Source organism: Synchiropus splendidus, chromosome 7 (genome assembly GCF_027744825.2).
Source record: "Synchiropus splendidus isolate RoL2022-P1 chromosome 7, RoL_Sspl_1.0, whole genome shotgun sequence".
Taxonomy (NCBI): domain Eukaryota; kingdom Metazoa; phylum Chordata; class Actinopteri; order Syngnathiformes; family Callionymidae; genus Synchiropus; species Synchiropus splendidus.
Window position 1 is genome coordinate 26314222 of NC_071340.1, and position 144179 is coordinate 26458400.

The following is a 144179-nucleotide window of genomic DNA, read 5'->3' on the forward strand; positions in this document are numbered from 1 at the left end:
AGACATGGGAGAGATGGTGTGCTCCCAGAGACAGCAGGAGCTCAGGTCCAACTCAGATCAGGGTCATAAAAGTCTCACGGAGAAGACAGTTGTGAAAGAGAGTGTGTGGGAACGTGAGGATCCAGGTGAGGATCCACCAGCCCTGCCACAAGCAGGAGTTTGAAGTGTCTGCCAATCTTTCGTCCGATGATCCACTCATGCTTATTGTTGTCTTTATACCGTTCCTGAATATTTCTGTGAATGATTGTTCTACTTGATTTTCTTGAGGTTTTTGTCACTGTTTCCCTCTGATCATGCCAGACCTGTTTGCTGAGGAACTGATCATCCATTTATGCTCAATGTTACACACACAGCAGGAGCTTTCTGCCATCATTTCCTCCATATTTGTTTCCACAAAGCTCACAGATACGGACCAAACGGAGCAGTACCAGAGGAAACCATGGGGGGCAGTGTTGCGATACGTAGCTCTAGTGAGACAGGAAGAAGACATAACAATGGTGGAAACTCTGTCCTCCAGTGGCCATATATTTCACCTCCTCACTGACCACCGCCTCCTACAACGCTGCCTCTTTCCTCTTTTGTGCAAGAACTACATGATGCTTCTTGCGCAGTCGCCATGTTGGTTTTGAAGGTTGTTATTGTCATAAACTTTTGAGTCTGGGCTGCTCCCCCTGGTGGATATATTGGTGAACAGCAACGTAAAGAAGCTTGGAAGCATGTGACCAGTGACGGGGACACGGTTTGAAACGGACCGATCTCACATAGTGTATGGCAAAAGTGCTATGTGTACAGTAGTGATGGGTAGAAGAGGTTTCATGAAACAGTGTTCTGATTTTCAGAGGCCAGCAGATGGCGCTGTCCTCACTGTTTCATCAAGCCTGCAATACTGTTTCATGTTACTGATCTACCAAAAAGTTGATAAAAAGTTTCAAGTCGTTTTCTTTTTCTCTTTTTCTCTTTTATTTATTCTTCATGTGGTGATCATGATCCTCTCGTCCATTTGATCTACCAAATAAAATGAAAGCAGATTTGGAATCTGAACGCTCAACAGTCACATTTTATTCTGGAAGTCTAGTTGTTCGACCACGTTTCAGAGACACAAAGTGACAATAGAAGAAGATGTGAAAATGTTTTTGTTTTTTTTTAGTCAGAATGAGGTCGTTCATCTCAGCACACATATCCAATTCACTTAGCTGAAACCATAAAATAGATAACAGACTTGGCTCAAAACTCTAAGGGACTCATAAAGCAGGTGCTGGGAGGCTGGCGGAAGGGAGCGGAACCACCATAAAACACAGGGAGCCTCGTGTGGGTCGAGACAGGAAGTAGACATGTAATGAAGTATCCTCAGTCCAACACTGAACACAAGACACGCACTGAGAGACCGTGTCTTTAGAAAGTCACTCAAGACAAGTGCGATGAGTCTGACACTGCAACAACATTGGAATGCAAGAGTCTCGTCCACATGATAGAATGTGTTTCTGTCTGCTGTGACCAGAGCAGGTCCAGAGATTGGGGGACAGTTCTGGGCATTTATGAATCCAAATAGACATATAAAAACCACAAAACTCAAATCACTTCCAACTTGGCCGATTTCCATGTAGAAGAAGAAGTGACCCAGTAGCCACTGCCATGAACATCAACGCTCCACTTCAGTTTATGCACAGTTGCATTTTAAGTTCAGTGTCATTGAATCCTGGCAGCCGTGTATCAGGTCGGAGCGTTTCTGAGCTCAGGTCACCTCCGACTGCAGCGGACGCCGGTTCCCATTCAAAGCTCAGACCACAACCTTTTCAGGCTCCGATTTCTCATTAAACTGCATTCAAATGAGCGGCCCTATTAAAGGCGCTGCGGGGTATCAGCGGCGCCACAAGGACGACCACACACAAACTGCATGCAGCTCAGACTCATTTAAATGTGATCATAAAATCGCATTTGTTGAGGGTCGCACCACCGCACTGCAGTTTACAGTCATTTATCATGAGTGGGGGACGCAACCTCAGCTTGAGGAGGGGCCCAATTTTGAAAGAAAGAAGCAGCATTCGACTTCTGTGGCGAAGAGTCATGGAGGTCGATAAGTGGTGTGTGTGACATGATCAAACACGCAGCGTGAACCATGAGTTTCGCTTCGGATTGCGATGTTCCACAATGTGTTTTTTAGATGCAAAAGTGCCCTGCACTTACATACTTCCCGAGTTTTGCCATCCGTTGACCCATGCAGGTAGCTCTTCTTCTTCTATGTATTTTCCTTCCCTCCCTCAGCTCATCCTTCTGTCTTCTTGTGCTGGTTCACCAAGTGTGGTTGCTCCTGGTTACCAGCAGAGTTCCATCCACTCACAGTCTCTGACTCCACAAGTGGACTGGTTGACCCAAACACAGACCTGGGAAACGATCCACCCTCTTTCATGAACATGTGTTTGGGGACAATGAGTTCAAATTACTAAAAATCAAAAGCCTTTTTCCATTTCATTTTCTGCAGTAACAAGACAAACAGGCTGTATAGGAACATGCCGTACTTACAAACATGCACGGACATGACAGGAAGACAAACACAAGCCGCTCAGCTCCCTGGGCTCGGCCATTTTGCCACCCACCCTGTCCCTTCCAACCTCATTAGCTTGATCCACAGCTAACACATGGCACTCGCACACACACACACGGCTCCTGCTCATGCCTCTCTAAATCCAAGTTGGATGTCACGCTTTGACACCAGGCTCCGAGTCCCCAGGTTTCCTCCCTCATATTCATCTATTATAAGATCAATAAAGGTGTCTGTTACGCAAGCTAAGCTTTGCATGTAGGTTTCTGTGTCGGCCCTCGGCGCACACGCGCGCACACGCACACACGCACACACGCACACACACACACGCACACGCACGCACGTGGGTCCATTACATGGGCGAAGTAGACCAAAGGGACTGCTCTACTTTACTGCCGTCTTCCTCAGAGACGCCTGACATGTTTTCTCACAGCAGAGGCGGTAATTAATCATCTCCCCTCCTTTGTAGTGATGCGCTCACCTCAGATGAAGAATCAGACCTTTGTTCGTGCCAATATTCAGGCCCAGACAGAGCATGGGACGGAGTCAGCACACACATGTCGATATACGTCAGTGGCGTGAGGAAGATGGATGCAGCTGTCAATGGCAGCTGAACAGATGAACGTGTGAAGCCTCAACAGCCAAACGTGTGTTGGGTCACTCCGCTCTGTTTTCATCAAAGTTAAGTATGCAAACGGGCCAGCAGCTACTCAGCCGTGGAAAAAACAAAGTGCCAGATCTGACTGGCTGCAACGCAGACCTGTCATGGAAGTGATGGTTTGAGATCACAAACATGACTGAAGAGTAGGAGACTGAGCCTTTCCTGGTTCCCAGCAGGGCATGAAGCCCCCCAGCTTCAAAGGCCAGAACAATAGTGAGTTGTAAAAATGGCGGCCATTTGTTTTTTGTTTTTGCTTTGTCTGTGTCGGACACAGTAGTTAGTAATACCGGGGCACCACAGGGAACTGTTCTCTCTCCACTCCTCCTCACCATTTACACTATGGACTTCAACTATCGGTCAGAGACCTGCCATCTTCAGAAGTTCTCTGAGGACTCTACCATCGTTGGATGTATCAGCAAGGGTGAGGAGACTGAGTACAGGGCTGTGGCCTTGGTGTGAGCTGAACCATCTGCAGCTCAATGTGGCGAAGTCCAAAGAACTGGTGGTGGACCTACTGAGGACCAAGTCTCCTGTGACCCCCGTTTCCATTCGGGGGGGTCAATGTGGATATGGTTGAGGACTGAAATATCTTGGGGTCCTCATAGACAATGAACTGGACTGGACTCGGAACACTGACCTTTACAAAAAAGGACAGAGTCGTCTCTATTTCTTAAGGAGGCTCAGGTCCTTCAAGGTCTGCAGGACAATGCTGAGAATGTTTTATGAGTCGGTGATGTCCAGTGCAGTTCTGTTTGCTGTCGTTTGCTGGGGCTGCAGATGAACGGTGGTGGACACTGACAGACTCAACAGACTCATCCGCAAAGCTGGTGATGTGGTGGGGGTGACACTGGACTCCTTGGAGACGGTGATGGAGAGAAGGATGCTCCTGAAACTGAGGGGCATCCTGGACAACATCACCCACCCCCTCCATCAGCTCCTGGTCCAATACAGAACCACATGGACCAACAGACTGAGACGACCCATCTTAAAGACTGAGCACCACAGGAGCTCCTTTCTCCCTGTGGCAATAAAAACGTACAATTCAACTCTGAAAAAAATCACAACGAAGGATTCTTCTTAAACTGCATTTTCTTGCACATTGTTCACATGGTTTCTAAGCTCTTTAGTATAGCTTTGTTTTTGCACATTATAATATTATTTATTTTTAATTTATTGTGATATGTTGAGTACAGAGCATGTTACGAACATAATTTCCCTTGGGATTAATGAAGTTTTTTTCTGATTCTGATTTTCTGTCCTTCAGGAGTGGAATCTCACGCAAGTAGCTTTAAACATTGAATATTTTTGTTTACCAGGTTAAAATGTTTCCGTAGGAACGGCAACGAGGACTGGCAAAATGGCCAACGCATCACTGCTGCCACCTGGTATTGACATCACATCCTGCAGTAACAAAAAATCCATTGAAGGAGTTGATGGTATTTGACCAACATTCCTTGGTGTGCTGGTCAAATGTCGCCGTGAAGTGGTATCCGTGGCCATTTTATGACTGTGAGTACTCAAGCTCTAGTTTTGGACCGATATCTGATACTGGTGTATCCCGAAACGTTTACAGTTTGAGAAACCTCTATAAAAATGTGTTCTTGAGTATTGATGCAATATTTTAGTGAAAAAATAGTAAAATCAGGCTGAAGCTCATTCATGCTCCCCTGCCGTACAAAATTGTATTATTGCTGTTCACTGATATATCCAGCAGGGGGAGCAGCCCGGAGTCAAAGGTTCATGACAACAACACACTCCAAACCAACATGGCGACTGTGGAGTCAGCCTTGATCCTGTAGCTCTGGCACAAATGAGGAAACGGCGGCGACGTTGTAGGAGGCGCTGGTCGGTGAGGAGGTGAAATATATGGCCACTGGAGGACGGAGAGTGTCCACCATCGTCTTCTTCATGACTGAACACAAGAAGCAAGGCTCTGTCCATATCCGGACCCCCATATGTCATCACAAGTCTATATTTCCTGCAGTCAATGCATCCTGTTTTAAATACACCTCAAGGCTCTTTGTCCAGTTTTTATCTTCACCCAAGCAGACCCTCTAAAATCCATATCATCTGCCGTTAGAGCTGTAATGCCTCCATCAAGTGCTCGTAAAGTTTGTAGACAAACTGCTCGGTCACGGAGCCCCTGTCGCCTCCCTGGCAGTGGTGATCTATCTTCAATTGTCCTTGCCAGTAAATCCTTTGTCACGGGCTGCACTCCAATTACAGAAAACTGCTGGGATGTACAGCTCAGTTTACATCTTGTGAAAGCAGAGCGCAGGCTTTGCCAGAAAACTGTTCTCAGTGTGGGACCACCAGGACATCCAGGACCGGCCGGACTCCCCATCTCTCGCTCGTCCTCCCTTGGAGCCTCGCGGTTATGTTACGGTCGTGTTCCTCGGGACGTCCACTAATGGGCCGTCCGGCGTGACTCGGGCTCTCTCAGCACAAAGTCATTTTCTGGAAGGTAAAATGAATTGAGCAGCTGCTCACCAGGCTCCTGAGCTGTTAATTGAATCGCTGCTCCGCTGAACAGCAGTGGCTCCTGGATGTTTGTCACTTCCAGGAAAAATCACTCCTCAAAGACTCGACACTAATGAGATCCTGTTTATAGATCCTTTACCCAGTTAATGAGTGGAACACAAACTCTCAGTGAAAAAAAAAAAAAACACTTGACTTTTATGTCTGACCAACGCTGTGGACTCAAATGGATTATTGATCTCTCGGACCTTTCATGCCACAGAACCCACGCAGTGGTGCTGAACAATGTTACGGTCTGGGAACAAAACAGAGTGTCTTTCCATAAACATGAAGGTCGTGGATTCCAGGTATGGAATGCCAGGCGTGCCAGAATTTCATGAGAAAGAAGGGACTGGAAATAAAGGCATGAACTGGAAACCAGAGTCCTTTAGGGCACATGAGCAAAAAAAAAAAAAAAAAAAAAAAAAAAAAAAGTTTTGCGACACTTCACAAAAGTATTGCGAAATCTCGCTATACTAGTTTGAAGTGACGTCGTAACTACTTCCGGATCAAACCACCATACCGATGGCGAGTCAGCATCCATGGGAAAGTTTCATTGAATTTTATTTTTCGAAACTGGACTAAAATATGAGGACATACAGTCCGTGTTTCGTCACACGCATGGTTTTGAAATTAGTGTCAGGTCTTCCTCCATGACTCCTCTACTTCTCACAGCAGAATCAATTCATTTGAAAAGCGTGAGATGTTGCAAAAGTCGTCTGCTGGTAGTAGACAAAAACAACCGAACTCCCAAAAAACAGAGCATCTCTCTCCACCCTCACTCACTTGTCACCATTGAAGTCTTGAAGGAACAGTAGCAAACCCAGAACGTCACAGTATTGCAAAAATTCCTGTCATTCTTCCGTGGCTTTAGGGGCTCCGTAGGAAACAAAGTGGACATGTATTTCGAAATACTTAAAAATTGCCATAAATATAGCCGTCTATTAGCTTATAAGGACATAAATGTACATATAATTCTGGAACTCCTGACATTCCATAATTGACAGGAGGAAAAAAAGGCTTGTTGGAAATATGTGAGGAGGAAAAAGTGGAGTCGGTAAAAAGAGTTGTTGGGAATTGACTTGTTGGAAATGCGGGGGAAAAAAAAACGGATATGCATTTCCTTATCTATATTCTTATTTGTGTGTGCATTTATGTTCTTATAGGCCAATAGATGACTATATTTTTATGTATTTCAATATATATATTTCTACTTTGTTTCCAATCCCTTCTTTATCATCTCATTCTGGCACTCCTGGCATTCCATATTCCAGTGGTCGTGTTACAAGGGGAAGATTTGTGTAACGAATCAAGAGAAGGGACGTGGAGCGGAACCCAAACGCAAGTGGTGAAAGCCACAACGAGGCAGGAGCAAATTAGAAAGAATATTTAATAATTAAACAAACAAGAAAACACACAACGGAAAACGTCACCGAACTGGGAGAAACAGAGCAAACACAGAATGAAAAAACAGTAACCAAACTAACAAAGTCCAAACCGAAAGCGTCACCGAACCGGGAGTTAAATGAGCTAGCTAGCATGAGAGACCAAAACAATGAGAACCGGGAGTTAAATGAGCTGGCTAGCACACAAAACAACAAGCCGAACAGAGAGGGAGAGACACGCGACTCGGGAGTTACCACAGGGGAACGAGAAGTCCAAAATCCCAAGAAAGGGAAACAACGGGTGAGTCCAAGGAACTGGAAGTGACGATCCTGGGGAACAGAGAGAAGGTGACGATCTGGCACCTGTTGCTAGAGTCCAGGTGCTTAAGTACTCAGTTGATTAGGGGTTAATCGGCTCCAGCCGTGTGCCAGAGGAACAGAGGGAAAAAAGCAAAACATGGCTCAGGGACACTGAGCCAGGAAGCGGAGTCATGACAATTTGGATTGAAATAATAGTCATATGTACATCTGGATCAAAATATGGGGACTGGAAATCGCAGAAATGCCAATATGGATTAGATTATAACATGTTTAAGAGCATAATATATGAATTTTTCTTCAGTTGATTGCTGTTGTTTTGTGCTGTATACTGTAAGTGCAATATATTTCTACAGTTGAATGTAAAAGTACAAGTAACAGAAGGGTTTCCGTTCTCAAAACTTTGACCCACTTACCTGTCTTTCATTGGTTTGTCTCAGGAACTGGATTGACAGATGAGTAAAATAGTGATGGGCTCATGAGGCTTCATGAAACAGTGTCCTCACTTTCAGAGCCCACTAGATGGCGCTCTCTGCCCTACATTGTTTGGCTTTGAATAGCCATGTCATGACATCATTTTAAACCAAGAGCGCCACCTGCTGAGCACTGAAAAAGAGGACGCTGCTTCATGAAGCTTCATCAGCCCATCGCTACTGTAAGAATGAAGTGGGCGGGGCTTCAAGTCAGTGGAATGGCCGTGGTACTTGCCTCTGAAGGGCAGTTTTGTTGTTTGTCCACCTCCGGTCCGTAGCACAGCAGAATCAGATATTACCTGTCAAAAATCTGGGCTGTTTTGAATTCAGTCTCCTTCCTTCTGTGGAGAAGTGGGTCAAGCCTGAAGACAGATGTGGAACCTCCCACTTGTCCACCTACATATCCACCGGTCCATCAGCTTGAAGATCAGGTCATCATGGCAGTGTCTCCAAGGACCAGTGTCCTTCCATCCTGCCCTACTTTGCGACAGCTACACACACAATCCCAACACATGCCCTTCGGTACTGCCTGGGTAACTGCATGTACTACAAGTGCTGAGTGGAAATACTCACACAGAGACTGCCAGCCACTCGTAAGTGACGAATGTAACTGGCCTTTACCTTACGATCGATTGACTCGCCGCTCTCCTTCATGCACTAATTCACAGCCCAACAATATTGTGAGTCTAGAGGGAGCTGTGATGTCATGACATCTGCTTTTTCCACGCCTGGGGCCTGACATTTCCAGGCTGTTCATCGATCACAGAGCGTTGGTTGGCAGAGTGAGAGCCAGGAACCGGGCTGCTGGTGAGGGACAGGTGGGTGCTTCCTTCCATGGCGAGGAAGTGCTCATACAAATAAGAGTTTAATGGCAAGACAAGATGACTCTGGAGAGGTGGTGCTGGTCTGGGTCGAGGGCTGCAGACAGGTGGCCATCCTGGGAGAGAAGTTCAGCAACGTGACTGGCAGAACATCCAGTCTAAGCTTCATGTCGGGCGTGGAGATGCTCAGCTCCCGTCCCCTCCAGGGGTCGCAGCCAGATGTGCAGGTGGGACATGTCTCAGGGGAAGCAGTCCACCACATCCAAGTGGTACCTGGCACCTCCAGAGCTCCAGGGTGAACTCCAGCTCAGGGATATTTTCCAGGTGAGCCCATACGGAGTGGAGGAAGGAAGTGGTGGGATTTATCTCTGGTGTGTATTCAGTTGGAAAGCTGTTGTTGCCAGGTTTTTCAAATGTCGAAATGACATGCTGTGACCTGCAAAGTGGGACACGGAATCAGAAATAACTGGGTCACGATTGAAATGAAAGAGAAACGTATCTCTGAAGAGCACAAATAGCTGCTATGACCTCATTCATCAGAGAGAATAATATCACCGTAAATCTGGAAGCTGAACTCCAAACACTCACTCCCAAGACTTTCATCTCAGAATTGTTGTCCACGGTGAGGAAAACACCGCTCCAGTTCCACCACAATTCTTGAATCTCTTCTGGTGAATCAGCACTAACTAGTTTCTTGTGATGGGTTTAGTCCTCCAGATGTTCAGTCCTGAGCTGTGGCGACCGGTGGCGGAGGTGGTTTGATGTGCCGGCGTCCTTTGTGTCCTGTTGAGATGAAACCTGAAGCAAAACCTGAGCTCTCATGGCTGCCAGGCTCAAAAGGCGCCTCTCACTTTGGTGGCTTCATTGAAAACAGCGCCATTGTGTTCTGCTGTGATTATGCTCAACAGGCTTCAGGCCTTCAAAGGAGCGAAGCCGTCGCCCAGGTCTGTCGGAGCAAGATGAAAGGAATTATTTCCATGAAACCTTACGCTGAAAAGTGCTGACTCGACTGATATATATTCAATTCAGCCATACATTCGTGACCATTTATGTTCCTCCTGAGCTGGTAGATTCAATAGTTGTTTCATGACAATCTAAACCACGTGGAAGTGGATCATCTCAGAGCCACTGCCTGTGTTGGAGCCTTTTAGCTGGGTGTATAGCGCCACCTGGTGGATCATCCCCGCTCTTCTTCACACCCTTCGACTAGTTCTTTTTGATAAATAATCGGAGAATTGAGCTTTTTCCAGGTCCTTGAGCTCTCTTTCATTTTCAGTTGACATTTTCAATAAAATAAAGAAAAGTAGATGCATAGATATCAACACTGAAATAAATACAAAATCACAATTTATATAGTTTTTTATCATAGTCTAATTATATATATATATATATATATATATATATATATATATATATATATATATATATATATATATATATATATATATATATATATATATAATTTTGCCCCACTTCCAGTTCCGGTCAGTTCAACTCAAGGCTTCCCAATATTTTTCAATAGCCGACATGCTGCCAGAAAGCTGAGGTCATTCCAAATGGAGCCTTATTTTGTCTGTTTGGAGGGATTTGAAAAGTGCAGAGCATGCGTTTTTTGCGGCACTTGGACATGAACCCCTGAGTCTGTGAACAAACACCACGTCCATATAGAGGGGCATTCCCAAAATCTATTTCCTTAATTTGCTGGTCATAATTCAAATGTGGCTGGAGTAAGTCAATACATCTAGTTTTGGACAATATTATTTTTTTGTTTTTTTGTCTTTTGTAGTTTTTTTTAAAGTTGAACAGTAAAAAAACTTATATTCACATTGTTGTTGTTTTTTTTATTATTGAAAATACCATTGTGGTCGCTGACAGCAGAAAATAGCATTTAAACTCAGTAAAACCAGGTGTACAAAACATCTCAGCGGATTAAAAGCCTGTTCAGACACAGAAGCAAAGTGGAGAGTCCAGGTGGAACATCTGATCTGGAGACTCCTTCGAGCGCTTGCCAGAGTCTGTCGTGGAGCATCTCCTCAGGAGGATGATAAACTTGTGTCTTCACTCCTACGAGTCAGAAAAAAACCTAAATACCTATTTACACGTGGATCAGAGCAAAAAGTCCTCGTCCGAACAATTCCGTCATGCGGTGTCACTGTTGTTCCCCCGTGTGTCGGGCTGGGGCTGGAGGAACGTGATGAACATTTCCAAGACATGCCAGCGCCTGGTCGCTCAGCTGGTGGGCAGGTCCGATTTTGGGAGCAGCTCAAGAGTCTCAGCCACCTCACCCAGTTCATCAAGCAGTTCCGTGAAGGCAGGCCGCCTGAAAGACTCCACCTATGGGTCGACAGACGTGAAGACAGAGGACATCAAGGCTCCAGTCTGACACAAGAAAAGGCTGTTGAAACGAGCCATGGCCGTCCCAACGGACAGTCTGTGGCCACGAGGTCGAGTCAAAATAAAGATAAGAGACGGCCTTGATGGAGAGAGACCAGCCTTCGGCACAGGTGTGCGGAATTCAATTCAGGACCACAGTATGTATTGTGGCTGAGACTCGGGGCCAACAAATACTAATCTTAAATGTTGATGTTTTGATATAAATATTTAACAAAAATGAATAATATGAAACAGAGAAACATGGAATGACAGTATGGCAATATGTGCTTACTCTAAAACATTTCATTTTCTCAATGTAAATCATGAATTTTTGAATATCTTGGGTTAAGTGTGTAAATATGATATAAATATGATATAAAGACAGTTAATAATTTAATTTAATAATATATATTTTGAGGGATAAGAAATAAGGTTTAAATGAACAATTAAAAAAATATTAATAATGTATAATAATAATAATAATAATAATAATGTTTTTGTTTCTTTCACACACTTGCTGCAAGTATTAGTAGACACTTTGGATCACAGTCACATCTGATCCAGCCAAAGATTCTGTGGTTTTGAGCAGCCAGAGTGTTCTGGAGACAGGTGACACGCGTGGGAGTGTTGCACCGTCACCCTACATGTCGCCACTTTATCTTACTCACCATGCAGCAGCGGGACGCCAGGTCCACCAGGCGCTCGGGACACCCTCTCACCAGGCCTCGGAAGGCCTCCACGTTGAGGCCGTAATTCTGCGCACACAAACCCATTCTTAGCCATGAATGCCAGTAATATTTTGAAGTAGAGCTCAGCAGGTGGCGCTGTTGGTCTAGCTATGTTGCTCCCATCCAAAGATTGTAGAGCAGACAGGGCCGTCTGGTGGGATGAGACAGTGATGCCTGGACAGTGGAGAGCAGAGGCTCACCTGAGTCCTGGGCAGAATCTCAGGGTCGGCAGGAATCCTGGCCAGGATTTCACACAGAACGATACCGAAGGAGAAAACATCCACCTGGAGACAGAAAGGAAAGATCAGCGTGAAAACGGCGAGGATTAAGTGAATCTGTGCAGCAGTTTTAAATGACCTTCCGGTCGTACGGCTCGCCTCGCAGCATCTCAGGTGCCATCCAAAAAGCCGAGCCCACCAGCGACAGCTTCCTGCCCGGGTCCTTGACTGGCGGCTCCACCACTTCGCGGGCCAGTCCAAAGTCTGTCACCAAAGCCTCCCGTCCACGAGACGTGACCCGGATCAGGCAGTTCTGCGGACACCGCAGATCATCATGGATGGGATAGCGGGACAATCTTTCACTGAGAGTGGAGGCAGCTTTCCCACCCTCTTGTCCTGGGAGAAATCCGGCCACAGCAGACGGAGGCTCTGAATTTACTCTAAATCTCAAACCAAAGTGCTCAGCCAAAGTGCAGCGTGTTGATGGAGTTGAACAGAAAGGACTTTAGAATTAAAAGCTTGTGCGGTTGTGACGAGCAAGTGCTAACTGTCCCAGCTGCGATTCAGTCGACAGAAGAAGGGCACAACATTGTGACCACTAGTTTGTGTTGTTCATCATCATGAAGGTGCTGTAGGTACGGTGGCTCAGAAGTGCATTACACATTTACAAACAAATTTACAAACTGTTGGAATACATTTACAGACAGCAAAAGACATTTGCAAAATTTTGAAACAAACTTACAAACTCTAGGAACAAATTTACAAAGAGCAAAACACACTGACAACGATTTCTTGAAATGAATTTACAAACTTTAAGCAACAAATTTACAAAGAGCAAAAGACATTGACAAAGATTTCTAACAAATTTACAAACTTCTTCAACAAACATTTCTTTTGGTAAATGTGGCACTGGCCTTTTTACAAACTGTGAAAACAAGTCTACAGTCTCTGAAAACACCTTTACAAATTTGGAAATTCACTTCTAAATTGCTAAAGAAGTTTGTAAATCTGTTTGTGAATGTGTTTCACAAGTGCTTTGCACTTCTCAGCCAGCGTATACAGGAGCTCTGCGCAGGTGCTGCTGTCGATGATGCAAATCAGTTGCAGGGACGGCCGTTGCTCGGACAGAGGTGAGTGACCTCTGCCGGCCTCCAAATTCCAGGGTGTGTGTGTTTGAACGAGAGCTTTGTGTGTGGCAACATCACTTTAGCGACAGTGAAATTAGCATCACAACAGAGCGACCGTCGTGTTAACTTCTTGTGTTTGAACTGCCAACTCATTCTTCTGAGTCACCCGGCAACCGTCTGCACACACATGCGCTCATGCTCCATCAGTACAATCGGGATGTTGTGAGCTCCACATGCAGAGGCATCCCTCAGCTGCAGGCGCCGTTATTTTCAGTTAGTTAAGTGGTTTCAAACAGGTGAAGGTGCACTGCATTGAAGACGTATGTGTCCTGCTTTGCTTTGCTCAGAGGCTTCACATCAAACATATGAGTGTCCGCATCTGTTACCTTGGAGTTGAGGTCTCTGTGGTAGATGTTCTTGTAGTGCAAGTAGATCATGCCTCTGCTGACGTCACTGGCCAGATCCACTTTCTCCCTCCAGCTCAGGAGGATTTCCTTCTTGGCCAGCAGCTCTTCCAAACAGCCGCCGTTCACGTACTAGGAGACATAGATCACTCACGTTTGCCCGGGGTTCAGAGCCTCTTTGGTGAATGGATCTTCATTTATGTCAGGCAAACAGGGACCGCGATACACAGGAAAAGTCCCGTCTGCCCATCAGATATCATCTTGTGAGAGACAGTGTTACATTAGAATGAAGTTGCTTCAGACTTCACAGCTATAATCACATCAAAATGGAAGTGTCTACAGAGAGGTTCTGGATCAGACATGGGAAAAGTGCGGCCTATAAACTATAAAACCAATCATGTCAAAATGTTTCTGACATTTTTTTTTGTCCTGTGCCTTGTTTTTTTCATCATTCTGATTCAAACGGCAACATAACTTCCTCGGTTTTCTTATTATTATTTATTTTAATTGTTCGTTCGGAGTATTTCTCGTCCCTTACAATGCATCAGAATTGAAGGTAGATTTTAAAATGTGTGAGACCCATTAAACATCTATAAGCTGAATGTGGTTTCTATTAAATAAAACACAACAAACCAACATTTTCTGTGTATTTTTTAAAGTGGCACTTTTTTATTTTTAATGTTCTCTTTCTCTTCCTCTGGTGAATTCAAACTCAGGTCGCAGAGGCAGCTCTCGAAGCAAAGAGAGCCGGGACTGAGCGCTTCATTTCAGGTTAACAGCAAGGCAGAATCCCAAACAGCAGCTTCCGAACGTCCCCACCATCTGCCACTCAGTCAGGACCCGAGACGCTTCAACCCCAAGTAGGAAAGGATCCCCCTTTGACAGGACGCCTTTCGGGAGTGAGACCTGTAGAGCTAATTCCTCGTGTGGCAGCTCATCTGGGTCTTGTAATAGAAAAATCTTCCCAAGCCGTGAGCTCAGGCGAGTCCAGAAAACTCCCACTAAACTCCACAAACATGACTCACCTCTGAAAAAAATGTGAATTTCAACTCACCTCTAGAATTGGATAGAGTTTATCTTCCTTGACACAGATCCCCAAATATCTGAAACAAAGGCATTAAAAATTCTAATCACACATCATAAATGACTCTAGAAATACAAGCTAAAACTGCAGCTACTGGTTTAAACAATAATAATAATACATTAATAATAAATGATAAACTCAAACTACATACTCGCATATTGAAGTTTTATGATGAGACAGAATTTTAAAAAATGAAGACACGAACCATGAGGATGTGGGCTGAGATGAAAACAAATATCAATGATGCACAGTACAACAATACGTCTTTTTATGTTGCTGTGTCAGCCTTCTTCATTTATTTATTTTATTCCCTGAAGCATATCACAAGCATTAAGCTGTGTATATAAAATAATTTATCTTAATTTTGATTCTCTTTTTAAAATCTAGTCACACGGTTCTTAAAAAAAATGCAGTTTTGGTATGGACAAATCACATGGTTCATTTAGAGCTTCGCTGTGACATTACAGTTGCACATTTTTCTTTATTTACAAATCAGATTTGAGGCTTCATGAACCACTGTCCTCCTAGTCAGAGCCCACTAGATGGCACTCTCTGCACTATTTATTTATTGTGGCTTCAAACAGCCATTTCAGTGAAGCCTAACTTCATGTGCGCCACCTAGTGAGCTCTGAAAATGAGGACACTGTCTCATGAACCTTCACCTGCCTGTCACTCCTGACTGCGGGTCAGTGGTTCTTTCACCGATCCATTCTGGAAAGATACAGCTCCACACATTTATGCTCACTGGAGCGTTGCACAACTGAGTCAACCACACAGAGCATCTCTGAGAACAAATAAATCCTGCGGACCAATTAATCCAGCGTGGGCGAGCAGGTTCACCATGGTGATCAGATAATGATATGCTCGCAGCAGAGTCCGGGGTCAGGTGACCAGCTTCTACCAAGACTCAACAGAGGCGGGCTGTGCTTTTACTCGACACAGTGCACACGATAGTGGACACAAACCCAGGGAAGGGTGTGATAATAAGGCTGAAACGTGGGCAGTGAAGAGCCTGTGATGCGGCCAGACGGCTGGTGAAGCTGAAGACTTGGCGACAGGAGTGAGAGCGTGATGTGAGTGGGAGAGACGAGCGAACGTGTTACCTGACGATGTTGGGGTGGGAGAGTTTCTGCAGGAGGCTGATCTCACGCACGATGCTGTCCTGGTCCACGTCGTTCTTGTAGATCTTCACCACCATCACCTTGCGGGTGGTGCTATGTGTCGCCTGTGAGAGTGACCTCGGATCAGTTCAGACAACGGACCTCGGAGAAACATCGGTGCTTACAGAAGAGTGAGATGCATGTACACACTAGAGGTGGCTGGACGAGGCTTCGTGACACACTAGAGGTGGGTGGACGAGGCTTCGTGACACACTAGAGGTGGGTGGACGAGGCTTCGTGACACACTAGAGGTGGGTAGATGAGGCTTCATGACACAGTAGTGATGCGTAGACGAGGCTTCGTGACACAGTAGTGATGGGTAGATGAGGCTTCATGACACACTAGTGATGGGTAGACGAGGCTTCGTGACACACTAGAGGTGGGTATACGAGGCTTCGTGACACACTAGTGATAGTCATTTTTAAACCAAGAGCGCCATCTAGTGGCCTCTGAAAACCAGGACAGTGTTTCATCAACCCTGCAATACTGTTTCATGATGCCTCATCACTTGTACACACAGATCACTATCCGCAAGGATGTGAGTAGTACTTTATGCGAAAATTATTTTCAATATTTTAAATAAAAAAATGGTTCATGGTAAGAGAACGATGAATTTTAGTGTTTTACAAACGGTCTCACAGTTAAGTCTGAGCCGAGGACGACACAAAGGCCCCTGGCTCCAGCTATTCGGCCCTCATGAGTCACTGTGATTGTACTGTGTGCAGGGCCAGACTCCGGCATAAACAAACTAAGTAAGCGCTTGGTTCCCATAAGAAATGAGTCAGTAGACAGATAGATAGATCCTTCCACACAATCACCTCAAAACATTCGGCCGATGGTTGTTGCTTGCACAGTTATTACATTGTTGTTTGGCAAGGGGTATTTTTTACTACATCTGATATTTAAAATGTATGTATTTCCACTTGAAATTGTTTGAGCCTTTGACGCTTCAATTTTTATCTCCACACTTTTTGAAGTCTGATTTTCTAAATCTCTTGTCAGTGTAATTCCATTATTCAGCCTTTGTTTTGCATTTGAATTCTATTTCTGTCTATGTCTATTCTTTTCTTTTTCTTTCTTTTTTTCAGCCCCACGTGCATTTGTTCATGTTTCAGCATGACACATTTAAAAATAGAAAATTGGAATTCCATATAAACATACGAGACAAAAATGAAAAATGTTTTTTGTTTTACTTGTTTGAATCAGATTCGTGAGTTTATTAAAGTCACTTTGTGTGTTTCCACGTCAAGGTGAATTTGGCTGAGAGCTCCCTCCTCCATGGGGCCTCCACCCTGCCATTCAGCACCATCACAAGTTTAAGACAGGCTTCGAACAAGTGACCGTCCATGAAAGCCCGTGTCAGAACGGAGCTGCGCCCCCGTGTTATTCAGAGCGGGTTGGCCAATCACAGCATGGGAAGAATGTCCCAATTAGCGAGCGAGACAAAGCGAGCTTTGAAGAGTGGCACGCAGGCCGCAGCGTGGGAGGACACCAGGACACCCTACCTTGTAGACCATGGAGAAGAAGCCGCTCCCGATCAGCTCGGCCGAGAAGTTCTCCCAGAACTCCAGCTTACGGACGGCCGTGCGCAGCTTCTGCCAGCGATCCACATGGTAGTACTTGTCTGAGGACTCGCCCAACAGGGTGGGACTGGTGGGTTCGGGGGACACGTCCACGTCACACATGCTGGAGATGTCGGCTGGACAGGGACAGACAAGCAGCATGAGGTTCAGTGGAGTGTTTACACTGTTCAAATCCAAAAGCCTGTTGTCTTCCATGTCTGTGCCGGGGACTGACTGTTGAATCCGTCCCACACGAGATGACGAGAGGTCACCATCAGAGATGCTTTGGGCAGCGTCCGGGTCTATTTTGGACGACAGATCGTTCACCTCTTTTGTTTCAGGCTCCACCCCCTCATTCGAGCAGCTAATGAGAGGCAGAGCCTTCCTTTCACACGGCTTTGAACATGACATGAATCCGTGATTGGGCCATTGTGTTGCGTCCTACAGAGGTTTGACAAATGTTGGAACAGTGAGTGAGGGAACTGAACTATCACACATGACAAGGCTTTCACAGATTTAAAGATCCATGAGAGTGAAACGATGTGCCACAGGAACAATGTCCCACCTTCTGAAACTGGCCTCTGCTTTAGTCACAGACAAATACAGTCAAAAACAAACCTGTACCAGTCCATGAATGCAACAATGCACAAGCCTCTCATGTTGCCAGGGTGTCTGGCATCACCAGGATTTCCGAGTCCGAGCCCACGACTTGCATCCGAACTAATAGCTAAATGTTGAGGAAGAGCAGGTAGAGCAGGGTACATACAACGCAATAGTCGGAACTTGACCGGACCCAATCGAGAGGAGTGATGCCATGAAGATGCCTCTTAAATCAGAATTCATGACATGATCAAATAAATACCATCAACTAGGAATGTGTTCTCGCCTTGTAAACTGTCACAAGTGACATTAAAGTAACACTAAAATAACAATAATATGCTCAACCTTGTCCATTAGGGATTATCGGTATCGGCCTGGATCTGTATCAGGTTTGACCCTTTTGTCATCTTGCACTTTTATTTATACCTTTTACAGCTTTAGGTCCTAATGCAGCCAAAGCAGTTGTGCTCAACGTCAGTGGACTGGTGTGTTTAGGCGTCAGTGTTCAACACTTCATAGCCATAAACTTACTTAGCAACTCTTTGAGTGACAAGTAGAAGGTATCAAATCGGATCGGTATCGGCCGATTCTCAAGTCTGAAACATCGGTATTGAATGTGACGCCACATATTGAGTTTAGAAATGATTTTACAGCAGAGTGCCATCTGGTGGTCTCTGAAAATGAGGCCACTGTTTCATGAAGCCCAATTCTCCCCTGATGATTTAGAGAGTGGAGTTTACTTTGGTTCCTTCCAGAGGGTCTCAGATTCCAGACGACTAGTGTGACAAGATGGAGGTCAGATTTCCACCAGGGCAGCATTTCTCAGTGGCACAGTGATGACAGAGGACGGCACACGGTAACACGCTGACACATCTGGGTCTGGACAGTCAGACCGACGAGACTCATGGGCAGCAGCCATCTTATAATAACAGAGTTATTGACCTTTAAGTCATATAATATAGTCACATATAAGTTGCCACCAGATGGCATTGACTTATGCAAAATGTTTGGACTTGAACAACCAATTCAACGAAACCTCACATCATTTCTAAACCAACAGCGGCCTCTGAAATTGAGGTCACCGTTTCTTTAACCCTGCAATACTGCTTCATGATGCCGCATCGAACCATGACTAAGGTCAATGCAAGACCCTCAGAAGGACACTCTGTTGCAGTGAAGAAGGTTCTACTCTCCCATCCAGAAGAGCAGGAGGAGGTGTCCGGGCAGTGGGAAGGAAGACCACGCCTCTTAGCCTCGGCTGCTGGCTCCAGTTTTGCGAAGCTGAATCTAGAACCTGATGCTCTGGTGATAATGTGGCAGCAGTGGTCGGTGTCCGACTGGCAAACAGCGAAATGAATGTACCTCTCTGAACCCCTCTGAAAATGTTCAGCCAAAGAATTTCATCGGATGCCACTAAATGCCATCCTTGAGTTTCCAGATTCTCACTCGCACATTTTCCACCAGACTCTTGGTTTTCCACAGATTCCCGCTGTGTGTGTCTGTTTTCCTCCCAAACAGAGTGAGCGCTCAAACAGCCATGTGGGCAGTGCCTGACATCATGGGAAATATTTGCAAGGCTGAGGCTTTGGTCTACCACAGGCCCTGATCCTCCGAGAGGCCGGAAAAATCACATTAAAATATCCTATTAAAAATAATGGGATGGATTATGCATTGCATTTTGATGCCTCAGTCTGCTGCGTCAGCACACAAGTGACGGGTTTCAGCCCGTCAACTTCGTGCTTGCTCACATTTGGAATGCGAAGGTTGCGAAAACTGTGGTGAAGGACGGTGTTCGCAGCTCGGTGAGAAGTGACCATGACAGTGCTGACCGCCATCCCGCTGACGCCCACCCGGCTGAGTGAGGGCACTTTACAGGAAAATGCAGCTCGCACTCAGGTGTGGTTTTTCCTCAAACCTTCAACTGGCGCCCCGCAAAACTCCTCAGTCTGAGCAGAGACTTGTGGAGATATTTGAACTGCAGCTGTCAGCCTCAAACTCCAGAAGGGAGTGTGTTGACTTACTGTGGTTGACCGAGCCTGAGCCCTCGAGGAGTGGAAATAAAATGATGTAACGTGACGGAGCATCAGTACAAAGAATCAACAACAGCACAACACAAATAAAAAAGTGGATTCGCCTCTCAAAGTGGAACACACTGATAGCAAGAAGAACCGCAACCTGAACTCATGGAAGTTGTTGTTCAAATGAGCAAAAATCCTCTCTACTTGGGGGAGTTCACACTAGTGATAGGCAGATGAGGTATCATGAAACAGTACTGCAGGGTTGATGAAACATTGTCCTCATGTTCAGAGGTCACTAGATGGCGCTTTTGGTTCAGAAATGATGTGAGGTTTCACTGAATGAGTTGTTCAAGTCCAAACATTTCACAGCAGACAGCGTCACCTGGTGGCCTCTGAAAATTAGGACAGTGTTTCATGAAGCTTCATCAACTCATGACTAGCTCTCGCCATCTAAATCCACCAAGTGAGCGTAAAAATGATGGTTCATGCATTTGTGTGTTGTGAATATATTCTATTTCACGTTTCCCATTGGATTAGTGACATATATTGAAGTGAAAAAATCAGAACATTGGAGTCAGAAGAGACTGTAGAATAGGAGACAAGCGATTAGAATCTAGTTACCAACACAGTCTCACTCCCATGGCGTGATATAATATGGTGACTTTTGCGTGAGCCATGGGGTGACGCACTATTCGATCCACATATCGTAACGTGTCCCCTCAAACAGCCGTGCGTTTCAGTCATGGCGTCTGCACCGTCAGTAAGGAGGAGCGTTCCAGGCTACATGTGAAGGAAAATGTTTGCACTCCAGTGACTACATTTATGAGCTAACACCCTGCAGCCTCAGCGTCAACATATATAGGTCCACTTGCGTCTAACGTCTATGTAACACACCGTTAGAGTCAGGCTGAGGGTGACATTTTTCAACCCATTTTCAGTTTGCAATGAGCTTGGTGGGACAGCGGGTGGCGGTCGTGTCGCTCAACGCAGGAGCTCATCATGTGCAAATCTTTAGTCCAAACAGAACAGGAGCAAAATCAAATCACTTTTCAGGGCCAGTGTCCAGGGCTCATCTACGGCTGGCACCACGTGACTGTAGTTGTGACATCCATGCATGAGAACATAACACCACGGAGGCTTCCTGAAGCATCCCCCGTCACACAGCTCCTGGCACCACAGGTCTGCTGACAGATGACGGGATGTGATCCATCAGATCATCTGACACTTGGATCGATAGTGGGCCGCCACACCACTTAAAGGATGTTGCTCTCACCTGCACTTTGTAGTCACCTGAGCAAAGACGTGGCAGCATCGCTGTTGTTCTGAATACAAGCGGAGTGGCGTGAGATTATCTGTTCACCAGGGACAATTTTCCATCATCGTCATGTTTGGGTCTGATAAAACTATATCTGAAGAGCACAACAAAGGTTCCAGTTTGGACCAGAGCAGAGTTGAAGCTCAGAGAATCTTTGCAGACAATGTTAGCGTGGTCTGCTTTTCTCTTCGCTGTAAAAATCTTTGACATTTTTAATTGATAGATGTTTTGACTCCCGTCATTTTTGTCTATGAACCAGAATGTTGTCGCTCATGACTGGCCCCACTGTGCCTTCAGCTGCTTCCACCAGTGTTAATGGCATGATTTTCAGGAAGCCATTAGGCTCCAAACCCCTCATGTTGTCGCCACAGTGGAGGGGTAAAAATAGAGCGACCTGGTGACGGTGCCGGGAGCAGATGGATCTGCGTGATGTTCTGCTGGAGCGACAAAAGATCAATCGCTTTGTGTTATTGAGCGTGAAGCTTGCCTCGCTCATTCAACAAGCCATGTTGAAATCCCCATCAGCACCATGCATGTCACTGAGGAAGCGCCTTACAGCCGTGTGTAAATAAATGTGGTCATGTGATCAGATGTCAGACAAAGCCATGAAGTGAGCGTGTGTAAAGGGCCTTTGTCAGAGCGGGTGTCTCTCTAAACCATTCATCACAGCAGGTCTCACTACCCTCCTACAGGCCTTCCCTTTCACTCCAGCTCTGGCCAAAGCTGCCCTTTACCTGCATGTGTGCTGCGGTGAAACCAAAAAGGTCCATTTATGCTCAACGTTAGGTGCTCTGCCTTTATTTCCTCTGTATTTCTGCACGTTTCCACCAAGCTTATGGATGCAAACCAAACGGAGCAGTACCACCTGAAACCATGGGGGGCAGTGTTGCTGTTACTTCACGATCTGTAGCTCTAGTGAGACAGGAAGAAGATGGTGGAAACTCTCCGTCCTCCAGTGGCCATATATTTCACCTCCTCACCGACCACTGCGTCCTACAACGCTGCCTCCGTTTCCTCTTCTGTGCCAGAGCTACAGGATCAACACTGACTCCACAGTCGCCATGTTGGTTTGGAGTGTGTTGTTGTCATAAAGGTTTAACTCTGGGCTGCTCCCCCTGCTGGATATATTGGTGAACAGCAATACCAACATAAAGAAGCATGTGATCAGTGAAAAGGCAGCATAAATGGGTGTAAAAATGATCTTTTGGTTTGACCCACAGCAGCCCCAGTATATGATGTGAGACCCCAGGACACACTGGTCTGGCTGGTACACTGCTGTCACAGATCAGCCATCAGCTGTCTCCATCTCTTCCTCCCTGCCCGCACTCTATTCTTCACCCCTCTTAATTCCTGTCTGCTACACTGGTAACTGACCCCATGTTTTGACTCTACTCCTTCATCTTCCCAAGTCCACCTGCCTCCCTCCCATTTGCACACATGAATTCTATGCTTAAAAAGGTTAAAAATGAATGTCATCAATATTATTTATTATTCTTTTAAACACAAGCCTGTGAGACACGATAAGGCTCCTGATCCTGCATGGCCAAATACTAAACTGCTTTGTCATCAGGCTGCAGTATTAAAAATGACACATTTTCAACTCTATGTTTAACACCTTTGCAAGTGTTTGCATGTCAACAACTGCTAAAACGAAGGATTGAAATGCTGAATGTGGTCGTTTATGATTCAGATGAATAGACTGGGGAAGTGAAAAGACGGTGAAGTGAATGGAAGTGCTGTCGGCGGTCGTCCAGTTAATGATAATATTCACTTGCTTTACTGCTTTAGCAGAGCCTGAGTGGACTTTACCACAACAGCAGGTCCATTTCTTCGACACATCTTCAAGTTGTAGCGAGGACATAAGCATAATACAGCGCTACATTGGAACTACGACAGATGGCTGCTGCAGGACATGTAGCCAAGAGGAAGGTACAGAGGTCTCAACGTGAGATCTGGACTGGACTTCCCTCTGGGCAGAAGAGGTACCTGACCTTGTGCAGCATCGACTCGACTATCCTGCGGGGAAGCTGACACTGAACACGTTTTTATGAGGCTCCTCTGTTAGTGAGTGTCACCGGCCAAATGAGAGACTCCTCCACTCCTCCCTGCTTTCTTTCTTTCATTAGCACTGCATTATACATGCTCCTGCTTCCAGCTTCTCTTACAGACTTCAGCTCAGCTTCCCAAGCTTTACATGTTTGACTGACCAACTGAGGGACAAGATGAATCTCCACTTCCTGTGGTCCTGAAGTCCGGGTGCAAACAAAACTCCATACTCTTTTTTTAACTACTACTGTCCTGAACCGAGTACAGTCAAAGCTACTATCACATCTCAGTGCTATATTGAAAGCTCAGGAATTGTTCACTCAGTCATAAAAACACACAAAAGCCAGCACACAAAAGGTCGGAGGATTGAGGTTGAGTGTGTGTTCTTCGCTGCTGAAGAACAACACGGTCCTTGTGGGAGCGGGTGAGTGGGCTACAGTGTCAGGGGTCGTGGACAAATGTGCAACAGTACAATGCGTCCGTCTGTTTTCCTCGCCTCCCACCAGCTCACAACTGAACTCATCTTCTGTTCGAGCCAAAGCTCCATGTTTGCCATGTCCATGAAGCGCTAGGAAAACGTGATGCTGACCACTTCTGGGGTCATCGACGGTGAATGTGAAGCCTCTCACTCGTGTTCTTTCTCTGAGTGTGCGTCCCACAACTCCGGTTCATGGAGCCGTCCAAGTGTGTGTGTTTTCACTGCCAACCTTGGGACTGTGTCAAGGGGGCGGAGCCTTGACTCTGGTTGTGTTATGAGGCACAATGAAGAAACTGATAAAACTTTAATTTCCCACCAATTGAAAAGTCAGTTTAACTTAAGTTTAATGCAGTCGTTCTGTGCTCACATCACTTGAAGGGTCACTGAGGTGAGAGTTGTAACGGAGTAGACCTGCGTAATGAAGACCCTTTCGCATCAAGGTTTAACTTATCATTTAAGTTAAGTTATCATTTAACTTATTATTATATTTTTACTCTGCATCGAGCTGCCGCTGGAAATTTGGAGAACAGCAGAGCGCTTCGTACATCCTTAACGCTCCTCCTTAACAGTCCACCTTAAGAGGCGCCCTTGAAAGAGCTGACATTACCAGTCACACTTCACTGCATGCTGATATAAACAGCAGAAAAATGCACCTACACTGGGGAGATCACAGCTTTGGAGGCCACTGCTAAAGAGAACTGGGGAGAAGTCAACATGGCAGATTGGGGAGTCAGAACTTTAGCCCTTTTTCTGCTGTGAGAGTCAATGAAAAGCGACAACACACTGCCGTCTCTGGCTCCATCAGATCCTGCAGAGGAGCTGCCAGCAAGCTGAGTCCAGAGTTCCAGCTGCGACTAGTTTCCGAAGCTCAGACTTTTCTCCTCAAACGTGTGGCATCCTGTCGCTGCGCTCTAAACCTCTCATCACCAGAAGAATATATTTCTCTTCTTCTGTGCAGTAACCACAGTTGTTACCAGCCTCAGCCTGAAACTCAGAGTTGAACATCAACAACAACAAAAAACCTCGCTGAAACAACAAGGAGATCAAATCCCACCCCAGAATCCAGGACAGTGAATGTTGTGAACAGCGGCCCAGACATGACAGAGGCTGATAAAGAGACGGGAGCGTGTCACTGGAAACAGGTCCGTATTCCGGCGGTACTTACTCCATTGGTTTATTACGCTATTCATGTGCATCCTGCAGCCACTGGAGCCGACGTCTCTGAGCGGAAGCTGTGGAGGAACAACACACAACATGGACTCAAATGAGCGACAAACATGTAGATACAACACACGCTGAGCAAGCCACAGACAGCAAAGAGGCTTTTGCTGTGACCCGAGCCACAGGTGGAAACATGTGAATGAACCTTCTGCAGACCTTAGAAGAATCACTGTGAAGGTCACACATCTGGCTTCAAAGATTGGAGACTAAGAGGCCGCTCTGACCTTCACACGGCGGAGGTTGTGTTTGACTCCCATGCTGTGATATGGAACACACTCCCCATGCAACCCATAAGGACAAATAAGCTGTGTTCAGGAGACGGAAATCTGGCCAAATGTTGCCATAAAACCGAACTGAAGCAGGAGGAGGGGTCATCAGTCAGTCACCACCAGCCGCCATAAACACCTTAAATGTGAATTAGTTATTTGTACATGTGCTTATTACCAGCTTGATACTTTCCCCAAAATGTTCTGTGCATTTTGGAAGATGAGTTTTGTTCTATTTACAAAATATAATAAAGCAACAATGGAGAACAGTCTTTAAATAAATAAATACATATATTTCTATATATATTTCATATTTATATATTTTTTTTATTAAAACACCTAAGCTAGCGCTAACACTTAGCTTAGGTTAAGTGTCAAATTGTAAAGTTGAAAAAATATTGAAGAATAGATATATAGAAGATAAGAGAAAAGATAAATAGAATAATAATATATACAAAAATATAAAAGCGACAAGATTAAATAAAGGGAAATTAGGGTGGAGGAGCTACAGGCAAATGAGACAAAACATTTTTAAATGAATTTAAAATTGAGAAATGAAATCATTTGGTTTGTGATGTAAGAAACAGTTCTCCTCACTAGACTGGCCTCTGGAGGACGTCAGGCAAATCCCAAAACACCTCGTGAGAGTCAGTAAGATGGGTTCAACCAAAGAGGAGCCAGATGAAACGCCAGACAGACTGTGTCATGCACAGGTTGGAACAAAACCGGTTTGGACTCCGCTGATGTGCAGACACGACCTGCCTGTACATGTTGTTTATTTATTTTGTTGATCGTGTACAGTACACTCCAAAGGAGATCAAGTAGTTGGCACTGCTCCATTTTCTGGCTTCTCCAACAGCAGAAGTGCAGTTAATATTCAAATGTTTTTGGACGGAGGGAGGAAACCAGAGTGCCTTTACTTGAAAACCACACTGCGAACTCTTCAGGTCGCTAACAGCCGTCCTGCAACTGTTCCTGCTGCCTGCTGTCACTTATGAAATCCCCATAAAATACGACCGTCCTGAGGAAAGCTGTGCAGGTCAGTGGTGACATGGATGAGCATCTGGAGCTGCATGTGCCTCCACAAAAGAACAAGAAGCTCTCGGAAATAGTTCCAGATTTTTGTGTTGAAAATACATCTCATTTCCCTAAAGAATTTATTATGGTAAACTGACAGTGAAATAATTCCCTGCTTCAACTGTGACCGACCAGGAAGCAGATCCTAAAGAGAGACGACATTATCATCACGACTCATGTCCATTCTCTGCTGAAACTTAAGTCGAGGAAGAAGGTTGACTCACATTTCTTCAGTCGTTCAGAGCCGTGGAGGAATCTGCGGCGTCATAGATCCACAATATTTGCTCGACGGTGCGGAGCAAACCGGGCTGCTGCAGCTGCTGCACTTCCAACGCAGGGAACGTGGAACTGCCTGCTGATGCCAATGTTTCATGTGTTGTCCTAGGAACCGGCCGCGAGGCTCCACCCACCACACACACACACACACACACGCTCAGGCCTGGTGCTGCCTGCTTCACCAGCTCTGGACTGAATGATATCTGCCTCTCTGAGTCACCGCCTGCACACAAACACTTGAGCACGTGAAGTTGTGCTGGGAGCTGAGTGGCAGGGTCCAGATGACATTAGCAGTGGGAACAATACACAGCATCAGTCCCTGCTCCTGACTGGGACAACACACTCAAAGTGGAGTGAGGGTTGTTTAAATCCTGTTCTGCCTGGGTTTTAAAAGTTACATTTTTTTTCCTCACTGTGAAATCAGGAGCTACAACATACACATTTTTATGAGCTAAAATTGAGAATTTTTGGAAAGTAACTTGACCCAGAAAACCAACTCAACGAAACACAAGAAGCAATGCTGTGTACTCCAGAATATATATGAAAGTTCTTTGTGCACCTCTACCTTTTTATTTGTCTTAAGAAAACTACAAACACAAAGTGGAAGATTAAAAGCAGAGAAGGATTGTGGTACAGACCAGAGGCGCAGGCCAGGGGCCACATCCTGTCCTTGGCCTGGATCTCTGGGGCCTCGTGACATCGGAATAAAACTACATCAGAAATATTTCTGTTCGAAATACAGCATGAGGTCATTTATTCATCAAGTTATTTTCATTTTCCCATCTTATTTCTTCTAAAATCATATCATTTAAACGAGTAACACACGTTTGTTGTCCCTCAAAACAAATGATTTTAAAATATTTACAATATACAATGAAAATCTTTAAATATAATGTACTTAAAAAGAAACTAAATATATATCAAATAACATGTTAGGCAAAGGTGTAGTGTAATATGTTCCCTATTTTTAAATATATTTAAATTGTGATCATCATGTTAAATATTTGCGTTTCACAATTTGAAAGTATTTTCCTGTACTACTGTGATTTGGCTCCGTACCCCTTAAGAAGTCCAATTCACCGGCCCTGGAACAGAAGATCAAACTCACTGTTCAGCAGCAATGTCTGAGGAAACGTTCGACAGGAGGGTGAAGGGAACACAAATGTATGTTCGCTGCTTCAGCTGTGCGTGTCCGTGTCCTCCTGTCGTGCATGTTCCCCGTCTGCTTTCATTGACCCTAATTGAAAAATTGCTAACAAAGGCGATGTGAAATTGAGTTCATATGACCAGCAGAAATTCAGCTTCCCACGTGGTGAGCAGCGAATCGTGTATCCAGCCTTCACAGTCAAGTCGTCGTGACTCGAAAATAAAAAATAAAAATAAAAACAGAAGAGTAATAATTAATAATAACAAGTAAACAGTCTTTGTTGTTTACTTTATTTTATATTTATTGTCAGCACTTTATTCCAAAACACTGTCCTAGTTGGTGGCCTCCCCTCTGACCATGGCAATAAATTAAATTCTGATTCTGATTCTGACTCAAAAGCCTTTCGTTCCCCGCTGAGCGCTGCCATGGTCACTGACCCTCCGCCAGAGTCAGCTGTTCCACCCAGTGCTTCAACCTAAATGAAGTAGAAGGGGGCAAAGAAACAACCCTCTGTTTGTCAGCAGCTACAGTTTTATTTGCTGTAAGACAAACAGACTTGGAACGAGGTTGAAACCTTTCCAACAAACCCTCAAATAAATATAAAAACCATTGATTGTCGTTTTCCAGCTGTGGTAAGCGGGTGCACAGCGCCACCTACCGGTTAATACCAACAACTACAACGCGCAGGCACTTGCGAGGTAAACAGGAAGTGGAGTCTAGTGACGTACACAATACAGGAGGAGGCCGAGGAGTCATGACGCAGCAGGCACGGACACGGAACACAGCGCTCGGTCTTGTTTGTGTTTGGGTCCCAGCATTTTGGATCGGAGAGCAGCAATGTCAGACAGTCAAAGGTCAAAGGTCAGAGAGGCAGATCCCAGCGCTGCAAGACGCGTTCGGTTCATGAATCCCACACCAGTCCATTCATTCGTTTACCTGCGAGGGAAAGCGACCTTTGTTTCCGCTGAGATCGCTGCAACAGCAAAATGGATTAAATCCAAGTCATAATCCTAAATGACTTATGGAATAATAAAGAAAGTGGACACTTACAGTTGCACGGTACAGAGTGCATGCTGAATTGACTGTGCTGTCCAAGCCAACATCACCATGGCAACAGCCTTATAAACACCTTCATCTGAGGGTTATTTTGTTCTGTGCTTTTCTGTCCACTTGAGAGATCATTAGCGGGATCTACATCGTTTTTTCACTGCAAAATAAATTAATATTCAATTTTTTTTTTTTCAAATTTAAATTTATTTATTTTATTTATTAAAAATATATATATATATATATTATATGTATTCATTTTCAAGAAATATTGTAGTTTGACTTCAAGCTTTTTAAATATATTTTTTAAATACTTTTTTTCATTTTTTTAAATGAATTAATCTTCCATCCGCATAAATTTTTAATAGTTTAAATATTCCTTTTGGAAAATATACATTAAATGCTTGAAGATAAACAATATTACATATTTCTTCAAAATAAAAATGTATTATAACTCATTAGCTCAATGAATGAAGTTCATATTTTGCACTATTAGTTTGTCATGTCAAGATTATCTTAAAAGGTACTTTTTAACAGTAGTTTAACAGTAATTCCTTACATGTTCAGCAGTATTTAATCTGTAAATAAATAACTAATTTCTGTATATAAATAGTCATATTTCAAAACTGATGGGACAAATGAAGCATTTTCTAAAGAGACAAAACATTTACGCGGTCAACTGAACGTTTTGAAACATGCATCTCAGATACACATTTTTGAAAACGTAAATATTCCTGTGAAACCTCTCGTCTTTGACGTTTTGGATGGCTTTGTTTCTTTGGTTTTGTTTCTGGCTTCAGTCTTGGAGAGGTCAGCAGCAGGTCAAGTGGACGGCAGGAGTGGTCGGCTGGGTCAGGAAGACATGGTGGCTTGATCACTCTTTCCTGTCCAGGTCTGGGGTCAGTCGCTCCAGAACCTTCCTCTGAGCTCGAGGGTTTGCTCCCTGAGGTCCTCTCACCCTAAATCCAAGAACAGTCGGCGTGACCCTGAGAAAAGTCCGGCCACACTCGCAGCAGCTCCGCCGGGCCGAACCCGTTCACGATGATCCGCCTGGCGAATGTGCACCGGTCGTAGTGCAGCTTCCGGATCTCAAACAGGTTCCTCGGCGGCAGGAAGGTCCGGGAGTAGACGGGCTGAACCCCCAGGACCCGCAGGCACAGGCCCACATACACATCCTCCATAGGGATCATGCGGACGAATCTGGAGGCCGAGGATATGTGGCGAGCCAGGTCCAGAGAAAAGACATATCCGGCGCCGGAGACATACGGAGGAAAGCTGTCCTCCGGGTACTCGTCCTCTGACAGATGCCACTTGCTGCCGGGGTCCCGCCGCGGCGTGCCGTCGCTGATGACGGAGCCGGTGATGAAGGCCAGGGTGGGCGACCTCTGCAGCCGCCGCAGGAGGTAGGGCACGTTGACAAAGATGTCCGAGTCCACCTTCATGGCGAAGGAGGCGTCGGGACAGTGGACGCTCAGCCAGTTCATCATCATCAGAGTCTTGATGGTCAGGTTCCTGTAGCTGTCCACAAAGGTCATCTGGATGACGTCACCGTGCTGCCGACTCTCGCGCTCCAGCTCGAGCTGCGCGCTCCCGTCCAGGCCCCCCTCAGGCGCGCCCATGTAGAAGCGCGTCAAGGTGCGCTCACCTGCGGCGCCCCAGGTCCTCCTGATGGCGTCCCGGAACCGCCTCTGCTCCGGGGCCACCGGGACCATGAGCACCAGGAAGGGGCTCCGGGGTCGGCAGGAGTCGGGCTGGTTGAGCACGTAGTCGTAGGTTTGGGGCGACAAGAGGCGGAAGTCCTCAGGTGGAAGCGGACGGGGCTTCGGCTCATCTTTGCCGAGCAGCACGTGCGCGGAGAAGACGAGAAGCGCGGAAAGTGCCACAAACGTCAGCGTCCTCCCTGAGAAGCGAATCCGCATGGCACTCCGCGATCAGGCTGTGCCGCAGGCTCGGTTCGAGTGGGGCATAAACACGGAAACGGCAGCTGACTTACGTCACGTGTCCCACAGAGTCCGGCGCGGAGGGCGGGGTTCACAGTTCACCTCGAAGGCGTTCTGTCAGCAGCACACGACACGGAGTCGATGTCTATTTCCGTTCGCCTGTTTTATATGGACGTTCATTATTGTATTCTGTCTGTTCGTGTAACTTTCCACACAGTTTACTTCAACAATCACATATCTCTCCAGTCTATTAGAACTTATCAACCTTTTGAGCATTGTTTTTGTTCCACATCTTCGGTTATATTCACGACACTTGGGCAGTCTTTGACCATTAGTATTGGCCCATATTGTGATTGTGTTCCTCCTGCTTCTGATGCCAGGACTCTGGTTATTTGTGTGTGAGACAGAAGACCTGTCCCCAACTTCTTATATAAAACAATTATGGAGCAGAAAAGTGATGAATAGTTGTATTTTCCACCTGATTTTTATTCACTCCATCTGATCTGCTCATATGAAAATACAAAAGTAGGAGCTAAGGTCGACCTGGTGAGGTGGTGAAAGTGCAAGGTCAGGTGACCTGTTTGAGGCAAAACAACACCACTTTCTTTGGACGCGATTCACCAGATCAAACCTCCCGTCCACCAGGGGGAGCTGGCAAAAGCAAGCAACGTTAAATGTAAGATGTTTATCAAAAGATATCATAGCTAATACAGCGACTCATTTCTCTGTAAGCCTCTGTGTCACACAAACCACGCGCTCCTCCTCTACCTCCCCCTGAAGTCCGGGTGAGTCGATGGGATCCTCACAGGAGCCGATAGAAACGTAATCGTGGTCATCCTCCTCTACTTCTGGGTCACCGCCTTGGCGAGTCGACATTCGCTGGAGAAAAAAAATCATGAGGATCAAGTCACCACTCTGAGAATAGATGGACGACTCGAAAGAGAGAAAAGAGGAAGCCAAAGTGAATGAAGAACAGAGCATCTAGCTGTGTGGTCAGGATTTTTCTCTGGTGCAAGTCTTCATATCTGGGCCAAGACTTGTCACATCTTTGAGGGCCAAGACAGAACTTTGATTTTCAGTGTTTGAGTTGTTTGAGACCAGAAGTTTTGGAGCTCCATGGACTTGATCTGAGACTGGATCATATGAGGTCCACTACCTCCTTGAGACCTCTGTTTGAGAGACTTGAGTCTGATGATTGACTTGCGCACCACATATGACACTTTCAATGAACCAATGAGTCCCTCTTACAAACAAAGGACAGGACTTGCAGCTGCATCTTCTCCTCTTTAAGGTCAACGTTGGAGACAAGCACAATGAACTCTGACATCTGTCTGACACAGGTGGGTTTTGTGAGGTCCCTATGAGACCTGTGCTAGAGCCCTGACATGTCTGACAAGACTTGCGGTCTGTTTGTCACCTTTGTGGGAGATCAGGTCTTCATCTGATCTACCACATGAATCGGCAGCTTCAGAAGGTTTTTAGTGCTTCACCTTAACATGGTACTCTGCCCTCCTTGCAGGTTCTGGATGTTCCCTGAAGGGCTTGAATCTTCGAAAGGAATCAAAGTCACATTCTGAACCTTGGGTACCAGGACAGGACAAAGTCAGAAGGTGTTACCTGAGCAGGAGGAAGACAGCGAGACTTAGCAGCAGGAGGAGAAGACCAGTGATGGAAACATAGGGTATTTTCAGTGGACCTTCAAACCACCCAGTGTTGGACTCTATAAAAGATGGTGCAGAAAGTTGGTGTGAATTCCTCCATGACTGAACCAAGATCTCATTTCACACTTGGTTGTTGAGCTGTGGCAGCACTGATGGACCAACGTCACCTGACACGACGGAGAGCCGCACAGCCGCCTCGCTGTGTCCTCTGAGGTTCTGGGCTCTACACAGGTAACTCCCCGCCTGCTCACGTCTGACTCCAGCGATGGTGAAGCTCTTTCCCGATGCTACAGTGTCTCCTTCCTTGTACCAGGTGTAATTGGCCTCTGGATTAGCATCACTGCTGCAGTTTAGCTCGACTGAAGCGCCCTCCCTCACTTCATCCGAGGTCACCCACACGGACGGAGGTCTGGGGGCATCTGGCCAGGAGGAGGTTTGGCATCTGGTCATTCTGGTTAAAGGCCACCACCAAACAAAGCTGCTAAACTCACATTCAACATCAATGAAGACTGTCGCTGACGTCCTCCTTCCAAACTCACTATCGACTGAGCAGGAGTACCATCCTGAGTCTGAAGACCGGGCAGGACTGAAGACAAGGTCTTTGGCCACCAACTCCCACTGTGAGGGCCTCTTTTCCCAGGTGTAATTAAAACCTCTGTTGGAATCAAAACTGCAAGTCAGATTTGCTGGACGGCCCTCGATGACCACGCCAGGAGGACTCACAACCACAGAGGGACCTGATGGATTGTCTGCAGAAGAAGGGTGAACATGTCAGTGAGGAAACTTCCCCCGTCAGAGTGACAACAGGACTCACACAGGGGAGCAGATAAGTGACCATTATGTCCCTCCAGACCACAGCTGACAAAATCTTATAAGTGGCGATTGAAAGCCAAGAATATGAAGCTGAAAATGTTGGGAGGGAACAATAGAAGCCAGAGAACTGAACAGGACAGAGGAGCACATCATGGGGTTTCACCTTTAGATAGAGGAAACTTGGGGACTCAATCGGAGCTAAAAGGTCTGTAGAATGTAAGCATGGATGTTGAAGAGAGCTCTGCTCTGTATCCGAAGATGTTTTTCTGCCGTTCATCAGTACCTGTCACAGTCAGAGATACTCCATGTAGAGTACTCCTCCAATCCAACTCTGACGTGGTGAACTTGTACTGAAACTGAAAGTGAATCGTTTTCTCTCAGGTCAGTGATGGTCAGAGTGGAGACAGGTTCGGTCGTAATCCTCGAGGCTGGTGAACCGGGCGTCTTCACAGATGTCTTCAGGCACAGATGGATCTCTCCACAGGTGACTCAAATGAGCACTGAACCAGAAGTGTGATTTCAGAGCTCCGGTGTAAGTATAGGTGCAGGAGAGCTTCACTGAGGAACCTACTGGAGCACATACTCTTCTGCTCCCTCTGTAGGTCACCTGGTTGCAGTGCGTGTCGTCAACACCTGCAAGACAAAGAGACTGATGGTGAGCGTTGCCAAGAGGGAGAGCCTTTCGACATCCTCTCAGATGCAGAGGTCTGAGCATTGCATGTCTGAAGCTTCTAGGAAAAGGTGACGCTCTGGGCCATGACAATGTGGTGATCAACATCCATAGCTCTCATTGGTGAGACTGAGCTCCCCATGTTGTGACATAAGCGGAGATGGAGGTGGCCAAGAAGCAAGGGTTCACAGCAAGGGTGTCGAATGTTATGTCCAGTGGACCTTGTTGTTACAGCTCCAGCCAATACCACTCATTCTCACATTCAAGACAAGTGAGCCTTGCGTCCTATACTGAGGCCGAAGGCATCGCGTCACACAAAAAAAGGAGAAAGGTTGGGGTTAGCCATGGGATGGCGCTCCTTTCAAGCTGCAGATTACAATGTGTCACTTGGTGGATAACAATCGTCTGTTTCAGTCCCAGTGACTTGACAACGGTGCCACCAGGAAGGAGAAGAGTCTTGTGAAGTGCTAGTTATAGCAAGTGACAATGAATGTACTATACTGAAGAGAGCGTCTGAGCATCTGGACGGGACACCTTTTTACTCCATTGGAACGGCTGTGCACCAGCATGTGAAGCAGAAGCCTGACTCTGCCGTCACGCACAAGTCACTTGACGAGAGTCAGTTGGTTAAAATGTGTCCCCAAAACATTTTACCATGGGTATATTCCCCATATAACTTCTTATTCTAATGGCTCCAGGAGCTTGGTAACCTCCACCAGTTATTCCAGCTGCATCAGCTGTCAATGAAGAAGTTGACAAGAACATCTGGCGCAGGTCAGATAGGCGACACAGCCTCACGTACACACGGCTGGAGACGGATGTTTCTCGTTTCCCTTCACTGCACAGGAGTAGCTGAAGCTGCTCTTGAAGTTTCCAGAATAGCGGATGTCTGTTTCGGAGCCAACTTTCACTCCATTCTCGTACCAAACATAGGCTCCAGCTGGAGATGAGCAAAGGCTTTCACATACTGCTAAAGTCTGAGATGTTGGCTTTTTCACCCGCAGTTCTGTTGAGGAATAAGGAGAGGACATATATATATATATATGACAACATGACGAGTCACAGCGTTTCTCTCTGCTAGAATCGAAGACTGACCAACCTGTCACAGTCAGAGTGACTCCAGGCGGCACAGTGTATTTTCCTATCGCTACGTCGGTGATGAACCTGAACTTGAACCTTCTGGCGTCCTCCTCCGTCACATCCGATATCGACAGTGTGCATCGCTGGCCGCTGCACCGATGCCGTGCTCGGCCCACGTACTCTCGGAAGGACTCCAGACTTTCCAGGGCGTTATCCAGACCGTAACGGAACCACAAGGTCTTCAGCACTTTGGTGGCCGGAGGCGGGTACTTGTAGATGCACTCCATCTCCACCGTCGACCCTCTGACAGCGCAGATGGACGGACTGTAGATCCCTTCCCAGCCATTCTGACTGTGAACCTCTACAAGAACATAAATTGCAAACTTGTTTCAAAATACAGTAGTAAATATTGATCATTTCACGACACCTAGACGCGTGAAAAGGCAGGGCATCAGGTTTACAGTCTACACTTGCTGGTGGACTCTGTGTTTATCACCAATCTTGGATGTAGGTCAGGATATTGGCATTTTCCTTCAGCATTGAAAAGAGTGTGAGCAGAATGACATTCACTGGTTTTCAAAGCTAAACTGCACGACGGTGGGGTAAGGCTTTGATTCCTGGCAGTGCACTTGCATCTCTGTGGTCTGACAGCAGAATGGAAACAGAACAAGCACAACGGTGCGGTCAGCTCTGCGGTGTGTCCACGTGTCGCTTCACACGTCAAGGTCAGTACTGCCAGTGGAGGTGAACGTCTGAGACGTTTGAGGTAACCAGTGTGGACCCTTGGGCAGCATTCAGTTTGGCTGACCTGTGAGGACACGGAGCGTCGTCGAAACATGGACGAACGTCTGAATTCAAACCCGTCTCCAACAGCTGCGGCATGATTTGTCTGTTGCTTCTTCTCTCCTTCATGTGCTGCGCCATGACAAGAGAACCTCGGAGGAGGGCAGGGGAAGCAATCTCAAGTCATTTTTTTAGATCTGATTCAATCGAATCACTTTCATAACTGAAGGGAAACTTTAATTCAGAACAAGAGTCAGATGATGATCAGTTTCATCAAGTTTCATCAGACAATGATGGCGATTGTTTTTATATGTGACGCACAACCGACAGAGAATCTCAACCACGAGTGGCCTGAACAAACTGAAATGAGCCTGTCTCTCTGCGCACGAACGAAGCTCAGAGTCTAACAAGAGGAAGAGTCAAATGAGGAGAATGAACCAGAGCGGCCATTAATGAGAACCAAGCTGCAGCATGGACCAAACAACCACACCGGCGAGCGTTACCTCGGACGCTGAGAAGGATGAGCAGAAATGCTGCCTTGGCTCTGGAACTCATGTCGCTCCTGTGCAACAGCAGCCAAAATGGAAACGTACAGCAAACCGAAGCTCGGCCTTCTTAAAGTCTGTGGTGACAGAAGCAGGCAGTAGGAAGCCACAGACACTTCCCTTCACTCAGAACTGGCTGCAGAAACAACAGGCCTTACATCTTTGCAGGACCCTACATTGCATTGACTTCAGACAGTGACTCTGCCACCTCTGCAAACAAATTTTTCACTCACTAAAAACAGGCGATCCATCCCAACAAATAAAAATGCTGTCAAGCTGTGTCCATGTATTCCATTGAAAAGGTACACAGCGCAGGAAAGGGACCGTCACTACAGCCGCCAGAGAGCAGAGCGTGTTTTTGAAGAGGGAGAGAGATGGTCTGCCACTTTCAGTCGAGTGTTTGGTTCTTTCTGGGAACTGTGTGAGACCCTCTTAAAACACCATCCTTCCACTCGTTCCAGCTTTTCATTCCAGCTAGTTTCCAAGCTTGGGGGGCTCGATGGCTGGGCTACAGGTGACTTGTTAATAGAGTGGAACTGTTATCTTGGGCGCCTCCTGCTGCACCCGGTTCATGTATTTATTCCACCAAATCAGGTTTGTCAACAATCCAGAAAGGAACAGCTACAATCCAGACTGTGATTCAGATGCACAGCTGCGTCTATTGGCTGACCAAATCCAGTCCTTGTGAGCAGGCCAAAAAAAATAAAACATGAAACAAACAATCGAAACAGAGAAGAAGGTTCTGACTTCACTGAATTGGTGACAATAAAAACCATAGTTTATGAAGTTTCTTTCAGGATTTTTCTGTGAAAAACACGCTATCATGTCCAGCTCCATGATGCGTCATGCATTTGCTGCCATGTTTCCACTTTGTTTGAACACGTCTGAGCAGGTGAGATTTTATCTCTAAGAGGAAACCGTTTTTCTGATTCTGATCTGCAACCTTGAAGCCTGGTTCGGATGCCCCCAGGTGGGTGAGGTGACCTGTACCACGAGGAGCATATGCTGTAGACACTGTGTCAAGAAAACTCCCTCTGCTGTTTGTCATTTTAAACAAATTGTTTTATTGTAATACCATCAACAGAGAAACTCTGTTATGAACAAACCAAACAGCAGAACAAACTTAACTTACACAGGCATTCTTTAGAAGGTCAGTGGTTTAGTGTCCTGCTCAGCAGCAGGGACGGGGGGGGGGGGTCTCAGAGAGGAGGGGGAGGGGGCGGGGTTTCTCTAGTTTCGGCCTGTCCAAACACTATTTCATGAACATAAAGACTTTACTATGTCGATTCAATTGGACTGTTTCTTTTTTTTTTTCATCACGACACAACATTCTCTTGTTCCACATATATTTACTGTATTCACATTTGGCAAAGAAGAAAACCACCGCATTTTATAATATAGTAAATAATAGGTCCCGCCTTGGAGTCATCGAACAAACAAGTGAACACATCAAACATTTTCTTTCAGCTTTTTTTGAAAAAACTAAAAAAGAAAACAATACTGTGATTGGAGCGTGATGCCTTCAGGGCCTCAGCGGAGGAGTGGGAAATGTCGCCGTCTGCAGAGTGTGCAGGCCGACGGAAATACGCTTCTGTGAAACTTTCTCGAGCACCCGCTGGGTCGGGTTGGGCAGAAGGAGACCTGGGAGTGTGTGAGTCTGTGTGTGTGGGGGGGGGGAAGGGAGGTGGGATGGGAGTCGAACAAAGACAAACAAAAGTTACCTTTCTAGAACTGTTACAGAGATGAGTTACAGAGAGCCAGTCCTTGTGAGAGCAGACACTAATGGGCCAGAGGGGGGTTGTTGTGATGTCGTTGCTCTCTTTGGTGCGTGAGGTGAGTGTGTGGGTTTGACTTGAGTCCAGTTCGTAACATGCACATCAACATCCACACTGGCAGCATTTCCACAAGCAACCACAAGGAGACGGAGGGGGCAGAAGGGGGCCGGGGCGGCAGCACACATCCTGGCAGTGGCTTTGGTTGCTGCGGGAGGGGGGTCGGGGGTGTACACAGGATGGGGGTCCAGACAGAGTCGTAGCTGTGTTGCGGATGGCGCAGCATCTATGATCGTTTCCTCCTCCCCTCCAAGTTTCTGAAGTTGGACGGTCGAATCTTCATCTCGGCAAATTCGATCGAGTGTTCGTGGCCTTTCCAGTGGAACCAGTTGACTCCCTGTAGGAGGGAAAGAGACTCAGAATCATGGACCGCACTTCGTTCTCTGTAAGATCAGTGGGCTGGAGGAGTCCACTCGAGTCATGGTGTGGGCACCAGGTGGCCGTACCTTGCTGTGACTGTTGTCTCCATATCGGCCCATCAGGTTGACCCGGTGGCAGTTCTTGTACCAGAAGGCTCCTTTGTAGGACAGAGCACAGTTGGTGACGGCGATGTCGTTGTCGTGGTCGTAGGTGGAGAAGGTGCGGCCATTGTGGTAGGTCATGGAGTCGCCTGTTGAGGAGGAAACGCCAGTTCACTCACCCGCATCTCAAGCTTGTTCCTCAGAAATCTACAGAACTGGTTGTCACCTGCTGTTCCACTGTAGCCTCCCACGTGGACCTTGTAGCGACTGCGCGGTTCCGACACGGAGAACTTATCGTACTGGGCATACGCCGTCTCTCCTTTGTCTCTCAGGTCCACTCGGAGCTCGTACTGGGCCCCGGCTGTGATCTTGTGCAGATTAGACAGACCTGAGGAGCAGGTGTGAGGATCAGTTCCAAACCTAACTGAACCGTGACCTCTGGGAGTAAGAGATCAGACTCACCGAGCCAGAACTCGTCGTTCATGTCTCCAAAGCCGGCCGTGTAGTTCTTCCAGTTGCGGAAAAACTCGACTTTGCCGCTTTGACGTCTGAGGAAAACCTGCGACGAAAGTAGGACATATGACTTTCAGACATCCGTGTGATAAGCCTATCCAAGTATCATGAAACGAGTTTCATAAACTCAATTCTACGAATCTGAAAAGCGTTTTTCTTCATGTCTGTGACGTAAGCATCCACCAGAGGACTCCATGGTGCAGAAAAACCCACAGCTGCCGCCATACTCTGGGATCTGTTCCGGATCTGGACCACGTCCATTCCAAGGATCCAGCTGAGATCCGGCCCAGATCTGTTCGGATCTGGTACTAAAGAATGAGCACGTCTGATTCCTAGGCAGAATAATATAATATAATACGGTCATAACATGGGTCGGTCAGCTACCTGGGTTATGCTGCGACGACCTGCTGTCCTAACAATGAACTATGAAAAGAATCATGGGGGATCATTGTGATGGGGGATCAGGTTTGATGAAGCAGTGTCCTGATGTTCTGAGGCCACCAGATGGCGCTGTCTGCTGTAAAATGTTTGGACTTGAACAACTCATTCAGTGACATCAGTTCTAAACCAAGAGCGCCATCTAGTGGCCTCTGAAAATGATGACACTGTTTCATCAGTTCTGCAACACTGTTTCATGATGCCTCATCTACCCATCACTGGTTCTGGGCCTGTGGCCACTGAGTCTGATCATTTGGGTTGAGGTTTGTCCAGTTGACCGTGTCTTATTGTCCCTCCAGCTTTCATCCCACTAACAAATGGACGTGAATGCTGACTCAACAGGGACGAGACCATGGCTCCTCATGAGAGAGATTAGAGACAGACACTGAGACCCGCTGCGGAGGCATTGACAAGACGGCTGGTTACAGTTCAGGTGTCAGTTCACGTACGATCCATCCTCCGCCGTCAGTGGTCATGTCGCAGTAGACCTGGATGGGCTGGCTCTCGTCTCCACCCAGATAGATGGTGTACAAGTCAGAGGTCGTCTCGCCGTTGAGCAAGGCCTGAGAGCAGTCTCTGGGGAACCTGTACAGCACACCGGCTACACACAACACAGGAGTGTGAGGACCTCACTTGAGTGGCTCAGTCCTCACAGAGGGGCCAAGCACTCACTGGTGGTGAAGACAGTGCTGATGACTCTGCTCCTCTTGGGCCCGGCGATGGCCTGCAGTCTGACCAAGTATTCTGTGGAGGCGCTGAGCTGGACCATGTTGTAGGAGACGGCCGTGGGGCTGAGGACCACCTCCTGTCACAAGAAGGGCACTTCAGAAAAATTGCAAGACACTTTCCTCTGATCCCAAAACCTAAACAGAATGAGGGGTGAGTTTAGTCTCCTCCCACTGGTGGTGTTGACTCACCCGGATGACACCGTCAGCCGACTGGAAGCTGAGGATGTAGCCAGTGATGTCAGCGCGAGGAGGCCTCCAGGTCAGCATCCCCGTCTCCGTCTGGATGTTGCTGGCGGTCAGATCCTGAGGAGCGTCCACATCTGGACAGAGGGCAGAGGTCAGGCGTCCTCTCTAATCCTCTTCACGTAGTGTGGTCGATGTAAGAACTCACCGGTGGTGAATTCAGTGGTGGTGGCGGCGCTCTTGGCCAGGTCTCTCACCGCGTAAACCTTCACCGTGTAGTGGGTGGCAGGAGCCAGAGAGCTCATCTCAAACTCAACCACGTTCCCTGAAACTCGCTCCATCACCGGGGCCACTGGACAACACGATGATGGCCTCAGTTTAAACACTTACGTCAAGTATTTAACTCTGGTAAAATACAGTACTTGTGGCTCGGCGCCACTGTTCTTATTTTTACAAATGGATTTTGCATCTTCATCATAATGGCTGTGGTGTCGGTCCATACCTGAGTCGGCGCTGTAGGTGATGACGTAGCCGTCCACCGTGGCGATGGCCGGCTGCCACAGCAGCAGAGCGGCAGAGTCGGTGATGTTGACGGCGTTGAGTCCGCGGGGTTTATCTAAAGCTGCAGCAGGGAAACGGATCTGCTTCAACCCACGTGGGCGGCAACACCACGCAGTCTCGCTCTGGCCTCAGCCTTACCTGTGGTCACGCTGTCTGACCCCGGCTCGCTCTCACGCTGACCTTTCAGGGCGACGACGGTGACCTCATAAGTGACCCCGGGCGTCAGGTTCGGCATCACGGTCTGAGACTCGGAGCCGTCCACGGTGAGGGTCTTAGCGTGTCCTGTGAGAGACACGGACTGAATCAGGAGGATTTCTCCACCAATGTATTCTGCCCTCCAACACTGCTCCTGCTGGACCATCTTGTGTTGAACCACCACACAAAAGTGGACCATGTGTGGGACACTGAGGTGTTTCACACTGCAGCTCCTGGACCAACTAAAGTAGACCGAACAAAAGGTGCCTACTCTTTACCACCAGAGGGCAGAAGTGTTCTTCTGCTGTTTGGCGGACGTTCTTACCAGCAGGTCCAGCATTCTAAAACTATCTGTCAAATCGGTCACGCATTATATTAGGGACATTAAATGGTTATTACCATAATTTCATTACAAGACTCACACATGTATTAACAGCATTTTAGCTTGTAATTCATCATTATATTGCCGTAGAGTCTTGTTGAGCCGGACTACATTTTACCCAGGATGAGGTTCACGTTAAACAGCCTCATAACTACAGATTATTGACTGTAAATAACCAAGCAATTTGTGTATTTTTAATAAATATCTGTTGCCCAGTCTCATCCTCAACCTGTAGGTGCATTTTGCTCACATTTTTACACGTGATTCATTCTGTAGAAAGAGCAGCTGAAGCAGACACGAACCTCCGTGAGCGGGCACGTAGGTGACCCGGTAGCTGTCCACCCGGGCTCTGGGGACCACCCAGTGAACGGTGGCCGACGTGTCGGTGACGTCGGAGAAGCGGATGCCCTTGGGTGAGCCGAGGTCTGAGGACGTGAGGTTAGAAAGGTCAACTTGAAGTCAGAGTTAGGCGGTAGGACAAGCAGCGGAGAGAGAGAGTCCGTGCAGTCCCTGCTTTGAAAGGACGTTTTAGTGGACACACAGAGTAAGCAGACAATTAGACAGACACGAGGGCCCGGGGGAGAGTGGTGCCCAGGAGAGAGCTGCCCGGCCGCACTATCTTGCCTGACAGACCTCAGGAGATTAGCTTGCCCCTATTTCACGGAGATACAAAAGTGCAACATGCGCCACCCAACCCATGAGTAAAGCCTCAGCCCCGGGGACGGGGGAGTCAGCCACGGACACCAATGACACAGACAACTTCCAACCCCCTCCTCCGCTTTTTTCCTCACAAAAAAAGACACACGAGACCAGGCAGCCAAAAGACACGATCCTGAAAAGAGCGGAGTAATCTCTGAAGCCACAGAGTTGTAAAGGCCTTTTCAGATGCTCGAATGTGAGCGCTGTTACGCTCATGGTGATATTCCTGCCACACATTATTTGGAGGTTTTCAACCTCAAAATAGCATCAGTGCAGCGATGTCTAAATCCCACCTCTCCTAAATATGTTTGTTTCTCTGAGGGACACATTCAACTACTCTATGTGTAAAGTATTATTCAGTCCTTGTAGGATTTTTGTTTCATTGTTGTGGCCAATTTTTTTTGATTCTGCAGCAGATTTTTTTTTATTACTGTTGAGTTGCGATCATTGATGATTCTGGAACAACGTGATGGGAAATAAGGACCTTGTAAGAAACTAGTGTCAGTTTTTAGCCTAAAAAAGCCACAGGCTGCAATGATTTGAATATTTCATGTGTAAAAATACACACACAGAAAACAAATAAATAAACAAGTCCATATAAAAAGATGATAAAATAATCATCTTTTCTATGATGATGTTCCGTGACTAGTTTCTGGGCTGACAGCGTTGTTCCGGAGCTCCTCACAAGGGCGGAGCCTGACGGAGGTTTTCATGGGTGGCGTCTGAGAGGTAAAGGTGCGGATTGTTTGTGTTGTTCCGGAGCTGATAAATTGAAGAATGAAGAATTGTATTTTGATGTTCTTCATTTGGTATTTCAATAAAGCTTTTAGGTCTTAAGGCTTGGATTTACATCCCCCCATTGATTTCTATTCTGCTGGGCACCCGGTCACATGACCATCTCTGGTCATCGCTTGATGCAGCTGCTGTCAGGGTTCGTCGGGATGTTGTCATGCAGACAATAAATCTAAGGAAATAATATCATGTGACATAATTGTAAATAACATCTTGGTTTTTTTTTTACGTCCAAAAACTTAAAGGGCACCAGTGTCTGGTTGTTTTCCCAGGGTCTATCATTTCAACACGTGGTTTGGACTTGAGAACATTATTAGCAAGTTTTGCCTGTCAAGCAGCATCAAAGGGCCACAGGGACGCCACAGACCGACTCAGCCGATCGAACAGATGCATCAGCCAGAATCAGTGTGTGGAGGCTGTTTGGCATTTTAGAAATAAACACCAGAAATAACTGCAGCTTAAACACCAGGAAACTAAAGTGTCGCTCAACACCACCTACTTCCATAACCATGCTGTTACTGGACAGGTAACACCAACACTGACTCCGTCCATGTCACAAGGCTCTCAACATTCCTAGTCTAGTCTCGACATTACAAGTGTCCTGAGTGCCTCGGACAAGTTGGACACGGCTTTATTAGGAGGTTAGTACCAGAGTCGAGCATTAGAAGCCGTATTAATCTCCAACGAAGACAACACTGACCACAGACGGGTTCCCAAAACTCCACCCTGTATCCGTGTACCTGTTCGCTCATTCTGAGTCAGAGATTTCGAGCGCCTTTCCAAGAGGATTCCAAAGATTTCAATTTGGTACTCGGTGTCCTCAGAGAGGCCTGTCAGGTCTACGCTGCGCTCCTCTCCGCCCAGCACCAGCTCCCGGGGGCCTTCCACGCCTTCAACGTGGCTGACCATGATGACGAAGGTGTCAAAGGCGTGGTCGTCCGCTGCCCAGGTCATTCTAAAGCTCTCCGGGCTCAGGACGGTGACCCTGAGATCCTGCACCTCGGGTTCGGTGTCTGAGCAACAGGGTAAAGTCAGAAACATGGAGCATACAGTCTGTGCTCACGGCAGGACGGTACATGAGAGCAGAAAGGTTCCGAGTAGACAAAGAGAGTCAAACGTGTGGCTGAGTATCGAGTCCTTATTCGACTGGAATTGTTTGTCTGACCTCAAACAACTGAGCGAAAAGTAACAGCCAAACAGTCCCTGTGGTCAGTAAATGATTTACAGCGGAAGTTGGGCTGTTTTTATCCCAATCTTGCCCCTTCCTGACCAAGGGTTCCACTCAACGTATTATCTTTTCCCATAATGATATATATATATATATATATATATATATATATATATATATATATATATATATATATATATATATATATATATATATATATATATATATATATATGTCGTCTGAGTATAAGTTGCAAGACCAGTGAAACGTTTGAAAAAAGTTCAATTTATAGTCCAGAAACCTAAAATCTAACATATATACAATTCAATAATATATGTTTTACCAGTTGGGAACCACAGTATCCTGGCTTCCAAATATAAATATGAATAAGTCAACCAAGAGTTTCCGGCTCACTTCAATGTGTTGGTGTGTGCAGCAGATAAGAAAGTTCAGTTGCGCACGAGAAGCTTGTCATAATGTGGTCATTAGAAGATGCTAATAACACAGTAATAGCATGGAGACTATAGGAATCTACAGCAGCAGGACAGAAAAGTTTTCAGCAGCAAATTAGGTAGAAAAATTCCGGCAGCACAGATGGGTACGTCGACTGTGTTTCAAAAGCAAGCGAGTCAGTAAAGTGTGAGTGGAGAGAGAGGATCCTACAGTAAAGTTGCTCATTAAAACACCACAGAATTTGAGGGTCTCACTGGTCCTTCAAATAGCCTCAAACCCTTTCTTTTCCTGCGCAGACGAACGCAGAAGCCCTCTGTCGCGAAGCGTTGGAAATGAGAGGCTCACCAGACGAGTCCCCGTGAGCCGTCACTTTTCATTAGCCACCGACGGCTGGGACTGGTCGGGGGGCAGGGAGGGAGGAGCGCATCCGCTCCGCTAACACGAGCTGGCCTTCTGCTACCTTCCCTTGCCTTACCCTGTCCAGCCCCTTACCAACACGGGGGCACCGCTCACAATAGCTAGCCTGTTTTTGGAGCCGGGGTCGGGGTGGGGGGGGGTCACTGTGGTGCCCACTCTGGAGGTGTCTGAGCGCAGAACCCTGATTCTGGCCTGATAACTTCACTTTGGGAGATTCAGATTCTTGCTTGGATTTGTTTCGGGCCCTGTGCTCATTGCTTTGTGGTTCTGTCAATCACATATTGTGCAGTGGCAGTTTGGTTGATGGAAGTCGTTTGCTTCACAACACCTCCTCCACTGGTGTCCACCCTGCACTGCTTTATCGAACCACTGCATTCACAACCTTGTTTTATGGATTAGGTGATGCAAGTGTTAGGATGGCTGCAGCAGCTATTAGCATGCAGACAAAGGGCCTGTTGAGGGCATGCCATACTCTGCGTGGCCCCACAAGCCCTTGGCACCCCAGCGCCGGAGCCCAGGGGCAGTGGCAGCATGAGAATGAGGAGCAGCCCAGACTTGGGGGGGACCGGGGACGAATACAGACGAGAGGCCTCACACAAAGTGACAAAAGCACCTCGGGGTGTGTGTTTTTTTCTGTGTCGATCTTCCCATCTTTCTTCTGCTTGACTGAAGCCCATCAGTGAAATGAGCTGAGTTGCCAGGATCAATCTTGTCATGAATTCATTGAGTGGTCTTCAACCCACTGGTCCTCCCAGGGTTGTCTGCCCCGGTGTTTCACAGGTGTCTATACGTCCACTCTGACTGGCACTATCATAGTAATGGTGTAAGTTCACACTCGTGTCCTTCATGAGCTGTTTATGACTAATAATTACTGGGATTACAGGAGCAATGGGTGGGGGGGAGACAGATTTTACTGTGTTTCACGCCAGCTGTTTGGGGTTTCAAGATGCAGTGTGAGTGCACAGGTTCATATCAGACCTCGGTGCAATATATTCTCACTCCTAAGGTGTCAAATATAGACCACCGTCAAGAGGACTTTTGCATCCAGGAGTGACGTCCAAGTCACAATTGAAACGCATTTCACCTCGAGCAGTGGCAGTTCTAGGGCCAGGTAAGCGCCCAGGTCAGCATTTTTTGGGAAGGGGCATGAGTTACATAAAAAGAAAATAAAGCTGCCTGCACATAGGTACCATATAGCATTGTGTCACCTCCAGAAGGAGGAGGATGGGGGAAGCCAAGGGACGGATTAAAGCTAGACCTTAACTGCCACTCAAATAACACACAACTGCGACGGCTAGTAATGTTTTTTTTTCCCTGTCTGTGGAGGGAGATTATTCTGTATAGAAATTCAGTTCATTAGTAATTCACTGTTAATATTCTCTTGTTACGACAAGCTCATGTTTATCAATTTAATTTGCATTTCTTCCACTTCTGTTTTCATTTCATCTGTTTAAGGTGGTGTATGTTTTGAAGTTCTGTATGATTTATTATTTAGACGAACAATTTCTGGCTCCGCCTCTGACATCCATCAACTCCATCTGCGTCTCATAAACAAGAGAAAGTGGTTGCATCCTCAACCTACCCCCGGCCTCTGTGGGAAAACACTGACTCCCACCTAGGCGTCAACGTTGGCCGAAAACGTCCACTTGGTGATGGTCGGTAAGTGATGCCTTTTGAATTGAGAACATGTTGCTCAGATCGAGCAAACAATAGAAGGGAACACTCCAACTTGTGTAGAAACCCGGGAATTCCTGTATGTAGTTAGTGAGCAACTTGTCATCCAGATAAACCGGTGAAAAAAAGTTGTTTCTTTCTGTCTCATCTTCGTGAGTTGAGAGTCAAAAAACAAGTATGAGTAACTGGTGCTCGAGCAAAAGGAGAGGCGGTTAGCAGAGAGAAGACTGGTCGACGACGATACCTGTTATGGTGTCTGCAAAGACGGGGTCTAAGAGGAGACCCTTGTACACTCCGTACAGATTGGCCCTGTACCAGGTGGAAGGAGTGAGGCCAGAGACGGCCAGGCTGCGAGCGTCGGCAGGCAGCGTGTGGTTCTGCCACTCCGCCCCACTCTCTGCGTCAGTAACCTCTATGAGAAAAGCCTGAAATGCCCCTTTGTCTGCAGACCAGGACAAGAGGAAGCTGTCCCACGACACATCACTGACCGTGACGTTGGTCACCAGTGGCTTCTCCTCCTCTGAGTGATGACAAACACATGGAGATGAGAGGGACACAAAACAAACAGAACTCATGGCAGTGGACACAGTGATGAGTAAAACATTCAGTTCGCACACGATGACATCAAACACGTATGAAGATGCAGCTGACAACGGAGGCTGATGGTCCCTCATTTGGTGTTCACTCAAATGTGCTGTCAAGATCCAACAGAGAAGAGATGTGGCCTTCACGCCGTCTGAGGTGGAAACATTCCCCTATTTCCACAACAAAAGACCCCGGTGAACATCATTATCAGCGTCTGCCTATAGGCCTCTCCGCTCTATTACCATATAAGTGGAAAGAGTTGAAGGTAGAAGCCAGCCGGCCGACATGCTGATGCAGCGTATATGCATTAATGGATGTGAATGATCCATTAACATTTGAAGGTGCAGCGGAGCCCAGCCGTGATGGCAGAAGTACGCCGTCCACTTCAAACCTATGGGGAGGCTGTGCATGCGCAGCCGCCTGTAATTGGAGTCCTTTGTGTTTGCAAGCATTCCCCGGGTCGATAGAAGAGAAGTCAGACATAGATGGCGCTCAGGTGAATGTTATTCTTATTTCACGGTGTGGCAGAGCCGGGCGCAATATGGAGATGATCTGTCCCTGAAAGTTCACCCCTCACATGCTTCTCCTTGGGGTTAATATCTTCCAACTCTTCTCCTGACGCTGCTGTAAAGTTTCAGAAAGACTTGTCAGCGAAACCTGACTGCTATTAAAAAAGTCTTGAGACTACGTGTCAACGCTAAAAGTAGCTGACAGTTCATGTTTCTCTTCAGTCAAGCTGCTGATTTGAGGGTGCAGAAGACTAGATGGTGGACAATGTCACCACTCAGGACTGGCTGGATCTGTCCTGTTAGTGTGTGTCCAACATCCATCCGTTCACTTGGCATCGCTTCCTGCTCCCTCACTGCGCTCCAGCTGGAGCCCATCCCAGCTTTATCAGGTGCAGCACATAACCCACACCAGCAGAGTGACCTTGGGCCGAATATCAGAAGGGCAGAAAGAGAACCGACATTTCTGGCTACGTTACTTGTTGGACTGTCCATGGTCATTAATATCATGGTTACGTTTAACTGACTATGTCCAACTAACATAATGCATAAAATGCAGACCATGAGAAGATATGTCCACACTAAATGTGTGTAGATCACACCCGTCTCACACCCCAGTGGTCACTGGTTAACTCTGACCACAGCAACTTCCCACTTCCCCTCAAGTCTAGAGGCAAAATTGTAACATCAGACTAGTGATGAGCTGATGAAGCTTCATGAAACAGTGTCCTCATCTTCAGAACTCAGTAGGTGGAGCCCCCTTGGTTTAAAAATGATGAGGCTTCATTGAAATGGCTGCTCATTGGCAAACATTTCAAAGCAGCTCAGAAAATGAGGACAGTGTTTCATGAAGCCTCAACAGCATATGACTATGTCAGACTCTTCTGAGACACTAGAGTTGTGAATGGCAGGCACCAGGTGATCAACAACTATTAGCTTTTCCTTCGCTTCACGTCTTGTTTCCCTCTCTGCGCATGCCACCACAAAATCCAGGCTCTGCTTGGGTAATGCGCTGCGACTCGTTTCTCATAGCGATGGACTGATGAGGCTTCATGAAACCTCAATGTTAGAGCTCAGTAGGTGGCGCCCTTTAAAAATGATGCTAGGCTTCATTGAAACGCCTGTTCGAAGCCAAACATTTCAAAGCAGAGAGTGCCATCCAGTGGGCTCAGAAAATGAGGACGTGTTTCGTGAAGCCTCACCAGCTCATCACTAGTTGTAGGAGTTCAGATTTGTTGCAAGAAACGTTGAACTGTGTTGCAGGAACTGCGATGAAGCAACACCCCAAACGTGTCACATTACCGTTCCCATATTGCAGCTTATCTCACATAATCCATCTCAAACTCTCGAATGCTGTCAGAATGCTGTCGGCCGTTTTTGTAGTGGGGCCAGTGGGCTTCTACTGTGCCTCACAGGTGGTGCCAGGGACTGTGAGCCCTCCATTCTATGGGCCACAGTGTGAAACACTCAATGGCCCATAGAACGCCTCTGATGAATTTCATGCATATTTAAATGCTTTAACTGGATAAAAACGTTTTCCATGTCTGGCTCTATCATGCACAGGCGGATCCGTGAGTCAAATGGGACTCCTCAGATATCACCACTGCCTCTGTGATACCTGCCATTTGACAATCACTCGCTCATGCTTCAACATAACCAGGCATTCGTCTTCAACAGAGGTTGTCCAACCTCAGTTGGAGCAGTGCACAGATCATGTCCGTGCATGCAGGACAGTGATCTTGCTTCTCCTCATGCATCATGCTCTCCACTGGAAACTAAGGTCAGCTGGACGTGAGGAACCCTGTCACCAGATAGTTTTGATTTCTTGGAGGAAATCAGAGTATCTGTGAACCTCAGCTGACCGTAATATCTCAAAAAATACATGCACAAACACGCACTGGACACTAAAAGGTCTTCAGCTTTCAAGTCTCAGAAAGACATCGTATCTGCGGCCTGAAACCATTTGGAAGCTTACACCCTGCCCCGTGGACCATCTCCGAGAGTTCAACACCACCATGTTTTTGTTTTGCTGTTGGAGCAGCGGAACCCCGGGACTCTACTCAACTCTACTCTACTGTTTGGGATTCTCATCTCCCTATTCATATGTTTCTACAGGACTCTGAAAGGACTGCCCTTATGCGCTGGTTCTGCTTCCAGACTGTAGGAAGTGCTCAGTGTTTGCTGGCCTCAGGGTTGAGCTCTGATTTTTCCAGATGTCCTGTAGATAGGATCAGACGTTAATAAATCCAGTACCACCGCGGATGCAGCCGCTGCTTCGACTCGAAAAAAAGTTGGGCGTCTTGTCAGGCAACTCCTAACTGAGGTGATGAGAAGGCTATGGAATTCACCTCACAACCTCGTGGAAGATTATCTAAGAACGCACGCACTCAAAAATGGTGGGCTTCATTTTTGTATTTTGAATTTTGCTGAACAGAATACTTCCCCTCAGGATGTTGTTGTGCATGTTGTCTGGAGTCATCGTATAATCTTGGTTTCCAGAACCAGATTTTGGCCTCCGATCGTAACCTCTCAACACCATCTCTCACCCTCCGTCGCCGTTGGTGTTGAGAGATGATAAAGGTCCGAGCTCAGCCTCGGGTCAGAGCACTGAAGACTTGGAGTCGCAGCATGTGGTCTTTTTATCAAACTGTGCCACAGATCATTACGGTCAAATCAGACATAACCAGAGGGGAGCAGGGCTCACGCCAACAATTACCACATGAATGAACACTAAGCGAGACCCACTGGCCCATTAACAAGCCCCTCCCCCCACCACCACCACAAAAACCCATGCTCTTACCAAGTGTTTCTACTTAAACTCACACAGGAAAGTCAAGTTACAGTAACCTTTCCTTGCATGTAATGGGCTGCCTGACTCTGTAAGGAGAAGCTTGTCTTGGAGGCACAGTGACCACAGCTTGAAAAACACACAGCAATCGAATTGTTGCTCTCTTCTGCGTCTGAAATTAAATACGCAGTTGAGAGACCAAAACCATCCCACATGCTTCAAATCCATAGAGACACTGACAATGATACAATTCATTGCTTGGTCTTGGCTGAGTTGACGGTTTCAAAAAAAGGTGGATGACGCCTTTAAATCCGAACACAGGAAACAGCTCTCTGAGATTTAGGTGTGGGATTCCGATTTTCAAGCCGCAAATCTGACCTGTAGGCGCTGAGATGGTGCTGGGGGCGCTGGTCCGCCGCCCTCTCTCTGCAGTGATGCTGAGTGTGTACAACATTCCGGGGCTCAGGCCTCTTAAGGTGTGAGTGTCCGAGCTGCTTGGAAGGACCTCCTCAGCCCTCTGCCCGTCTGCTGAGACGTGCACCAGCCTGTAGGAGTCGAACTTGGCCAGGGGCCGCTTCCACTCCACAATCATGGTGGTTTCAGTCACGACGGCGACGGTGAAGTCCTTGGGAGCATCCAGAGCTGACGTAAGAAAGAGGAGGAGAGGTGTGGGGTCAGCATTGCAAGGGTGGTATTTCCATACCGTCCATAGTAACATGGCCTTTCAGTCGCAGAAAGTGACGACGTTGGCTCCACACGTGCTCTTTTGACCCTTTGGTGCGACTACTGCCCTGTTGTTTTGGTTGGTTGGTTTGTTTTTGTGCATCACGCCAAACACAAGAGATGAATGAGGTTTATCATTCAATAAAATTACACTTCTCACTTACTGATTCAGATCTTCAATAGACAGATGAGGTTTCATGAAACAGTGTCCTGATTTTCACAGGCCACCAGATGACACTGTTGTAAATATTTGGACTTCAACAACTTATTCAGTGAAACCTCACATCATTTCCAAACTGAGCAACATCTGGTGGCCTCTGAAGATCAGGACACTGTTTCATCCACCCTGCAATACTGTTTCATGATGCCTCATCGACCATCACCAGTGTAGAACAACCAGCCCATTTGCTCGGCTCCAGCTGCTGCAGCTCCAATAGTGAAAACCTCTCACCGGTCACAGCGTTGGTGGTCGTCGGGAGGCTCTCGCGTTCGTCCTTCACCGCTGTCACTCCCATGCCGTACTCCGTGCCGGGTCTCAGACCTGCACCAGCCGACATGAACACGTCACTGTCATGCTGAAAGGCAACGTCACGTTTGGAGAGAAAATCCGACGGAGGTGTCGACCAATGAACTCTGGGAAGGCCGACCAGCTGTTTCTACCGCCCCCTCCTGCCTGCCACGAGATCATCTCACTTGCATAATAGCTTCCAACCTGAATTCACTTCACGGCGAGTGTAGAACACGCCTGTTGTGTTTGCATTGATAGAGCCACACGGCTCTTGTCGCGCAGCAGAGGAACGACTTGCTATGATACAGCAGGCGTCAGGGAGCCTTTGTTCCCAACAATTAAGCTTCCAATTCATTTATAAACTCCCACAGAGGTCAGCGCACACAGACTCCTGCAGCATGAAATTACACCTAATGCTCAGGAAACTCATTATCAATAAAATCAGGAGCGTGAAGGCAATTACAGATAATAACTGTGTGAAAGAAGAAGTGCTGAGGTGTGTGAAGAGGAGGGGGCCCCGGCTGCACGGACACTCCGCTTTATTTCCACGGGATGGGCCTCCCAAGGACAAAGGCTGGGGTCCAGACAAAGACACTCTCAGAATGTTTCTAGAAGTTTTTCTTCTCTCTCCTGGCGACTAATCTACAGGCAAACAGAAACAAAAACATCCGCCTCAAAGCGTTGAGCCTCACAGCTCCTGCTGCTCCGACAGATGAGAGCGAAACCTTGCTGGAGAAATAAGCTGAGTTGTTTCCCCATTTAAATTCTGAATGTCAACCCTCCCCTTGGGTGCTTTTCTCATAAAGCCAGCCCTTTATAGGTGGGCAAGCGTTTCATGGAACAAAACAAACAGTGCTGCAGCGCAACGGAGTCTATTAAAAACAAAGTGTCACAAGAATCAACATTTACTTTTCTAGTTAGTTGGGACTGTGTCAAGTGGCAACCCAGTGTCAACACTAGGAAAAAAACACTTGCTGTTTCAAACACCCCTGCCCTCCCCATCATTCGACACATTGGGGCGGGCTCCTGTCGCTCCGACAAATCACTTGTTTCACTTGGTATATATAGCACCTCCAGTGACCAAGCGTTTCGCTCACAGTGCCTACATGGGGAGGGGTCGGGCAGTCCCCCGCCTCTCACCCCAGAGCCTGTTTCGGGCTTCATTGCCCCACGTCTCCAGTCGGGAACACGTGGAAGAGATTGAGATGAGATTTTAGATTTAAAGATTATGGACCATGGGTAGGTGAGGTTTCATGACACAGCGTCCTGATTTTCAGAGGCCACCAGACGGCACTGTCTGCTGTAAAATGTTTGGACTTGACCCACTAATTCCATGAGGCTTCACGTCAATTCCAAACCAAGAGCGCCATCTAGTGGCCTCTGAAAATGAGGACACTGTTTCATCATCGTTGCATGATACCTCATCGACCCATCACTGGCCTGCAGGACTCCTAAGGCAGCTAGGAAATATCAGCAAGCCAAGTGGGCTACGGCTTTGACTGTCAGTAAGGTTTGGGGCGAGGTTGGGGAGATTTGTTACCTGGTTTAAACAAAAAATTCACAAGGGCCATGTTGACTGCAATAAGAGGCAATTTTGGGAGGTGGGCGGGAAACTTTCAGCACCTCCTTGATCCCTGTGACACCACTCCATTGAAGAGGCGGAGTCTAGGTCCTGGGGTCAGCAGAACTGGAGGAGGGTTCTGAAGCCACTGCCTTTTCACTTGGGCTGCTTCCTTGTCAACAACAGGGAGTTGAAATACTCATCTTTTTCCTGCATAGCTTCCAATCATTTAAACTGGCTGCCACCAGCTGTATTTCCAATAAACGCATCTAAAAATGCCAGTTTGTTGTCCTATTCATCAATTTCCACCCATCTGCAGAAAGTCTATTTGCTCTGAGGATTCTGTGTTTTTGACTCGAATCACAGTCTGTTGCCTTGGCAGCTTGTTTTTAAGGATTACAGCAGGACGTCGTGGCAGGGGAAGCGGTTGCACATGTTCAGAGAGCCAGAGTGTGCTCCATCCGCTGGGCTGACTTGTGTTTGAGGAGCTGGGTTGCAGTACCGGTAATGACGGCGTGCGTGGTCTCCTTGGCTCCTCGCGGGAAAAGCAGCTCTCCGTGGTCGCCTCCAGACAGAGGTCCATACTTGATGCGGAAGTTGTCCACCTGAGCTCGGCTGTTTTTCCACTCAAGGGTGATGCTCTCGTCCGTCAGGTCCACAACCTGCAGGTCTCTGGGGGCGTCCAAGTCTGCATCACAAACAAGCCCGGATTTCAGACATGACATCCATCACAGACCACTATGCGTCATTGTGTAGCGATAAAATTGAAGAATGCTGGGTAAAATATAGCCAGGCTTCTGTCCCTCACGGACGGTGGTGTTATGTCCACACAAACCTTAACTTTCAACTGTGAAACGTGTGCCGAGTCTACTGTAAAAATGCAGAGTCCCACCTGTGAGGAACGACTCGTAGACTGGGATGCTGCTGCGATCCCCTTTGCGAGCTGTCAGAGACACCTCGTACTGGGTGTCGGGGTTAAGACCTCCCATGTGGTACTGGCTGTCCGACGAAGAGAGCTCGACCACGTTGCGATCAAAAGGACTGGTGCTGGGTCCGTAGGAGATGCTGACTCCCTCCACGTCTGCAACGGGCTGGAACCAGGTGACCAGGGCTGTGGTGTCAGTCACGTCTCGCACATCCACCTGGCTCGGAGCATCGATTCCTTGTGATAGAAAGAAGGAGAGACATTACCCCCGATAAAAATGAGCAAATTTGAAGTTGGTGGCATGGTTTCAACTGGCAGAGTCAGATAAATGACACATTTATACTGAATTGAATTTGTATTTTGTCACAATAAACTCACCAAAATGCTTGAATATTTAACTTAAGGTTTATATATCGGAAAATGGACAGTTAATACATTCTGTTACAGGACTGGTTCAGAATCCAAAGGGAGCGCAAGAGGAGGACAATAACAAAACTGAGTCCAACTTTAACGCGACAAAAAGTCCTTCACTGGGAAGGACAACGAAGCTCAACTTGACTGAGCTTTTCTTGACTTGACGCTCAGACTTGGCAACAAGATTGTGCACTTGGACAAGGAACACAGGGGCAGTGGGGCAGAAAAAGAAGCCACACACATTTTCCAAATCTCAAGCATCGGTTAGAGACACATTAAGATCAAAAGTCCATGATCGCCACTAAAAGATTCTGCCTCACGTTTTACCGGAAGAATTCTGACAGAGAAATCATCATGACCGAATGACAGCATCGTGTTTGCTCCTTGCAGAACTAAATTGCGTCGCCCGGACATATGAAAGTGACGTACCGGGTGAGTAGGGCGTCTGATCGGAGCGAGATTTATAGCCATCAATTCAGTAAATCTAAAAATGTCCTACTTTGATTTTGGGAATAAAGTTCCAGCTTTATTAAAGCCATTTCAAAGTTGTGGAAGCAAAAGTTGTAGTGTTTGGTCTGCAGCCACTGTGGAAGAACGACTCTCCAAAGGCTGCGGCGATGCATTCTTGATCTGTTTTATTCTTTTTTTTTATTGTAGATATTACTACAGCATAAGAATGACCTATGTCCAACATAAATGTTTTCGTTTTAAAAATTCATTCAGACCCAGCGAGGATGCAGACGCTAAATAAAAGCAAGTATCTACTTGTGAATTCAGTTTTGCCTCCTCTTCAGGGTGTTTTACTGGTGTAACATTCACAAGTATCTCAACACAGGTGCTGGGGTATGTGACAGCATTTATTTATGAGGAGATTCAAACTATTTAGCGATTTCCACAGCATGAAGGACGCCTGTTCAGCAGTGCCCAAATTGATTTGTCACACTCAAGCAACTTCAGCAAAGTCAGGCTTCTGCGGCGGAGTGATAAAACAGAGCATCTGCATCTGAGCCCGACACAGATCTGGCTGGAGGAGGTTTCTAGCGTGTCACTTGTGTCATGATGCAATTCTCCAGGGAGGTCTGGCTGCTTGACTGACTCACTGGGGTGGGTGGGGTGGTGTTGGGGGGGCGAGGTGGCCCAGCCGCTGGGGCTGAATAAACATTATTAACCCTTGCTGGATACTAATCCCACAGGTTTGCACAGCAAGGCAGAGAAATAAGTGGCAATATCAGAGTGAGCAGCAGGAATTATGCGGTCCATATTGCAAGGCGTGTTGACACAAGCGCACCTGGTCTCCTCGCACAGATAATACCATGGAGAAGAGGTTCACAACCTCATATAGGGCGACGGAACGGATGTATATTTCAGAGGCATCACTAGTCAACCACCAAAGGTGGAGCAAAGCAAGCCGAAATATGGATAGAATGCTGAGTGAGTCTTGCATTTTGAGTTGAACTGTGAGTGGGACTCATCAACTGAAACAATCAGGTGACTCCAAAATGTCATATTGTTATTACCGTAGATTACAGACGATAAAGTGCACCAGAAAATTAGCCTCAACAACTAAATGTAAGAAGGAAAACAGATCTTGTTCATCCATGAGCTACATCAGACTATAAGCCGCGGGTGCAGTGGTGCTGTCTGCAATGTAGAAAGGCTTTAAAATTCATGAGGATGACTTGTAAACTAGTTTGGAAAACTGCCTCCACTGACTCATGAATCACACTGGAATCACCAACTCCTGTCTTTTATTGACATTAAACCTCCAAATGTGTCCCAAGTTCCAACACCACAGCTGCTCTCAGCTGCTGCTTCTCGCCTCCGCTCCGTCAGGAGATCGACTCTGTGGGCAGAGCCGCAGACACGCATGCGAAACAGTGCATTTTCAATGCTTTAAGGTCAATAGAACAACGGTGATGTCATCGGTTTCATTCATCCTTGTATAAGGGTTCAGGCCGCGAGAAACTGTAGCAGCTTATAGTCTGGAAATTAATAGCTCTTGTAGCAGTGGTGTCAAAGAGAGGTAGACAAACGCTCTCAAGTCAGTGGTGAAGGTAGCAAAAGCCTTCATTCATCATGACGTCATATATTGCTCCAACATGACCGGATCACCGTGCAAAGCAACGCAGTACATGACTGGGATACTGGGATTTAAAAAGCGCCAGACTTCAAAACGCCTTTCCTCTGTGCACTGAAGCTTAAGGTTTGATCCTTGACGTTAAGAGACACACCTGCTGAAACATCATGCAGTTCATGGATTGACTGCATTAGCATTCACCACATCTCTTCAGACAGATGTCCTCAAGCTGCAGATCCTTCTGAAGCTTGCACATATATGTCTATACATATATTCAGCACCAGTGTTTAGCTGCCTGCTTCCACTGATACGCCATGCAAATCCCTCAGACTTGATATGATCTTGAATGAAAATGCTTTTAGCATTGCGCCACTTTGATGTGAGGCTACCGTCGTTTCCATTGAAAGTAGGTCAACTTTGGGAGTCTTTAGGGTCACTTCTCTGACTGGAAGATTGAAAATGGGATACAACTCAGGGTCCATTTGATACAAAAACATATTAATGCGCAATAATAAACAAGCTAAGTCCCATCCAGGAAGTGAGAGCATGGAACAGGAAATAAAAATAATGCATCACAGCAGGTCACTCGTGGATAGGGGAGGTTATTGTTTTAGTCAACAATTATTAGGGACCAAACTGAAACAAACTGAAACAACACTGCCAGGGTTAGGTTCCTTGCTTGCAGTGCAGTGCTGGGGTCCAACCACATATAGTTTAACTTACCGGGTGTCAGCTGAAACAAGAAGCATCAGACCGACAATCTTCTGACTACAGTCTTGAGACACCGGTTCAGCTGCGGATCTGAACTGCTTGCATCAGAAACCGGCACCAGCCTGGCACTTTGAGGACCAGTTTGAAGACGCCTTGAGCCAAGCACTGAAGACCACAACCACCAGTTGCTTTCCTCACGCACAATCTGTACTCTGCACCTCCAGCGAGCACGGTCAAGGCTTGGTGATGCTACTGCCACCTGTGTCCGACCAAACTCATTGCAAATTACATTGATAGAATACATGTAGGGCAATAATAATCCAGAAAAAACCCCAAAACATAAATACAAAAATAATGATTAACTGGTTTTACATATTTAATAAGCGGGGGGAAAAGATCAGTTATGTTTAATGAATCCTAAAACACATAGCAAACATTCCTCCATATTAAAGACATTTTGACTCCATCAACACGTGGCGGATTAAGCTTCAGCCGATGGCGGTTATTAAATTAGAGTTGAATGAGGAGCTCAATACGCCTGTTGAATCTAGGTTACTGAAACGAAAGCGTCCCAGGGGTCGAGTGTCGAGACAGCCCTTTAAGAAAATAGACGTTTAGCAATTTCAACAAGAGGAAAAAGAAATGCGTTAACACAAAGAGAGCTGGCTGCTAATCTCCCCTGCAGCTAGACTCCGACATTTGATGATGATGGATTCAGAGGACCGCAACCCACCGCCGAGTGAGTCTTTTTCAGCACCAGCTACAGCAGCAGCCCATAAAATGTCAACAGCGCCAAAAATCCATAGCTCTTTTCACTGCGCCTGCTAAATCACAACAACGTGAGGAGGAGAGCTAATAGGCTAATCCCTCAGTGGCGCTGAGTTTCAGTCCTGTGGGCCGCAGGGTGAGTCCATTTATCCACTGGGAGAAACTTCTTATCATATGCTTTAATGAGGAGGCCGCTTCCTTATCTATGGAGTTTAATGAGTCGGTAAAAAATTGCGGGAGAAGTTCATCAGGAGTTCGCCGTGGATCGCCACTCATACGTGATGACAATTAGAAATAGGAGTTTATGTTGAAGAGCGGCTCGCAGCGTTCCTGCACAACAGGAGATAATATTTCTGTCACGTTCTGAAACCTCAACCAAGTCAACCTCACTTGGCTTCTGACAATCCTTATGATGAGCATCCATGCCAATCCGAGATGAAGCGAGCAGATAAGCAAGTATTTTGTGCCAGTTTTCAGTCAGGTTTTCGACCATATTACCTTTGTGTCCCCACCAAACTCACCAGCATCCCCCTCATATAACACAGTCTTTACCATTCTTCCGATCATGTTGACTGGTTTCATACAACTTTGGTTAATATGGTCAGTTATGTTTGATGGATAACACAAGTGATTTTACAACACAATATCCAGATTTATGTGTTAATTGTTTATACGTGGGACACGGCATGACACGGTTTGGTGTTGACGTCCTCACAATGGGAGTGAGGATGTGTTGTTTGTGCGTGACTTAGGGTCACGGTCGTCCTCAGCCTTGAGTCATAGGCACAAAGTGGTTCCAATAAGCCTGATTCCTAAACACTGCTAAAAGGTCGAAACACTTTTTCAGGTCAGGAGCAGAGAAAGCGGTGAGCATAGCTCAAACTGGCCAGAATACTCACTGGTGAAGATGTTCTTCGAAGCTGGCGGCCCACGCGTCTTGTTCTTCACCACTTCCAGCTTGACCTCATACTCCTGGCCCGGTCCCAGGCCCGACTGCTCAAAGGTGGTCTCCGGACGGCCAAGGGAATTAAGAATCTCACCATCCTCCTCTTTCTGCCAACAGAGGGAAACACAGCCATCACCACAAAGACGTACCCTGACGTCATGTGTGGAACCAATGGTGGAGAAAATGGCTGCCTGGGTGGTGTCCGAACTCAAGCTCTGACAAGGATCTGCTTCACAGATTTAAGGTGATCTAAAGAGCAACGTTAGCAGAGGCCCAAGGAAATACTCAATTAGAGAAATAGGTTGTTGAACAAAGCAGCAGTCGAGCTTCTGCGGTGTTGCTGGGTGAAAGTATTTTCCGCACTTGCTCTTCTTTTTTATTAAATGTCTTTAGGGCTACAACTGAAACTATGGCTTCAATGGGCTGAGTCAAAATAAAGACTGTTCATGAGGGTCTGCAGTTAGACCTTCTTCTCATGCACATCGACATGAGGGGCCACAGGACTCACTGTGTTCCTGAAGATGAGGTTCCAGCCATCGAAGGGAATGTCCAGTGGATCCCACTCCACCTCTACAGAAGTCTCTCTCACCGCCTTGAACTTAAGTCCCTCAGGCTCAGGGAGATCTGGAATCCAAATCAATTGACAGAATGAGTACGTTGTTCAAGGCGTCATTGATTCAAGGTCACGTCTGTGTCGCCTACGTGTTGCGATCCGAGCGCTGACTGGGATGCTTCTCTTGTTATTGAGAACCGCATAGACACTGATCAGGTACTCCACTCCGGGCTCAAGCTCTCGGATCGTCGCCATCTTCTGGTCTCCAGGAACACGTACGTCCAGCTCAAGGCCGCCGACGGCAGTCGGAACGTAGGTGATCAGGTACTCTGTCACACGCATCTCATTGTCCCAGGTGAGGTCCACTGTCTCGGGTGAGACTTCCACCACAGTCAGGTCTTTGGGTGGTGACACTACAAAGAAGGTACAAATGAATCTTTTGTTTGAAAAGCCTTGGGGTCATAAAGCCACCTCATGATAAAGAGTGGGAGGAACGAATGATCTTTTCACTATTCAAATGAAAAAATGCCATCAACTTCTGGGACAGAAAAATGACTCGTTCAATTCACAAAAACATGGGGAGAATTACACACTGTTACAGCCTTTGCAGAACACCACGACCTCACATAGCTGATAAGGATGCAAACCCCTGACAAATGTGACGCACTGTGGCGTCTTCTTCTCACGACAGGTGTCTCAGCTGCCTCCAAACTTCTCTTTAGTTCATTCATCCCATTGGTCCCTCACTCTACTAATGACTGTCTTTATGTGTCAGGCCTCATATTCCCCAAACCGACCACATTATCAAGTCAAATTCCATTGTAATATTAGGCTTTACCTTTCCCTACCTTTGCAGTCTGTTCATGATTAATTAAAGTTTTATATGGCCTTACTGACTTTGATTTTAAGTCCCATTTATGCTCAACATTACGCACGGATATGAACTCCTTCTATGAACGAGCCTTCTGTTTGTGCTCTGCGTCCACTTTCTCTGTATTTCTCTGTAAGCTTACGGATAGGGATCAAACGGAGCAGTACCACCGGGAACCATGGGGGGCAGTGTTTCCCGATACATAGCCATAAATGAGACAGGAAGAAGCCAATAACAATGATGGAAACTCTCCGTCCTCCAGTGGCCATATATTTCACCTCCTCACCGACCACCTCCTCCTACAACGCTGCATCTGTTTCCTCTTTTGTGCCAGAGCTACAGGATCACTGCTGACTCCACAGTCGCCATGTTGGTTTTGGAATTTTTTGTTGTCATAAACTTTCTACTCTGGGCTGCTCCCCCTGGTGGAAATGTGGAAGAACGACAATACTAATGTAACGAACGCACTGAAACATGTGATCACTGGCGGTAACATCACTTGAGAAGGACAGGTACATTTTAGTACATAAAGGTGATCGTCTTTGGGACATAATATTTGTCCATAAGTTGAGTTGTTGGGAGTCAAGTGTTTCATACATAAATGTATATTTAGATATGTTCTTGTGCTACCAACTTTAGTTAAAAATGAACTTCAGGACCAAATATATGGCTGTCCCTTTCGGGATCCAGATAACCCATGAAAGTGTCTAGAGGACGCTGAAAACAGATGGGCACTCGAGGGGAAGCTTTGCGAAGGGCACTACAGTAGTGTGCAGTAATTGGGTACAGTGACTGCTCTGACATTGACAAATGAAAATTGAATAAAGACACAGACAGTCAAGAGGAAGGTGAGCGAGCCACGAGTGACGAAGACACAGGAATGTATCTTCTTTGTGTTTCACCAATTCCCATCAGGGAATGCCAAGTCAGCCTCCACCTCCTGAATCCATCTTGATCTTTCTTTACCTGTCCTCTTCTTGTCCTCCTTTATCACATGCACTTGCATTTCTCATTCCTCGTCCAACATGTTGCCTGTCTCTCCTCTACACCTGTCCAAACCATCTTTCCTCCCTGTGTTTGTTTCCAAGGAGAACTTAAAGAGAAACCCACCAAAGTGGTCTTTGGTCTTATGGAACAATCCTTATTGATTGATCAAGGATTAACCATAACCTTATCAAACGCACCAGAATCGAGGTTTGGTTTTCAAAGCTCTTGTCTTATCGAATAGCTGGAAAGACACCTGTCTTACCTTCAGAGCAGTCCTCCCCGGTGAAGCCTTCGTCACAGACACACACTCCATTCTCACAGCGTCCCTGGTTTAGACAGTCAGCCGGGCACGTCAGTATGGAACAGTCGGGTCCCGTGAACCCTTCGTAGCACACACATTCCCCATCGTTGCAAAAGCCTCTGTCAAGGCAATTCTTGGGGCACGTCTTTTCACTGCAGTCCTCTCCAGTGAAGCCCTTGTGGCAAACACATAGTCCATTGACACAATGGCCACGATCCTGGCAGTTGTTCGGGCAGGTCAGCTCTCCGCAATCTTTGCCGGTGAAGCCCACAAAACAGGCGCACTTGCCGTTGATGCAGTGCCCTCGTCCCAGACAGTCTTTAGGGCAGGTCTTGATGCTACAGTCCTCACCAGCGAAGCCTTTGTCGCACAAGCACTGTCCGTCGACACACTGACCGCGGTCATGGCAGTTGTTGGGGCAGGAGAGCGCACCACAGTCCTCACCTTGGTATCCTTCATTGCATACACACTCTCCATTGATGCACTGTCCCCTGTTGCTGCAGTTTTCCGGGCACGACAGCACAGAGCAGTCTTCACCCTCGAATCCCGGATCACAGATACACTTTCCATTGAAGCAGTGGCCTCTTTCATTGCAGTTGCCTGGGCATGTGAGCTTTGAGCAGTCCTCCCCGCTGTAGCCCGTTTGACACACACATTGGCCGTTGACACACATGCCTCGGTTGTTGCAGTTTCCAGGACACGTCAGCTCACCGCAGTCTTCGCCTGTGAAGCCGTCGTCGCAGTAGCAGGTACCATTGATACACCGGCCTCGGTCGTAGCAGTCATTCGGACAGATGAGCTCGGAACAGTCGAAGCCAGTCCAAGGCTCGGCGCAAACACACTCGTCATCGATGCAGCGCCCGCGGCCCAGGCAGTTGTTGAGGCAGTTTGTCTGCGAGCAGTCTTCACCAATGAAACCCTCCTCACACATGCAAGACCCCTCCACGCAGTGGCCATAGTCGCCGCAGTCGAGCAGGCACAGCTCCACCCCGCAGTCGTCGCCACCAAAGCCCTCGAAGCATTCACATTTCCCGTCGATGCAGCGGCCTTGGTCTTGGCAATCGTTGGGACATTCTGGCTCCGTACAGTTGGGACCCTTCCAGCCAGGCTCACATACACAAGCGCATGTCTCTGCACTCCAGTTACCACGGCCATTGCAGTAGGGTTTTGTGGACACTTCACCTGAAAGACAAACAGGGGGAAGTTAGCGGTCTGTTTCAAATGCGGTTCCGCCGACTGCAAGTGCACAGGCCAGTCGAGGGTAAGTTCCATGCACCCACTATCCCCCTCCAGAAAGAGAAGGAGGGGTCAGCCACAAGGACCAGTCCCAAGATTTGTGGGGTGAAATGAAGCGGGGTCAAGTTCAGCCTCGTGGTCAGGGTTAGGGTTGAATTAGGGTTGAAAAAATAGAACATTTCATTTATGTTACAGCGTCATGTGTTTTCCAGGTTGCTGCAACCACTCCAATATTGGGGTGGCATCCTGTGTTAAAACTGTGAGGGCTGTTGCAGTAGAACAGCTCAGCTCAGCCCATATTTCCAGTTGCACACCAAATGATGTTTTGTCATCTCGGATGGCGTCTTAGATCCATTTGCAAGAACTGAATGACTTGCAAGAACTAAATTGAATTTTGGGCAAGTCCTCTGTTGTGGGAGGCACCCACCTGTAACCTGAGCTCCGCAGCACCCGGCCCCGCTCGCACACTGCTCTCTCAGACTGGACAGCTCAGACTCCAGCATCTCCAGCCTGTTCAGGATGTCCTTGATGTCCGGCAAATGGTTGTCACAGCCGCATGCCTGCTTAGGGATGTTGATGCGGTGGGTGAACACGATCTGATTGTCTCCATCCACAGTATGTTCCATATGCTCCGTGTTCTGCATGTCCACTGGGCCGTCGTGATGCTTGAGCTCGGTGGCGCCGGGCGAGTCAAGGTCAACGGAGCACAGGGAAGTGGTGGGGACGTTGATGTTGTAGACGTGGTTGAACACAACGGGTTGGTCCGGATTGGGCAGGGTCAAGTTCTCCTGTGTCTTTTTGGGCATCAGCGCCTCTCTGCGGTGACGGATCACCTTCTTCACCAGGCCGGCGCTGCAGAGCTGGAGGACCAAGGCGGCGGTGAAGCAGCCTCGGAGGATGCTTTTCATCCCCATGTCGACACGCTGGGACACTGATCACGGTTCAAGTCCAGTCGCCGAGCTGTTGCTGAAACCTGAGAAGCACATTGAAAAGTTCAGTTTCTTTCAATTTTGCCCAAAATGTCTGCAGAATATGACCACATTTTGCTATAAATGCAATGGAAGTTGGAAGTTATATCCCAGTGGAAAAAAGAAAACACTACTACTTTTCATTGTTGTGTAACTGGACATATCTTCCAAGTGCATTATTGACTTGGATGAAAGGTTCAGAAATATGATGATGGTCCGTGGTTAGGGTCACCAGACATAATTCTCTTGTTGAAAGGAAGTGTTTATTTACAAAGTTGCCCCCTGAAAAGCATAATATTTACCAAAATATAAGTAAATAAATCTCAGACAAACATAACCTGGCACACCACTCTGCCAGCTGTCACATGACATCCTGCCTACCTGGACTCTATCTCTCAACCAAGACTTTTCCATCACTCTCTCACTTCACTTCAGCATGAAAATGAATCTCACCGGGTCCTAGTGACATCCAGTTCTATGAAGAAAGAAATACATCTCCGGCTACCATGATCACGGCCCAACCAACCCCAAGTTTCCAGATCCCTGAAGGCATCACTGAGATGATAAAACCGGTGGTGTTTTGCTTTGGTTTTTCTAGTGTTGGGTAGATGAGGTGAGACAGTGTTGCAGGGTTGATGAAACAGTGTTCTCATTTTCAGAGGCCACTAGGTGGAGCTCTTGGTTTAGAAATGATGTGAGGTTTCATTGAATGAGTTGTTCAAGTCCAAGCATTTTGCAGCAGACAGCGCCATCTGGTGGCCTCTGAACATCAGGACACTGTTTCATGAAGCCTCATATGGACATCACCAGGTTTTGCCTTTGATCTGGGGGCCACATGGTGAGTGACACGCACTTAAACACAACTTAAAGCAGCTAATCTAGAATACCTAAGTAACAGTACTTGCCAGTGTGTTTAATGTGTTGTTGTAAAGGGCCTGTAAAGAATGTAATGCAAACAAAACGCACATTAACTTAACAACTCCAAATAAAGGTGCATAATTGGACAAATGGAGTGATGCTCACACACACACACATTTACTATGATGGGAATGAAGGTAGAAACATCAACACCTGGGCGACACATATCTTGTACTAAGGAGCTGAGACAGTTTGAATCGAAGCCAAACAAGAACTGAGCACATTCTGAATGTAAATCCAGTCCAGTTTATTGATAGTTAAATCAATGCGGTTCATATTCACAGCTCAATCGATGCCTCTTCCCGAGTCGCTCCATGTCCAATGATTTATGAGCATCGTGGAGAAGAAGGGAAAATGGATTCACCTTGTTTCAGACGCGTGTGCTGTGTCTTTTCAGCTGCTACTTGTTTTACTTTACAGATCTTCCTGGAGCTCCAGGTAAAACATGATCTTCATCTTCGACGGCTCACTTTGTTACGTTCCTTATCAAGAGAAGAAAAAACCTGGCGCGGTCATTTCCATCTCCACGCTCCAACCACCTGACCCCGGCATCTCACCTCACAGTCGCACTTCTCCGCCTGGTGACTACAACTGTGTTTGTCAAACCCTGCACACCTCCACGTCTGGTGCAGAATTCATCACCTCTTCCGGCGCTGCTCTCTCCCACACATCATCGTACATCCAGAAAACAGCTGCTGGCTGACAAGGCCGCCACATTCATAACCCTCTCTCTTTGGACCTCTTATATCATGACAGAATTCTAACACAAAATAGAGTTGTGTAACCCTCTCACAACGGAGTTATGACAGGCAACTTTTGGTTTTGTTTTGGACCTCAGTCAGCTAAAATATTCTGCACACACCTGTTACCTTCACTCTGAATTAGGTCGTGTCCTTGTCTCAGATGCCACTGCACACACACACACACACACACCTACACACACACTCACCAGGGAGTGCAGACGGTTTGACACTTTTGGAAGTTGCCTTTTCCATTTAAAAAAAAAACATGACTTTGAGCGGCGCTGACCTGAATAGCAGCATGACATAAGCACGGCTGGTCCTTTTGGGACGACCCTTATAATGGAGCTGCTTTCACTGTCCGTGTTGGGAAGGTTACGGCACACAACCCCGTAACACCTGCAGGGCAGCAGTTCCCCTCCTCTTTCTGTGAAGATCACAACCCGAGCTGACAGATTAATACGGGTGTATGGCTCAACCATCTGTGAGCCGCCCGTAAAAGCCCGACCGTCTGAGACTCCCCTGTTACCTGCAAAGTGGCCGCTCAGCATTCCTGCGCAGATTTTCCGACACCCACAGAGTTCTCTGGCGTCCCTTAACTTGATTTTTCTTTCACTACACACCCAGGGATTGGATTACATTAAAAGGTCTACTGGAAAGCAGCGCTGAGTTTGCAACTCCAAGCAAACACCCTGCCGTTACCAGCAATCGTGTTTAAAATGTTGACAAGGACTGGAGTCTTTTCTGTCAGATCCATTGCTGTGCATCAAGTGCCTCTGTGCATTTGCTTCAGCTGGCATGGGGCAGGACGAACGCCACAAATATATTCAGGTCTTATGTTGCATGGTCTACAGGAAAGTACACCCGGCAACATATGTATTAGACATAACTCAGACCAAACAATAGGGGCAGTGTTTGTGAGCATGCTACGCCATATTTGTGAGGACCAAGTATTGACAAACCACCTTCTTGTGAGGACATTTTGGCCTGTCCTCACAAGGTTTAGAGCAGTGATTCTTAACCATAGGACCGGGGCCTTCTAGAGGGCCGCCAAGTTTCTTTTTGTTTTACACCTTTGGGCCATGAGGCTCACAAGATGCTCACTTTTAATCCATGAGCCATGTATGGTGGCAGTAGGGAGTCACTGAACTGACTTGACAGCTGCACATCTGTGATAGTGACCAACTATGGAGAAGTTCTTGAGAAGAAACAATGATGAAGAAAGTGATGGCGCCCCCACCAGGAAACACTGTTCATGAAAGCACCTGTTGAAGTAGTATTGAAAATTAATAACATTTTATCACGATACTTTCATTTAGACTTCTTTGGACTTAAAATCTATTATTTTTATGTTATGATATTCAGACACAGTTTGATCATATTTATTTTATTCTGAATTTTATTCTGTTTTTCCAATTTTCCCAACAGTTTGTATCAAGTGTATTTTTTTTTCTTTTGTTTTGTTTTTTTTTTTTTTTAGTAAATTTGATGAATATGACCTGCACCTGGTTCTGCAGCTGGTTGGACTTTTCCATGACAAATAAATATCTTTGCGGTGATCACATGGTTTCATGTCGTTTCAGTAGATTAAATATGGTTATTGATCACAAATGAAATCAAGAGTCATGAATCAGTTCTATTACTTGACCTGGGAGCATTTGCTCTGGGAAAGTTGGGCCCCAAGATCAGAAAGGTTAAGAAGCCCTGGTTTGAGGGTTAAAACCTCATTAAAATGAATTCATTTTAAATGGGTTTCAGTTTGGTTCAGAGTCCTGGTTTGTCTGTTTTGGATGGTTGGGTTTCAGCGGAGAGGCTGGGGAAAGGGTTATGTGTCCAACAGTTGAAGATGTAGAAAATGCCTTTTATTTTGTGCAAAGTTTGACACACTTGACAATGAATGAGGATCATTTGCAGAAGACAATGTCTTTGTTAGGATGCACCAAAGTGAAAATGCTTGGCTGAAAAAACAAAAATGACTATTGCCACCAAAAATAGATGCAACTGCCACCGTGTTCTTTGTTGGGGCGGAGGAGACCAGCGTTGGTCATGTGACCTATAGTGTGCCAGCGTTAGGCTATTCAGAAATGAGACCTCGCCATTCCACAATTTCAGAGGCTACATTTCCTGCTGTGGATAAACGCAGGTATTACACAGCTCTGAGTGAGACTGGGCCACAACAGAGGCTGCAAACTCAAAGAGCTACTACGCTACTTTTATGATCGCCACTGCAATTATGGCTGGGACTGAGTGCAAAACTCACAAAAACCAATGCGTCGCAGTCACATATATAGTAGAGTATAGTCACCAACAACAAGATTCCAAAAACACTGACATTCAAACAACGTAAAAGGAAATGAAATTCAAAACATTTTGTTTCCAAACTTCAACTTGGGCCTTTTTCCAACTCAAACTCTTCCACCAATGAATATTTGTTGAATCGCTATTAATTTGTTTCAAAAACTTTGGATATAAAACTACCTACAGACCAAACATTGTCCTCCCTTCAGTTCCCTAGTTTCTTTTAGTTTTTTCTGTTCACCTGTTTTCTTCCTTCATTCTCATTCTCTACACCCACCGTTGCCACGATCACACGCTCACGTGCATCACACTGGTGGATAACATTTGATGAAGTGCCGCTCCCCAAACAAGAGTGAAGCACCAGCAGCGTGGTCGGCCCTGCTCCACAGCTGTGCTGCCATCTGCAGAGCATGAGTCAGTGATGGTGTTCTCAGGGCCAGAGGTTTTCTCCATGCGGATGTGAATGAAAGGTTGGATTGTGCCGAGCAGAGACACAGTGGAAAACCAACCCACAGATCATTAACAATGACATGGTGAACACTGGAGTTCTGAGAGTTCATTATCAAGCTTCCGTCAGGCGCCGCAGCTTTGAGAGAAGACAAGTGAACGAGCAAGTCTACGTTTCCACCTGTCACAACTGTCACCAGCTGCGGTCTTCTCACGGCGCGTAGAGATCCGACCCAGGTTTCCCGTCTTGCTGCAGCCCTGACTTTATGTAATTGCTCTGCTGGATTTGTCAGAAACGCTGACAGAAAGGTTTTCCTCCCAGTGACTTCCTTGGCTTCTGTAAAGGGTACGAGAAAGGTAACTGTCTGGGTGTTTGGGATTGAAACTTCTGTGGTGGAGCACCGGAGCACGATCAATGTTCCTATGGTCTGGTGCCAGTAAAACATAGCTGGATAGCTGGCACCAGATTTGGGTGCCATATCTGTAGAGTAGGAGACGTGTCCTGAGTGGCGGGTACAGGTCAGTGGGAGTAAAGGTCATGACTCTAACAGGGTCCATCACGCTCACAGCACTCACCCAGTGTACTGTGAGTACTTCTGCGAGCTCATGCTGACATGTACTGTACGCTCTCACACGAAGGCCATACAGAACACATTACCATCGCCATAAATCCCTTCTCCATTACATTTGCACGGACGGACTGGCGCCACAGGAGCTGAAGCTAACTGTCATCACGTCTCACTGCCAGACGCATCTCTGTTGGTGGAAAAGCTGCCCTCAAATATCATCTTGAGATACAAAACTTGCCATCAAAAACTTCAATTTCATAAATTCACAAGTTCACCCAACACGTCCTCACTCCCATGGCGTGCTATAGCGGCATTAGGAAAGTGGTCTTGGGCGTCCTATACTGACGCCAGCGGCAGCCTTCAGCGACATAAAGGTGTTTCAAAGGAGTAAAGGCTGACTTCAACGTCAGTATAGGACACGAAAGTCCACGTTGCTAACGTCAATATATTAGGCCACGGCAGTGAGAACGTGATGCAACCGTCCCTCCAGCTAACTCCAAGCTGTCCACCTCACCTTCATGCGATATGATATGAATTTTGTGATGACTCGACAAGCACATGGACCCTGGGGAAAAATAACACAACGATACTAATAATGGTTTCCAAAGAATGGTTAGGATCATTGGGAAGACATTAGACTGCTGGCTCCAAATCACACAGGCAGACGATGAGATGGTTGTGTATTTCACATGTGAATGACAGCAACATCCGACTGTGCAGGCAGCGCTTCCATGATGGCTCCTCCACATGCTGCTTGTGTGCGTAACTGATGATCCTCACAGGTGAAGCATCTTTCGCTCCATCCGTCCAAATTGCCTCCACACATTTTCATCCCACAGACACTGATACCCTCTGACTGCTGTGTCCAAACAGCACAAACTAGCGATTTAAATCGACAAAATAGCCAGAAAATTGCCTTGAGTTGCTGCAAAGGTTTTAGTTCTGGGCGGATGGTTGGCTTTCTCACTTTGAAGGCTGGCTGCTCTCCACATGGACCTCTGAACAAGACAAACCCCCAGGGACCAAAGCAGGCTTTGTGCTGGCGCTGGCCAAACTCCCCCAGAATCCAAAATAGATGAAGAGAAGTAAGTTGCAACAAGTCAGAGAAATATATTTATAGGCCTCTCTCCACTTGGTTTGCATCTAATCCGTTCCGATGCTCTGGGAATGACGACGAGTTGGACCCTGAGAAAACAGAGCGCCATCCCCTCTGGTTGGACTTCCTCCGGCGGCGCCCCATGGCCCTGGCACTGGGATGTTGGCACTGTCGACATGGACTCGATACAGTCTGACTGCAGCTTCTTTGTTACTCCTACACTCGGTCTTGCTCAATGGTTAGCTTCTAAGAGCGCAACAAAGCTGCTTGTCTGCGTGCTGAGCCCAACTTTACCAGGCGGAACCTGTTGGCACGCACACATTCGGTGCGAGTGATCTAAATGACCCCGTTGTGAAGGAGCGCTCGCAAAACACTTGAAGTTTTCAACCTCACTTGGAGGCGAGCTGGAGCGCCTTAAAAGATCCATTCGGGGTCCATTTCAAATGTGATTAGGTGCGTTGCCGTCTGGGGTGCTGGGCTGTATGATGTCGTTGTTCGGGGATTAGATGAATGCATGAGCCAATGGGGGATCGTTTGACAATTTGATCATTGATGCCGCGCGACAAAAGTCACCCGAGCACTTTCATGACCTCAGCCTGGAATTATTCTGAGCTGTATTATAAGACAGCCTGAACAGTTGAATTGAGTTTGTCAGCTTCAGTTGTAAAGTTGTGATTTACTACACACACAGCTCGATGTATGCTTGATATCTGCCGTGCCACATCGGGCTCATCTCAGATGGAGAGGAGTCGGCTTACAGGAGGAAGGTGGAGCGGCTGGTGTCCTGGTGCAGCCACAACAACCTCAGAACACAGTGGAGATGATCATGGACTTCAGGAGAGTCACAGCTCCTCTGTCTCCTCTCATGTTGGCCGTTTCACCCATGCCTATTGTGGACTCCTTCTGCTTCCTAGGAACCACCATCACTGAGGACCTCAAATGGGAGCCAACCATCAGGAAGGCCCAGCAGAGAATGTTCTTCTTGAGGCAGCTACGAAAACTACGACTGCCGACGAAGTTGCTGGTGGACTTCTACACGGCCATCATCCAGTCCATCCTCACCTCCTCGATCACTGTCTGGTACAACAGCGCCACCTCCAGGGACAAGGGCAGAGGGCACTAGATGGCGGTTTAGAAATGATGTGAGGTTTCATTGAATTAGTTGTTCAAGTCCAGACAGAAAACACTGCCATCTAGTGGCCTCTGCAAATCATTGCACTGTTTTGTGACACTTCTACTTGTCACTCAAAAAGGTTCTTCATAATGTTAATTGAATTGTTCAATGTAAAATTTTGAACACAAAGCTTTTAATGTAATAAAATTGCAACAGAGACATCAAAATAATTAAGCAAGCAGACAAAAATACAAGGCTTTGCACTCAGTTTGACGCATTCTAAAACCAAAAAGACATTACAGCATGTAAGGCAAAGTGAAATAGAAGATGAGCTTGAGCTTCAGGATCAGATCGGTTCTGTTCTGGGAAAAAAAAATCTGATACCTGATCGGGTCGTTTCAGCCTGGATCAGACCTGATACTGATCCCAGCTGATACTGATCACCATCCCTCATTGAAATGCCAGACCCGACTAGTCGATATGTGACACCTTAGGAGTGAGAATCTCAAATACTATGTTGAGATGGGTCCAACAAGAGCTGACAGTGGCCATCAATGTGTCCAAAATGAAGTCACGCTGAACAACCACCAATGTCTCTGTGACATTATATCGGTCGACCTTGAGGGAGAGGTGAGGGAGACCCTCCTCCGGGTGACGGTTGCCATCACTGTGCTGTCTACAAATGAGTACAACTTCATCCCCAATCCTTTGTGCGTTTCTGTCCATCCCTCTGACAACATGAGTCTGCTGCTCATAATAGGCAACAGATCTTGGACAAGAGATAACACGGATGTCCAGGAGCGAAAGATTGATGCTTTGAACCTCCTGGAAAATGAAACACAGATCTCCACTGATTAGAAAAAACCCTGCCAAGAATTAGCAAAGCGACGGAAACATCAGAGCTACAGGGCAGTCGTTTTGTCCCAGAAGTCATTCAATGTGGTTTATGATTTAAGCTGAAGAGACAGTAAGCGCTGCCTGCTGTGGCCCATGATCCTTGGTGCCACAAGGGCAAAGGCATGCAAGGCGTCGGCCTCTCGGGACAGAGGAAGCTGTGGGGATCTAATCCCAAAATATGGACTTTAGAAAATGAATCTGATCTCATTTCTATTTTTTTCATTTCAATTTTCTCTCCCTTCTGTGCGTGGCTGACATTCATGTTCTTCTTCAAGCACAACTCTGGTGCGTCTGCTCGCTGAAGTCACATTACCGCATCATTTGCGCAGATACGAAGAGATGAATCACTGTGTGAATAATGAAATGCAGAGGAGGCCATTATTACCTCCCGCGTCTGAACAATGGCCCCCGTGGAGCTGCTCGGGTGGATTCGGGCGTCTTGCTTGATGGCTCCCAAACAGCTCACAAATATAAATCTGCTCAATGGTAATAGGACGATCTCATTACAGCACGTATCTCATAAACGGATGCCAGCGCTGTGCACGCCGCTATCCGGAGATTTAACACTCCTCCTTAATGCAGAGTTGAGCATGTTCCTCTCTGGCGTTCAGACTTCAACAACTCTGTCCTTGACAGAGGGTGCGTTTTCCCTGCGTGTCCTTAAATGCTGCCGCTCGCGCTTTAATCCCTGAATACATCAACAGAACGTATTTGATTCACACAAAGGGGGGAAGAGAGGATCAAGATAAGAGTAGAAGCAGGATGGTCCAGTCAGCACGAACCCATAGATGCCTCGCACCGGCACGGCGTGCCAGGAATCTGAAGACACCACTGACTTGCATTAGCATGAAATGCAACTGATTCATGTGTATTTTTAGCTGGTTTAAAGAGGAGATGGTGCCATCGTGAGCGGCTCTGCCAGGACCCCGTGCTGACAAACGTAATCGTCGGCGGAGTTCACCTTTGCTGAGAGTCCGCCATATGGCAGGTTGGAGATAAATGGGAAAACTGCAGCTCAGGCAGCACTTATCTGCGAAGGCGCGACGTGGAGAGCTTGTTTTGACAGAGTCTGCAGCCGTGAGTTATTCAACAGCAGACCAACATGTCGGCCTTTTCTCCCGTGCAAGGAGAGATTTGCTCGACATCAGCGGGTGTTTCAGGCTGTGAATAGATAACACAAGCATCCGTCTGATAACCTGACAACAAACAAACTGAATAATGAAGCGACAGCCACCGTCTGCTGTGTCAAAGCTGTAAATATTCAATGAGTACAACTACAACCGGAGTCCCAGGACGGTATGTTAAACAGGTCTGATAGGGCGCTTTCTTTTCATTTCTGAAGAATTCATCAGGCTCGCCTCGTTTTGTAGGTCACCCATGACAAAAACTCCGCTTGTCTTCTTTTGGCGAAGAATCTGAATCTGGGTCGCAGGCGTACGGACTGGATGCACAGCTATTGTCGCGGCCTTTTGTCACCTTGAAGATACAGCGTTTCTGGGACCACTGACCAGAGAACGGGACTCGGACGTGGGCACACACAATCATACCGAAAATTTTAAAAACCTGTTTCACTTTAAGCGCCACGTTTCAAGCTGCTTGGCTTATTAGGGACCTCAGTTCTGCGAGATACAGAGGGGCCATTTGTGCGGAACAACTTTCAAGTGAGTGTTAAAAGTTTAAGTGTTAAATTCAGATTTTGAATCAAAATGTAACTTTTATCACCAAGGCAGGAGGTCAAAAACTGTACATTTGAAAGAAAACAATTGTCAAGTTCTAATAGCATTTGGGGTACCGTAAAAATGTTTTGAAAAAATCAGTAATGTGAAAGGTTGTTGACTTCACTAGCTTGCCACTGGTTACTACTGAGGCTTCATGAAACAGCAGCCTCATTTTCAGAGGCCACAAGGTGGTGCTGTCTGCTCTGCAATAAATTCATTTACTTCACCATCAATGAAACTCTTCATCATATTTAAACCGAGTGCGGCACCTACTGAGTTCTGAAGACCAGGACACTGTTTCATGACGCCTCATCAGTCCCTCACTACTGGTTACAGCGGAACTGGAGGAAACTTGAAAAGGCTCCATTGTAATTTATTCAGCCATCGCAGGCTTTTACCACTCACCTTTCGCCAGTCTCAATGTAATTGAAGGCAGAACAAAATTCTGGAGACGAAGTTTCTATATAAGGCATATTTGAAGACCCACTGAGGGCTCTGGGGCACCAACCCAGTTAAAACCACGGCTGCCTCTACAAAACTGTGTAACATTATTTGGATGTCAGAAAAATAAAAGCAAGTAAATCAGCAATTTCTGAGTGCAGAGCAACTTTTTCATACGGCTGCTTCCGGACAAGTGAAGCCTCTAAGTTTTCTAAACCCAAAGACCTTCGGACTCCTCTGTCGAAGGAGCTCAGTGCCATCGCTCTGAGCTGCTCCTGGCACATCGTTGACCTCAAAAAGTTGTTTTTTTTTTTTTTTCCATGAGCTTTAAAGTTATAAATCCCACCAGAGGCATCAGAAAAGGGAGGAGTCGGATGGATACTGAATAAAATTGTGAAATTACTGTGCAGATCATCTGCGTTTTTTTCTATTTTCTGGATCCTGAGGGATAGTTGCCCTCCATTGTTGCGGTGTTCGAGTCAACCTCTGCGAGGGATGGGGCTCTCAGGGGGTCCTGTCATGAGGGGGATTAACGACAGCAGCGTGCCGTTGCAGTGTCTTCAGCAGTTTCAAATGGTGTCCTTGGAAGGGAGCAATATCACTATGAGACATCTCTCCGGGCCCCTCGCTATGAGCTGGAAGTGCCTCGTCCATGTGGGGCATCAAAGCTGTTGCTGATAAGGACTCAGCAGTTATGTTCGCTCTGACAATTGCTGCTCTGAAAGTGGAGTCGGGAGAAACACTAGCCTAGATACTGGGAGTGGTTAGGGTTCGAGAGTGATGGGTGGATGATGTTTCATGACACAGTATTGAAGGGTGGATGAGGTTTCATGAAACAGTGCCCTGGTTTTCAGTGGGAAATCACATCATTTCTAAACCAGGTTTCATGATGCCTCATCTACTAGGGTTGGGGGAGGAGAGTCATTCTAGCCAGTCAGAAGCGAGGAAGGTGGGAACTTCCCCTGCCATCCTACGATTTGCAGGTTGGAACATTCGCAGTCGCAGGATCTTCAGAAACAAATCTCATAATCACTGGCCTGTCAGGACACAGAGGGATGCTCTGCTGTGGGCTTGGTGGGAAAACGCTCGGTTGATGCACTGCAGGATGAATCACTCCATTCACTCGAGACAGCAAATCAAGCATCGAGGCCAAAACCGTTGAGGGCGATGACCTCAGTCCATGAGGATCCATTTTTCATCCAGAGAAAGTGCTCGCACCCACGATAAAACAAGGTAAAAAGATTTAGTTTTCGCTGAGCTTGCAAAGAAACATCACCATAGAGCCCAGACAAAAACACCAAAAAGTGGGAAGACATCTGAAGAGAGAGGAATGTGGTCGCCACAAGGAACAGACGGAAGTGCTGGAGTTGCATACTCAACTAGCACAGACAAGCCATCCACCTGGGTCGGCAGCGGATTTGCCAGCCTCATGAATGTGGCAAGCTGGGATGAGGATCAGCACCTCGAAGTCCGAGACCATGTTTCTCAACCGGAAACGGATGGATTGCTCTCTCCAGGTTGGGACTGAGATCTTGCCTCAAGTGGAGAAGTTTAAGTATCTCGGGGTGTTGTTCTCATGTGAGGGGATTAGGGATTTGGAGATTGGTCGGCAAATTGGGGCAACAGGGGTGGTATTGCAATCCCTTTGAGCTGAGCCAGAAGGCGAAGCTCTCTATATACCGATCAATCTTCGTCCCGACCCTCACCTATGGTCATGAGCTTTGGGTCATGACCGAGAGAACAAGGTCCCGGATACAAGCAGCTGAAATGGGTTTTCTCCGAAGGGTGGCAGGCATCTCCCTTAGAGATAGGGTGAGAAGTTCTGTCACTCGGGAGAGGCTCGGCGTAGAGCCGCTGCTTCTCCACATTGAGAGGAGTCACCTGAGGTGGTTCGGGTATCTCATCAGGATGCACTCTGGACGCCTCCCTTTGGAGGTGTTCCAGACACGTCCAGTTGTGAGGAGACCGAGGGGTCGACCCAGGACCAGGTGGAGAGATTATATCTCTACGCTGGCCTGGGAGCGTCGAGGGCGACGACGGATGGATGGATGGATGAATGTGGCAAGCACATCACCTGTGAGATTCAGACTGGCAGGTGACGATGAGCCGAGCTTGTTCCACAGGATGTTATTGACGATGTTTAACTAGATCCACAGCGAGGCATCTTGCTTGTTCCACAGGATGTTATTGGCGACGTTTAACTCGAACCACAGCGTGATATCTTGCTTGTTCCACAGGATGTTATTGGCGATGTTTAACTCGATCCACGGCGTGACATCTTGCTTGTTCCACAGGATGTTATTGGCGACGTATAACTCGATCCACGGCGTGACATCTTGCTTGTTCCACAGGATGTTATTGGCGATGTTTAACTCGATCCACAGCGAGACATCTTGCTTGTTCCACAGGATGTTATTGGCGACGTTTAACTCGATCCACTGCGAGACATCTTGCTTGTTCCACAGGATGTTATTGGCGATGTTTAACTCGATCCACAGCGTGATATCTTGCTTGTTCCACAGGATGTTATTGGCGACGTTTAACTCGATCCACAGCGTGACATCTTGCTTGTTCCACAGGATGTTATTGGCGATGTTTAACTCGATCCACGGCGTGATATCTTGCTTGTTCCACAGGATGTTATTGGCGATGTTTAACTTGATCCACAGCGAGACGTCTTGCTTGTTCCACAGGATGTTATTGGCGATGTTTAACTCGATCCACAGCGAGACATCTTGCTTGTTCCACAGGATGTTATTGGCGACGTTTAACTCGATCCACTGCGAGACATCTTGCTTGTTCCACAGGATGTTATTGGCGATGTTTAACTCAATCCACAGCGTGATATCTTGCTTGTTCCACAGGATGTTATTGGCGATGTTTAACTCGATCCACAGTGAGACGTCTTGCTTGTTCCACAGGATGTTATTGGCGACGTTTAACTCAATCCACAGCGTGATATCTTGCTTGTTCCACAGGATGTTATTGGCGATGTTTAACTAGGGAGTAGTTGAGCTCTCGCGTTCTTCCAGTTCCAGGGATGACATCATGTCTTGGCCCTGATTCCATATTGATCTCCATCTTTCCCTCTACAATGTTCCGACTTTGCCAACTCCAGAGTTTTTGCTTGTTAGTATTTGATCGTTCAGCGGGACCTTGACTTCCCTCTGCTGCAGCCATGCTGCCTTGACCTTCTGACCCCCACATCTTCTGGACCCGTGGTTTTCAGCAGACAGTTGAAAGGCGTCCAGAGCCCATCTTTCGCCAATTAGCCGCGTCCTAAATGTCTCAGCCCGACTGTTTTACAGCAGTAATTGCCCCAAACGCTGCCTTCACTTTGCAGCACAGAAAATAAATCACAGCTCTATTTATTTTCTTATCACTTCTCCCATTAAACGATGGCTGTGAAACGTAACACCGAGGGTTCAGCACAAATGCGACAGACACATCGGTCATAAAAGCCCAGAAAATGGCTTTTCATAGAGCAAGGTGATAAAACTTGAAAGAGCATTTCTCTCCGACGCAGCATCAACTACACCATTGATCGCCGCGCAATAGTCAATCGCACCCGCCGGTCACTTCCCGTAAGCACGTTTGTGCCTTTCGTTATCGTCAGACAGCGCTCCGTCTGTCGCTCTCACTGACCTTGGTGAGCCGTTCAGACAGACAGAGTGACTTCCACATTCACGTTCTCTGTCTGCAGATTCTTTCACCAGTGAGCTCTGATCGTGCCCGACACATGTAGCGCCATGAAAGTAGCGCCACCTCATGGCTCACCTTTCTTTCACGTGCCTCGCTGCCCACGGCGTCAGGATATGCAGCGGAATCTGGAACATGTGCTTCAATTGAAAACATGTAACATGCAACGCAGAAGGCCCTTGGCGTCAGTATAGGATGACGGATCAAAGAGGCAGAATGGTTGCCCTTTCTCTACTTTGGAAAAGTACTCTTCTCTTCATAACTTCTCTTCATCTCACTTCCTCCTGTGGTTGGATTTTCCTTCTCCGCCTACATCACCACAACAGCCATGCTCTGATTGGTTCAAGCAGCAGGACTTGTCGCCCAAGAATTTTGTCTTCACTGTTTAATGCAACAAAACATCAGCTGAGAAGTGTCGCTTGAAATGAGCTGAAGCTGCGACTTGTCGCCTCAACATGTCACCTCCCACGCTCCGCGTAATAACACCTGTACATTAACACGTGAATCTGAAGCTTCTGTTTCCTAAGATGTGTTTTAACGTTCAGTCATTGTGAGCGACGCCAAGTCCACGGCAGAGCGAGTTCAACAAGACCAGTGAAGGGAAAATGATGCGTAAAGTATTGGAGGACGTCGACCTAATTTGCAGGTCTCTTCCGTGTTGAAACCCATTTCAGCTGCCGGAGAATTCTGTCCAGCTCGTACTGTGCCGAGGTTTAGATCGGCAGAAATTGGTGCCATCAGCCAAGCTCACTTGTCGCTCTAAGTGGGGGAAGATCTTTCCCTTGAAATATTCAGTCACTCGAGCGCTAAATAAAACACATTGATCATCTCTCATGTGGTAAAATAATCCTAACGCTTTGACTTGCTAAGCAGGAAGGAGATGGGAAGAAGATGGATGAAAGAAGACGGGTCTCATCAAGCTAACACTGTGTTTAGTAGCTCAGCGCCGTGACCCGGTTGGATCTGATGACACAGATAGTGGGGGAGTGGTGGGAGGTGTGTGCACACAGCTGATAAGGCCCGGCACACGGCAGATCACAGACACCAACAGTAACATGATATGTGAAGACTGAGCGCTGAAGATGAGCACCAAAGTGATTTGGAGCCGCCGCTGACTGATAGTGCCCTAAAAAAACTATTTCCTCGAGCAGAACCAATTCAAGACTTTGACACTAAGATAAGGGAAATAAAGCGGGAGCCGGAGCTCCGTGGGTCAGTGGCGCGGCAGTCAAGTCTCAATTGAGTTTGCGCGGCGCAGAGATTTGCGTCGCGGCTGGCCAACAAGCCCATCAATATTCTTTATGGCTCTTCCCCTGCGGCGCCTCCGTCTTGCGCTGCTGTTGACAGCCAGTCCAGATGGGGAGCTTGGATGCTCCTCATTGTTCATGAGCTTTTTAACATGCCTGCTGCGGGTGAGCCACTGTTTATTGGACTAACCCCTGTGTGGTGCGGAGGCTCGCCGGCCTCATGTGCGGCTTTACAGCGTCCCCTCCTGCTGTTCTCTCCAGACACTGGTAATTCCCTCCGCTCCACATACTTCCTCCGCTTCCCGCTGGACTGTCATTACTTTGAAAATCAGCCTCATACCTGGACAGCCACTGATGTTGCCTCCGAGGCGGCGGCTGAGCCCACAATGGAACAAGCGTGGTGAGTGCCCTGCGGCACTGAACAAGCTGATCTGGGGCTTGTTTCCCAAACTATCTGGTGATTGCTGCTGATGTGTTGATGTCAACTTATCTGGAGTTCAGGCAAGCTAGAAAACAGCCACAAAATTGAGCATTTTAGTCTCTCAGAATGATGTTCAGCCCAGAGACTCGCGGTCGAAGCTGTAGCTTCTTGATGTACTTTGGACAAACATGGATGTGTGTGGCTCAAGATAGCTTTTCTTACTTCTTCTTCACATGTTCACATGAGACAATCCAGAATCAGGAAACAAGTGAAGTCACTTTTTTAACAGGAAAACGAAATAGGCAGACACAAAAAGTTCATTTTTTGGGTTTGAACTCCAAAATAAACCACGTCACTAGGTTTGAGGAGTGTCGGTGCATGGGGGCATTAAATGTTATATTTAATATTGCTTATGATGTGCTTGGTTAAATGCAAAAAATAATATTTTAATAAGGAATAATTGTTTAAAATTGCATTTTACACAGCGCTTGTGTGGCATTGGTCCACTGTGACCTGTCACCCCAGTGAAATAACGTCATCTTACGAGAAACAAGAGAGATTTTTCATCCTTGCAAATATATTGTTGTTTGGGTTGGTCGTGCCCTTTTGAGCTGACCTGTTGCCCCTCCCATTAAACTTGTTCTGGAGGCGAAGGAAAGCTGTTGGCTGCACAGACGGAGAAGGGTTGTAAAAAACAACTAAAATAAACTACTATTTTTCTAAAAAAGCACTGCACATGAGCGTCTCCAGCCTCCTAAAGGACCTTCAGTTTAACATAGTGAATTAAAAAAAAGTTTTTGTGACGAAGGTATCCATTCATTTCACGATGAAAGGATGAGGAATTATGGAACAGTAGGGGTTATGAATGTGTCCCAATTTTCAGAAGCCATTAGATGGTGGTAATGGTTTAGAAATGATGTGAGGTTTCATTGAATTACTTGTTCAAGTCCAAACATTTGACAGCCAACGGCGCCATCTGGTGGGCTCTGGAAATGAGGACACTGTTTCATGAAGCCTCATCTACCCTTCAATACGGTGTCACGAAACCTCATGAAGGCGTCGCTGCTTTGTTCATTTAAAAAGATTGTTTACTTTGAATTGTAACAGTCAGATAATATTTTCATGAACCTCATGTTTACCATTGTATTTTTATTTAATAGTTCTATTTAGTACAAAAAAAACAAACAGGTGATGCATCGTCACAGAGAAAAAAGAGGCCTGTTTAACTGGCAACATTGGAATATTCACAGCAGCGAATAATCAGGCTTCATATTCACCCGTTCACTGGTGACACCAGAACAATCCCATCATCAAACCAGTCGTGAAAGAAAAGGGAAGGGCAATGCAGCAGTAGGGATTTGGGTTCCTACACTTCAACCAAGATTGACGGGATCCATTCAGGGCAAAAGAAGTGGAAGCCCGTATGTTGGCTCTGGTGCCGGGACATCTGTTTGTCCTTGTCTCTGATAAAAGCCCAAAGCGTGTTGAATGTCCAAATTGGAAGTGCCGCACATTCAGACGCTTCTATAAGACTAATGACCCCGGGCCCTGGGGTGGGCTCTTCATTGGCTTAGCCAGATTTGACCATTTTCCCCAATGGAAATTGCCAGTCCCCTCTCCTCAAAACGGGCCCCTATCTTGTTCGGAGAACATTATGGCTCATGCATTCCAATGTGCGGGGTCAGTGGAGGAGGCGAAGTGTCAGAGCAAAGCGCCTCGCCTGTGTGTTCATCTATTGCCGGGCCAAAAGCGGCAACAAAGACACGGACGCTGCAGCTCAGACACTTCCCGGCATCAGAACAAATAACAACATCTTTCCACCTAAGTAAATCAGCTTGAGGGGCAGGAGGGGGGCTTCTTTTTCTGATGACTCATCGCGAGGCTCCAGTGGGAAATGTTGGTGACTGAAGTGGGAGGTGTTGGGAAGCATGATCACGGCACAACGTCAAGAGGGGAACCTTGTATTCTCATTCAACTGAAGCAACAGAAATGACTGAGTAAGGTTTGGTATTGGTCGGCCATCTTCGATGTTGTGAAGGAGGGGAACAAACATTTGTTTTTTCACAGTGGGATTTCTTAAAAGTATCCATCTGAAGAAGGTTAGCCATCTGACACATCAAAACATTGGAAATGATAAGAGCATCAATTCAGTTCTGCTCAAGGCTCTAGTCCCCATCGCACTGAGGTGGACAAGCGTATGGGAGAAGTTCGTGGGAAATTTGTTGTTTAATCAGGAGCCAGTGAGGGCGACGTGAGAACCAGCACCAGGAGGGTTTGAGGAGGGAGACCAAAGCGGAGGATGTTACAGTGTTCTGGGGAGGTGACAAGGCTACTGAACAGAGAGGCAGCGAGGATGCTGTTGCCTTTTAGGAAGTCCAATAAACACCACCGTTTTCCATCGTCTGTGTGAAGCAGCCTGGATAGATGCATGGGAGAATCCATAATACATTTATAGATAAATATGAAAGAGCTCGGCGCCTGGAGATGAGAGATTAATGACATGTCATGTTTATGCTAATCCTGAATCAAAACAAATTTGCTTTAATATTTGATATTGGTATATTTATATCAGTGAATCTCAAACTGGGTCACAACGATGCTCCCGTTGGAGAGGAATTTTTCATGGGCTTCTCATATAGGGGTGACGGTGGATCAGATACATGTGCAAATGTAGAGATTTAGCTTCAGCACTGGACAAGACGCCAGGATCAGTCGGAGCTGGAGCCTCTCGCCGCCATCTGAACTTGTGATTTTTCATTCCAGCTGAATCCACCGTGCACTTTCCAACTCCCATCATGCCAAATACTGATGACTAAGTATTTTTATTCTTAGTAATATTTGGCTCCACGAGTCTTGACTTCTACCACACTCAGGTGTCCAGCTACATCTGGACCACAGGTGTCTGTAAAGCAGCAAAAACAGCAAAATCGGAGATGAAGAAACAAGGTGCCCTGCAGCACCTGGGGATCTCCGGCGGCCTAAATTAAAAACAGCATTCAAAACCTGTCTCCTGGGTGCTGTCCATCGTGGGACACCACCAACAGCCACGATTATTGTTTGCTCCAAATCACCAGCAGAGGAGCTAAGTGGGGTTAAAGACAGTCACCCTCTCGTGGTGCATTGTAGGGCGCCGAGCGTCGGGGCCAACAGCTGTCCAAACAAAAGCCTGTTTCTCACTCATCATTATCTACCATGTCACTCTCGCTGGCAACTCATATGGTAGACTGAGTGTCATGAAATATTAATGTGTCCAGCGTGAATGCTGTGGCCACCTATTATGGGTGTGATGAGAATCTCAATTTTCACCGGAATAAGTGAATGGCTGAGAGCGGAAACAGGGGGATCTCCTTCACCTTCATCACACACACACTCACGCTCACGACTACCGTCCAGCTGAAGCTACCCTGGTATCCAGGGGGCTCTCCTCCATCACCTCATGCTTCTTCTCACGTTTGCTGCTCTTAGCTCTCACTCATTCACCTCTCGGCGTGTTGCTGCTGCAGCACATAAAACACCACCTACCTCGAGAACAAGAGGGCGGTAAGGATAATGCTCAGTCAGAGTGGACACAATGGTGGATCGGCTGCGAGATAATAATAGCCCAAAACAACACTGTATGGCATCTGAGATCCACATGAAAATATCATTTCCATTATTCACTTATTTCTTGTCCATAACACACATTATGGTCTATCTATCTATCTATCTATCTATCTATCTATCTATCTATCTATCTATCTATCCCTCCCTCTCTCCCTCTCCCCCTCCCTCCATTCATCCATCCATCTATTGTTCCCAGTTATGATCCGATTAAAGTTTAATGGGAGCACAAACTAAGTACCTTAAACTCATGTACCTCCCTACCTGTTTGAGTACTCTTCTCTCCATTAAAACAAAATTTACCTGGAACCAAGGAAGGAGTTCGATGGACAACGTCATTCCTTATTCAAATAAACAGCAGAGCATTTATCAATGACAACCTCCAGTCAATCCTCTGTATCAAACTGGACAAGTTTATTTAGCAATCCATCAAGCTTCCTCTAGTCTGTCAGGCAGGCAGCTCATCTCCCACAGGGATTCAACTGACAAACAAACAAGCCGACCTGCGGACAGCTCCACATACGCGCGTGTTGGTGGCTACGTAAAGCTGCCAGCCGTGCTGAGATCTGGGAGGAGAAGCAACCAGCGGCATCTAATGCGGAGCAGCTGTCCGTTTCCTGGGTTACACCAGACTACTGTCTGCTGCTGGCAAGCTCAGAAGAGAAAAAGTGTACAGCTGGACGCACGTCCAGACAGATCTCAGAGCCGTCGCTCCTGTGCCATCCCGCCAGAACACACCACTCAAGGCCCATATTCACACAACTAAGTCACAAAGAGATAATTGGTCTCCAGGTGTTGGGAGGAAAAAGCAAAATTGAGCCAAGTTTCTCTGAAAACAAGAGGAGCTGCTCCGATGAATGGCAATGATCCCGAGTGGAAAACAATTAAGGAGAAAATTCCAAGCGTTTTTAGCAGCTGAAAAAAAGTTCATGAGCAATTTGGATGGGAATTCAAAGGTATGAACGCGGAGTTTTGGACTGGTATTCTAAAGGTTACAGTGAAGAGAATTGGCTGGCAGCATGTCATAAATGAGGAAAGCATCAATGAAACAAAAAAGAAAGGAGGAATATAAAGTTGCAGGAAGATGATCAGCATATTGCGCCGGTTCGTCCACGGGTGGTAAAGCCGCCGGCTCCATGCAGGTGAGGAAGGTGACTTACCTCCCACTGAAGAGCCGTCACTGAAGAGAGGCAGGAGCGAGGGATCAGGATCAGGATGGAGCGTCTGCGTGTCTCAGTGAGCTGACAGCTCAGGCATCTCGGCTCTTGGAGAGTGTTTACTGGAGTCTACCTAGAGAGCCGGCTGATGTGCAGCCAGTGAGAGGAGCCGGAGAGGAGAGAGAGAGAGAGCGAGAGAGGAGGAGGAGGAGGAGAGCCGGAGTGAGTGGAAGAGAGAAATCCCTTTCTCTTAAACAGTAGATCCTCTGCGGTCAGACTCCACTCCCACCTACTGCTTTCTTAAATGCCCCCCACCCATTCACCCTCTCCACAGCATTGTGACTGAAAGCAAAAGAGCTGAAACGGGACGCCCGAAGGCTGGATGAAGAGAGAGAGAGAGAGAGAGCGAGAGTGTGAATGAGAGAAAGAGTAAGAGAGGAAAATGGGGGGGTGAGGGGTTGAGAAGGGAGGGGGTTTGTCCATTAGCTGAAAATTGAAGCAGGCGAGCCACTGGTAAGTGAGATGAATGGGTGAATGCAGATCTGCATTAGCATAGAGTTGAGGAACTTGGAAACAAGCAGCGCTGTCTGGAATCAGTCAAGGAAGGAAAGGAAATATTCCAGACTAAATCCGAAAGTTTGGAACCTCCAACATCATCCGCACGAGCTAAAACGTCATCCAGGAAACACCCTCGACACCTCTGACTTCACCAGTCAGCAGCAGCACGGCCGTCTCCTCTGGTGTCTCTTTATCCCTGGGGTGGGCAGCTCTGTTTCCTCTGGAGGCGCATGGTATACTGTGACTGTCGAGCCAATAAGTGAGCGGAAAAGACTATTATTTGAACTAAATTGTGTACTTTATTATTATTATTATGATTGTTAAAAGCACTTTCCTAGTTGGTGGGGTCCCCACTGACCATGGCAATAAATGCGATTCTGAAAAGTGGAAATGTTATTTACTTAAAATCTTATTTCGTTCGACATTATTTTACTTGATATTTTTACTGTATTTACCTATTTATTTTGAGGGTTAAAAATTATGTTCAAGCATCTGAATCTATTTTAATCCATCAATATATACATATATAGCACTGGCTAAGTGAGAAGGAAAACAGGCAGAAAAATGGGGGGAAACACGATAAACAAATGTGTTATACTTGGAATTTAAATGCTGATTAAAAGCAGGGGAAATAATGAGGCTGTTGTTTGTCTCATGAGGGCCACTTGAGGCCCCTGGGCCACACTTTGCTTGCGTCTGGTGTAGACAATCATTTCAAAGATTCCTAGCTTGAATAATGAGGTCGTACTTTATGACAGTCACCAGCCTCTCCACTGCAGTGTCCACTAGTAAATGTTCACTCAAATGCACACGCGATTCTTGTGTTTCTCCGTAATAAGAAGTCCCTCTGTGTCCACTGTCCTGGGTTTCCGCCAGGATTGTTTTGAAAATGTGGCGGAGGTGATAAGAGAAGCGTTGAATCTCAGGGGAAAGTTTTGACATTTACTGAGTTGGTGACAGTATAAAACGTTTAGTTTTTATCCATGAGAAGTTGACTTCTCTCCAGCCTGCAGCCGTCCTCACGCTGTCCATCTCTTCATATGACCGTCCGGGTGTGTGACTTAAATTCCAGAGCAACACACTTCACTCACTGTGGTGTTTCTTGTGGGATTCATCCGTGAATAACATGCTGAAGACCGTCATCATGTTCACGTCCATCTCCATGATGTGTTATGTGTTCTCCGTTTGTTTCAATGTTTCCACTACGTTTAAATATGTTAAAGAGAGTTTTCTGAAAGCATGGCGGCTCTTATTTAACTTAAAATGCTCAAGTGTTATTTTGCCTGGGTCATGTGACCAGTAGAAGGCTTGAGAATCTATTGTTGTGATGATACAAACGCAAACCTGCCATGTCAAACAAAAAAAACTGTCTTCATACATGTCTTCCTAAAGAAGGTTTCCAATCAAAATTCAAATCATGGTTTTATTCAAAGCGCGGAAGTGACCTAACTACAAAGTAACCATGACAACACATCAGTTCTTTCTCTCTCATCAGGGTCATTTCCTTTGCTGCCGCCTCTAGTCTTATTGAGAAGGACGAGCTCTTGTAATCGAGACAAACAATGACAGCAGAAATATCACTGCTCTAATATTAAACCGAGACCAGCCAGACAGAAGGAGGCAGCCACCGTGACCTGTTTGTGAAGGAAGGGAACGTGACAGCATTAAACCACGTCAACAAAGGAAGGAAGTTATTTGTAATATTTGTGAACACTTCTCAGGCTTATCCCCACATTTGAGGTCTGTTAGCACCTCACACAGGTCAGGACAGACAAATGGCGTCAGAAGGGGGATGCAACTGCGACGCCTCCGGAAGCATAGTTTGCTGCGTACGAACGAATGGAATCCCTGAAGAATGACTTTGAAGGGCCAGTGAAGGAGAAGCACAAACAGTGATATGTGAAGGACAGCTACGGCTCATTTTGTCACGTTCACGGTACACGTCCCATCGGGCTGGAGAAGATCCAACAGTGGCTCAGGGTTGCACACTTCTTAGTGGAATGCTTCCTCTTAACATGTTTGAAATGCCTGAATAAATATCACCATGTTTATATTACGGCAACCGAAACAATGGCTTCCCTGTCAGTATGTGCCTCCAATGCTTTCGCAGTGTTTGTAGCTATTGTCAGTGTTTACGATGATGGTAATAACTAGCACTGGTTTTTAGTGTTGGAGAGAATTAAGGCTCATTAATACGCAACGTTACGCACAGATCCGGATACGGACGGAGCCGTCTCCCCATGCTCTGCGTTGATTTTTGCATGTTTTACACAACGGATGTGGACCGTAGCAGTACCACAGGAAACCATGGGGGGCAGTGTTGCTCTTACTACCTGATACGTAGCTCAAATGAATCATGAAAATGACATTAAAATGGTGGAAATTCTCCGTCCTCCAGTTGTTATATACAACGCTTGCTCTTGCACAAGAGCTAATTTATCAATACTTCCACATTTTGGTTTTGGAGTTCATTGCCATAAACAAAAATCTGGAAATATTGGTGTACAGCAATACTTCTACATGATAATACAATAAATCATTGAAGCTTCTAATGAGTATACGCAAGTTACACTCTCAGCAGTGTTATATAATGACTGGTGGTTCTCCAACCATCTCAGCCTCAGGAGGATGTCAGTCAGTTTTCACACCCAACCTCTGTATATAAATAAGTCAACGTCTCACACGCAGCACATCGTGACATCACATCATCGTGACATCACATCATCGTGACATCAGGTGAGAGCAGAAACTTTTTACTCCATTGAAACACCTACGTGTCAAGATGCAAAAGGAAGGCTGACTTCGGCTTCAACACAGGAAGCAAAAGTCCAGCGTTCAAGTCAATATTTAGGAGTGAGAATGTGCTACCCAAAACTAACATGTGTGTTTGGTGTCATGAAATGTTGCGAGGGTTCAGATCAACAGATGACTGTATCCAAGAGCAGCGAACCAGGTCACGCTGACCTTTAAGTTTCAGCTCTTAACACACAAACACAATACACTTTTTTATTTCTGGCTTGGACCGAACAGAAGAGAAGACGGGATTGCAGTGCTCTGTCACAACATAACTTTCCCAATATGACCGGTAGGTGTGAGGCTGCAGACTGAGCGGAGCTTTTCTCAGTGGGAGAAATGATCCTCATCTTGTTGCAGAGAGCTGCCAGCCAGTCAGGCAGAGAAGATCCACTCTAATCCTATAGACAGCATAGTGGCACACGTGTAGCGCTGCTATCGGGTGATTAAAAAAAAAACAAATTTAGTGACTCAAGGGCCCCTAAATTCATTTCCATCCGTGCTCTCTGGGGAGAGAATATTGCTTCTGCACTAATATCATTTGTAGGAGGCGAAGCCTGGTTATGAATAGCACCTGAAGTAAGCGGCTGTAAACGCACAGTGGCTGCATCTCTCCATCTGTTCCTGTTCTCACCTTCCTGTCACACGCTCTCGCTGTCATTCTGCTTCCTTCGCAGCCTCGCCAGGCATCGCCAGCTATTGCTCTGGGAGTTCTCCGCCTCCCCTCTTTTTTTTTTCTGGTACCTGTACAGCGACTTTCACAGAAGCTGAACTGAGCAGGATTGATTTCCCTAATGACAGACCGGTGTGTGGCATCCAATTTCTGCGGCTCCAGGACCAGAAGTCTGTTTGACAGAGTCATTTTAGCTGCAACACATCACAGCAATGTTTCAGTGTGATCATCCGTCCTTTACATAGATTGGAGAATGGTATCATTACACGTGTCGCACGCGCAGCAAAACAGAAGGGAATAGATTCTCTCAAATGATTTGATCTCAGGTTTGGACCAGAACCGCCATCAATGGAAGCACAAACTCAGGTTTCATGATGCCTCGCCAGCCCATCACAAGAACTTCCTTTCAAGTGAAAATGTGGTATTTCCATTCCAGCTGCAGGCTTTTGTGCATTGTATCTAAATAAATTCCAATTTAATTTGTTTGTCTTTGGCCAGCAGGAAGAATTATATTCATTGCAGTCCAGAGAAATGCCTTGTGGGCGCACGACAGTGGGAGTATGTTAGAGGTTTAGACGTAAAAGCTCTTTATTTAGTCCTTTTCCAGACATTTTAAAAGGATAATTTGATATGAATACTTGTTTTTTTTTCCACAATCAAAAAATAGCAATACTCCCCTCATCCACCAAGTGTTAGTCAGTTTTGGATGAAGTCATGAATTCCTTACTGTGTGTTCAACAGCCTGATGTTCTCTGCTGGTCGTGCTGGGAGTCATGGATTTAAACACTTAAAATGTTTTCTGAGCAGCAAGATCTAACACAGATTCCATCAATTTTGAGTGCGTTATAATGGTGTTTTTCTTGGAAAATGAACAAATGACATGAATGAAAACATGTAATTTGTCTGGTAGCATTGTTGCAGCTATTGTAACTGTCAAAAGCTCCTTCGAGGTTAGGACACTGCGATGAGGAAAAGTTCTACTACTGACACTTGAGTACTGTGTGTAATACACGCTGAAGTCGGATTCTGGAGTACTCAAAAGACACCTGATGGAATTTCACTTCTACTTCCTGTTTGTGATCATTTTTCAAAACCCACTCAAATGCAATGTGATCCAATTGGAATTTGGGAAGCAGCTCAATTTTGCGCAAGCCTGAGTGAAGGGTCCGGCTGTGCAGTGTGTCGAGTTAGTGCCTTTGTGTTTTCCAACTGTGACCGAAAAACTGTCTCCTATTTCCTCCCTGTGCTCTCATGATTCTTAATGGATTACGGTAACCTGAAAAGTCCCTATAATGTCTCAGTCACACGACAAATACCAGGGTACCCTTCTTAGTTTTGAGCGCAACTGAACGTCACGCGGCAGGTTGCGACATGATCAGATGCATTTGTGTTTATTTGTGGAACAGTGGATGAGGAAAAGTCGCTCTCAAAGCAAAGTGTGAAGGAATGAAGGATGGACGGAGACGGCGGTGCCTGCCGCGCACATAACAAGGTCTTCTGGCCGCGGCATAATTGGAGGGTCTGACTTGAAGGAAAGGCGAGTGAGACACATTCCGTCAATGACAGTGAGACCTAATTATACTACAGAGCGCCTGAAGCCATGAAGGATGTCAAAGTGTGGAGCAATAAGAGGCAGAATTGAGAAGACGCCACTTGCCACCGGTGTGTGTGTGTGTGTGTGTGTGCAGGTGACCTGGAAAGACCTGTTTACTTCATTAAAAATGAATCAGAAGGTAATAAGGGCCCCGCACCCGTCCCTCCGCCTCCAAACCCTCTCCATGTCTGTCCTTCATCCATTATGTAGCAGTGAGGTGGGACAGCGCGGGTCCTCCGGGAGGGTCACTTGGACCGAGACCCAGACGGCAGCCATCTTCACGGCACCCTTCCGTCTCTGGACGGCGCTCAGGAGACGACCACACCGGGTGTAACGTCACGGATGAGCCGAGGAGCGGAGGCCGTCCGGAGGGGACCTCACTGGTCATCAGTTAAACAAAGAAGAAACAGCCTATTAGCTGCAATTCATAATTCATATCTCTGGGAATACGCCAGCCTCGCAATGGCTTTCCAGAGATGCGCGGAAATAGAGCAACGGCATGGTTTCTGCCTGGCCTCTGCTGCTGTTGGTCTTTGGTGGGAGGAATACATTAATATTTCACAGCAAAGAATAGGTAAGAAACGGTGGCTTCTGGAAGGGATGAGGCCAGGATGCGTTTCCAACTGCACTTTTCACTGTCTGAAGCCATGAAGCCGTCATTTACAGCAGGGCTTCTGATCCTGTCTGATCTCTTCCCAGAACAAATGGACCCAGGCCTCATTCAATAGACCTGATTCATGACTCTTGATCGCATTTGTGATCTACAACCATATTGAATCTACTGACACGGAAACAAACCAAAACCTAGAAGGTATTTATTTGCCATGGAAAAGTCCAACCAGCAGCAGAACAAGGTGCAAAGTAAAATTCATCAAATTTACTAAAGAAAAACAAAAAAATATTTATACGTGATGCAAACTGTTGAGAAATTTGGAAAAACAGAAGACAATCTGAATAAAATAAATATAATAAAACCATGTCTAAATATCATAAAATAAAAATCATGTATTTTATTTTAACTCCAAAGAAGTAAGTGTAAATTAAACTATTGGCAAAAAATGTTGCAGTCAGTTTTTCTTCTCAAGAACTTCTCCATAGTTGGTAACTATCACAGAATTGCAGCTGTCAAGTCAATTCAGAGACTCACTTCTGCCACCATACGTGGCTCATGGATTCAAACTGAGCATCTCTCGGCCCTCTAGGAGGCGCTCGCGGCCCCACCATGGGCCCCGGCCCTATGGTTAAGAACCACTGAGTTAGAGGACACAACCACCTGCTGTGACTTTAGATCAGAAACAGAGCCATTTGCTTAGCCATGTGGTGGACTGGCGACTCCTCCGTGTTGTGCCTGAGCTCACAGCTAACGCTCCCTGTTCAGGTCGCAGCAGTGACTGCAGTCGTCTTCACCAGCACTGGAGGAAAGCCACAATCAAATCCGGGAGTGACATTTACCCCACGTTCTGCCCAAATATATTCCAGTCCGTTCCTGAGAAAAACTGACCTTGACATTAGGTGAGGGAGAGAGGAAGGACTGGAGCCTCGACGGAGCATCTACCAGTCACCGCTGCGCTGCATTCATCCATTCTCTTCAGCCGTTTTTACAGAACGTAAAGCCAGGTGAGGGAGGGCCCAGACTCCGGACCACACACAGATCTGACCGCAGAATTGGCCAATAAACGGGACCAACACCGTGTCAAAAGCTTGTATCCTGACCGCGCACCCCGACCTTTGACCCCACACCCATTCTCTTATGGGCCTTTGTGTTAGACACCTGCTGTCTCTCAACCCATCGTGAGTGCTGATGCCAGGGTGGGAGGAAAGAAGAGCTGATTCTAGGAGGCTGGTTTATGACAGAGTTTGGAGCAGAGCCTTTTGTTGGCGTTGGAATGTTTCCTCTGACAGCCTTCAACTCTAGGAAGCAGTTGAGGGGGAAACTCCAGTCACCATCCAGATCTCCTTCTTGTTCTCTTGTTCTCTCTCTTCCTGTCAGCATTGAGACATGTATGTTAATGTAATCTCCTCCTTTCCGCTGACACAAATTTCCATTCACATTTACATCACTTACATGGCTTCTGGTACATCACACGCACCTTGAGCATCTTTTGGAATGGAGCCCAGAGAGGAACAGATTCCCACGTTACCTGAACAATGGTTATATAGTTGTACAGCGTAAGCACATCTTTGTTTACTCCAGGCACTCTGGTTTCCTCCCACAGTCCAACAAGATGCAGTGCTTGATAGAGTACTGGTGTTTACTCCAGGCACTCTGGTTTCCTCCCACAGTCCAAAAACATGCAGTGCTTGATAGAGTACTGGTGTTTACTCCAGGCACTCTGGTTTCCTCCCACAGTCCAACAAGATGCAGTGCTTGATAGAGTACTGGTGTTTACTCCAGGCACTCTGGTTTCCTCCCACAGTCCAAAAACATACAGTGCTTGATAGAGTACTGTTGTTTACTCCAGGCACTCTGGTTTCCTCCCACAGTCCAACAAGATACAGTGCTTGATAGAGTACTGTATGTTAGTTAGGCTTTTCACTTTGTCACTGAATCAGTACTGTGCATGTTGGAGTGTTTGTTTCTCACAGCAGTGAGTAGTAAAATAAGTCAAATCATTCCCAAAGTTATGCTCTTTCAGTAGCAATCTCTGAGTATTTGAACCATGATTTATGGCTGTATATTATTCATACTACCCAACAAGTCCTTTGACCATTGGACGGGGTCATGGGAGATGATGAATAGACATGAAAGTGGGCGGGTCACAGCAAGCCAAGGTCGCCCGAGAGAGGCAGCGCAGGGTGCTTACTTGGTCCCCGGAGAGGGGTCCTGCTGAGCCCCTCCAGAGTCAACACACTTCCTGCCGGATTTAAGTGCTCTTATGAATGAGACATGCGTGGAGTGAGACTGGAACATGTTCTCGTGTCGCACTGTATCGACATCTGAAATGAAATCTCTGCCACTTTCTTACGGAGCTGAAGGAGTCAGAGTTTCTTTATATCACGGAGAATGATGCTGCACTGTCCACCTCATTAGCATAATGAGATCTGACTGCATTGCAGACAAGATTTTGGAAACAAACACACTGACAGCTGAAGCTCCAGCCAGAGATCTTCGCTCTAAGTAACAAGACGAAACAACAATGACACGCATCAGCAGCATTTTTTATCAGTTACTGCATCTTTATTTGTCCAATATTTATCAGATACTGAATCATTTTCCGAAGGTGCTGCGGTCTTGTGCGCCAGTTATCCACCACAACTCATTCATAGCCACAAAATCAAATACGTGCTGAGATGTTGGGAGGATGCTGTCATGTGGGGTCGGAATAAACCTTCCTAAACTCTGTCTTAAAACATCTGTTCACCCCAACTTAAGATTTTTGACCCTCCATAAACTCAAACTCTTTCTATTTCTACCCAATATAACTGCATAATTCCATGGTGCTGTCTTTCGTGTAAGAGACTTCCTGAAGTCGACAACAATCTCCTTTGTGTCGTGGATGCTCAGGATGATGTTGCTATGGCATCAGTCCAGAGTACGTCCCACCTCCTGCCTGTAGGGTTGCTCCACATCAGGCTCACCACCAGGTGTGTTAACTGGTCATCAGTCTATTGGTCAGGAGGTCCTGACACTCCCTGTGTTGCCACTCTTCTCACCACACACCAGGGAGGAGTGGTGTTGAATGCTGAGCTTCAGCCACCCACAGAAGAGTCTGGCTCCTCCAGGACTTTCCACTTCAGATAGAGCCTTTGGATGGCAGGCGAGCATGCAGTTATGTGTAGTGAGATCAACCTATTTCAGCCATTCATCGTCATGAATGTTATCAATTCATAATCATCCGGTCACTTTGGCCACTTGGTGGGATAGTTTCACTATAGAGCAGATGGACGCCTCATTTGTGGCTGTAAATATAGTGTCACGTGGAAGCAGGCAGCGGCCACCCTAAACTCTCTCTGTAGCCCTTGGAAATAGTGTTGATGAAACACTGCAGAAGGCAAATGAAACTCGTACAATAGCGCCTTGTAGTGTCAGTAATGAGTTCCCTACAAGCTCAGATACAAATCAGGTCCAGCGGGCGGCTGAGAATTCATTCCACACAGTCCTCACAGCGGCATCCCATTGTCAGTAGTTGTATTTATTTGGTTGAAATTGTGGAGATAAAGGCGCAAGCCCTTTCTTTTTCCAGCTCTACACTTGAGCATGGAACACACATCCGCCTGCAACCATTTCTTCCCTCTTAATAATGTGTAAGGGAACAGACACCTCCAGAGACTGGCTCCTTATCTCTTCTATTTTAAGCCGAGAAGCAGAGCCCCCTATAGAAGCGTGTGGCAGATCCCACCCGCCGTCGTCGAGCTGAACCCCGGCTCATATTCCACATCACGCAGGTGGAGGCAGATGCTGTGTATGTCAGGCTATTACTTTGTAGATTAACATGTCGGCAGTAAGTCCAGGAAGCATAAGCGACTCTGATGTTGCTAGCTGGGTAAATGTGATGCGATTTCTGCCACAAACCAGAACAGAAGCGTAAGCTGTTCCATCTGACAAAGTGATGCAGAGTGATGCAGCCTGCACGCAGCAAGTTGCTCTCTGCTGTAGAGAGAAATGTAAATTCCTTGTATCTACTTCCCTCCGTGTATCAGACGCCTTGTTAGCTCCGAGAATTGAAGCCACCGCAGCTTTGAAAACAGATCACAGGGCGCAGAAGGATGAAGACGAAACTGCTGAGAAGGAATGAAGCGGAGGTGGGATTACAGTGGGCTTGGACAGGTGCGACAGCTGAGGGATCCGGTGGCTCTTTCCATGCTAGCGCTGCTTGTTAAAGTGATGCTGGCGGCATTAACGCAGTACGGAGGTCAACACCCACGCCAGCGGGTGTGAGCATGGCTGGATGAGGGAGACCAACTTCAGGTCCGGAGATAGAGATCAGTAGGGTGCGGTCCAGACAGAGGACTTTTCAGCAACCACCGCATCAGCCTACGGCCTGGAAATTGTGATGGGGGCCGGAGGGCTTCAACACGCCTTGGTCAACTGCAGCTAAGCAGCAGCTGCTTTTCCTCTATTAAACTAAACCAGTGCAAGTAGTATAAAGAAGACGACACCATCTTCTGCACCGAGGGTGGGCAGTTATAGTTCCCAAGGGGCCACATTGTACACCGTGTCAGGGGCCGTCAAGCCCTAAGACAGGAGGACAGAAGAAGATGAAGACTAAATTTAACTTGCATTTTCTGACTAGAATATTGTTGAACAAGAATGAATGGGCAAAGCTTTTACTATGCCATGCTTAAAATATGTTAAAATTTTTCATTTTATATACATTTCTTTTAAAGATAGTCAATAAAAAGCATACACATTGGATGAGCTTCTGGGGAAAAAAAATGTAAAAAGTAAAATGAAAACTATATGGAGACCCAAAAAAGTACTTGGATGAAATGTAACTTAGATACGAGGCTATACACATATAAATACAAAATTTTGATTTGAAATTTTCCTTTAAAGTTCTGCTGTTACACATGAGGGCCACATGTGGTCCCCGAGCATCACTTTGCCCCTCTCCGCTCCATAGTGATTCTAGTATTAAATACTGCGGTAATTCTAGCTGTTTGTCTCCCGTTGCTTGACCAAGTGTTCTGTCTTGAGATCAAGAGCCTCTCTGGACCTCCAGCACTCCACCATCTTGGTTTCTCATTCTCCTAACTAACACCGTCACCAGTTCAACATTTTCTTTCCTAGGCTTGTTCCCATTCGGGATCATGTTTTAAGGCCAGGAGGAAAAAAATCTTGCCTGAGGGAAACCAATGCAGCTAAAAGGACAACTCCATGCAGAGGACCTCCACCATTCCACGCATGGCCTTGAGCTCTTCTTGCTTGCAGATTCACAACCCCCTACTCCACCTCTGTGCCCAAACAACAAGGGAGGGGATGCAAAACACAATTCTCAGTCCAGGCTCCCAAGTCCACCTGCCCTATTGGTCCAGTCCTGGTCAGGAGTGCTGCAGGTGTTGGGCAGCCCGATTGGTCGGGCCACATTCTGTTGTCCATTTGAGGTGAACGTTTGATCCGGAAAGAAGTACCTTCTGTTTTGGCTGCTGCTAGCTACTGCGAGCAGACACATCCAGTCGCATCCTTGGAGATGAATGCCATCCTTTACGACTTTGAAACGAGATGCTGCACAGCATTTCTGAACCTACAAGTGTGTTTACAACGGCTGTGCACATCTCGTTGTCACATTGTGGCTCTATTCAACCTCGCATCTCTTTATGGACGCTGTCTGGGCTGCGCGAGAACCCATGTCTTTTCCTCTTTTGTCTGCTCTCCTGGGGGACGTGAATGGGAGGTTGGGACCCGAACAAAAGGCAGACCATGGGTCTATTGGGGGGACAAATGAGCTTAGTTGGGGTAATGGCAGCCAAAAGGGAAGGGAGGTCTGGAGAAGTATTGAGGCTCACCTAGAGCCGGAACGGGTGGTGTGATACGTTCTCCAGGGGGTAACAGCTGAGACTCAGCTTCCCACACGCTACTGGCGAAATTCTCAGTGACCACATGGTTGGTGCGGGTCAATGGGTCCGGACTTGTAGGGCCAAAGCGTTGGACCTCAATAAGGGGTAACCTGTTTGGCCCGAGACCTGCAGTGGTAATGAACATTGAAACCCTATGTAGAATCTCGATCAGTCAGCCAGGGGGACCTCGTAAGTGGCGCGATCCATTGCTCACCAAGTTCCACCTGGTACACGACCTGTCAGTGTTGTCTGCCAAACAACGCTAACACTCAACGCAGAAGTTGGGTTCCATTTTGCTGCGCCTCCTGTGATCACGAAATGCATCGCTCTGTTGTCAACGGTAGTCGATATGCCTACGGCAAGTTTCCAAAATGGCATTAGATTTACCGAAATAGTCTCAGAGCTGTGGCTTTTAAAATAACATTTAAAGCTTTCACTTGATGTCCACGGTGAGGAACATGTTCTCTGTGAACCGTAAAGCACTGTGAGATGTTCAAGCGCACACAAATATACGCACTGACTGAGTCAAGGTGTTGACGCAGACCTTTATACGGGCTTGAGATAAGACCTTTTTATTCGAAGGTGATGGAGTCGAGATTTCTCTAAATGTCAGCTTATCACAAATTCCATTAAAATCCCATATTTTCAGGATGGGCTGGATTTCTCGCTCAGACACACTGACTCACATGCGCTCACCTCTCTTCCCAACACCACTGTTTTCCTATCTTCAACCTACAGTCGCCATAAAATCAATAAATAGGTATATTATCTGCGTGACCGAGGTCATATCACTGACCCATCATAAATGGCTTTTGGTGGGAAAACTTTTCCTCCAAGGATTAGTTTAAGTCGCAGGGAACAGGGCCTTTATTTTATTTTATTTTAATTTTTTTAAAGCAAGAAAGACAGACGGCTTCTGAGCATGTTTGCTGTCTAAGTCAGACACGTGTCTAGGTTGACACGTGAAGATGGATAAATGGATAGCAACCATGCTAACAGTTGATAATGTGGAGGTAAAGTTGTCATCTAAAACCAACAAATGTGGTCGTCTTATGACACAAGCTGGTTCCACAAGTGTTCCACAAGGCCATCCCCTCCATTCCCCTCCAAGCTTCAGGACATAAATGTCGCTATCTGAAGGCTGTCCTTTTGCAGGATAGGATTCAGTCCCACACCATGACGGTTTAGGAAAGCCAATGGTTCCGTTTGATTGACTATCTGATAAGATCATGAGGGAGACCCTGCCTCACACAGACAACGCCAGAAGATTACTGCACTGATGCATCACTTGGCTGTGGGTTATTTGCATCTTCACCACACGTAACAATGGTTGCCATGAACGTGTTCCATGCATCAACACAAACAAGCTTTAAAGTGACGTGCCAACCATGGAAGGCCTCCTTTCCAAGTCACACAGGCGTGTTTCTGCCTGTGTAGTCGCCTCTGAGGCCCATCCCATGAAGCACCCGAACAAATGAAGCAACTGATAGCAAACATACACTAAAAAGAAGAACTTTCCTGATGAATGCTGAAGTAAGGGGTGTTAACTTTTATGGCTCTTTATTACCCTGCAGCAGAGCCGGGGATGGTGGGTTTGGAACATTCGTCTTTTCACTGTGAAAGCGTTTCTTCTTATTTTTTTCTCATTTATTATAAGGTCTGTGACCAGTCAAGCTCGTGTCAGTCAGCAGTGTACGTTGCCTCTATTTTCCCAGACAAATCATTTCACTCAGCCTGTGATGCTCCACTCTCAGGTCCATCTATTTCAATATAAAACATTCACATGCTGAGATGAAGCTATCTTCAGTCACACCTGCAGCAGCATGACAAACAGAGACACTCTCTTCTTCTGACAACCACCCAAGAATATCTGTTGTTTTGCAGGGAAATAATATTCCTTGGATGCTGAATTTTCTTGAACTTCCTCCATCTAAGCATGAGTGGGATGTTTTCGGATGAATAAAATAACTGACATTTAAATTTAGTTGAGACTTTATTCTGCAGCCAAGTCTGACGTCCTTAGATTACTGAGCTGCTGCTCATGTTCTTCTCACCACTCGTCATGCTGGATGGCAAGTGGGTTTTCTTCTGTAAACAAGTCAAAAACCAGAGCGAGAGAGAAGGGAATCCTCAGGAGAAAACAGCTGTCCATCAAGACGTAGGCAGCAGTGATGGATGGAGGTGAAAGGTGAGGCCTGGCAGGTCAGCAAAGAGCAGAAGGACCAGCAGACAATAGAGTCCAGAGTGTGACCTCAAGAGGCAGCTCTGGTCACGTCTCATTCTGCCGACGCAGAGAAGCCTGAGTGATGCGCAGCACTCGCCGCATCCATTATACGTCCTCACTCAGCTTCAAGGACGAGCTATTAGCCCACTCCACCACGAGTCAGATGGAAATTAGCCCTGGTGATGAAGTCGTATTCTGCTTAATTGCTGTCCTTTATAACAGCAAATGTTTGCTTTGCTACACTCCTGCTCCTGATCAAAGCAGTGCTCATGTAAACCAAGAGCTGTTTGTGTTGCAATCCAGACTGGTAGCGCTCGCAGTGGAAGCCGAGGACAGAGGTGGCGCTCTGCCAGCGCTGACCTGAATCAACTGGAGACGGTTTCAGATGGTTCAGAGTCCAACAATAGAAAATATATGCTCAATTAGTACGTATAATGTGAAGTCAAATGCCTTTTCCATCTACCACCCCATTAATCTACACCAGGGGTTCTGACCCTTTTCGATCTCGGGGCCCATCTTTTCCAGAACAGATGGGCCCAGGGCCCATTCAAGGAACTGATTCATTACTGTGATTTCTGATTTCATTTGTGTTCAATAACCAGACATGTGAACAAACCAAAACCTTGTGAAATGACATGAAACCGTGTGATCAGCGCAAAGATATTTGTCATGGAAAAGTCCAACCAGCTTCAGAACCAGGTGCAAGTCACGTCCATCAAATTTACTAAAGAAAATAGAAGTAAAAATACACTTGATGCAAACTGTTGAGAAAATTGGAAAAAAAATGAATAAAAAAAAAACATCTAAATATAAAATATTTGCTTTTTCATAAATATACTCAAATGAAGAAAAGTAAAATGGAAATGAAAGTATCACCCTAAATGTTAAAAACTGCTCCAACAGGTGAACGGCACTTACTGCTGCGTGCAACATCAACTTCTCCATAGTTGGTAACTATCACAGATTTGCAACTGACACACTACACCCACCCACCATATGTGGCAAGTGTATTAAAACTGAGCGTCTCACGGCCCGGAGGTGTCGAGCAAAAACACTTCTAGCGGCCCTATTGGAGGCGCACGCGGCCCAACCCTGGGCCCCGGGCCTATGGTTGAGAATCACTGGTCTAAACCCGACCGCCCTGCTCAATGGCTCGTGGATTGGAGTGATCTCCGCCTGCTGTACCAACCAGGAGGCACAGGAGGAGCCCACTGGTCCACTTTACAGTCAAAAGCATCCATTTAAGCGATAACATCCATATCAGACGCCATCATACGACTCCTACCTTCAGTTTGTGCCAGGTGATATGCCGCTGGTATTCATCAGTGTTGCTGCAGGAACCTCACCTGTGGAAATACAACGGGGCTATTAAAAGATGCACCAAAGGGCCCCTGTCTTGGACTCAGCTGAAGGCTGATGATGAGAGCCCACTCACACCCACCTCCCCAGTGCAGAGTGACCGAACCCGCGTGGATGCATGACATGACAGAATATGCTGCTTCTTCTCCTACATGTTCATGAGCTTCCTTCAGTCGGCAACACTTGTCAGGTCTAATGGTCTGCTCTGCAACTGTGTCCCTGTGTTCTTTGTTTGTTTGTCTGTTTTACATGAGCTCAGTCGCAGTGTTTCTGTGGGCGTATGCAGTTTTGGGGAACTGACTGAAGTCTGGCTGACAATCCCTCCACTCTTATGGCTTCACCTTGACCTTTTTCATGAGAGCCACCCTCAGCAAGCACCTCACTTTAATATACATTGAGAAAGTTGCAGGAACTGCTGAGTTTTCACCCTTGTTTCCCTCACAAATCTGTGAAGCATTAAGTCACTAACCACTAGTGTTGAGCTTATGAGGCTTCATGAAACAGTGCCCCTATTTTCAGAGGTCGGTAGGTGGCGCTGTCAGTTGAAAAATGATGACCAGTTTCATTGAAATGGTGAATCAACTTTCAATATTTTTGAGCGGAGAGTGCCATCCAGAGGGAAAATGAGGACGCGGTTTCATGAAGCCTCATCGGCCCGTCTCTAGTAAGTACATGGCATCACTGGATACTAAACACACAGGAAATGAACGGTTCTTTATGTCTAGAGAGAGGAACATTAATGCACACAACGTGTAAATAAACACATGAAGTACTGTGTAAACACAAATGCAGGACTGAAGCAGAAACTGCCAACAGAAAATTAAGTGAATAAAAAGTGTTTCCGGAAAAGAGTTCAAGTTTTAACTTAACAGTGACTCTGATGGTGTCAATACAATAATTAGACACTGGCAGCAGCTTGAGGGGTCATTGTTTGTTATTCATAATAACTAATGTGTCCATTTACTGTCATCAGAAATGTCATTTTGTTTGGTTAATGTATCGTTCCAATCCGAGGAGTCGGTGTGTGTCTCTGGCGACACGAACATGCTAATGTTCCGTCCTCTGCGGCGCATGAGATGGAAGGAAATGGAGACGGCTAAGTGTTTCTTTATGATAAAATAGCTTGTTGAGACTCCAGAGGGCAGAGAACCTCCCGAGGTGTCGGGTCTGCTCTATTTATTCACCCAACCTGTCAGAGACAGACAAACCACGGAGGGAGCTCAGAGAGGGCCCCGCTGTGCTCACTTATGAAGCCTTGTCAACGTCTGACCAACATCCGGATTTACCCCAGAGCTTCCTGCTGATGGTGAAGAAGACAAATGCAGGCCTTTGCTGGGAAGAACCTGATGCCTTTCACAGCACAATACACACTGTTGTGTGGATGAACATCCTCAGTTGCAGGTCACAGTGAAACGTATTCTTAGAAGTTCACAGTCGGAGTCGTGCACCACCAGCATTAACATTGCAACAGGTGCCACAGAACAAATTACATTTAGAACATTGAAATATTTATCTTTCTGGGGGTGGGATGAAAATCTGTCATTTCCACTGACAAGTCAGCACGACTGGTATGAGCTGAGCCTCTAAAGTCAAAAGTGCTGTGGATGAGCTCGGCTTGAACTGTTATGGTTCTCTTTGCTTCTGTTTTATACCGTACAAATACATTGGCACATCAGTGCACGGACTAGTACATGTACCTTCACTTGTTGTTTTATACAAACACAGGTTGGTGTCATTCTCTGACATCAAACATGGATACCATTTTTTTAAATCATTGTCTGGCTGTAGTTTTTCTGCTGTGAATTCCGATGATAAAATTGGAGGGGAAAACTGACTTTCAGAGAAGAGCAGGGAGACGATATAATTCCACATATACGGGTTTGAAATACAGGTATTTTTAAGAATAAGAAATTCTTTTTTCTTTTTTTTTTTTGTTTGGTTTATGTGTTTTCCCAAAAACTATGCCTCAACCATGAGCATTCAAGCGTGAAGCTGGAATCCAGTGAGAATCTCATCTCACTGTACAGACATTACGAGGGACTGATGACCACACTACTGTAAAATATCCACATAACAGAAGAGGAGAGTGGAGGGAGAGACATTTGCCCATTGGTCTTTAATCCCATTCACTTTGTCTCTTGAGTCGAACGCAGCAGGTCACAACAGGAAGCAGAAGGTGCCGCGGTGCCTGGAGGAGCGGCCGGTCATTAACTGACCCGCGGTAATGAAAGTGACCTTTGAGGGAATGAAGATGAAAAGTACCCGAGCGTCCTCTCAGACCTGCCGTGGCCACGTGACTGTCTCAACACGACAATTGTTCAGATTATTTCCAGTTTGTTTTGCCCATAATTCATGAAAGTGAAAGTGCCCTCCTTGTTGGGACAGAGCGTTCAGTCATCCCAACCTTAACCCAAACTCATTGCTTATACACCTCTCCTATCGCTGCACCAGAGATGGGGCTTCATGAAACAGTGTCCTTGGTTTCAGAAGTCAGTAGGTGTTGAAAATGATGATGGGCTTCATTGAAATAGCTGTTCAAAGTCAAACATTTCAAAGAAAGTGGGCTTTGAAAATGATGACACAGTTTCATGAAGCCTCACCATTCTGACATGCAGGGACGTGCACAGATGGACCCCTCGTGGTGCCCAGGCACTAGTTCTTTTTCTCAGCATGAAGCCCATGGTTCTCTCCATTTGTGAGTGAAAAAAAGGTACTTTCTGACCGATTCCTTGCGAGAATCTTTCGCGGACCTGCACCGCAACGCTCCCCAGCCTCCCTCATGCCCCTCCCACTCCCCCGACCCTCATCGTCAGACAAGTGTGTTTGTGCGATCCCCTCAGCCACATTTCAGGGACGTGCTCAGATGGACCTCTAGTGGTGCTTGAGCACCAGCCCTGCATAACAAAAGTGCCCCTTCTGGAGCCCATTCTTTTATTTTTGGATTTCGATTGGTTGTTAAAACACGCACAAAGCAGCCTTGGTATTTTGTTTGGTATTTCGAACTGGCTCACGATAAAATGCCTCACATCTCTAAAACCTACACGCACATCGCACGTAAAACAGATCTGAAATTGTGACATGTTTTTGTCACAATAGCCACATTAAAGTTGATTATTTCAGTGTCAAACCAACCAAGCAACAGCATCAAAAACATTTTTGGGGATAGGTGCCCTTTTTTCCGGCTCTGGCACCGCTCCCCCCAATATGCACCACTGAGAAGCGGCCAATCGATGGGCTGATAACGTCTGCATCAGATGCAGCAGCACATACGGACCGAGACAGCTTCCACCGCTGTTCTGTGTCCTGTTACCAGAGTTATGCTAATCTATGGAGCCAGGGGTTCATCTTGGAGGACTCTACTGAAACACAGACCTAGTTAATCCTGTGTGGATCGGCTCGTAACACGGCATCTGAGAATAATTCCTGCTGTGGGTAATTCTGGGCACTTTGACCCTACGAATAAACTGTTGCCTTAACCCAGGGACGGTTCACTTTGGTGCGACGTGGAACAGAACGGCTCTGAAACACTGGCACTGCAGCCTGGGAGGGAAAGTGTCCGAAGGTTTCTGAGCCTCCTGCTCAGGGTCACTCTCCGGAACAGCAGCTGGATTCTGTCATGGCATCAACATGCACGTGTGACACATATATATGTGTGTATATAGACGCTGCTCCTGACGGCATGATCGGTCACTTTCCCTCCTCACTCTTGTAACTCCGGCTCTTGATGACACGCCTGCCCTACACTCACATTCCTTCAGTCGCTCCGCAGCTCTTTCCTCTGTACGAGCAGTGTACAATTACGGAGGTGGCTTCAGCACGGGAGCTGAGTGCCTGCTGGGTAATTGCCACTAAGAGCTGCAGAGGAAGTTCGGCTCCTGTGAGTCCAGCGCTGATTCAAATGGTTCAATTGTGTGAAAATTATACACGTTTCATCGTGCGAGGAGACGATGGGAAATCAGGCCCTTGCCAATCAAGTGCATGTGAATCGAGAATGTGTATTAATGTGTGAGTCGGCACCAACATAGGGAGCATGTTGCTTAGATTATGGATGGATGGATGGGTGGATGGGTGGATGGGTGGATGGGTGTATGGATGGATGGGTGGGTGGATGGATGGATGGATGGATGGAGGGGTGGGTGGGTGGGTGGATGGATGGATGGATGGGTGGATGGATGGATGGAGGGGTGGGTGGGTGGGTGGCTGGATGGATGGATGGATGGATGGGTGGATGGATGGATGGATGGGTGGATGGATGGATGGATGGATGGATGGGTGGATGGATGGATGGACAGGTGGGTTTGGTGCATGGATCAATGGACAGATGGATGGATTGATGGAAGGACAGATGGATGGATTGATGGACAGGTGGGTAGGTTGATGATGGATGGATGAACAAATGGATGGATGGGTGGACGGACCGATGGTTGGATGGGTGAATGGATGGAGAGATGGATGGATGTATGGATGGACGGACGGATGGATGATGAATAGACTGATGGTTGGGTGGATGGATGAACAGGTGGGTAGGTGGATGATGGATGGATGGATGCATGGTGGATGGACAGACGGCTGACGAATGGACTGATGGATGGGTGGATGGTGGACAGTGGGGTATTCTCTTGCATTGAGGCTGGGGCCAAGATAAAGGTCTTCCCGTGGCGCTCTTTGTTCATAGGCGACAGGCTTTAAACTAGGATGGTTTTCAGAGGGTGTCGCCTCCTGCCCTGCAGAAGAACAGGGCAGCAGCGAGCTGGCCACAGGGAAGGCTTAATTCGGCAGATCTTCTTTTGAACTCACAGTCAGACTGTGACTGAGACTGACTGAGACTGTGGATGGAGGGTAAAGCAGGCGTCCCATTTCCAGCGTGAGGCAGCCTCATATCTAAAGATGCAGATCTGTGGTCCCTGGAGCAGGGGACATTGGGGAGCACGTTAAACCTCAGCCAAATCTGGGTTTGTTCGGTGAAGAAGCTGTCAAGACGTCCCACTCCGTCCTGCTCACTCACAGCCACCCGCTTTTGCGTCTGCTCTTTTACCCGGAGATTTGAGGAGAATTTCAGATCACAGGTTTGTGTGTCAGCTACTGGATCTCCCAGCGAGACTGAAGAGGCCTTCACATCCACAGGACTGCAGCGAAAACTGTAATACCAGCAGGGATGTGTGTGGAATCCAAATATTTTTCAGGGTTTCACTTTGCCAACTCTGCCTGTGATGGGCTTTAGGGCTGCGCCGCGTGAACTCACCCCACTGGGCCACAGAAACTGTTGAAAGTGTAAACTCCAGTGAACTTCTGTGAACCCCACAGAGACAAAACACTGCTCTGTTAATATTCACTTCTGTGCGCAGCATCTGAAGCATATGCTGCAGCTAGTCATGTTTTTCATCAGAATAGGGAGAAATTCATTTCGTCCTTTTCATCCCTGCATCGCGAAGTTTAGCTCTTGAAGGGAGAGTGACAGGTTTTGCTGCATCTGTAATCTCACGGAAGAGTTCACAGACACAATCTGGCGAGTCAAAGAGAAGACGGTCTCCACAAGTCCTGAATATGGCGCACGTCTGGGTGAGTTTTCTGGCAAAATCACAACATTATGACCACCTGACCTACGTCTTCTTTATGCACAACAAGCCTCCAGAGTCTTCTTCCTCTGAAGGACACAATTCAGAAGTTTCAGCTGGTTTTATTTGGTCATGACCTGGAGTTCACGGCCATTGTTACGGGTCCGTCATAAAACGGATCATTGGATTTGGATCACCAACCGCTGGACTAGAACATCATCATCGCAATTTATTATCAGCTGGACAGTCACACGCTCTAGTAGCTGCTTTCTCTATGGCGCTACAGTGCGACCACATTCACGCAAAGAAAATAAAAGATGTAACGATGAAGCTGAAAACACCAAAACGCAAACACCAAGAACAGATGAAGGAAAAATGCCCAGTATCGAAGCCGTAAAATGGAAGACACAAAATCTTAATTAAGTAATTCATCAACTAACTAAAATCATCAACAACAAAAACTAAATAAATAATTATATACCAAAGAAAAAAAACCCAAACAACACATAAATCGGAAAATGACACAACACCAAAAGCCCTAAACAGGAAACAATACTATTACTACTACTACTATTACTGCTGTTAATAATAACAACGACAACAACAACAACTATAATAATTATAATAATAATAAATAATGTTATTTCAAAACTCAACTAAGGCTGAAGGCACCGGAGACCTAAAACTAAAAACAGTTCAAAGAAAAACATCCACTCTAAAAGCCCTGAAGTGGAAAAGACAGAACCTGATGCAAATAATATATCGAAATAACTGATCTATTAAAATAATTTTAAAAAATAAATAATATCTTAAAGACCTAAGCCAGAAAATACATAAACATTTGAAGAGGGGAACACCAACTGCCCTAAACTGGTAACGAAATGGTTAAAAAATAATAATAATAATAATGATTTTTAATAATAACAAAAAATATATTTAAAAAATAATAGCAATAACTCATTAATTAATTAAAAAACTCCAGTAAATTAGAGAACACAAAAAAAAAACAGATTTTACATAACCTGATACAAAGAAATTATTTAAAGAATAATAAAGAAGAGCCAACCCCGAAGCATGTATCAACAGGAATTACTGAGAAAAACATGAAGATGACACATCTACAGAAGAGGCCCGGAAACTCTAATATCTAGTATACACACAACTGAAATAAAACATCATTGAATAAAACAGAGAAAGCATCAAAAGGAGAGGAAGGCATCATCTGACCCAAAACAGTTCGATGGGGCAGAAGGATGTGGTGCAGTGTGTCGTGCTTTCTTGTGTGTGTTTTCTCCGTCGCTTGAGCCAGTGTGGTGACTTTTCTTTCTAAAAGCACGACGGCTGCTGAGCCACCGGTCCTCTCTGGAATCACAAACAGCTGGGTGTTTCGTGTGTTTAAGAAACGCTGCGCCCAAAGTTCTGATCTGGGATTATTAAATCATAGCTGCACCCATCTCTAAATAAGTGAAAGAGGACGAGACATAATCCCAGTTGACAGCGTCTCTCACACGCGGTCCCCAACAGATGGTGGCGGAACTCCACTACACAAATTTTGGGATTTGTCGGAGCTTTCCGCCGTGTTATTGTTGGATCACAATGCAAGGTGAGTGGGTTTACCACAGCGCTGACTGGACGATTAGGTGTATGTGAGGATTACGTAACCACTCGTGGCGACCTGTCACAACAACACCAGTCGCCAAACTGGGACCCCAACCACATTACAGCAGTTTCACTGAGCAGCTTAGCCCAAAGAGAGCAGATGTCCCGGTGTGTCTGGGGTTGCCCTAGTTTACATGAGAGAAACGCCCTCCCTGACAATATTAGGATTCGTTTCATTGTTTTGATTCATGTCCCACAACAAACGTGTCCATTCTCTGCGCACTGCCTTCCTCATTATTGCCTCTTATTCACTTGTTATCCATCCATTATGACTGGTCCATGTTGTTCATCCCACTTGCATCACTAATAAAATGAAGAAGCCCAACACCGTTGAAGACTTCAGAATAACTGGGTTCAGGTGAGCCGCGTGTTTAGGATGGTTCGGTTCAGGGGGAGAGGCTGGGGAAAGGGTGACGCCCAGGAGAGGTCCCCACAAAGATAATGTGAATAACCTGTATGTGCATGTGTGTGAGTTTACTTGTTTAATCCTTCCTTGTGGGGACCAGTTCTTGACAAAACACTATCCTTGTGGGGGCCTTATGCCTTCGTGGGGACAATTTGACCGGACCCCACGAATTTGAGGATGAAGACTTCAAAACAACAAGGTCATGATAGTAAGGTTTTAGGTTCAGAGCCCTGGTTAAGACCTTCGTTTTGGATGGTTAGGGTTGGGGGGAGGCTGGGGAAAGGGTGACGGCCATGGGAAACCTCACAATTGTTTTTTTTAACGCAGAAGTTTTTGGGACTGATCGCAGCAGCGGAGGGAAAAAAATATATCCTCTATGCCAGACCTGGGCAAAGAGTGGCCCGGGGGCCAAATGCGGCCCTTTGGTTGCATTTATCTGGCCCTCCTGGAGTAAAACGATAAAACTGATGACATCGGAACGTTTCTAACACTCTGTCTTGCGCATCATGTTTTGTTCATTATAATGCAACAGAAACCCAAGTTATTTTTTAATTGTTTGTCTTTTCTGTTGACTATTTTAGGAGTTTTTCTTGTCCCTTAAAATACGTCAGAATTGAAAGTAAATTTTGAAATGTGTGAGACATTGAGAATCTTTAAATTAAATAAAACACAACAAACCATCATTTTCTGTGCATTTTTTAAAGTGAAATCACCTTTGTTTTACATTTTTATTTTGATCTACCCTTGCCGTCCTTTCTTTAGATTTGACTGCACCTCTCAACGGTCACCGTATGTAACCTTGAGTTCCCCACCCGTGCTCTATGCTGATGCTAACAAGTTATCCCACCGTGGAGTGACAGATTCAGAAGTTAAGCAGAGGTCACATTAGGGAGGTGGAGACCACGAGACCCCAGGTTGGTCAGGGAACTCCTCAAAAGTCAGTACCTCTTTGCTCTCACTGGATCAATAGCTGGCTGTCACCTGGAACCATCAGCCAAGAAATCATTTCAAAATTCATTCCACTTTGATGTTGTTTAGATCAAAAATTGATTTGTTCCTCCACTGTTCCCTGACTTGTGTGGCAACGACGCTGGGCGGGATCCTTTTCAAAATCTCATTTTCTGAACGCCGGCACAGTGTTTTGGCGAGAAAGTGCTTTGCTGTTTTTGTGTTTAAAACACAGCAGGAATATTTATGCTGCTGGAGAGGCGCGGAGAAAATAGAGCCTGTATTCAGGCTGAAGTGGGACTGGAGCGAGAGGGTGAGGGTGAGAGTGGGATCTGCTGTGGAAGAGCTGGGAGCAGCCAGCCGTGGACTGATGGAGAGGCTCTTCACTGACTCGCTGATGACATGTCATCCTCAACTCAGATAGATCACCTCAATGTCCTGAGAGAAATAACCAAACAAATGAATGGTCTGTTTGCAGCTCCCGTCTCCACGTACCTGCGGCCATTATCGGAAGAGCATTTATAAGAGTTAGAGGTCCGCCGCCGCCGCGGCTGAAAGATGCCTCCTCGTGCTCCTCGCCGGCCGATTCATCCCGTTTCCTTTTCATAACCTCCCCATCTCTCACCTTTCCCAGGCCTCTCTGCTTCAGTCGAATCAGAGGAAGGTGATCATGGAGACGGAGCCTTTTCACTTGGGTCGCTGCGGCATTGTCTGCTTCGGGGGCCACATCAGGCCCTTGAATTAGAGAGGTTTTATTATTGTAATATTCAACTACCCTTGGTTTATCTTTTCAAATGAATAGTCTCTTTCTTGTTTTATTTCCCTCAAGCTTTGTCAAGGAATATTGTTTGAAACATTGCTTGTGGAAACATGTTTGTTTTTTCTTTAGCATTTGGAGAGGTCCATTTCTCAAGTGGCACGGTGCTTGCTAGCACTTCAGACCGCTACGTCTTGGTCTTGTCTCGGTATCGACTCGGACTCATCTGAGGCTCAGCCGAGCTGGAATTTGGATTTGCCTGGTTCCAGTATTCCCAGTGTGCTTGTTCGTACCTGGACATTTTACCTCTTTCTAAAATGGAAAAAATTGTCAGCTCTTCAATTCTGTGGCGTCAAGTCATTCTGAAAAAAATGACTAGAGAAAGTCTCAAGCTTAGTCCCGTCCCTCTTTTGACTCTTCGGCTCTGCCCATCTCTCCTCCATGGGTTCACCAAACCAAGTGAGATGATCGGCGTTGATGGAAGAGGCTGCAGAAATGCTGGACCTGCCATTTCCTAAACTCTGTCCAACACTCGATATACAGGAAACAAAACATGCCACGGCAGCCAACACTGCTTACGGTGGTCTTTATACGTGACTTAAGTGAAACACAAAGTCATGTTCTCCCAACCTTTAGGGACGTCAATCACTCCTCACTTTGTCGTCAGTGGCACCTGATGGTGGAGGGCGCTCAGAACCAAGTGTTGACGGTGGGAAATGGGCTTGCGACTTAGTCTTGCCTCAGTGTGTTCTGGTCGGGATCTTGACTCGGTCTGGGATCAGGGGGTGTCAATAACCCTGGTGCCTCTCACGAAACCTTTCTTTGTATTTGGAATGAGCAAAGATAAGATGATCGGATCCTAAAACCCACTTTTGTTTAGATTTTTGAAAAAGTTCCAAATGTAAATAAAACTGTTGCAACAGCAGCCTTGAGACGGAACCGACTCCGACATGACAAAAAACTATACGCGCCACTGAGCATCAGGCAAGAGCATGAGATGGTGAGAGGTGGTGACATTTGAAATGACCAACTTTCCCTCTCTGTTTCTGCTTTTGATAAAGTCTTGATAAACCTTGACAGCTATTTTCCTCCCATAAAGCAGGCACTAGAGCAGGCAGCTTGACCTTTCGCTGGTCTTCTCCTGGCCATTAGGTAGGTGGACAGGAGGTGACTGCCACTCAGGGAGAAAGCCGGCTGGAGAGCCGCAATTATTTTGCTGCAAAGAGCATCACTGGCCATCTCAGCGCCCGACAATATCACGGCGCTTTCAGCGCCGAGTCAAGTGCATTCTTGTCGACAGCAAACGGGGAATATTTGTAAGCCTGTAGCAAACAGCTCAGCACAGTGATAGTCAGTTGTGGAGACAAGGCTGACTGAATAATACCAGCGTTTGTTCCCGTGAATGAGAAAGACTCGGCGCCTTGGCAGCTCTGTCCTGGCACGGAAACGCCTGGCTGAGTGCCCCTCTTGCTTGGGAAGAGGGGGATTGAGGATAGGAGGTCTTTAACAGACCCAGTCAGATGACTACCCCCCTGGTCTTCCAAATAAATATGCCGAACATATGTAAACGCTTTTCAAAGAGGAAGCACAATAAAATGCATTATGCTGAGGGAAAAAAGAGCCGCAGAACGATGGAGAAAATAAACAACGTGTTTGCTATTAAGGCAAGAATGTCTGCTTTGTTCAGCTTCCTGCATTTGTCTTTCATCAGTGTTTGACTTTTGAGGAAACATCACTTAGCTCCAGCTTTTTTACTCGCTGTACTCTACCTGAACTCCACTGATCTGTCCACATTTGTGCTATTCCATAGTACTTGTGGTGTCACTGAGGGGGAGCAGAAGTAAAATCGGGTCACAGCTTTATTGATGAAGAGCATCAGCTACACTTTTATTTTTACTTGTTTCTTTATATCGGGGACTAGTCTTTGAGCGGTGAATGGGTTCCTATCAGGAGGACACCAACAAACAAGAAAGCATGTTGTTATTACTGTTATGTTTACAAGTAATAATACATTTCAATAACCAGCCAACAAATAGAAGCATGAGTGTGATTTAATTTCAGCAGTAATTTCATTCCCCACGTTGCCCATCTGTAATCAAAGCAGCGATTGCAACACCCACAGCAGGAGCAAAAGGAGCAGAACGAAAAATGAAAATAATAAAATAAAATAAAAAAGAATAGGATTGAGAATGAAGGGAATTCAAGTGTCAGTCAAAACTTCAGTGTAACTCCATAAGGATTGTTATGGTTCATGTTAAGTTGTTATTTATTCATCTATTTATTATATTTCTCAACAGTCCAGTTTTACCTGCTGTCCAACTCACTTCTGAGGCATCATGAAACAGTACTGCAGGGTTGATGAAACAGTGACCTCATATTCAGAGGCCACTAGATGGCGCTTTTGGTTGAGAAATGACATGAGGTTTCATAGAGTTAGTCCAAATGTTTTACTGCAGACAGCACCATCTGGACATCAGGACACTGTTTCATGAAGCCTCATCTACCCTTCAATACTGTTTCATGAAACCTCATCTACCCTTCAATACTGTATCATGAAGCCTCATCTACAATTCATTACTGTATCATGAAGCCTCATCTACAATTCATTACTGTGTCATTAAACGTCATCTACCCTTCACTATTTGAGGCGTTAAGTGATGTGAGGCATGTGGAAAGTTCCAGGACGCTGAACTGCGCGTTGAAGCTGCAAACTCTGGTCCTGATTGAGGAGTGTGCCAGTGGATCTTCATGCGCTGTAATGGACTGTGACCCGTCCAGTCGCCCTCATATCGACCTGCACAGCCGCCTCTGAGGAGAGTCTAGTCAGATCAGGTGTGCTCACGAGTGCGATGGGATCTTGAATAAATGTCCTGGCTTCATGTCCGGGGACGTTCCTGCTTGATTTTTCACGCGTCTTTTATTTCTGCTCCTGAGTCGACAGCCAGTGGACGTGAGCTGGGGAAACAAGCGGCCGCTTGTGTGAAGCCGCCGGGGAGTTGGATGGTTTACATTAGATGTGATTAGCTGCTGTGTGTCACACAAGCCCGGGCTGAGCTCCGACCCATTCAGTCTTTGGAGGCAAGCTCTATTTAGAGCTTTAGGTATCAGAGGAGTTATTTCATCCTTTACTCGGAGGCTGCTCATGACAAGATGGCTCCTCTAACTGGAGCGTGAGCCAAAGTCCAGCAGGAGACTGAAAGAAATTCTGCGTCCTGTTGAGAGACGCCGCAGAAAATCAAGGAGGAAGTGGGCTTGAAGGCCGGACTGGAGACAAACAGTGACTGGGTATCGGATTTTAACTAGTCTGCTTAACAAGGACTGCAACCTCCAAATAGACTGGGGCAGGTGTTTCCCTGTGGGACGGAGCCTGCCGGTCGATTGGTTCACACACTGGCCTCGTATTGTGCGCTGGAACGCAGAAAGTAATGCGCTGAACTCCGAACGTCACCATCGATTGCATCACGTTTCTCAGCAGCTGATCAATAATCACAGCGCAGCACCACTCCTTTTTCTCACGACACGTCGAAGACATCAGCCGAACACATGGTCCACCGTGGAGACCTGCCACTTTATCACACCATATTTTCACTGACATTTGACCGAAGACACAGCCCAATAAAACAAGGATATTTAATAAACTCATAATGTGGAGAGGAATTGTGAATTGTGACCCAAATGTTGCATATCAGCAACAGTGCTGAGGAGCACATCCTTCAGAACTTCCTAAATCCACATGGAGCCACAGGAGACTACCAAAGTCCAATCACTTCAAAATTTCCAGCGATACCTGGAAGATCCATTCAAAAGTCTTTGGCAGCTCGATGGAGGGTCAAGACAAGAGCAAGGTCAGGAGACGCAGAATAACAAGCTGAGGCCTCCACAGCAAGATGCTCCTCTATTGGAGGGCTGTCACACAAACGGACTCTGTCTGGAACCAAAGTCTGTTTGGGTCCAAAAACTTGACCCGGACTTGAGTCCACCTGGAAAGGTGGCTTATTTTTAATAGTTGGAAGCTTGAAAAGTGTCGGCAAAAGGCACTGTAACGCTGAGGTTTTCCGATGCATCGACAGTGGGTGGGTGTGAAAAGCCTGTTTGTTCCAGCTAATTTAAAGCGAGGGTTGGAGTTTGACTCACTGAGTCCTTCCCATTGTGGACCATGGAAGCTACTTGGTGAACCCAACATTTCCATCAGTGTCCCCGGAATCATGAATTCCATATGAGAAGTCGTTCGTCTTGAAGATACAGCCTGAATCTCCCTGAAGATCGAACCCCATCAAAGATGAGGAAATGAAAAGCTCAGCTCCAAAGTTGTCTTCTTCTCCCCAAACGCATTGAGTAAACACAAACTCCCCCAAGGCCCCCTCCTCCCCCCCTAAGAAAGGTAAGGTGCGGGGGGAACTGGCCAATCAAATAGCTGCGAGGGCCTCGCGCCACGGTGCTTCCTCCGCCCGCAGCCATCTCCTCAGCTTTGTTCTGCGCGTTATCTTTGGTGGCAGATAATCCGCTATGAGCTGCGAGGATCACAGCTGCTCCGCCAGAAATCTACCAGCAGCTCATCATGCCTGTTAAACTCATTACAGATTCAAAAGGGAACTAAATCTCCTGCATATCTGCTGGCTGGAGGACTCTGTGGTTTCGCCTGTGTGGATGCCTGTGTGTTCGCCAGCCTCCTTCAACTTCAAACACCACGCTAGCAGCGTTTGTAACCCCCCCCCCCCCCTCACTGCCTCCCACCCCACGTAACCTTCCCCCTTTCATCCATGCCCTTGTTCCTCTCACTCTGAACTGTTTGACCCCAAAATCCATCCGTGTGTTTTCTTTATGACACTTTATGAGCACACGCCCTGCATCAGGTCGTTCATCGTGGTGCAGACGAACCATTGCTGCTGTACTTTGACAGAACTGGAGATGACAGACTTGCAACTGTCCATCCTCTCAAAGGCAGAGTTCACTTGAAAACCTTCAACACAGTCAACGCAGTCAACACACTACGGCTCCTTCTACTGTCCTCACATTGTTGAGGAACTTAAACCTGGTCACGACTCCTCATGTCCACTTCCTCCAGTGACCAGGGTTCACTCATATATGCTGTGACCTGAGAAGGACCCACTGCCAGCTTGGACTTAGATGCCGATATTGTTTGCAGGCTGCTCATTGGCCAGTTGAGTAACTTAAGTAATCCACACCTGAAGAGTGAGGTCATTTTAAAGCACCAAACTGACTGATGACCTGATGAGGCTTCATGAAACAGTGTCCTTATTTTTAGAGGCCACTGGATGGCGCTGTCTGCTGTAAAACCTTTGGAGTTTCGCACCATTTCTAAACCGAAAGTGCCATCTAGTGGCCTCTGAAAATGAGGACACCGTATCATCCACCCTGCAGTACTGTTTCATGACACCTCATCTACCCACCACAAGCGGCCATAGTAATGTCTTACCAGCACCAGTGAGAAAATTTCAGTTAAATATTTTTAAAAATACATGAAAAATAAATAAATTAATTAATTTTAACTTTTTTTAAAAATAAGTTAAAATAGTTTTTTAAGCAGATTTTCTTCTGTTTTTTGTACTTATTTATTAATTTTAAACACATTTCCAAAGCATATTTTAAAATGCTCCCTATTTACCATTATTACCCTTTGTTCTCTTTAGTGTTTGTTAATAATTGTGGCAGATCATGGAAACACAGATTCATGACTTCACTCTTCAGAAGTCGAATGACTCATTAATCAGCCGTTCCATAAAAAAGACAAACGAAAGAAGGTTTTACGTCATTTGAAAACAACCCAAATCGCTGGAGCTAATTCGTTAATTTGCTGATGGTGCGCACTTTCAGGGCAACTTAATGAAGGGAGACGCTGAAATCTGACGACAAATAGGATGAACTGTGTCCACGCTGCGTATTCCATCAGGATCAGAGCTAATCTTTGGGTTTTCAAACAACAAATTGATCTTTACATCAGTAAACACAAAAACAGGCTTGAAAAAAAATCCCCGTGTCGTGAACCAGATGAAACGGATCAGGAGAGGCTCGCCTTAATAAAACAGCATCCACCCAGAGGACGGAAGTGTCGGACGGGCTGGGGCCAGGGTCCGTGTGGAGCGGCCGGGGACGGGGCCGCGGCTCGTGCTGCAGCGCTGACGCTCTTGTTTGCATGTGAAGCTCAGTCAGGGTCCGCTGATCTGGCTCTGCATCCTCACCTCCACGCTCACCCCCTAATCCTGTCCCCAGACAGACTGATGCCAGATCAGCACTCACTTGAGGCTGGAGGGAGCCCCGTCTCCTCAAATAAGCCCACTGGCCTCGAGGATCAGACCCCATTAGTCGGAATATAAACAAGGTGGCAAGCGGCAGCCGCTTCCACTGCAGTCGTAATGCTGGCGAAACCCTCCTGCACATCACTTGTTGTGGTGAGTTTTGAAACTTCAAAGATGCAATGAGTTTCCTGGCTTCACCCACTGGAAGACAAAATAATGATTTCTTATAAACCAACATTTAGTGGCGCGACGAGTGAAAACCGTAGCTTTGATTCGGAAAACAGCTTCTTAGAAAAACAAACTGGCAATAATGTATGAAGGAAGTGAGAAGGATCCTGTTAAGCCCAGGGCCATCTTCACCCTAACTCAGTGAGTTTCAACTATTTTCTGTGGCGCCCCGAACCACCACAGGAAGAAGAAAACTCTCCACCGCCTCTGTAAATAGCATCATTTGTCTGCAAAATTATAAACCATTGTGTCCTTGTTCACGTTAAAGAAAAGAAAAAAGAAAGTAAGATAGAGCAAGTTACAATATAGAATGATCTGTCTGTATTTGCCCCCTGGCATCGCTCCACGCCCCCCTGAGAGGGGGCCGCCCCGCTTTTTGACAAGGACTGCCCCAACCCCATCTGCAGTGCAATTTCAGAAACACTTCAACCTGGAATGCTCCCTCGTCGTGAGAGCTAACCCACAACAGTTTGACTGTCCTGAAATAGACAGCCAGAGGGCGGTGGGTTCAAGTCCAGCATCAATTATGATTTTTTTTTTTTTATTAAATGAAAAAAAAAGCAGCAGTCGCTGCCAAACCAGTGGGAGGAGCAACATAAAGCAAGGTTGAGTGGCACCAAATTTCCTTCATGCCACCAAATCACCAGCCTTGGGAGTGCACATCATGCACAAGATTAACACAAATTTTTAAATAAATATTCTGAAATGTGACTTTATTAACTCTTAAAAATCTTAAATCACAGCTGCGACTTTGAGGATGATGCACCAAAATATTTTGTTGAACAGCGGGATGCGCCTGCTTCACAAAAAAAAACAAAAACAAAAACAAGACAATACTATGTTTGTTGGAAAAAGAAGCGCAGAATCCCACAGACAAATCCAGACCTCGGTAACACCCCCTAACTCGCCTGAAGCTCCTCATTTCTCAGCAAAACCGATTTGAAGATGGCAGGGTGATGTAACAACAATAGAAACTCTTGGCCAAATGACACGAAAACCTTTGTTCAGATTAAGCCTAAACATAAACAGCAGCTCTTTATGAGAGGAAAGTTGATTTATGTAACTACAGTGACTTGTTGCTGAGCTCAGTAGAGGTCTAGTTAGTCGTCATCTTGCTACTCAGGGACATTTCCAATGTAAACAAAGCAACATGTCACCTGTTGGATGTGAGACGGGGTTGTGGAATATCAGTCCTTACTGTAATGTGTGTGCAGCTGTCATTTTCCCCACACAATTTGGCCTGAAAATGACGTCTTTAATTCAATATTTTTTGGATTTGAAAACATGGAGTAGCAAAACTAGCACAAATATAAATATTGTGTGTCAGAAAATGTCATTTTCATTTATAATTTATCTTTGAAAAATAGAAAAAGGCAGAGGAATTAGGGAAAACAAACACCTTCCAACCGTCCAAATACAAGTCACCTGGTCCAGGGCTGCTTTATTAATGCTTAAAATGATGGAGGATTGTACTTTTAGATGTTTAAATTACAGAGGTTTTTTTTATTTGTGTTAGTGGCAGACTGGAGTAGCATGCAATATAAGCCATGGTTTTTGTGGTATATTATCAGTCAAAATGGCATTTGTGTGGGCACCATGGAAAGAATGGCTCTTCAACTGAGGAGAAACACAAGGATCGCCTGCTACAGAGGCTTTCTTCCACCAAACTCCCCCAAAACCTCCTTCCAGACACATCAACGCTCACCTCAAATCTCCCGACTGAAAGCCGCGACACACATTCACGCGCCTGAATCTGTCGACAAACATGAATCAGTCGCCAAACACCAATCCACTTCACCTCCTGACACCTGATATTTACAGGTGCTTATTGGCAACGTGAGCGGAATCACACATCAGTCGCCCAAATATTCTTCCACATGAACAATATGAGCTCAATTAGATTCCATCAGACACACGTGGAGAATCTCTATCAGCTTCCATCACCCCCTCATGGCTCACGTCTGATCAGAGAAAGCTGTCGGCGGGAAAATCATCTGCGTTCAACAAAGGGTCAGCGAGCGCATCCGCACATGCTCTTTCATGACACTACAAAGTGTGTTTAAAGATGCGCTCGGGTCAATGGAGCGGCGAGTCGGATCGATGAGGCTCCCGCAGCTACAGCCTTCTGGGTTTTGTCTTGTCAGCAGGATTAGATTCAGGAGGAAAGTGGGTTGATGAGTAAACATGGCAGCATCAATATTGCATGGCTCGTCCTTTAATGTCACAGATCTGGGTTGAGTCCTCTTAAAGCGCCAACATGAAAACCCGTTTTTTTAAGCAATGAAAAGTGTCAATCTCGAGCAAGAAATGGGGTCGGAAGCCGTTCCCAAACTGACGTGAGATCTGTCAACTCCAAGAGCACTTGCTGAGAAGGAAGGAGAAGAAAGGCTGTACCTTGCTGAAGTGGGCATCGGTGGGACGGTGTCGCCGGAGCAGCGCCCTTCTCCTGTTCCCCAGTGAACTGAAGCAGATGTCTGCACAGACACCTGCTCTGGCTCAGCCTCCTCCTCCGCGGACTGCCTGCCTGGCCCGGGGTCGGGGGTTGCTGCCCTGCCCCAAAATACACCAATGGCTCAGCCCCTTGGCAATGCTTTTGTCTTAAGCTGCAGGGCTACGCTTTCATTAACTTGCTCATCTGTTGCACCAGCCCAAATGACGGATCAAAAAAAAAAAAAAAAAAGTATTTCTGACGACAAATGCTGCGATCGCTTTGATGGAAAAACCTAAATTAGTGATAAGCATGAAAAAAAAAACCTCTAAGAAGCTTAGAGACTCTTACCAAGAGGTCCGTGTGGGCGGGGGGTGCACGCGAGTGGCGCTGGCTGGCCATCTGTTTGGGATGTTTCATGGTGGGCTCGCATCAACGCCCGCATGATTGACTGACAGTTGGGTAATCCAGTCCCGGCCGTCCTTGCTGGACCGGGACACCCGGCCGGGATTCTCCGTGCCGACAGATCCAGTGATTGAGGGAAGCGACGGTGGGATGTTGTGCAACTCGGTGGCACTGAGGCCAACTTCTTATGGCATAGCTGGGTGTTTAATCAGGCCCGGCTCAGCGAAGACACGAGGAACCGTGACCTACATTCCTCCTCATCTCAATGACAGATGTCCCCCAATGTCTTTGCAAACACGGCGAGTATCTGCGGTTTCTTTTGCGATTACTGCCGCACGCCATCCTCCAGCATCTGTGGTTCCCACTGCGGAGTAATCTGGAGAAGCTCTGTGCCGTGCGTCGCCCTGCAATGATGCGCTGCTTTGTGGCTGAATAATCGCACCTCAGAAACTGCTGTCACAGGATGGTGGATGCCCCAATTCTCATCGGCTCCCACTCACTGGACTCCTAATGTCTGCTCAATCCAGATTATGTCTTCAATCTGGGCAGATAATTCCAATAATAGGGTTTATCCCCTCAGTTTATTTAACGTTCATCACATGGAATTCTCCCCTCATTCAATAAAAGACAAATAGTTTAGTTATTTGCTATTACTATTGTAATGTTTGGGCAGCACATTTCGGCAGTGGTTTGTACTGCAGCCCAACAGCTTGAAGGTCGCAGGTTTGATTCCTGCTTGAGCTTGAATCAGTGTCCTTTCCTTTTGGAGTTTGTGTGTTACTCCTGGGCACTCCGCTTTCCTCCCGAGTTGGTGACTCTGACTAGCCTGTAGGTGTGAGTCTGCCCTGCGACAGGTAGCGATCGGCCAATGAGGCTTCATGAAACAGTGTCCTCAATTTCAGAATTCAGTCGGTGGCACAGTTGGTTTAAAAATGATGTGAGCTTTCAGTGAAATGGTTGTTCAGAGTCAAAGATTTCAGAGCAGCGAGTGCAATACCTGTAAATGAGGCTGCTGTTTCATGAAGCCTCACCAGCCCATGGTTGATATTGCAATGGCGACACATTGGTGATGTTCGCACCGATATTCAGATATATATTGCATTTACATGGAAGAAATGTACAATTCATTTACATGAATTGCATGGAAGCAAGATGTTCTGGACAACCTTCATGCACTTGAATATACCAGGAACGGATACTGGAATCTGGAACCAAAGGACCTGAGAGCAGACATGTAGCTATAGAGTAGCTTCAGAAAAGTAGGGCTAGTTTTTGATCTCCAGATTAGAAAGAAAGGACGTGGAGTAAAGGCAAGCCACTGCTCAGATTATTGATATCATCTTTCCTGTATTCAAGCCGTAAACGTTTAGTGACTTTATTACAGTTCGGAACTCTCCTGTCCAAAGAGAAATGTGTGTTCACGGCTGTGGTGGCTTGGGGGACCTGAGAGGCAATGATTCTAACTGCTGAGGAACAAAGGATGCAGAAGAACGGATGCAGGAAATGAGCGGCTTCTACTTTGATTTCTCGGATCCTAGTGACTTTCATTCATCATCAAGGTCGGGAAAAACAGCCTTTTCATTCATATATTAAAAAAAGAAGGACAGTGGCAACTGAGTCTGCCCCACATTGTTGTCCGTCTGGACTTTTGTTGTGGAAGTGCTTTGTTGCGTTTGGCCCTCCTTGGACGTGCGGATCATATTTAACCCTCCAGCCGCGTCCTTCCTTCATCATGGTGGATGACTCAGCCACCTCATTCATCTTGCCGGTCATTACAGCTGTAATCTGGACGTTGGAGGGCTCAACTGCCGCCGCGCTGGTAAGTGGATCCCATCGCTCATGTTTCACACCTGTGCTGTTGTTCTTCCCTGAATCTGCAAGGTCAGGTATCACTCCAGCCAACACACGCTGCATCTTTCCTCGTCTTTGTTCCGTACTCAGATGATTGCTCAGAGAAAAGTGGGCTTTTGTGTCCCCTGGTTGTTCCTTGCCGCCCCTGTCATGGGACACTTGTCTGCACCTGCTACACACAAGGGACGTTGGGCAATACACTTGTGATCATCACAAGACAGAAGCAAGAATGAGGCGGAGGCATGTTGCAGCTATGTTGTGGGACAAATGATCAAGTTACGATTATTGAGCGATCTGAACTGCCCTCTAGTGGAATACACAAAACTAGTGATGGCTAGATGAGGCTTCATGGAACAGGATTGATGGGTAGATGAGGCTTCATGACACAGTATTGAAGGGTAGACGAGGCTTCATGACACAGTACTGAAGGGTAGATGAGGCTTCATGACTCAGTAGTAAAGGGTAGATGAGGCTTCGTGACACAGTAATGAAGGGCAGAAGAGGCTTCATGATACAGTGGTAAAGGGTAGATGAGGCTTCGTGACACAGTAATGAAGGGCAGAAGAGGCTTCATGACACAGTGGTAAAGGGTAGATGAGGCTTCGTGACACAGTAATGAAGGGCAGAAGAGGCTTCATGATACAGTGGTAAAGGGTAGATGAGGCTTCGTGACACAGTAATGAAGGGCAGAAGAGGCTTCATGACACAGTGGTAAAGGGTAGATGAGGCTTCATGGCCTCATCTATGTGTGCGACACCTGTACGTGCCACACATCTCGCTGTTCTTGAACGAAGGTTGCAACAATTCGTAAAAGTTCAAAGAAACTAAACAACTGTAAAAGCGTTTACAGCCAGAGCAGCTCAGGTTAACAGCAACTTTGAAGATTTCCCTCTGAAGAGGCGCTGGCTGAATGAAATGTTTGTGTGCATGAGACCAACGTGGAAACAATCCGAGTTTATTTGACTCTGATCTAATCATGTGACCACAGGTTCCTCCCAAACAGGAACAACAAGATGACAGAGAAAACCTTTAAAGCCCAAACCTTCCAGATGGATCAGGCCATGCACTCGAAACCACACTTCAAATATTGTTGTTAGGACATCACACTCTTCACATGTGACACATGTGACTCCTGTTTGGTTTGTTTGTTGGAAACAGGAGTCGAGTCGACCCGATCAAGTTGATCAAAGTGACTGAAGCCACAGTGAAGTCATCATTTACTCCAGCAAACCTGACCATCAGACAGATGGTCTGTCTGCCATACAGGCCGCAGGTCTGTGGGTTCATAGCTGTATATAGTGCGATAGAAAGACCTGGTGGTGAGTCCAGCGTGAAGCTGTCGTGGCTTTGAACTGGCCTTACAGACGTACAGGCTTGGAAAAGTTCTGTCTTCTGGAGACGACATGATCTCACTCCTATAGGTCCTTGCACATTAGACGCATATTTTCGAGCAAATATTTTTTTTTTTAAACCTTTTCAAAGCAAGCTTGCTCATCATCAATATCATTTCACAGAGCAAATTTGCAACGTTTATTTTTTTGGACCGTCATCGACTATTCCAAAGTTTCCCTTGCGACGAAAGCAGACCAATCAAAGCGCGTCTTGTTTGCATGTTCTTCACAACAAAACACATAAGACCTAAAAAGACAAGGGTTATAAAGACGTTTGGGGGACAATTGACTGAATATGATGACGGTGTGAGAATCATCAGCCTGGTGTAAATCGCCAGCGTCGAACAGTCGGCGCTGAAAGGCAGGTGAATACAAGTGTCCACCCGCTCCATGTCAACAGAGGGAGCAGCTCCCCCTGTTCTCTGCTGAATACACTGCATTTATTTCAAAATACAATTGAATGATCGACCCATGATCAGTTCATTAATCGTGATGTAGACATTATTCTTCACCACCAATAATAGAGCTAGATGAGATGAGGTCAATAAGAGGGGCGCGAGCGGAGATATCCTGAGGGAGAGGAGCAGCGTGGGACATGTTGGAGGAAGAATGTTGGAGAAAGAGGGACCAGTAAAAAGGAGAAGAGGAACAATGAGGTCAGTGAAGAATCAAGTTGCTGGGCGACAAACACAGCTGAGAAGTGACAGCAGCCTTCAGAGTGGAGTTTCAAGTTCGAGGATGAAATCCCCAGGAGCACTGGCCTCCCACCTGTTAGAAACCTTGTGCACCTTGTAGACAAGAAAGTGGATCCAGCAGCCACAAAGAAACTTTGTGTAAGTTAGAATCTATATCCAAGATTTTCAGTGTCAGAAAGCGAGGACGCAAACTCTCCTGCAGCAACGGAGCCTTGAGAACAGATAAATATTGCAGGATAAAACTGCCCTGAATATCAATTATCTCTATTGCCTTGCAGATGAGAGTTTATGGTGGAGAAACTCCACTTTGGCGTCCGACCGGGTGCTGTGAACGCCGAGCAAGTGGCCTCAGACGGTCGACTCAAAAACTCATCAGACTGAAAGAGGGTCAAATGTTCTTTTGTTTGAGGCGGATGGGAGTTGAACATGAATTGAACGATCGGGAAAAAAAAGACGTCTTTGAGTGACACCCGCTGACGGTGCTGACTGAGTCCCAGTCAAAGATACACGACACGCCGTCAAAGCTAATGAGCCAAATTCATTTACAGGACGTGCTGGTGAAGATTCCCGCGTCAACCTTTTGTCCGGTCCAGGAGGAATCCAGACACGGTTTCAACACCTGGGGTGAGATTTATCTCTCAGCGATGAATAATGCGCAGCCATCCTCCCACTGCTATTATTCAGCTCTCCTATACTGGCACCTATACTTTGAATATTAAATATCTGCCGGCTGTCACACCACACCAGTCGCTGTGAGCCGGTGCCTCTTATCTAACACTCTCGGAACAACACTTCCTCAAAGAAAAGGCACCGAAATTTACTGTCTGAACAGCCTCCATCATGACAGACACGCGCGGCATCTAAATATAGCGCGTACAGTCGTAACCATATTTAGGTTACTGGGACGCAGGGAACTGTCTTGTCTCTGGCTCCGTTCCAGGAGGGTTTGCACTTCAAAGCTGGATCGGCTGAAGAACACATCGGCTTCTTTAGCATACATGTCTTCAAACTGTGCTCAGCCCACAAGCCAGCAGTCACGTGACACCATTAAACAGGAGCGTCGGTCTGTTTACAAGCAGTCGTCACAACAGCGGCGTCCGTGGGTGTCAAACCTGACAGTTTAGCTCGCGTGTACCGAAGCGCAGAGGAAACTATTTTGGGAACGGCATCGCGATATTCCGTCGGGTGCTTGGAAAATGATTTGGAAGTGTGATGTACGCTTTTATTAACATACACTGTTGAGGTGCGTGATGTATGGTGATGTATAAATAGCTGTATGCGGCTGAGCCTCACTTTTTTCCGTCGCATATCATGTTCCAGAAGACGTCACGAGTAAATAAACCCTCATTTGTGCCTGAGGAGCAACACACAAGAGGGTCCTTCTTCATCGGCATCACCGAGGCACTGGCAAGCTCAAGGTCCCGCAAGCTCTCACCGGCCGGCCTGGTGGCGCTCAAACTCGCCCAAAATCCAATCAACAATGTGGTACTGAACCTGAACAACTAGCTGCTCAGAGCGCCTGTACTGTACGCTTGTCCACAGTGTGCGAACAGTTGTGCTCAGAACTCCGTCATTCCCAGTCCATGGTACACCATGATCTGTTCCATGTAGCTCCATGTAGACCTGGTCAACGTAGAACTCCACTCAAACCTGGTCCATCTAAATCTAGTCCTGGACAGGTGTGTTACAGCTAGACCGCACTTTTCCTTCTCCATCGTGTTGAAGTTTGACAGTCTCAATTGACACCGTCTTTGCTGATGTTGCGATGATGTGGGAGTAAAATGGGACGTGAATTGAATCGTTTACACGCCAGGAAAAGCAAAGTTGTTGAGCTGCTGTGTGAGTTTACGTTAACCGACCCTTCAGGGGTGCTGTACGCAACATTGCGTAATGTACTAGTCAAGGAACCAAACATCAGCGGTCAGCATTTTAACCGTCACGATCATGGCAGGCACGAGCTCTAAATATAGTGCAATGCAGTTGTAGCCATATTTGGGTCACTGGGACGCGGCGTGTAGCTCCGTTCCCTCAGGGGTTGTAGTTTCTACTTCAAAGTGGGTACGCTGGATGAAAAATACACAGGATTTTCTTCAGCACACATCTGCGTTCGGTGGGTCAACACGCCAGCAGCCACATCATGATCAACCCAAATTCCTCTCCAGTACGGCCCCGTATTTCCAACACATCAGCCGGACAGCCTCAGCTGTGCGTTTGTGGGTGCACTGCAGTGACTACTGCAGCTGCCTCTGACCTCGGTGCACGTGAGAGGGATGCATGAAGTCGAACATCACTACAGAAAGCACAAAAAAATAACATCCTCTCAGTGGAATCCCAGCACATGCAGCAGGTCCTCCACTTGGCTGACCAGGGGTTCGACATGGTGTCTCTCTAATCATGTGGTCTGAAGAATTGTTGCTCTCATTCGTAATGTTTTCCTTGTAAATATGAATCTCACGCATGAACCGGTTCCTGAACGCAGCACAGCGCTACATCGTGACTCTGAGGTAAATCTTTTTCTAGATGTACTCGTTAATGTACTAATATACACAGCTCTTTTGACTGCGTTACTTTTGTCTATTGTTTCAGTATCTTTTTAAAAAAATGCATATTAATAAGACCATTATTATTATTATTATTATTATTACTATTGTTAGTATTATGTTGTTGTTCTTGTTCTTGTTCTTGTTGTTAGTATTATATTATTATTATTATGTCTTATCTTTGAATAGCATTTTAAACACGTTTAGACAGACATGGTCATTATTATTATTACTTTGATAATAATAATAAACACATTGGAGAATAAGAATAAGAATAAGAATCAATGATGTTGAATGATTCAACATGTGTAAAGTTCTTAAAACTTTGAAGGTAAGTCTCAGCTTATATTTAAACAGCTTCATCACTTGGTGATTTTTGTCTTGGTAAATAGTCCATCTTTATAAATGAATGACGACCATCAACAAGGTTGAGCGGTGAGACTTTTGACGTGTAATTTTCATTTACAAGGAAATTTCAGCAAAAACAGGGCGATTAAAAACATATTCCACACCGACATCACTATGACAAGGTGAATTCAGATGTGTTTTGACGAGTCAGCAGAAACATCTCATTTGAGTCGAAGCACAGAATCGACGTTGAACTCAAAAACAGGTCACAGTGAGCGGTTTTAGCTGGACCTAACATGCCTTTGCTTGAAGGATTTGTTGAGCAACTCCTCTGGTTCTGTGTCAGGAGGAAGTTGTAACTGTAACCTCTATTGTGTGGTGCAGCTCTGATGAGATCAGTTTACTCGCGAGTGAGTCAGCTCCCAATCAAAGGGACCACAAAAACAGCATCAATCGCCTGCGCTCCAAAGCTGCACTGCTGAAATATGAGGTCACACTCTAAAAACAAAGACTTGTTTCCATCTGTCAACAGGTCATCCCACTCACATCCTGGTTCCCCGTCTGAGTCACTCTCAGCTGGTCCGAAACTGTACTTCGGATTTAAGAGTGGAACATCTCCAACATGAGGTCATTACATGTTTCTTACATGTTGCTTACAGAAGCAGGGGGCGACCTCCAGACGTCTCTCCTGGGGGAGCAGCATCCGCTGCCACTGCCTCAGAAGTTTGGGTTTATTTGCCAGCATTTATGGTTATTTTTTAAAGCGAGATTTGAAATCTTTTCTCTGAATTTCTGACCCCACTTTTCTCCTTTGATCCAGTCTCACGGTTTTCACACTTCCCTGGCCCATTAGGTGCTGTTTACTATTCACGTGCCTTTGATCAGGTTTTATACCATATAAAAGTAAAACATGTCAGAGACAAAATAGGGGGCAAAAGTTCAGATCAAATGAACATAAAAGACAGACATTAAAATGTGTTGATCGCCTCTCTGATCGAGGTTTGACCAGCACTGAAAAGTTCTGACACTGACCCAACCTCCCCGAGCTTGTCTCCCCCCGGTGGCTACACTTTCAAGTGAAAATCTCACATTTTGTGATGTGAGCATATGGAGACCAAGACCAGACAACGACAACAACAAACTACCGTAATTTCCAGACAATAAGACAATACTTTTTTCCCGCGGCCTGAGCTAATATATAGATTTTTATAGGCAGATGAAATCAGAGGCTTTTTATTTATCCTTAAAGCACTGAAAATGCGCTGTTTTCACCGACGTGTCCACAGCTCCGTCAACAGAATGGATCTCCTGGAGGTCTGGAATCCAGAAGCAGCCGCTGAGACCAGCAGTGGTGTCAGAACAGTGGGCACGCGGGCAAAAACAACGCATTTTGAGGCCTTTAATGTGAATGAAAGATGTGAGACACTGTCTCCAGACAAAGTTTGTTCGGCCCAAAAGTCAGACGTGAACATAAGCGAGTCGGGTTTTGGCCGCTGACTTGACCCCGGCTGGAGAGCTTGTTTCGGCTTGTTTCCGCGCTATTTCCTCACTCTCCATGCTGGACCCCGTTTTCAAAACTACTTTAGAAAAGTGTCTTTAAGCCAGTGCACTACTCACCTGTCCACAGCGCAGACAGCACCACTGACCCTGCGCTTATCTATGGACAAGATCTATTTTCCTTCTTAAATTTAGTGGGCGCTGCTAATATTCCGCCGCCCTCTATAGTCCGTAAATTACGATACTCATTTGCTCCATTGATGGCGTTTGAGTGCACTTGAGTTTGTTTTGCAATAAGAAATAAATGTGGGTCTATATGACTGGCTGACTCTGGCTTCTGGATTCGGTTTTGTCTCGACCTGGGTCATGGTCTCGACCTGCGCCGATCTCTTAGTCGTGGTCCTGACTCCAACAATACTTCATGGCCGCTTCTGGTCAAGGGTGCGAGGAATCTATAATGAATTGATTTCTAGGTCTTTCACAAAAACTTCAGCACACAATACGTGTTGTATAACATGCAGGAAAGAGGACGTCTTCGTGTCTTCAAAATCCTGGACTCGTATAAACGTTTGAGAAGCTCACATTGATGCTGTGAGTTAACTCTGAAGACCGTTCTTCTTCTTCATGTCACTTTTGCCCTGCAGCCCACGTAGACTCTCCTAGCCAGATGGTTTCCTCATCCACTCCCCCACCAGTGAAGGAGTGCTAGTGGAAGACGTCACCCACTGAGTGAGCGCATGAATCTCTGAGAAAGTGGCCTCCTGAAGACCCCAAAGAGGTGACTGGTTTCAACTCTTAAGAGGCTGATCATCGGAGCTGGACCCTGGACTTGATTCACTGCCTGTGGGACATTAGAGGACTCCGTGACTTGCTTTGGACGTCGCTCCGTCAGTTGTTAACATAGCATACCATAAGTACGCTCAGCTACCGACGGGGGAATCCACCCGAGAAGAGATTTCACATGAAGTGTGGAGAAGACAAGCACCATTCAATGATGTTGCTGGTTTGAACAAACACCACCGATGGGTCATCAGGAGTCAAGGCAGCAGACGCTGCACTCCATGTCAGGCCAGAAAAGCACTGCATGGAAAGGGAGCCGGCCTCAGTGCCGAGGACCTCTGTGACCTTCAGAGAGACTTGTTTCTCTTGTTCTCTCCTCAGAAAAACACCGTCATGAAACATCGTGAAATGTGCAGCTACAAAGAGCAGCGCCTCTTACCAACGCAGAGCCACTCCAGCAGAACAGACATGAGGCGCAGGCTTCTAACTGGGAAGATGGGCCCGGTTAGGAGCATGAAATCCTCCAGCTGCCCCGGGAGATGACTCACCTGTCCTCCCTCTGCAGATAACACGTGTGGCTGGAACTAATCTGTGACCTCACTTGTTCCAAATTAAGAGAAAATGAGGTGACTGGGGCTCCTCCGTCATGTGACCAGGGAGAGTTACAAGTGCTGCACATCTGGGAGCAGGACAAGTCGCAGGGCTCCTGGGTGAACCGGGAAAACCACCAGCCTCTAGAAGACACTGTGAGCCACGGGTTTGTCCTGGTGTCGTCACTTGTAAACTTCAGCCAGACTCAATTTTCTTTTTTCACTTCACCAGGAAATACCTGTGAGGCCTGGCACTACAAGTCTGGCTTTCGTGTCGAGAACTTTCCTCTGGCCAAAACACAGAAATCAAGATGAATATGATGAATGAACGAATGAATCTCGAGGGTCGTGGTTGGCCTGAGGAGCTCCTCCTCCCTGGCCTGACCAGGTCTACTTCAAAGACTCAAGTTTCCTCCCATGATCCAAAAACATACAGAGCTTGACTGAAGACTCTACATTGTTCTCTACAAGTTCTTTCATCGAGTCATTGCCATGAATAGTTTAAGTCAGGGCTTCTGAACCTTTTTGATCTTGAGGCCCACCTTTCCCACAACAAATGGACCCCGGTCCAATTCAAGTAATAAATCTGATTTCACGACTCTTGAGTTCATTTGTGATCAATAACCATATTTAATCTACTTACAAACCAAAACCTTGTGAAATGACATGAAACCATGTGGCCATTGCAAAGTTATTTGTCATGGAAAAGTCCAACCAGCAGCAGAAGCAGGTGCAGGTCATGTTCATCAATTTACTCAAGAAAAAAAAGTGCACTTGATGTAAACTGTAAAACTGAATACAATTCTGAATAAAATAAATCTAATAGTTTGAGTATAGTTTGAGTTATTAGCAATAAAAAGGAAATCGATAGTCTATATTATGAGAGAAATGAACTCATTGTCTGAATTATGAATTTCATTTCAAAACATATTTGCAATAAAAAAACATTTAATGCTTCCATTGTCAATGACCACACAACACACTATACTTTATTGGTTTATTTCTGAAGGTGTCCATAGCACATGCTGCCTTCAAGGACGACCCCACTCGTAGTTTTGGTGTTGGACGGTCCAGTTTTGGTGACGGTGGCCTCGCAGCGCTGGTGTCCTCCTGTCAAACGATTCTCACCACGGAGTTATTCACTTGTAGCACCTAACGCTGCATGTCCTGACACCGCGGGCAGGTTGGGGTTAGGTGAGCCATGCGCTCCTTTCATTCTACATGTATCAACGTATTAAATGCTATTTTAAAAACCCCTAACTGTCATTGTATGGAGGAGAGCCCCATAAGGGGTTGTCAATAGCAACTGACATCCAGTGCAAGACAGCGTCCGACCTGCCTCATACGATGCTCCTCACACTCGCCTCACTGAAACGCCAGTGTGTCGACATGCAATGCTGAAGGCTGCTGTGTCACTGAAAAGATGAGCGTTCAGTGAACAAAAGGTTCTGAAATATCAACTCAGATGGTCGGCTCCATCGACACCACCGTAATATCTGAAGGAGGCGCCTGTGTATGTTCTCACTCTGACAACGATTGTGAGCCGACTGCTTGAGTCTGGAGGGTTGGTGTGGGCCAAGCACTTTAACAGCCAGGACTACGTCCACAAGAGATTAAGAAAGCAAAAAAATGCTCTTTAAAATCGGGGTAATACCATCTCTCTCTCTCTGGTCCTGAGCTTGTTATCTAGTTAGGGGTTGGTCTTTCCTTGGGTCGCCGTGGACGACGTGAGAAGAAGCGTCTCTGCACTGCTCTTGAAGCATGTTTTTGTGTGTTAACTTAAAGGCTCGTCTCATCTATAAGACTGCCATCACTTTTTCATCTAGTAAATGTCTTACGTGTTGTTATGAGACGCCTTGCTCTGCACTCTCCCCAAGGGAGCTCCACTTGTCCCCGTGTGCGGCCCTATAAAATAAACATAAAAGGCTTATAGCTCTCGCCATCACTATAATGGCAGATGGAGTTTTCCATTAATTTTCTATTTTCTTTTTGCCATTACTGCCTCACCCAGACCCATTAACAGTGTTGCACCAGCTTTTATTGTAGCTGCCGTGGATGGCTGCTCTTCTGTGTGTCGCCCCCCATGCTGCCATCTGAAACTGATGGCGGCTCCTCTCTGTTCCGTGTGTGGTTCTGGCTTTGTCTGAGGGTCACGTTTGCTGGTCCACACCACGTGGACCTCTCACCTGCTGCGGGCTGTTCACCTCTGCGATCCACCATGTTGACTTTCCAACTGAAGCCGCTGCTCTATTGAGGAGAGCTGGTTTCTGTTTGTCCCAAAGCTTCAGTGCAAACAGGCTGCCCTTTCAGACTGGAGATCCTGGAAACAATTGAGAGAAGACGGCACCTTATCGGGAGACAGCTCTGCTTGGTAAAGACCTCATGGTCTTGCAGGCATCTGTTAAAGGAGAAGACCAGAAGGAATGATGGGTGATGGGTTTAGTGTGTTCCAGAGAGCATCATCCTCCTGCTTGAGGAATCGGCACATACATGTAAATACCTTGTAAACAAAGAGACACATGCTATTTTGAAGTTACTCTCAGAGCATTTCCCAAGGTGACGATACACATCATTGAGAGGGGAGAATGTGAAGTGGTTCATAAATTCAGACTCTTTATCCACCTTGGAGCAGGTTCAATGGCGATGTGAGTGTTGGTCCTCAGACCTGAAGCCTCATCAGATCCACCATCAACACCACTGACATGACTCAGTTCTACGCTTGACTCTGTCCTTCCCTCAACTAAAGGTCTGGCATGTGTTTCACCTGTGGTTCACTGTTGATGGTGGTGAAGTCCAAGAAGATGAGACGCTCCAGTCTGCAGCGTGGCTCACACACACACAGAGCAGGGCCACGTTATTGGTGGCAGGAGCCACGTCCAAACATAGAGGAGTCAAGTCAATGGGGCCCACATTTCTATCTACACCCCTTGATATTTCCAGGAGGATCAGGGTCAAATGGAGGGATTTGAAAAATTATTTATTTTATTTTATTTTATTTTATTTTATTTTATTTTATTTTATTTTATTTTATTTTATTTTATTTTATCTGTCAGCACTTTATTCCAAAACTAGTTGGTGGGATCCCCACTGACCATGGCCATAAATTTGATTCTGATTCTGATTCTGATTCTGATTCTGATTCCGATTCTGAGCATAACAAAACAATGGGACTCTGAGCCTCAGACTGGTTGCCACCGCTGCTATAAAGGCTCCAATCTAAACTTGCTGAGTCCTTGTTGTGGCTAGTTTCAATCACTTTTTCATTTTCATCTCACCTCCCTCTGACTCTGGTCGTGGCAGAACACTGAATACAAAGCTGAGAGTGGGAGCCATAGCTCTCTCCAAACTACCTGTCAGTCTTCAGAGCCGCGGCTCCTCAGAGGAAAACCTTGAAAGTCACTGCACACGGCCAAGTAGCCCAACACTAACTCCACCAAAAACTCCACCCCGCCTCACACTTCTCCCAGCATCAATCATATCACGCCGCTTCTCCTCGTAGTCAATCTTTACGGGGGTGGAATGATTCCATTATCAAGTGCTGCTGACAAAGTGTGTGTCAAATTGATAAAGAATGTGTGTGTGTGTGGGTCTACAAAGGCAGCCAGATCATCATAATCCTCTGATAGCTTGAATCCCATTAGTTATGGGTCTGTGACTTACATTACAAGAGGGCAGATTACTGCGACCCTCCGCCAGCAGCTCATGCCGCTCTGCCCTGCACTGCTCCACGCCGTCCGCTGCCAATAAGTTATTACACTGTTAATACACGCTGGAGCTCAGTCGGGATGAGGGGAACTGTTTCCTGCAAATCCATCAGCCAGGTTGGGTCGATTGTCTGAAATATACGATGGTGAGATGTGAAGTCGAGCCCTTGTGAAGATGGAGAGGAAGAGTGACGCGTTCAAGGAACATTGTTTATCAGCTTTGAACTTGAAAATAAAATCTCAGGCCGATGGAAAAGTATTGTTTAAAGGTGTCGTGGGGTGAGAGGTGTCCCGCCGGTGATGCCGGGCTCAGGCAGCAGCAGAGTGATGGAGTTAAATGAGGAGGAAGCCACAGTCAAAGATGTGAAGGAAAAGCAATGTGAGTGAAGCTTTTAATGTGTGTGTGTGTGTGTGTGCGCACAAGTGTGTGTCTGTTTCTGAGGCTGTTTGTGACACAGTAAACAGACTATTAATAAACTCTGTCCCGGTGGTCTCGTTGACAGGATTTGGCGAGTTCACAGCCAGTTGTGGGTTCAGTGCCTGGTCAGGGAAATATCTGAGTAGAGTTTTCTGCCGTGTGAAGGCTGTTCCTCAGGTTTAATCTGGGTCACTGATCATACTTGAGTACGGGTCTCCATTATGGAGCTTGTAAAGGACTGGATCTGAAACTACCTTTGTGTTTGTGTTTTTGTTTGTTGTTAGCTCAGTCCAGCTCAAAAGCCCAGCCACAAGAAGAATTAATTCAAAATAATCACAAAAAACATAAGTAACTTATTTTTTTAAAAGCGCAGTCTATGGAAAATATTGCATTAAAAATAAGTTAGTCTTTGGTGTAATGGATAACGTGCACTCATAAATGGAAATAAAAACAATGTAGACTGCAACTCAATATCTGAAATAAAATAATCAAATAAGAATAAAAATAGTTTGCATTGCAACTCAATTTATGAAAGAAAAATTAAATGTTAAATAAAAACATTTTCAAAATCAAGTGAGTCATGATAGCATCCATTCGAAAATAAAAACTAAAATAAAAATTAAAATAATAATAGCCCTTGGTGTCATTGATGGCACTGATTCATGATAAAAAATAAAAAATGGTAATATATAAGAATGTGCAACTTAAATAAAAAAAAAAAAACATGATAAAATACACATCCATCCAGTCTGCAGACTTGGAACAGCTATATAAACGTGTTGAGGCTTATCCAAGTCACGGTCCTCTGTACCTCTATCACAAAAGCCTCGGCTCTGAGCAGAAGCGCACAGCAGCGAGTCGCCCTCGGACACACACGGAACCTAAGCTGGACTCTCCACTCAAGCGTGTCAAAGTGTGTCAGCAGCCACGAGCTCCAGCTCCCACTCGTCATCTCAACACGAAGCCTCTGAGGCTGGAGATATCAACTGCTGTCTGGGATGAGAGAAAAAACCCAGACAAAACTACAACTGCATGAAAAAGAACCGACCCCCTAAATGAGCATCATATGGAAAACAAACGGACCTGTGCTTGTGTCCCAATGTGAAACACTGAACAGCGATTCAGTCTTTTTGGGAAGTGTTGGAGTTCAGTCCACATCTGCTGCCTTAGCGCTCCTAAATCTTCCTTGTAGACTTCCAGGAATCCTTACGCTTTTAGCAGACATGGATGCAGGCGTGCGTGTGCTCAGTAGCAGGGTCGGCCGTCGGGAGTTCAGCAAGGACAGAGATTTACAGCTGCAGGATAATGGACCCACCAGACTTGCGGCAGCAACACTCACTCCGTGGGCTGTTGTTTCACTGGTACCACTGCATCTGACGTTTCTGCTGTTGCTATAAACAAAGACGGGATCTCGTCCATCCTGAGCTGGCTCCCTCGACGGATCGTCTCAAGGACACCACAACACAACACTGTAACGGAGCGTCTCTCAGGTCCGAGGAGCCTGTCGGCTCAATACAGAGGGAGCTTGGCTTGACTGCTGCGTCCACCTGAAGCTCGGAACCTCTGGTCGCACGTCGCCCTTGTTCCATGGTGGACAGCCTCAGCGCAACAGCGCTTCTTGGCTGCGGCGAGGATCATGAGCGCCACACGGCAGAGGGCTCTTAACTGACGGAGTGAAACCAATGAAAAGTACGCTATTTTTAGAGTCGGTCGATCGAGGTTTTGCTACATCATGGCTGCTGTATCGATTCATTTTGATGCAGGGCTAAAGCAACGGATACAGATAAATGATACATGAGTTCTATGGACATGTGCAGTAGAGATGGGTTGATGAGGCTTCATGAAAATTTAATGATTTGTTCATTTCAAAGCGAAATATTAAATAGCAGACAGTGCCATCTAGTGGCGTCAGAAAATTATGACACCGTTTTATGAAACAAGCATAATAGTTCAATAGGTGTTTTTGGCTGCGTTTTTGGTTTGGGCCATGAATTTTCATTTTGATGCACCCTTGGTACAAAGATCTGGATTCTCTAAATCCAAATAAGATTTCTTTTTCACCCCAAAACTGGACATCAAAAATGTGGCAAAACTTGTCCTTCAAGTCAGAAGTCTTGAGTGATCACACGTAATATAGTGACGAGGACACATACTGTACCGAAAACACAAGTTCGGAAGAGGATGGGATGGTGGCGGTGTGTTTTTTTTTTCCAAAAAGAAAAATCTTAATTAGATTACATTAATTTGTAGTAAATCCAAAACATCTTATTTACTATTGTCAGCCATGTAAAATCATTTACCATCCTCGGTACGGCCCGATCATAGTTCCATTTTTACAAGTGGAACTTGAAAAACTATTGGAATGGTTCGAAAAGACCAGTAATAAAGAGGTCCTCTGTCAAATATTGGAGTTATTTTTATTGCCGCAGTTAAAGACATAATCCTCCCAGTTGCATTGAAAACCATTAAGGAGCTGTTTCCGTTCAGGTTGGGCCGGAGCCGAGCAGAAACAGTCCGGCACGTCATTAGAGGCTCTTCCAGCAGTAATGAAGTGGAGTTCTTGAAGCAATCCTCTGGAACGTAGCAGTCGGTGTGAGGGCGAAGGCCAAAAAGTGTCCAGTCAGCGCGTCTTCCCGCCAGACAGGAGGAAGCCACGGAGTTCACGGCCGGAAGCGATGAAACCGAGCGACCCTGGTAATCCTGTTCATGCCAGACGAGGGGTGTCGAGAGCAGCGAGACAATGGTGGCTCTGTGAGACGGACAGCTGGGTTTCCTCCCCCTCCGCCCTCCCCGGCCCTCTGCTGACAACAATAGCATCGGAGCGTTGGCTCAGATCTCTGCCGACCCTGGGCTTCCCCCTGGCCTGCTGACGTCACAACTGATGCCCGTGACAAAGGAGCCTCAAAGAAGGCTCATGAACACTGTTACAAATGCATAAGGACTTGTGTCTGCATGACGGAAATATGACGGAATTTCAGGTAAAAGACAAAGAAATTTGGAGACACCAGCAGATGGGTATGTGGCCCTTTGACCTCTCTGTGGAAGTAAACGCTCTGCCGTCAAACAAGAGACTCCGTTTCTGCCTCATTGGCACGCAGCTGGTATTCAACAGTATTCACAGGTGCACCCCGCGATCCCTGAGGACGGCTGGCCGTGTGTGGGCTGTCAGCCTTCAGGGGTCATGATGGTTCAAACGTGGTAAAGGCCCCCTCTTGACCGCTTCCAGCCTGCACTTGCTTGGATCCAAAGAACACTTCTCCAGAGAGTCTTCATGGCATTTGGGCTGCGGTATGTTTAGTTTGGAGCTCAAAGTTTCTGACGCCGCGTTCACTCTGTCTGGATCACATCCTGCAGGAAAAAGAAGTAAAGTAACTCCAGGTCAACCTGGATCTTCTGTGGAAGGTATTGTACTCATGTACATGCTCAAGCTGAAGATGGTTTTACACATCATTTCAGAGCCAATTTATCACTATCACAACACACTTTCTGACCTTTTCTGAACCATCAGCTGCTGAACCACAGTGTAGCAGGAAGAACAGAAGACAGTTGATCATTGTTGTGACCATTCAGTTTGTTCAGAATTCATCGCAGAACTCGTAATATACTGACCTTGGAAAAGTGGACTTTTGCATCTTATATTGACGCGCTAGTGATGGGCTGATGAGGCTTCATGAAACGGTGGCCTCATTTCCAGCGCTCAGTAGGTGGCGCACTTGCCTTCACTCAGTCCGTCTCAAATAGCGAAGTGCATGTGACCTTGGGGAACATACTTTTGTACTCTACACATGATTTTTTTTTTGTTTCAGGCAAATGGATGCACTTTAAGTCTCTTCTGTTACAGACAAAAATAATGCTAATAAAGTTATTTTTTATTCTTCTTGTCTGTTAACAAGGATACAATGTAATGCAGAGGTGTACTTGTCATAATTTTATCAGCAAATGATCGTATTCACAGAGGCGGCGAGAGTTGGGGGAGCGAAACCTTTACACCCTCCGGATTAAGAAGCACTGGCTGAGCCAAACATTTGAAGACAGAAAGTGCCGTCTAGTGGCTTCTGAAAATGAGGGCACTGTTTCATGAAACAGCGGTGCGCCAGGTAAAAGGAAGACGGTGCTAGGTAAACCATTGGATGGCGCTCTCTTGTTCAGAGACCATCGAGTGTAAGATGAGGGAAACGAGAAAGATCGTCTGGAGTATTTTAATGTGGTCGAAATATGCAAGTCACTGGGTTCAGTGCATTTTCAAATGGTTCTAGCAGAGTTGTGTTGGAGCCATTAATCCTGGGTTTCTAAAATATACAAAGTGTTCTCAAGAGCGAACAGAGCTTCTCTGTCCCCGCCGCGGGGGAAGCCTCAGATCTGCATGGCGGCCATATTGATTGATTGATTTTCCTGCTGCGGACTTCATCTCTCATCTTTTCCTGTCATCTGTCAGCGCGGTCACCTTGGTCCATCTGTGCTGTGCTTTTTTTCCCGCCGAGTGATCACTCCATTAGTGCGGCAAACTCTCTCTTTCCGCCAGCACTGTAAAAAACAATAACAATAAAGTTATAAGCCCATTCTCCGGCGGAGTTGACCGGTGCGTTCATGATATTTGGGATGTTTATGGCACTCCATCAAGCACGAGGGGCAATGAGTGTCTTCAGATTTCCTGCAGGCGGAGAGGGTTAAATGGATCGATAAAACTCATATCCTGTGTTGATTCTGGGAACGCAGAGACACAACCTGCAGTTAATGAAGCGTCCTGGGATTCGGTCGGCTTCATGACTTCACTGAATCCATATTATTAATGACACGCTCGACACCCTCCACAACTCATGGATAAGTGCCAAGCTGAGATATTCTCTTCAGATTTTGAAATATTGTACAACCCAGCAGTGGGTGGGTGGCTTTTCCCCCTGCTTTTGTGACCATGGTGCCACACTCACAACCAGTCCGACTGTTCGTGTTGTGTTTTTGTATTGTTCATTGAACAGTACAAAAACCTCTGAGTCAATTCCAAATATATAACTTCTTAGCAAGGGTGTCAGTTGGTTTTGAGGAATCGTGGGGGCACGCGATCCTTATAATGGGCTTGACTTTAAAATGTACAGAGCAGATGCGACTATAAAAGCATCTGTTTCCTACATTTTTAACTGAAATGACTTTCGCTCTTTATTTCCCTAAATATTTATCCTTTCTGACTTTTTGTCCACTCCAGGCCTCTGTAGATCAAGCTCCTTGTGCTACCACCTTGAGCTGATCAGACTGAAATAAGCGTTGCTTTTCGTCATTCCTTTCTCTCAGGTGAAGCGCTGACCTACGGCGGCATGCAGATGAGATGATGCGTTCAGGGCTGTCTGGGTTGTCTATACAACGGAATGTAATGTTTTTTTATCTCACAAGCCGAACACCCGGGGTCATTCATGGGGTGAAGACATGAAGTTCAAGGCTGAAAATTCAATCAAACACTAATTTAAGGTGGACTGAAAACTCATTACCAGACAGCAGTTCAGCAACATGAACAGAAATTGTGCTAATGTGCCAATAATAATGATAATAATAATAATAATAATGAGGAGAGCCTGTTCAAGAGGGTTCAGTGGAAATAGTTGTTGGGACTGTACCTTCCCAGCACCTTGCCAGTTGAGGACGCAGCTCTACGTCATTCCTTGTCATGAACCACTGATATCATGATAGTCAACTATTCTCTGGTCAGTTTATTGTCTTTGGTGATGAATTCTGTTTCATCTCAACATGTGTTTGGTGCGCCATGCTTCGTCCTGGGCTCATGAGGCTTCACGAAGCAGGGCCCTCATTTTCAGAGCCCACTAGGTTTAAAAATGATATGAGGCTTCATTGACATGGCCAAACATTTTAAGGCAGAGAGTGCCATGTAGTGGGCTCTGAAAATGAGAGCACTGTTTCATGAAGCCTCATCACTAGACACGCTACTGATTGGTGCTTCTGTTATGTTTGGGCTCGTCTGTTGTTGTTTGTGAACATGTTTATTCCAAAGGTTCTGGACTTGATGAAAACTTTTTTACCGCATGTCGGAAATGGAACCATTTTGCCGGGCGATTCTTCAGACTGCACTCACATCACTTCCACAGTTTGGAGCTCCACACCTGCTGGTGGGAGTGCAGTTGCCTCATGTAACCTCACACCCGTCCTGTTGTGCAGTGCTTGAATGGCTTCACCAGACTTGAGAGGTGTTTACTGTGTTTCTATTTTGTCCAGGAGTGTGGGATCAGACCACACAGGCGGTGCACCAGTGGACACTGAAGAAAGCTCAGCCATACCTTGGGTTCAGATCGGTGCAAGACAGCATTAGGTTCCAGGGCTGTTCATGCCTCATGTCCGGGTGCTTCTATCATGGTTTATTTACTTATTCTTTTTTGTCCAGACATTACTGCTCATTTACCAGTCCATCGATGACATCAGGGTTTTCTAGCTTCCTGACTGAGGAAGGCTTTTCTTCTTGTGTGAAAAAAGAAAGCCTTCGGTCGTTGAAAATGAGTTTGGACAGGATCCTGGAGTGCATAAGTCAAAAGACGCTTTTGAAGAAATTCCCTGGTGGAACAGTGACCCCGCTGTGACACACATTATTCAGTCATTTTAGGATAAACACTTACAACTCCTTCCAGGCCGCTGCACCGTGTTATGGCTTTTCAAGACACCAGAAACTGTCTGGAAATGTATCTCACTCGGCTGGAAAACTTTATCACAGATGTGGTGGGGAGGAGGGGGGCAGCACTGCCGACCCTCAGACAAGACACCCACAACCATAACTCTCTCTCCCCTGGGGCTTGACCTCAGGAGCCCAAAGAAAAGCCGTGACTTCATCCGCTGCAGCCACGGTCCAACAGGGATCCCTCCATTAGCCTCTTCTTCTGGCTCCAGCGGGGACAATTACAGGCCAGGAGGAGTGAGAGCTCGCGGAGGTGTGTGGAGACTGAGGCAACCGGCTGCCTCTGGGTCCCGCTCATCAGAGCGAGCAGAGCCGATTTAATTCTGATTAATGGTAGCAATTAAAGAGATGAAAAGACTCGCACGCCTAATGAATCCATCAGCTTTTGTGCGCCAGTGTAAAGGGAGGCTGGAAACTGGTCCCAGCGCCGGAGCTGAAGTGTTGTTCAACTTGATTCACCGCTAATGGCGGCTGCTGAATACCATCAGACCCCCTCAATTACCGCCGCCAATGGGAGATGCTGATCTGTAATAACTGCCATATGTTGCCTTCATTCAGGCTGGTGAGAACGCAGTTTGAGTGAAGAGATGAATCAAACAGCAGCCGCGCGCAAGCACAAAAGAGTTTCACTAAACGTCCCTGGAAGCAGGCGCTGAGGAGTGGAAAAGCAGACGTATCAATCTTCAGAGAGGATTGACTTGTGTCCCGCGGGACTCTGGCTCAAATACCTTCGTGTTAAAGGGCCAAGCAAAAATCGGGAGTCGCCCTCCGAGCCATTTGATCTGCTCCCCCGACCTTCCCCCGGCAGATGCACGGCGCCCACCAGAGGGAGCGCAGGAAGTGAAATAGAAGGAGTTGGGTCGCTTTTTTTTCCCCAAATTCAGAACCGGAACTTCTCACCAGAAATCATGAGCGGAGGTGGAAACTTCAGGGTATCGCTTCAGCGGTGATGTCATGCAGAGTCTGAAAAGTTTGGGAATTAGTGGAAACAGAGTGGTGAGCTGTACAACAAGTGTGCAACACAGAAAACAAGTCCGATGGTGACGCCTCTCACCAACATCACGTCACCACAGACAGAATTAGGAAGATGAAACATTGTGTTTTCACTTTGTGAACACACAAAAAAATGAATTGCACTGGATGTCAGTTGCCATTTATAACCCTTACGTGGCTCCATGACTAAAATGCATGGCTGTTCGATGGGCTTTAAATAGCAATAGACACATGAATGGAGCACCATCCGATGGTGGACCCTAAGCCCAATGTCCATCTTATTTCACGTGTCGCGCTGCCAATACATCAACATGCAACACTGAAGGCTGCCTTTTTCATCAATACAGGACGCAAAAGTCAATATATGAGGCCACGGGGTGAAAGGATGCACAAGCGAAAACGTTTAATACATTGTTATGAAAATAAAACCAGTGTTTGTTGGAAATGTCACAAAGCAGAGTGGAACTGGTTTATAATGGGTTTAATTCAGAGGTGTCAGAGTAACTCAGACTCCTCTGAGTTTGGTTATGACTTCACATCTCAGATGAACGTTTTGTGTTCCTGTTGTTTCTGAATTATCTGCCGTAGTTTAGTGCTAGATGCAGTGTTTGTTTACTGGCTGCAGAGATGGAAGTGGGCAAACTATTATAAGTTGAACAACTAAATAATTAGCCACTCAAACCAAGTGGTCGCTCATATTTCTCAGGTTTATTTCCAAGTTGGCAACTTCATAACTTTGGTATTTTAACAATGACCATACACTCATCCATCATGGTCTCTGTTGTGTGTTGCCCTCTAACCCACGAAAGCACCAGCGCTTCAAGTGCTGGGGGGGAGGAGAAGGGGGTCACTTCATCTACAGTTCAAGTACACGGCTAACAGCTTTGGTTCTCTGGGAACAAAGTTGGACTCAGATCTGTGACGTCCACACACGACGCCTCGGTGAGTCACGGGACCCAGGAGTGAACCCGCAGAAGTGGTTGTTGGTTTTGAAGAACGAAGGTAGAACAGAAGGTCTTTCTCCTCCGGACGTGGCGCTGACCTCGACGCTCAGCCTCCAAACCCAAACCATGTTCCTGAAGAGTAATGTGCCATGTCACCATCTTCGCTGACCACAGGCCGCGGCGGTCTGAGCTCGCGTGGTAAAGCAAACAGACGCACTGCTCTGAGCGTTTCACTTATACAAGACTCTTTGTTTCTGTATTCACTGAGAGAAATTACACTGTGCAAGGCCTGTGCAATAACAAAGCAGTTGTGCAATAAGAATGATATGGTGATGGTTTGGGCATCTCCCTGTGTGAACACCATGCCAGCTCACACGCAGCTCACTTTGGAGGAGTGAAGAGTGGATCATTAGCAGGTTAAATAATTGTCAATGTATGTGTCAAAAAAGGATGTAGATACTGAGGATGAGTGACTTCAAAGAAAACTAAAGGCAGCGCATAAGAAACACGCACGCAGAATCCAAAACTATCAATCACAAGGCAACAAATACACGAGAGAAAGATCTTTACCGGTGATGTGAAGTAACCATCTGGCAACGCAGTCTGGCACCAAGGTGTTGAAATCCACATGGCTTGAATGGAGGATTGGTGCCAGGTGTGTTGCTGTGAAGCTGGAGGTGGTGTGACAGGGGAGGTCAGGAAGCAGAATAACACACAAAATAAAAGCACAGAATACAGAAACAGGACAGTGTGCACAGAGGCACCTACTGACCGAGTGAATAATATGATAAATGACTGAGCGTGTGAGTCTAAAATGTCTGTCCTCACACGTAAAATGTGGCATGACTCCATCTAATTTAACATGAAGCTAACTAGCAGAATAATCAGCTCTGGTTTTCCGATGACTCGACTCACATCTGATCTTATTTTTAACATTTTAGGACTGGAGCGTCTCCAGCCGGGCCCCTCGCTGCCCCTCCCCTTCTCTCCTCCCGGGATCGCTGGCTGCTTCTTACCAGGTCTCACCTTATAAATGGGCGCCGTCTACGTTAACGACCCATTAATTGTCCCAACAGAACTGTGAAGTGTGGCAAACACCCTGATTGATATGTTGGTCTCACATGGTTTGCGGGGCCAAATTCCGCTCGCTGAAGCTCCTAAACTTTTACAATAACAGTTACAAGCCCGAGGAGGGGCCCCCGTTGCATGAAGGCCTCGCTGCTGCATTTTAACAGAAAAAGAAGGCTGGAACAGCAGCTCATAAAGGTACCTGGGCCAGTGTGTGACAGGGATACATTCATGCAAAAATGCCAGAAATGAAGCCACAAAAAACAAGAACCATATCTGTACATCAGGAGAACAACAGTTGGCCAGCAAGCAAGGCTCAGTACACATTCTGCGGCGCTCTTTACTGTGTTCACATTGGATGGAAACTACAAAGATATCATCTTAAATAACCACCTGTTGCCCACCGCCCAGACTGATGATTCGGCAAGACGATGACTCGACGAGACGTGACAACACTTGGCTTAACTTGGCAAGACAATGACTTAACTTGACAGCAACCAGACAAGACTCGACAGTTACTTAACTTACTTGAAGACTTTACAGGGCAAGACTAGACAATGACTCGACCTGACTGTCACTAGACTTGACGTGGAGTCTTCATTTGATGGGGCAAGGCGAGACTAGACAAGACTCGACCAGACTGTCACTTGACTTGACTTGGAGACTTGACTTGGAAACTTGTAAACCTCCACAATGTGATTTATGGAACATAAAATTTCATGACACATCATCTCATCTGCTTTTTTCAATAAGGAGAAATGTATGTCTCTTGAGGCTTGAGTTAACTTGAGTTATCTGCAAAACAAGACCCAAATGTAGTTAAAGTAGTTTTTGCAAGACAAAATATGGATGTAGTTTAACAGCCATTTTGTTCACATTGTGAGTTCACCTACATGTAGGTCGAGTCTCCACAGGTTGCAGATCCTGGGCCTGATGTTTTTTTCAGCAGTTGTTGCTGTTTCTCTTCTACAAAAGAAGCCATTGCTTCCACCCTCCAGAGGTTCCTACCAATGGGTTGAGGCATCACTAACTAGAGGCTCTGTGATGTAACAAATGTTCATTCCAGACTAACACCTACCTTTCAAAACTAATCCAGATGAAATAATGACAGTTATTACGATGTAACCCTGGGTAACCACAGGGCGAGTCCAGGTGCTGCACCACACGAGCCTGCGGGAGCATCAAAGCAGGAGGAGGACCTCCGTCCCGCAGACCATCGCTGTCAGCAATAAAGAAGCACGGCCGCTACGTCGCTGACATTTTTACTCAGCAGTGTGAAGGAACCAGATGCCTGAAGACCTGCAATGAAGGATCTGTCTTCGTCTTTTGTCTCTCCACGTGTCCAGTCCGGGGTTGCCAGAGCAAGTCAGCCATCCTGCCAAGTCACTCCATAAGTGCATCGACTGCCATTTGTTTTTATTTTTTATTTTTTCCTCTGCTAATGTTCATCAGCCTTGATTCATATTTGACCTGCTGTTTACATCGGTGTTCACACTGGTCTTTGATCGATTATTATGTGATGTCATGGCAGACAGGGACACGATTCTTAACCATAGGGCAGGGCCCATGCTTGGGTTAGGGTGAGCGCCTCCTAGAGGGCAGTGAGACGCTCAGTCTGAATCCATGGGCCACGTATGGTGGCAGTAGTGAGCCACTGCATTGACTTGACAGCTGCAGATCTGTGATAGTTACCAACTATGGAGAAGTTC

The 144179-nt window shown here is 46.4% G+C and overlaps 4 protein-coding genes across 9 annotated transcripts; all 4 read right to left on the reverse strand.

The window, feature by feature from the left end:
* Window positions 1-10551: 10551 nt before the first annotated feature.
* On the reverse strand, window positions 10552-26762 carry zgc:162952 (PKc_LIMK_like_unk domain-containing protein). Of its 2 annotated transcripts, XM_053871752.1 has the most exons (10): window positions 26616-26762; window positions 24993-25059; window positions 17314-17507; window positions 15752-15873; window positions 14619-14667; window positions 13547-13696; window positions 12173-12346; window positions 12016-12099; window positions 11756-11842; window positions 10552-11048 (listed from the first exon to the last, which is right to left on the reverse strand). In XM_053871752.1, exons 2-10 carry the CDS (start codon window positions 25021-25023, stop codon window positions 10944-10946), a joined length of 996 nt encoding a protein of 331 aa, XP_053727727.1. In that variant the 5' UTR covers window positions 25024-25059; window positions 26616-26762; the 3' UTR covers window positions 10552-10943. The 2 variants fall into 2 exon arrangements, with proteins under 2 accessions (XP_053727727.1, XP_053727726.1); XM_053871751.1 differs by lacking the exons at window positions 24993-25059; window positions 26616-26762 and having other exon boundaries at window positions 17314-24978.
* A 573-nt stretch (window positions 26763-27335) lies between these two features.
* Window positions 27336-30853, reverse strand: b3galt8 (beta-1,3-galactosyltransferase 8). Its single transcript, XM_053871101.1, has one exon. The coding sequence runs from the start codon at window positions 30778-30780 to the stop codon at window positions 29821-29823; it is 960 nt and encodes a 319-aa protein (XP_053727076.1). The 5' UTR covers window positions 30781-30853; the 3' UTR covers window positions 27336-29820.
* A 665-nt stretch (window positions 30854-31518) lies between these two features.
* Window positions 31519-35312, reverse strand: LOC128763116 (sialic acid-binding Ig-like lectin 12). The gene is made up of 9 exons (XM_053871927.1): window positions 35045-35312; window positions 34748-34885; window positions 33847-33908; window positions 33559-33631; window positions 32954-33211; window positions 32630-32881; window positions 32419-32521; window positions 32292-32349; window positions 31519-31680 (listed from the first exon to the last, which is right to left on the reverse strand). Exons 1-9 carry the CDS (start codon window positions 35310-35312, stop codon window positions 31519-31521), a joined length of 1374 nt encoding a protein of 457 aa, XP_053727902.1.
* A 2107-nt stretch (window positions 35313-37419) lies between these two features.
* On the reverse strand, window positions 37420-118792 carry tncb (tenascin Cb). 5 transcript variants are annotated; one of them, XM_053870394.1, is made up of 25 exons: window positions 118543-118792; window positions 100265-100325; window positions 84643-84784; window positions 63737-64282; window positions 62035-63255; window positions 60064-60327; window positions 59870-59985; window positions 59315-59468; window positions 54413-54682; window positions 54023-54208; window positions 51903-51992; window positions 51107-51370; window positions 47094-47369; window positions 43878-44150; window positions 41949-42071; window positions 41208-41351; window positions 41011-41130; window positions 40717-40860; window positions 40515-40645; window positions 40270-40402; window positions 40047-40198; window positions 39109-39205; window positions 38873-39034; window positions 38632-38795; window positions 37420-38522 (listed from the first exon to the last, which is right to left on the reverse strand). In XM_053870394.1, the coding sequence occupies exons 4-25, from the start codon at window positions 64221-64223 to the stop codon at window positions 38412-38414; spliced, it is 5082 nt and encodes a 1693-aa protein (XP_053726369.1). In that variant the 5' UTR covers window positions 64224-64282; window positions 84643-84784; window positions 100265-100325; window positions 118543-118792; the 3' UTR covers window positions 37420-38411. The 5 variants fall into 5 exon arrangements, with proteins under 5 accessions (XP_053726369.1, XP_053726371.1, XP_053726372.1 ...); XM_053870396.1 differs by lacking the exon at window positions 84643-84784; XM_053870397.1 differs by lacking the exon at window positions 43878-44150 and having other exon boundaries at window positions 118543-118791.
* Window positions 118793-144179: the final 25387 nt, after the last annotated feature.

Excerpts from the sequence above, each read along its gene's own strand:
- zgc:162952 (XM_053871751.1), bottom strand. The coding sequence starts at position 17,781 with ATGTCATGTTCAAAGCCGTGTGAAAGGAAGGCTCTGCCTCTCATTAGC. Across the intron at positions 15,874-17,313 it reads TCTTCTCCATGGTCTACAAG|GCGACACATAGCACCACCCG; the intron begins GTAGGGTGTCCT and ends TCACTCTCACAG. Across the intron at positions 12,100-12,172 it reads GCGAGCCGTACGACCGGAAG|GTGGATGTTTTCTCCTTCGG; the intron begins GTCATTTAAAAC and ends TTCTGTCTCCAG.
- b3galt8 (XM_053871101.1), bottom strand. The coding sequence starts at position 30,780 with ATGCGGATTCGCTTCTCAGGGAGGACGCTGACGTTTGTGGCACTTTCC.
- LOC128763116 (XM_053871927.1), bottom strand. The coding sequence starts at position 35,312 with ATGGAGTGCATCTACAAGTACCCGCCTCCGGCCACCAAAGTGCTGAAG. Across the intron at positions 34,886-35,044 it reads AGTCACTCTGACTGTGACAG|CTGGAGCCTATGTTTGGTAC; the intron begins GTTGGTCAGTCT and ends GCTCATCTCCAG. Across the intron at positions 33,909-34,747 it reads ACATCCGTCTCCAGCCGTGT|GTGTTGACGACACGCACTGC; the intron begins GTACGTGAGGCT and ends TTTGTCTTGCAG.
- tncb (XM_053870396.1), bottom strand. The coding sequence starts at position 64,223 with ATGGGGATGAAAAGCATCCTCCGAGGCTGCTTCACCGCCGCCTTGGTC. Across the intron at positions 47,370-51,106 it reads CACCATCTCAGCGCCTACAG|AGGAGGAGAAGCCACTGGTG; the intron begins GTCAGATTTGCG and ends GTCATCACTCAG. Across the intron at positions 40,403-40,514 it reads CGGCTGACGGTGTCATCCGG|GAGGTGGTCCTCAGCCCCAC; the intron begins GTGAGTCAACAC and ends TTCTTGTGACAG.